Raw genomic sequence first — 144179 nt, forward strand, 5'->3', positions numbered from 1 at the left:
TAGTCTTGCTAAGTGTTTATCTATCGTGTTGACTTTCTCAAAGAACCACTTCTTGGTTTTGTTACTTCTTTGTATAGCTAATATTGGTTCTACTTTGTTGATTTCAGTCCTGAGTTTGATTATTTTCTGTATCCTACTACTCTTGGGTGTATTTGCTTCATTTTGTTCTAGAGCATTTAGCTGTGCTGTCAAGGTGCTAATGTATACTCTCTCCAGTTTCGTTTTGGAAGCATTCAGAGCTATGAATTTTCCTCTTAGCACTGCTTTCATTGTATTTCATAAGTTTGGGTATGCTGTGCCTTCATTTTCATTAAATTCTAAGAAGTCTTTAATTTCTTATTTTATTTCTTACTTGACCAAGTTATCATTGAGTAGAGCATTGTTCAACTTCCCTTATATGTTGGGCTTTTTGTCCTAATTGTTGAGAAGCCTTAGTCCATGTTTGTCTGAGAGGATGCATGGGATTATTTCATGGGATTATTTCAATCTTGTTGTATCTGTTAATGACCATTTTTTGACTAATTATGTGGTCAATATTGGAGAAGGTACCATGAAGTGCTGAGAAGAAGATATATTCTTTTGTTTTTTGGTGAAATGTTCTCTCTCTCTCTCTCTCTCTCTCTCTCTCTCTCTCTCTCTCTCTTTCTATATACATACATACATATATATATATATACATATGTGTGTGTATGTTATAACTTCTGTTAATTTGACTATGACTATATATAGTTTCTGATTCCATGATTTGTCCATTGATGAGAGTGGGATATTGAAATCTCCCACTATTATTTTGTGATGTGCAATGTGTACTTTGAACTTTAATAAGGTTTCTTTTATGAATTCAGGTGCCCTTGCATTTGGAGCATAGATATTCAGGATTGAGAGTTCATCTAGGTGGATTTTTCCTTTGATGAATGTGAAGCATCATTCCTTATCTTTTTTTATAACTTTGTTTGAAAGTTGACTTTATTTGATGAATGACTACTCCAGCTTGTTTCTTGGGACCATTTGTTTGGAAAATTGTTTTCCAGTCTTTTATTCTGAGGTAGTGTCTGTGTTGTCACTGGGGTGTGTTTCCTTAATGCAGCAAACTTCTGGGTCTTCTTTCTCTATCCAGTCTGTTAGTCTATGTCTTTTTATTTGGGAATTGAGTCCATTGATGTTAAGATATATTAAGGAACAGTGATTGACTTTTCCTGTTATTTTTGTTGTGAGAAGTGGCATTATGTTTCTGTGGTTCTCTTCTTTTTGTTTCCTTGAAAGATTCTTTTCTTGCTTTTCCTAGGGTATAGTTTCCTTCCTTTTGTTGGAGTTTTCCATCTACTTAGTAGGGTTAGATTTGTAGAAAGATATTGTGTAAATTTGTTTTTTTCCATGGAATGCATTCTTTCCTCCATCTATGTTAATTGAGAGTTTTGTAGGATATAATAGCCCTGGTCTGGCATTTGTGTTTTCTTGGGGTTTTAATGACATCTGTCCAGGGTCTTCTGGCTTTCATAGCAATCTTTTCTGGTGAGAAGTGTAATTCTGATAGGTCTTCCTTTTTATGTTACTTGACCTTTGTCACTTACTGATTTTAATATTATATCCTCTTTTGTGTTTGTTTGCTGTTTCGACTATTATGTGATGGAAGAAATTTTTTTTTGGTTCAATCTATTTGGAGTTCCCTAGGCTATTTGTACAATTATGGGCATCTCTTTCTTTAAGTTAGGGAAGTTTTCTTAAATTTGTTGAAAATATTTACTGACCTTTTAAGTTGGGAGTCTTCCCTCTCTTATATACCTATTATCCTTAGGTTTGACTTTCTCATTTTGTACTGGATTTCCTGGGTATTTTGGGTTAGAATCTTTTTGCCTTGTGCATTTTATTTGATGGTTATGTCAATGTTTTCTATGGTATCTTCTGCCCCTGAGATTATCACTTCTATCTCTTGTATTCTGTTGGTGATAGGGTTAGGCTGGTCCTGTGGAAAAACACAGGCAATAACCCTCCTGGTTGTAAGGAGGGGTCTGGCCATTTCCAATTCCATCCAAAGGATTGCACCATAGTACTAGGATAGGACTGGTTAATTTTGGTGTATGCCAATGTAGAGAGATAGGGGGCATTTTGGAGTTTTTGTATATGTTAAATATGTTTAGAGTAGTCATAGACATCGTTACTTGTATATTAAGGGGGTTGGTTCTCTCTTTTTGTTTTAGTAGTTGGATTTTAGGGTTTGATGTGCTCTTTCTATTATTCCTTGGTCCTGCAGGTTTTAAGGAATCCCTGTATGGTGGGCAATTTCACAAATGTGCAGAAGGCTCTGAATTGAGAGCTAGTGAGAGTGGGGCCATTATCAGTTTTTACCTGTTGAGGAATGGCTGTGATGGCAAAGGTGGAGAGCATATGGTAAATTAACCTTTTTGAGTTTTCACTTTTTGGGCTGTGGCCCATATAAAATAGGAGTATGTGTCTATACTGACAAAAACATATTTCTGTCTACCAAATTGGGTAATATGGGTGACAACAATTTGCCATAAGGCATTGGATTTGAGGCCTTGGGGATTGTTGCCTATCTCTTGTAAAGCTGGGGTGGTAATGAGAGATGTAGAAGAGGAACATGTTTTTATTATCCTTTGGAGTTGTGGGGGAAGTGGACTTGAAGCCATTTTATATTTGTGTGTGTGAGTGAATGAAATTGATCTGCTTGCTAAGTGGGGCCCATGAATATTCCTGTTGAGGCAGTTTGTTCAGCAAGTTCATTTTCCTCAGATATAGAACCTGGCAGGAGACTGTGAGGTCAGACATGATGTATGTAGATGGGGGGTATCTTTCCTGTAGAAGGGTAGAAACCTGTATGAGTAGAGGGGAGACTTGATTGGCATCTAGTTTGATGAAGGATTTTGACAACCAGGAAACATATTGACAGCATATACAATGTCTGAAAAGAGGTTAAGGAGGCCCTCGACTTCTTTTATGGCTAAATATATAGTATATAATTCTTTATATTGGGGGGAGTGATGGGACAGTTCTTTGAATTGGAGGATAGGGTTCATCCTCAGGGAAGTAGTATATTACTGCTGCAGCTCCCATCTTTTCCCCATCAGTAAATTTGGAGGGGCTTCTGCTCTGAGTCCTTTTGAGAATAGTTTGGGGTGCAGCCATCAGAACAGAGGGAGTGCAGAGTCCCATTTTTCATTAGGATAATGGTTGTCACTCTGTCCTGGGAATCCTAATAAGTTGATAGCAAAATGGGAACGATTTCTGATTAGCCACTGAATGTCAGAGAGGGAGAACAGGGTGACAAGAATGTCAGGTTCTTTTTCTAGGGTTTGCAGGGTCTATCCCTGTCATTTTTAATCATGCTGGTGAGTTTATCCAACTCATTTAAAATTTGGGGTATTCCACCCATCAAGTTATGTAGCCATTACATCACCCCTTGAGGTTGGTAAAGGGCTCCTACAAGGGTAGGGGAGGAGTTGAAGATAAGGAGCTGTACGGTGATTGTTAGGTCATACCTAACAAGAGCCATATCTTTTGGGGCTGCATTGACAGAATTTAGAACTTGGATTGCTTCCAGGGACAATATTCTTGGGGAGGAGGGTCTTTTATCTCCTTTTAAGAGGATAAAGAGAAGTTGAAGGGTGCTTGTGGCAGGGTCAAAGCCGACTGAGGTTGCCCAAAAGCTCTGGAGGGAAGCGAGAGTTAACTTTTGAGGGATGGAATCGGTAAGTTTGAGGGGGCATATTGAGGTAAGAGAGATCACTGTTCCTAAAAATGTAATGGGCAAAATAAGTTGGAATTTGTAAGGGGCTATTTTGAATCCTAAGGCAGATAGGGAATGTCTTAGTTGGTTCTTAAGCTGGGAGGTAGAAGTGGGAATGTCTCTCCATATTAATATATCATCCATATATATATATACATATATATATATATATATATATATGTGGATCAGTGGTATATATTGAGTTGTTTGTCTAAACAGGGTTTCAATGCAGTGGCTATAGCCTCCTGTCAAATGGTAGGACTGTTAGCCTTTCATTGTGGGAGGACAGTCCATTCATATCATGAGGCTGGGCCAGAGTTATTAACAGGGGTGGGTTACTGAGAATGCAAAGCATTTGCAGCCTTGGGTGTGGAGAGGGATGGAGAAAAAGCAGTTTTTTTATGTCTCTTGCTAATAGCGGGACACTGGTAGGGAGGGCTCATTCATGGGGTAGCCCTCTTTGGGGAGAGCCCCAACCTCACATGATTTTGTTAATTGCCCTCAAATCTTGTAATAATCTCGATCCCCCTGAGCTCTTTTCTACAGTGAACACAAGGGTATTCCATAGAATGCGGGTTCGGCAGATGTGTTGTAGTACCAGCTGTTCTTCTACCAGTTGTGTGAAGGCTCTAAGATTCTCCCTGGATACAGGCCATTGTGGGATCCAGATTGCTTCATTGGAGAGTCAATCGAGGCAGAGAGTAGTAAATCTAACAGTAGCCCCTAGAATTGGGGGTGATTTGGAGGAGGGTTTTTAGGGTCTCCTTGGGTATTACTTTCTTTATAGGTAATATCCTCTATCTTAATGTGGTCTCTTTCTCTTTGGGTGGTAGGAACTACCTCTAAGGCTTGTAAGATATCTCTCCCTAGAAGATTGGTGGCTCAAGTAGCCCCAAAGCAGGTGGATGAGGACAGTAGCTCCATTCGTGTCTTCCTACTATTTGGTGAGGTAGCCCCTATGCCTAGGAGTTGGGGCCCAGAGATCAGTTGCCAGTCACTTGGGATCTCTTGTTGTCTTAAAATTGTCTTTTCTATTCCAGTATCAATAAGACATTTGATTGTTTTTTTAATCTATTTGAAAGTTTAATTTGGGGTGGGAGCTTTCTGAGATACTGGACACCCATAAGACTTCTAGGGAAGTAGTTGTTCCTCTTACTGTCATGTTTGAGGAGTGCCCTGTCTGAAGTTTAAAGGCTCCAGTGCTTAAAATTCTTATCATGTACAGCAGTACAGTGTCTCTTCCAGTGGAAACCTTTTCTAAGGGGGAACAAATTGTTTTAGGGTGATTAGAATCTGTTACAGTTAGAGAGTTTTGTGGGCATTCATTCCTCCAATGTCCTGTCCCTCCACATTTGAAGCAGATTATTTCTGCTTTTACTACTGCTACAAGTTCCTGAGCTACGGATGTAATCTGGTGTGACATAATCCCTACATCTTGGGTTGCCACAATCCACTTATCATGATGTTCTTCCCCAAGACCCTGGCAAGCTAGTCTGGATTCAGAAGTCATGTGTTCCCATACAATTGTTTTAAAAAGGAGGTCCCTTGTTGTGGGGTTGGGAATTTTTCTTTCTAGGCTAATTTTAGTTCTGTGAATAAAATCAGATAGGGTTTCTCAAGGCTTTTGATGGAGAGGCAGAATGGAGGAGGTGGGGTCTTGTGACCCTGAGGGTGGATTGAGTCTGTCCCAACTTTGGGTTGAAAAAAAGTGGACCTGGACATTATACTCTGCTGGCTGAGTTGCCTGTTGTGTTCCTGTAGAAAAGTGTTCCTGGCCAAAGAGTTCATTAAAAGCCAAGGGGGTCTTGACTCAGTCTGATTTTGCCTGACTTGTTGAAGGTATTTGTCTTGAAACAGAGCTTCCATACCAATAGCATTGGGACAGATAGGGAAAAACAGCAAATATCTCTTCAATCTTCAGGGTTCTTTAGGTTGGCAACTTGACTCTATAGTAAAGATTTTGTCCAGAGTGCATGGATGTCATCTTCATTCACAGCCTGACTGAGTTCTTAGAGGTCTGAGGCTTGGAATGGGTACCAGTTGAGTGGTTTAGTTCAACTGGGGTTGATATTAACAGGAAATGCTGAAGCACTTGGGTTTTTTGTTCCTTACAAGGCTCCTGAGTAACAACGGAGGAAGGGTTCGTTTTTGCAAGGGAATCCCAAAAGTCAGTACATTGTTGGGTAGTAGATGGATGGGAGCAAGGGACTGAGGAATTTCGCGCGGTTTTCTCTAAGGGTTTTGTAGGTCTTTCATTTTTGTAGTTTGGAGAAAAGGGAGGAGAAATACCTCTCTTTGGTTGGATGACAATTAGGCTTCATCCCAGGGATGCAGGCACATCAATATATGAAAATCCATCAACTTAATCCACTATCTATACAAATTCAAAGAAAAAAACCCACATGATCATCTTATTAGAGGCTGAGAAAGCATTTGCCAAAAATCAATACCCCCTCATGGGAAATGAGTTGGAAAATCAGGAATTCAAGGCCCAAACCAGAACCTAGTAATAGCAAAATACAGCAAAGAAGTAGTCAACATCAAACTTAATGGAGGGGAAACTTGAAGCAATCCCAATAAAATCAGGAACTAGACAAGGCTGCCCACTCTCTCCCTAATTATTCAATATAGTTCTTGAAGTCCTAGCCAGAGCAATCAGACAACAAAAGGAGGTCAAAATGATACAAAGGGAAAGAAAGAAGTAAAAATATCACTATGTGAAGATGATATGATGATATACTTGTCTGACCCCAAAATTTTCACCAGGGAACTCTTATAGCAGATAAACAACTTCAGCATATTGGCTGGATATAAAATGAACTAAAACAAATCAGTAGTCTTCCTCTACTCAAAATATAAACAGGCTGAGAAGGAAATTAAGGGAATGACAATAGTTACAAACAAACAAACAAATAGACTTTGGTGTGACTCTAAACAAGCAAGTGAAAGATTTGTATGACAAGAGTTCAATTCATGGAGAAAGTAATTGAAGAAGCGCTCAGAAGATGGAAAGATCTCCCATGCTCATGCATTGTCAGGATTGAGGTAATAAAAATGGCCATTTTTCCAAAAGCAATCTACAGATTAAATGCAATCCCCATCAAAATTCCAACTCAATTCTTCACAGAGCTTTAAAGAGAAATTTGCAAATTCATTTGGAATAACAAAGAACCCAGGATAGCAAAAACTATCCACAACAATAAAAGAACTTCTGGGGTAATCGACATCCCTGACCTCTAGCTTTATTACAGAGCAATAGTAATAAAAACTGGATAGTATTGGTACAGAGACAGGCAGGTAGATCAATGGAATAGAATTGAAGTCCCAGAAATAAACCCACATACCAATGGTCACTTGATCTTTGACAAAGAAGCTAAAACCATTCAGTGTTTCCAACAACTTCCAACCATTTTCAGCAAATGGTGCTTGTTCAACTGAATGTCGGCATGTAGACGAATGCAAATCAATCCATTTTTATCACCCTGTACAAAGGTCAAGTCCACGTGGATAAATGACCTCCACATAGAACTCAATACACTTAAACTAGTAGAAGAGAATTTGAGGAAAAGCCTTAAGCACATAGGCACAGGGGAAATTTTCTTGAACAGAACACCAATGGCATGTGCTCTAAGTTCAAGACTCACTAAATGTGACCTCATAAATTTGCATAGCTTCTGTAAGACAAAGGATATTGTCAATAGGACAAAAGTGCAACCATTAAATTGGGAAAAGATCATTACCACTCCTACATCTGAGAGAGGGCTCATATCCAATATACACAAAGAACTCAAGAAATTAGTCTCTTCAGAATTGAGTAACCCTATTTAAAAAAAATGAAGGGCAGGACTGAATGAAGAATTCTCAACTGAAAAATATTGAATACTGGAGAAGGAACTAAAGAAATATTCAATATCCTTAGTCATAAGAGAAATGCAAATCAAAACAGCTCTGAGATTCTACCTCACACCAGTCAGAATAGTTAAGATACAAACCTCAGGTGACAACAGTTGCTGGTGAGGATGCAGAAGAAGAAGAACACTCCCTCACTGTTGGTGGGATTGAAAGCCGGTACAACCAGTCTGGAATTCATTTTGGAGGTTCCTCAGAAAATTGGACAGAGTACTACTTGAAGACCCAGCTATACCCCTTCTCAGCATATACCCCAAAGGTGCTCCAAAATATAGCAAGGGCACATGCTACAATATGTTCAAACCAGCCTTATCGATATTAACCAGAAGCTGCAAAAACCCAGATGTCCTTCAACAGAGGAATGGATACAGAAAATATGGTACATCTACACAGTGGAGTACTCCTCAGCTATTTAAAAAAAGGACTTCATGACATTCTTAGGCAAATGTATAAAATTATCATCCTGAATGAGGTAACCCAGTCACAATATACATACTTGGTTTGCTCTCACTGATAAGTGGATATTGGTCCAAAGGCTCGGATCCCAATATACAATCCATAGGCCATATGAAGCTCAAGAATTTGGAAATCCAACAAGTGGATGCTTCAGTCCTTCTCAGAAGGGAGAAAAATATTTACAGGAGGAAATATAGAGACAAAGCTTGTAGCAGAGACTGAGGGAACAGTCATCCAGAGACAGTCCAACCCAGGAATCCATCCCATGATTTCACTAAACCGAGACAATATTGTGGATAGCAGGAAGTGCTTGCTGACAGGAGCCTGTTATAGTTGTCTCTTCAGAGGCTTTGCCAGAGCCTGAGAAATAATGATTTGGATGCTCTCAAACATCATTGGATTAAAAACGAAACCCCCAATGGATAATTTAGAGAAAGAGTACACATGGGACTCTATGACTCTGGCTTCATATATAGTAGAGGATGGTCTTATAAGGCATCAATAAGAGGAGAGGCCTTTGGCACTGTGAAGGCTCAATGTCCACATATATGGGAATGCCACACTCTCACAGAGATAGGGGGATGGGGCAAAGGATGGGGGATTCCAGAAGAGAAATCAAGAAAGGCGATAACAGTTTCTTGTACATTATATATGAGATAAATATCCATATAAGTATAGATATTTTGTTGCAATTTTCTGGGCAAATATAGAAAGTACTATAAAATAGGAATTGTGGTTTTTAACTACCTGATTTTTATAAAATATTTTAGATATGCATACATTATAAAACACATGACCTGTCAAAAACCAGGAGTTCTAATAGACCTTATTAGTTACAAAAGTATCTATGGACTTCTTGGCCTGAGTGAGACATATGAGTAGGAAATATTCTACATACCTTTCATTTGGGATCATTATCACACTTTACCATCACTGAGAAAATTGTTTTTCATTATGGAATACTTTAATCAGTTTAAAAACCCTTTATAAATCTTCCAACATTCTAGAACTTTGATATTGCTCTGAAATGTTGATTAAATTATAAATCACTTGGCCATCTGAAAATAGGTATCTAAAATAGTAGAGAGTAGAAAAATATGACTTAAATAAAACATTAAGGGCTCAGTAAACATAGATGACTGGTAACATATTAAAAATATTTTCATGATTACGAAGAGTGAAAAATAAATCTAAAATGGAATCTTGTAACATATTTCTCCAAGTCACCTGGGTGTGCATGTACTAAAGAGAGAAAAAGAATTAAAGATCATTGATAGTGTATTAAAATTCTTGGAATTTTTTGACTGTTTAAAATTCTTAGGTTTGTAAAAAATGAACTTTTGTGTGCTTATAAAGAAGTGTCCAATTGTATTAGAGAAAAGTATATATAATTTAGTGTTACTATAGATAAAATACTTAAGTAAAATCCCTTCTTTATTTCAACAGAAAACGATGAAGAATGATCTTTATGAGTCATATATTCTATGTAACTGAGTTTAGTAAAATAAATGTCATTGTTTTTCTACTTTAGATAAAGTTTATATTAATTCCGTATACTCAATATATATTGGTATTCATTCAAACTTTTGATATGTTTTACCTTCACCAACTGTCCAACCAAACTTGATGTTTCTTTTTCTATTTATTCAAGTTGTTATTCCTTACTATTAATGGGAGTAGTAACTAGCCTGGACTGTAAGTCAACCAAGGATAATATCATTAAAGAAAACTGACTTTTTCCCAGCAACTATCAAGTGCTAACCCAAGCTCAGTTTCAAGCAAGTACTTATAGAGGCAAGCAAACAAGCAAGGGTGTTTGCAGCTTAGAACACATATGATTGGGGGGCTATTATTGCCCTTTAAAAATGATTGGCTACTGTTGGGAGCCAAGCCATAAATTTAACTTGTTTTCCTCCCAATTGGTGGTTGTTAGGGAGTGACTTGGAAACTAGTGCTAGGTTCTGACTTGTTGGTTAACTTGAGTTCACCCTTACGTCAGGTTCTCTTAAGAAGGAGCCTGAATCCAAGCAGTTGTTCTGATCTCTCAAAATCAGTAAACTTGGAAGATTATATTATAGAAAGATAGAAGCTTTTAGTCCCAGGCCTAGGGATAGATAGAACAAAGAATCACTTTGACTCAGCCTAAACCCACCTTAGGTACTGCCCTCATCTCATCTCTACGTTTGAGGAAATAAAAGTGAAATTTACATCTTGCTCCCAAAGTAGTTGGAAGAAATACCCAAAGAGATTAGAGAAGGAGAAAGCATAGCAACAATGGACAAAGCAGAAGACAACTGACAGAAATGTCAAAGAGGACTGGAAACATCTGACAGAAAACTTCAGAAGAGAAATTCACCTCAGACAATTTCCAGAGAAAATAACAGTCATTTGAGTTTGGCAGCATATCCAAAGAGACCCAGGAGACTTGGGGACATCAAGAACCTCTGACTCATTCTGTCAAATCTTTCCCCAATTTATGAGTTTATATGCACCTCAATTAGGTGTCACTTTTAAATATTACTGCTTCTCTCCAGAAACTATTTTACCTTCAATTTTTCATATACACTAAGGATGTGTCTGTATTCTAGCCAGAGGCAATAAGGGTGTATACGAAGGGTGTGTCTGAACAGCCAGAAGGATTAAAATTATAGGGGTTGGGCATTTAGCTCAGTGGTAGAGCGCTTGCCTAGCAAGCGCAAGGCCCTGGGTTCGGTCCTCAGCTCCGAAAAAAAAAAAAAAAAGGATTAAAATTATATCATTCTAGCCAGCTCACAAAGACCTAGATTTTGGATGTGATCCCTTGCCAGAGCTGTTATGTTGCTGGATGAAAGTTTCTCTACATCCATTTGTTTTGGTAGAATAAAATCAGCTATATGCAGTTCTTATGGATTTTTTTTTAACCTATCAATAGAATTACTGACTCACAATAGAGAGTTCTGTACTACATACAGAAAATGCTGAACTTTTTTCTGACATTTCAGAATTAACAGCATTATTTATACAATTAAAACAATAATTTGAAAAATAAGTTATTTATTATTTATCGCCCATATTCGATCTCATACTGGATTTTCCTGGTCCACTGGCCCAATGAAATGAAGATAGTAATCAGTTATTAATAGAAAATATGCTTGAAGAATTGAAATTTAATGAGAAACATTGTGTTAAGTGCAATGTTTTAACAAGAAAAATTTCCATTACTTCACAATAAGCCAAAGAAATTCTAAAAATGAAATCCTACTATTCTCCACATAAGCAAAGTTCTATTGCCTGCTGGAAGTAACCTTAACGGCATGAAAAGAAATTAAATTTGGCACATGGGTGTCGTTGCAGAATTAGGGATCTAAGATTTGTACATATACTATTGATAAATATTCAAGATTTCATAGAATTCTGCTTTGAGTTAATAAGTTCTAATTCTGTAATTGCTCATTCGTTGGAAGGGATAGCTATTAAGGGGATACCTTTCCAAAGTAAGACTGAAAATGCCCCCACATGATTCCAATAAGACGAAATAGGGTGTGTTTTGCATATTATAACATAAAACATGTTAAAAGTATACCACATAATCCAACAGTTCAAGCAGTTATAGTAATGTCTAATTGGTCTTTAAAAGGCATGCTTAATATAAAGAAAGCTGGAATAAAAACTCCCAGAAATAGACTGAATACTGATTTATTAACTTTTATTTTTAAATGTCAATGAGGCAGTAACAACTGCTGCTCAAAGACACTAGATTATAGAAATAAACCACAAAATAGATCAACCTGTATACTTAAAAGATGTTTTAACAGCAGAATGGAAGTCAGGGAATGTGTTATGTTCAGGAAATTTGTCTGTATTTGCACAGGGGATGAAAGCCTATAGTTTTTTGGGGTGCAGAAATCGCCACACAGACCATACAAACACTGATCTCAGTTAAGCAAAAATGGTTTCTTGAATTCACAATCTAAGAGTAATCAATCAGGACAATAATAATAATAATAATAATAATAATAATAATAATAATAATAGTGACTCAGGAGCCTATGGATAGTGCCAGTTTGTTCCTAGGGCATGATTTTCATAGGACAACCAAATTCAGAAGTTCAGAAGGCAAGGGCGGAGGTAGTACTATATTCTGGTTAACTAAACAAAGAATTATCAGCTGACTTTTGGCCAATTGGTCGTGAGGCAAGCAGCATGGTGAATAGTTGGTGAAAAGGGGAGTTTCACAGCTTTGAGATAACAAATCATACATAGTATGATTTTTCAGTGTTATCTTTGGATAATTACTTCTGGGAAATGGGGTCTGAGAACCCTAACATTATTTCACTATATATGAAAAAGGGAAACTGAATACAAAATGGTTACAGGTGTGCTAAAAGGAGCAGGCCTCAACATAGATTCCATCAACATTGATAAGTGTCTGATCTGAGTAAGATAAACTTCCACATGAAAGGAACTATTTAAGGGAGGAAGAGACATAGAAAGACAGCAACATGTGGGACTCAGAAAGCTGACCAACCTGCATGGGAACCACTCAACAAAATGGCTAAAAAGGAGAGAAAATTCATCATACTGGGAGACTAGAAAACGTCGATGTTGCTGAAGAACAGTTGACCAGAACTGTTGTTATGAGGGATAATCTCATGAATGGACCATCATAAGGAAATTAAGACTGTTAGGTATGTGGGATTCGTAACTGTTTCTGTTGCAAAAGTTAAACTGTGTACGGTTTTTATCTTAAAGAGAAAAGGCAAAGATGTAGAGGAATTTTAATGAATCAACATAGCTGCCCTAGCAAGGAAACATATCCAAACATATGATCTACCCTCAACCCAGAAGCAGCCTGGCTGACAGTTTGATCTGCCTGGAACACAAACATACCTAGCAATGAAGATAAGGTTAGTTTATATATGGAAGAAGCCACATTTAAAAGTCACATTTCGTTGGGGGGAGGGGCAGGCAGACTAAGTGATAAATCAGATAAAGATTTAAGATAATGATGCTGAGATATGATATACCCAACTCTCATGAGAACAGACAGGAAAAAGCATCACAGGAAGTGAGAGCTGTGTGTGGCAGTTTTCCTGAGACAGCTTTACAAATACAGTTTGCAGACAGGACAAGCTAGACACAGGTAAAGACGGAGTGAGCCAGTAATGAGCAGCCAGAATGTTTACATATATTGCCTATATTACTATGAAACCAAGAAGAGCAATTTAGTGCAAAGCCAAGAGAAGTTGGAATAAATCAGTCAGTTTGGAATATTAGAATTAATGGAGGCAAGAAACTTTCAGGCTAAAGATCAGGAAAATTATAACTGAGAAATGCTCTAAGCTCAGCTGAAGCAGTGTATTATCACAGCTTGGGTATGGATATCATCTCATCCCTCCATCCAATAAAATAGAATGGAAATTTATATTATTATTCTATATTTAATATGAAAGTTGTTTCGAAAATACATTTTATTCCTGGCATTTAATATAATACTTTTAAACTTTCATGGAATGTATATGAAGATTCAAGTCATCCTATGCACAGTACTTGATCTCTATTTTTCCATCCTTAAAAAAGAGGGAAAAAGAAGTGTAATACAGTCAGATTGATAAAAGGATGCAAGGAGAAAAACATCAAATGGAGAAGCAGGAAGGACAACACCAATTGGTTATTATATAGCAAGTGGTCACTCATGCAAGTAAAATTATAATTACTGTATCACATTGGAATATTTAAGGAAAGTAAATTATTGAGCACAACAAATCCACCTTTGCAATGGCTATATGACCCACAGATGAAAAGCTGGAATAATTTCTTGGATTGCAAGATAATAACATTTGAATATATTTTTCAAGAGTGTGGTTAATTTCTTTTTTAAAATTAGTCTTAAAATTTTTAAGACTTTTATATTAATGAAGATATCGACCAGAAAGTACAGAGGATACAGTATTATCCTATCTGCAGAGTATACAACACCTTGCTAGAGTTGTACATTTGATACTATTCAAAAGTATAAATTGCAAAAGAGTATTCCAAAGTCCACAGTTTACATTGTATCAGACTTGGAATATTGTGATTTCTTGACGTTGCATCAATATATAATGATACAATATATAATGTAAGTCCTGTTACAGTATAGACTTCATTGAGTAACTGAACACCCCTTATATTTTGTGTTCCTTTCCATATTCCAACTCTAGCAGTCACCAGCCTTTTCATTGTCTTCATTGTTTTGATGTGTAAAGGATGTCATCTACTTAGACTCATATCCTTTTAGAGCTCTATTTCACTCAGTGATACTCATTTAAATATTTCCCTGTGTTTTTGTGGCCTGAGAGTTTACTTATTTAGTGCTGAATAAAAATCAAGTATATGAATGCACTGCAGAAAATGTTACATTTCTCCTTGCTTGGAGAATAAACTTTACAAGCAGATTAAGACCTGGAACTCTAATCTGGCTCATAGATTGAGGGGTTATATTTTTACAACCTAACACAGCAGTATTCATTTACAAACAGAAGACCATTATAGTTTCTTCTAAACTTGACAGTGAAGAAGTAAATTGCTCTGAAGAACTGGGTGTAATGTTTTGTGTAGACAAAATTTCAATACTTTTAGATAAATATGAAAGAGTGTTATTTCTATATCATATGGTGAAGATATATTTAATTTTGTGCAAAAACTGTCTTTTAAGATGAAGTTATTATTGGAAATCCCACCAGAAATAGAATTTTTTTTAAATATCCCCTAAACCTTTGGTAGCATCACCATTTATCAGGGTACTACTGATGTGTAGTGAAACTTTGTTTTATTTTTAATTTACTTTTTCGTTCAGGAATTTAGAAAATTTAACTATTTTATTTACATTCCAAATGTTATTCTCTTTCTCAGTTTCCTGGACTATATACATGAAAAGCTTTTATGTGCCAATTTATCATCTTTCTCCCTTTAGTGAGATATCTGCTAAAGTCTTTAGCCACTTTTAGTTTTTATTTCTTTATTGTTGAGTTTTAATTATTTTATTTTTTAGTTTTTTGAAAAACAGTTCTGTATTAGATATTTTTCGTACAAATATTTTTGTCAGTGTTTGACCTTTACATTTTATTGTCTTGTATATGATTTTTCACCAGAAATATGTTATACTTTTAATAAAGTCTGACACATAAAACACATTTCATCAGCAAAGCTTTGCACTTTTACCCAATGTGTTGTAACTCAGACAAGGGTCATATGGATTTTATTGTATTTATATATTCAATGTATTTACAGTTTTGTTTTACAATTATTTCAATGATCTACACTGAATAAGTAGACAAGGATTGTAAAGGTAAAGGAAATAAGTTAGGTATTTTGATGAAATAACATTTAAGCCTATCAAAAAGTTTAATATTCTATTTTATATTATTTCTTAATTTGACCCAATATGAATAATTAAATACTTAAAGAGAAAATCAATATATTATTTTATTATATGTAACATATATTATATAGTACTGAGAATTAAGATACTATTAAGTGTATAATTTCATTCATACAATACATTGAATACATATACTTTGATCTATATTAAATATATTTATGGATATTTTATGTAGAAGAGAATCTAGCACACAATAAGGGTACATTAAACACTAGTCCTTATCAGTATTGCCAGTATTGACCACAGATATTATGTGGTTATATATATATATATATATATATATATATATATGTATATATATATATATGTGTGTGTGTGTGTGTGTGTGTAGGTGTATGTGTATTAATGTATGCATATATGCATATGTGTATGCATATGTATATGTATATATACATATGTGTGTATGCATAAAACACATATATAGAAATTAATGGTTAGTATAATATGTTTATTATAAATAAAATATTCCTTTTATTTTCTTAAACATAGAAATACCATAAAATACTAAGAATTAATAAATTATTTGATACAGTTTATTTTAATCTATACAATCCACATATAGGGGTATTTCAATTCACAATCAGCTGACTTTAATTACATGGGATGTGGTGCTTTGTTTGTTTGTTTATTTTTATACTCCAGATTTTATCCCCCTTCTGGTCCACCACCCTACTGTTCTACATTCCATACCTCCTCCCCCACCTCCCTGTCTCCACAAGAGTGTCCCACCACACCCACCCCATCAGACCTCTAAACTTCTTGGGACCCCCAGTGTCTTGAGGGTTCGGTGCATCTTTTCTGACTGGACCCAAACCCGGGATTCCTCTACTGTACATGTGTTGGGGGCCTCCTATCAGTTGGTGTATGCTGCCTGGTTGGTGATCCAGTGTCTGAGAGATCTCGGGGGTCCAGGCAAATTGAGACTGCTGGTCCTCCTACAGGGTTGCCCTTCTCCTCAACTTCCTCCAGCTTTTCCCTAATTCAACCAGAGGGGTCAGCAGCTTCTGTTCATTGGCTGAGTGCACATATCTGCATCTGACTCTTTCAACTGTTTGTTGGGTCTTTTGGAGGGCAGTCATGATAGATCCCTTTTGTGAGTACCCCATAGCCTCAGTAATGGTGTCAGGTCTTGGGGCCTCCCCTTGTACTGGATCTCACTTTGGACCTGTCACTGGACCTCCTTTTCCTCAAGCTCTTCTCCATTTCAATCCCTGCATTTATTTCAGACAGGAAGAATTATGGGTCAGAGCTTTGACTGTGTAATTGGCAACCCCATCCCTCTCTTGATGCCCTGTCTTTCTGCTGAATGTGGGTTCAATAAGTTCCTTCTCCTCACTGTAGACCACTTTATCTAGGGTACCCCACTCTGAATCCTGAAGATTTCTCATTTCTGAGGTCTCTGGTACATTGTAGAGCATCCTCGCAACCTTCTTCCTCCAGAAGTCACCTGTTTCCATTCTTTCCGCTGGCCCTCATATGTGGTGCTTTAAATTCACAAACTGGATTAAATGCTGTGCCTTTACTATTTTAAGGAGCTATTTACATCAATTTCAGTGAATGAGTACAAGGAAAGGGCACTTTTGGACTAGTCCTGCTTTGGTGCTACTGTTGACAACAATCAACACCATATCTTTCACTGTTACCTATGTGGAGCCTTTGTTTCATGGAATAACCCAGAATACTATATTTTAAACTGAATATAGTTAAAATATTTATAATTACATGCAAAATATTATAAGTAATTACACAAAATTTTAAAATTAGAATTTGTTCCGAAAGCTCCACAAAATCATGAAAATAATTAATTTTTAAAATATATATATCAATTATATAACAAACTGTACATAGAATTACATATATTTTATATATAGTTCACTGTATATGTATACATATGTAATAAACTATAAATTATTTGAATACCTACTCAAACACAAATTAATGTGATATTTCTACTACACACTTTGAACTAATTATGGATACAAAAACAGGAATATGAATGAACAGAGGTTATCTCATAGTCACCTAAGCAATTTTGAATCAAATTAAATGTGGTTTCCCTGAATACTATGTAGTAATATGTTTTATAATCTTACACTCCTTATATTTCTTAATAGTGGAATCCATTTGATATAATTATGGAATTATGGCTGTGGTAGGCACCTCTGTTTGATTGACTTAAGTGTTAAGAGGCTTTCAAAGTCATACACATGTTACAGTATCCCACCTACCTCTCCAAAGCATGGCTGAACCTATAGGATAAAAATGAGATGGCAATTTTTTTCTTTTTTCTTTTGTATCTAAGAGCAGATGTACATGATGTGTTCAGAAGTGAAATGTAAACTGAATAGCTATATATTACACCTGAAATTTTCTCCCCTGAAGCATTTTCAACTAGGTTTTGCAGAATGCTGTCCACAATCACAAAGTCACCATCTGCTGATTTTTATCAACAGTACTGCTATTTCTAAACTAAATGGATCTTGTGTAATAGGCTTTATATAGAAACTTATTTCATTTTATTGTTTTAGTCAAAATGAGTGGGGCTATTAATCTTGCCCGCTATTATTCCCTTCCCCTAAAACACTTTTCCTCCCTTCCTGCTCTATTTGTTTTTCCTTGCTTACTTCCTTCTTTATTTCTTTCCTCCCATGTAAAGATAACCATGTGTTTTTTCACCTTACTGGATTCTCTTACAGACAATGTTGAAGGAATCTAAGATGTTCTATAATGCACTCACGGCTTTCAAGTCTGTAACTTACATTTTAGGGGAAAACATACAAAATTAAAATTAATAATAAAGTTAAAGAAATCAATTTATCAAAAGCAAAACCAGAAACTCTGTAAAATGCCAATACTTAAGCATGGCAACTTCTATTCAAAGAATATTTTCATTGTCCACTAAATATTCTCAGAGAGAAAAATTGAAAGGCATATCATAACTCTTGAAAAATCTACACCAAAGAGCAATATCTCTCCCATTTTTTTGTATATAGTTTATATAGTGTCACAAAACTGTTAATTTTCCTCTTCCTTCTTCTGCTGCTCCTGCTCTTTTTGATGCTACAGTTAACAACATCAATAAAAATATTTTTCTTCCCACCTGAATGAGTAGAAGCAGAATAGAAACAATTAAAGTTAATATTTCCATTTAATAATTTATTATTAGTATTCAAATGGTATTTATTAGTATAAGTTAAAATCATTTCCTCATGTTAACTAATTAAATGAGCTGATAACTTCTAGTGTTATAACAATTTTTTCTTTAACTCCAACCTCCTCATGAATCAGAGAAAAACAATTCATTATTTCTGCTTCGTGTAGGCTTTTTTCCTATCAATGTGTTAAGTAAGTCAACTCATCCTAAAATGGCAGAAATTTGTCTCATAATAAATTTATCGAAATGTAAATATAATCTACATTTTGAATTTTAATATACTGCCCTTTCTTACATAGTGCATATGTTTTCAAATTTATGCAGATAATTGAATCTTATAAACACAATGAACATAATTGAGTTGACAGCCTGTTTTGTATTTATATTTAAAGTACTCAAAGATTAATGAGTACTTGAGCATATTTATAATTCTAAGTTAATTATTCATATTTTGTACAATGCTAATTTGTGGAAATGTTAATATTGGGCAATGTTTTAAAATGTTATTGTACTGTTCTGGTTGTGTTGTTAAAACAATGAGAAGCTTAGAATGGATTTAATTTCGTAGTCTGTGTTGCACAGTTTCCAGAAAGTACTATTCCAAGTCTTTGGTCATTCCAGATTGTGATGATGAGTCAATTTATGTGAGAGTATTGAATACATTGTTCTTAAAATCTGCAATACCAAGTCCTTTAGCATACATGATAAAATGTTTTTAACAACACAGGTACCTTGTGCAGGGCAACATTGAGTTGGCTTTGTCCAGCAGCCTTGATGACTGTGAATCAAACCTTTTAGTTCCTGAGAAACTAAGGCACTCCTTTAGAAGTGGAACATTCAGGCCAGCTATGTATCTGCATTCCCTAGAAGTCAGTGAAGCATATAGGTGCTTGGCAGGAAAGTTAGTCTCAGATATTAATCTTGTATGCCCTGTATAACTTGCAAACATAACTGTATCCTGGCAACCACAATTGCCCTCTCCCTGTTTCTAAAGATATAGTAAATCTCATTCCTTGCAATAAAACGTGTCACTGTCTCAGTCTTACTGTGATCTCTCCAACCTGAACTATTCAAGATAAATTTCTCATCACCCTTATCAGGAAATCTTGGCCCTGTAAGTAAGTACTGGAATTTGAGTCCTTGTACATGTTATTTGTGAGCATCTGGCCAGTGTCACACATGAATTGACTAAATTAATCTTTCCAAGATGTAATAGCCAAAATGAATTTTCCAATCTCAAAGCACATCATGACAGTTTTTGAAAACTCTGTAATAAAAGTAGTATCAATTATTATTTAAATGATTATTACTATCAGTGGTTTAATATTAACCACTAGTCAACAATATTAATCATTCATCTACATGCATCTAAAATAAGCAATATTTTAGATAATTTTAATGATACTTAAAACTAGTTTAAATGATATAATTTAAAATTATCAACCATACTTCATTTTTTAATGTCTTATGTATAGTAGCTACTCAAGAACTTTCTGAACATCCTGTAAGAAAATATTAGGATAAGGACTGTAGTTCAGTGTTCACAAGACTAAATGGATCCTGCAGAGAACTCAAATCTGGTTATCATGGTCACTGTAGAATTAAGGCTTTATCATTAAATTAAATATTGACCCCCATTCAACGTGTCCCTCTGAAGATATTTCACTCATTGGCATGAAGTCAGAATAAATTGAAATTTCTCTAGTAAATTGTTTTCTATTCACAACAGATTTTATTTCATTTTTTTTAAGTTAAGGACAATTTATGGACAATTTTATATTACATAACATTGACTATTACATTAATTGACTATATCATCACAAACAAGAACACTATGCCATTACATAAATAGTCAATAATGACAGTTATATGAGGAAAAATGAAAAGGGAATAGAATAGATATTGTATCTGTTCTTTTGAGGACATGTGCTACTGGACCAGGAAAATCGCCAGTGTCTACTCCCAGGAAATATTATGAATTTATATTTCATAACATATTTATATTTCATTAACACAGAATCATCAACAGATATGCTTTTAACAAAGTGGGTAAAATGCTTGTACAACCTGACATCTGAAAGATACAAATATCACCCTGAGCTACCTTTAACTGCAACAAAAAAAACTATCTTTTTTTATTACATATATTTCTTTTACTTACATTTTTAAATTTTTTTATTAGATATATTCCTTTACTTACATTTCAAATATTATTCCCTTTCCCAGTTTCCTGTACATAAAACCCCATCCCCTCCCTCTCCCCCATACGGGTATTCCCTCCATCCATCCCCCTTACTGCCCCCCTTATTCCCCTGCCCTGGGGGTCCAACCTTGGCAGGACCAAGGGCTTCTCCTTCCACTGGTGCACCAACAAGGTTATTCTCTGCTACATATGCAGTTGGAGCCCTGAGTAAGTCCATGTATAGTCTTTCAGTAGTGGTTTAGTCCCTGGGAGCTCTGTTTGGTTGGCATTGTTGTTCTTATGGGGTTGAAAGCTCCTTCAACTCTTTCAGTCCTTCCTCTAATTACCCCAAAGGGGTCTTGTTCTCAGCTCAGTGGTTTGCTGCTAGCATTGACCTCTGTATTGGACATGCTCTGGATGTGTCTCTCAGGAGAGATCTATATCTGGTATTTTTCAGCATGTATTTTTTTAAGCTTCATCAATCTTATCTAGCTAGTTTTGGTGGCTGTATATACATGGGCCACATGTGGGGCAGGCTCTGAATGGCCATTCCTTAAATCGCTGCTCTAAACTTCCATATCCCCTCCTATGGATATTTTTTCCTCTTTTAAGAAGGAGTGGGAGCATTCACATTTTGGTCGTCCTTCTTCCTGAGCTTCCAGTGGTCTGTGGATTGCATCTTGGGTAGTTCCACCTTTTGGGCTAATATCCAGTTATCAATGAGTGCATTCCAAATGTGATTTTCCATGATTGAGTTACCTCAAGTAAATTCTTTAAAGACGTCTAGCTCTTTAAAAAAGCAGAGTTTCATTTATTTTTCTCATTAACATTACATTCAGTTTCATGGCCAAATATATGAAGAGTGAATGTGTGGAAAAATTAAATAATAAAATGCTATCGAATTAAATCAATGAAGGACATCACTTGGGACTTTATTTATAGAAGGTTTATACCCAAATTACTTTAGCAAATCTATTGTTGAATAAAGAAAATATTTTGAGGAAAAGTTGAAAACTGGTTTTAGTATATACCTAAATATTTACCTTACTAGTAATTTCTTTTTAGTTTCCAGGTAACTATGGGTTGTTATTTTCTATGAGTATTTGAGTTAAACAAGAAAGATTGATGCATTTATTGGTGGATTTTCAGAAAAATGTATTGATTAAGGAGTAATAGGTTCCAGCATGTGAATATCCAGATGTTAATGAAGAATGCAAGAATAAAACTATTGTAACACATTCATTCTTTTTTTCAAAATAAGGAAGGTCACTTGAGTAAAATCAATTTTTAAGCATTTTGAGACCATAATTAATTTTCTTGACTACATCTCAAAGAAGATAAATCGCTTCTATCATAAATATTGTTTTATTTAAGTAAAACTACTTTGTTCATTCACATGCAGAGATTATACATGTTGTCTCAATGTCATTTATAGGTGCATTAATCACATTGTTAATGTGCCACAGAATGATGCAGGGTAAAATCTATTCTGCCTCTTATCATGACACAGATATTTTTATATCCATTTCAGTGAAAGTCCTGCTTAATATTTGCTTCTTCCTGTGTGAAATACGTTTTATTGAAGTATATTTAAACTACATATGTATACAAATAAGAATTTTATGACCACTATCTTATGCCAACAATTTAAATGAATAACATACAACCTTCCTCCTCAAAGTACATAAAGTATTTATAGGGTATACATACTGGTTATGCTGAGATAGAATTCCTTCATTCTAAAGATAAAAATATTTAGAAGTTGCAAAGTACCCGCACTGTTGTTTATCCCTGAATTACTGTTTATTATCTGCACTGTCCTAGAAATCACTACTGGTGAGAATTTTCTGTATCCCTCTCAAAAGAACTAATGTGCCATTTGTGATGCCCCTCTAAACTGTAAAGGAGATATCTATTGCTAATACTCAGGAATGTGCTGAGATGAAACTGGCATTTGACCATGGAGAGCCTTTCAGAAGTTCATGCCTTAAAGTTCACTTTCAGAATTTGTTGAATATATTTCTATGAATAACATCAAACAGTAGAAAAAGAAAAGTAACTTGTATCAGACTTACAAAATTTTTGCAATTGTGCTACTTGTACTTAAATATAATCTGAATAATTATAGAAAGTATCAATATAGGACACATACAAAGTTGTACATTACATGTAATAATGTGTACACATATAAATATATATGAAAAACTGAGTCCATTTATTGCTATTTTTATATATGTATATACATATTTAATGACCATGTAATTTGCTAACATTTTATATACCTTTGAACTTAGTATTGCATTAATACATAATTTGTGATATATATGTAGTTCAAGACGTTATTAACGTAATTCCAGTGATACGTAGAATCTTTGTTCTCATATAAATACAGTGATCATATCTTTCCTAAAGTAGCAATACTATTTAAAGGATGTATTAGAATATATTTGACATGTATCTAATGAGCCACCCACATCTATTAAACAAAACCTATAACATATTTTATATGCCAAAGATTTATGATAAGCCATGATATGTGTTCTTGCCCTAAGGATACTGAAATGATATTCTTGTTAATACTTTCTCATAGCATCTCTAAAAAGAGACAACTTACTAGATAAAATTAAAATGCTATTTAATATATTTTAAGGATTACATTTAAAGTTTAAAAAGAAACTAGAAGGAAATTAAGAGACACAATAATGTGATTCTTTCACAAGAAAGTGTAATGTGGGGGAATTTTCATAGTATAAAACATGAATTGGCCTGCACAAGATTAAGAAGATTAAAAAGTTCAGCATGGAAGGGAGTGGGGCTCCCAAATCTCAACTCTAGAAGTGCAGCTACTAGCAGTTAATAAATGCTTTGGAAAATAGAGTCACCTTTTTTCGGTATCAGTCATGCATAGGTTTGTATTGGTCTATTAGATTATCACAACCCTGTACTACTGTGAACACAAAATGTGACTTAGTTTAAATAAAAAAACATCATCGGCAAAAGAAGGACATGCAATTGGTCAGAAGATGTGATGGGGTATCATGGGAGAATTGGAAGGATAAGGGTTTGATATGATCGAGATTATTAAATATGTGTATAAAAGTTTAAAGGAATAAAAAGTAAATAAAGTATATAAAATTGATCGTGTACATTAAATAGAAAAGAGCATTTGGGAGACAAAGAATTTATTTTAATGCAAATGAACACAATATATTAATAATTGTTAGCATTAAGAAATGGTGGTCAATCTGTAAATTAAAAGCAATTGTATTTGATAGTCTAAATGGGATTATATACTGTAGGTTCTTATATTTTCATGTATATTTCACAATTTTTAACATCTGGGAAGGATTAGGATGTGTTACGTTTTTGGAGTAGGTATAGATTTGTTGAATGAAATATGTCAGTATGGATGAACTTTGATGATTCGAAAGCCTATGGTGGACCCAGTCTCTGTTTCTCTGCCTGTTGCCTGAAGATTACGATATCAGTTTCTCATTATTACTTTGACACCATATACAACTGGTTCCTGCTATGATGTTCATGCACTAATTCTCTAAAACTATAAGGAAGCTCTCAAACATTTCCTTTTATAGGTTTCCACAGCAATAAAACTATAAAGCAGTAGATTAATAGTTTCACAAGAATATTAAATCAGAGAAATATTACCACTATGATTGGGGTATCTTTGGTTTACTAGAATATTTACAGAGGAAAATATATGCGAAGATGGCTTCTATACATGGATTCAAGGAACAACTTGCTATTAATGGACACCTTTAACTGGAAATCAATGTTTTGGGAGGGGTGACAGCATTTCCATATTAACACATATTGAACATGAGGGATACATTATAAGCTCTGAAAAATGTCTAATATGGTGATTTAGATATTCAGTTGATATCTCACAATATGTAATAGAATTTAATAGCCTGAACAGAAAATATATATTATTGGAAAATATTTGTAGGAGCAAATAACCATGAATGGGAAACTACTCTTCTTAAATTTAACAACAAAAATATATAAGGTTAAGAATAGGTAAAGTGGCTACTATTTTAATTTCATAAGGGGACATTTAAATTTAATAAGTTATATCACAAGTAATGATTTATTAGAGATATTTAATTGACCAATGCTTACAACAGTGTTTCAGTGAAACAGCATGAGAAATAAGCTACTTTATCTTACTAATAGTACCTGCCTCTTAAACTTGACCAAGCCCTTGTACCTACTTTCACATGACAATGTTTTCAGTTTTATTTTATGTATATGTAAGTATTATAAAATATCTGTTCATATACTCAGTATTGTTTGTTTAATATATAATATAAAGTTCTACTTATATATTATATATAAAAGAAACATAGATATAAAGTACAATGTCACTGCATCTTATAAAGTGAAAATTTTCCCTATTCACAATGAAGGGGTTTTTTAAATTGTCTATACCTTCAACTCTCGTTAAATTTATCTATTACTTAGTGTGAGCACCATCATAGGAAGGATGAAAGTGTGCTTAAAACTGTAGTCCATTCAATTTTGGAACTTGCAGATGTATCACTAGAGTTTCTGGAGACTGCTCTGATAAGGACGATGAAGCTGTTTCAGATTAAGTCTAATGAAGAAGCTATAATAAAAGGATAGGATGCAAGAATTTTCCTTGCATTATCAGTTCTTTAGCAGAGGGATTTCTAGTTCAGGATTCAAAGAGCTTACAAAGTTTCTATAAGCTGGATAATTGCATCTTCACATAAATTTTCCTAGCAATTACCTTTGGGCCTATACTTGTCCATACGTTACTCAATGTATACCTAGGGAGGAATCTCATTGTGTGTCTTCTGACGTTCATTTTCCTCATTAATACTGATGGGAAATGAAGACAACATTGACTCTGAACTACAGACTTCCACTATTCAACTTTTTAATGAAATGAAAGCATTCTCAATATTTTCTCATCTCATGAATAGCTAAATTAACTTGGCTCTACTCTTAAGCATTAGATCAATTATTTTTTTCAATGACAGTATGTAATTTTCCATCACAGAAATATTTTACTTTTCCTCTTATCTCGGCCCACTTTCCTCTTTGACATCCAATTTAGAACTTTTTATAAAATTTAGGATATTGTACTTTATTGAGCTAAATATTTTGTGTTATTTATACAGGTGAGAAATATTGCCTATTAATAACAAGTACATGATACCCCAGTCTAAGAATTATTTCTATTGATTCCATCTGCTTTTCTGTGTTTCAACCTTGAAAAATGGAGAATACCGCATACTTAGAATTGATATTATGCCTTCATACAAATTCACTTTATGCAAGTGTCACATGAGGCTGTTAAATGTGTGAAAAAATGACTCTCCTTTGAGAAGAAATTATTTAAAGTCCCCTGTAATAATAAGCAATATAAAGGATTTTCTTCCTCTTTCTCAAACAGCAGACATTGTGAATTATATTTTTGACCTGCTGTTTTACAGAATTAATGTATTCAAGTAATTTTAATTTAATCTTTTCCTTGAATTTTTAAACATATATATGATCTGAGGTTGTTCTTTTTTCCCCAATGAGGATAGTGTAAAAAAAATAGGTCTACTGAAGAAATCTGCAAAAAAAGTACTGGTTTTCAATTAAGTTTAACTTTTCTGCTCAATCTTTGATATTGGCATTTGACATTTTTCAGCAAGAAGCTCTGAAGAACTCAGATGTCCTTCAACACAGAAATGGAAGCAGATTGTGGTACATTTACACAGTAAAGTACTCTCAGCTATTAAAAACATGGACTACATGAAATACTTAGGCAAATGATGAAACTAGAAAATATCATCCTGGGTGAGGTAACCCAAACACACCTTTAAAAAACACACATGGTGTGCACTCACTGATTAGTGGATATTAGTTCAAAAGCAATAATTACCTAAGATACAATCCACAGACCACATGAAGCTCATGAAGGACGACCAAAGTGCAGATGCTTCAGTCCTTCTTAGAAGGGGGAACAAAAGTATTCACAGGAGGAAATACAGAGACAATGTTTGGAGCAGATACTGAAGGAAAGGCCATCAAGAGACGGCCCCAATGGAGGATCCAGCTCTTATACAACCACCAAACCCAGACAATATTGCTGATGCCAAGAAGTGCAATATGAGAAGAATTTGATATAGCTGTCAACTAGAGCTCCCAGGGACTAAACCATCATCCAAAGAGTACACATGGACAGACCCATTGCTTCAGCTGCATATGTATCAGAAGAAGGCCTTGTTGGGCATCAGTTTGATGAGTTTCCCTTGGTCCTTCCAAGGCTCAATGTCCCAGAGTACGGGAATGTCAGGGCAGGAGGCAGCAATGGGTGGGAGGGTGTGTGGGGAAACACCTTCATAGAAACAGGGTGAGGGGGTATGGGATAGTGGGTTTATGGAATGGAAACCAGGAAAGGGGATAACATTTGAAATTTAAATAAAGAAATATCCCATTTTAAACAAAAGGACATCACAGATATATACCTGTTTCTGTCTCCCAAGCTTTGGACTAAAAAGTGCACTACCGCATTCAGCTTCATTTATTTAAAAGAGACTTTCATACAAAGGTTATAATGAACAAGTTCTCTAGAAATTCTCAAAATACTATGTACCCCAGAGATCTAACATGAGATCTTTCACAGCATCTAAACCATTTGGATGATTCTGTGTTTCTGTACATCGAGACAAAAGACATTTGCTTGGCTTTTTTACACTTCGATTGACAAGTATTTCTTATTTTAAGAATTTCCCCATATCATGTTCAATAATGTGTATGCATCAGTTATAGAACATTAATTTTAACATTCCATATTATACTTTGTATATTACATGTAAAACTATCCCTGCAATTGCCAAGAGTTTTCCTTCTATGAGTAGTACATACAATATTACATCAGTTCCTATACAATAGATTGTATCTAGTCAATGATAGTAGTAACATTATTCAAACATGACGAATTACGTTTTTGATTCATGTAACTTTGTTTCTCAGTGTAAGATCAATTGCTTTGAGATATTAAAATATACAAGATAAATTTTGATTAAACTAGTAAAATGATAATGTTCTACTGATTATCAGTTCAGAATATGAACTTTATATTGTGACTTCAACATGAGAAGATTAATTCATATTTTCATGATATATTATTTTTCCCAAGCTACTTGGGAATGAATCTAAATCCCACTCAGCAAGTGCTGCAACGCTGAGTTATATACTCAAGCACAGTCTTGTCCTTTACAGCATGACTTGAATATTGTCCCATAGATTTGAGTCCCAACTAAGATACCATAAATGCTTTCTGAAAGAATAGACAAGTAGAGAAGGCATTCTGTTTAATTTTTATTATATGTTATAAACAGACTAAAAACCTATTATTTGATTAATGTACTATGAATCTGCCTTTAGTTAATATCTTTGAAGTGTTGATAGTATGGTATATAAAAGGAATGTTTCCCTGTTTCTACCTAGTTAAAGAAGATACAAAGAACTTGCCTGAGAATATGCCCTAACCTCTCACAGAAACCATAAAAATAAATCTTATCTTAGGACGAGCTAATTTAAGCTCTATAAGCATTTGTGTGTGGTGTGTTTACGTGTGTGTGTGTGTGTGTGTGTGTGTGTGTGTACCTGTGTTGCATGCAAAACACATATGTGCACCCAAGCATATATGAGCACAACCATGAGAACAAATATGAGCAGACAACCATGCACACATTGTTAAATACAGACTCTTAACATCTGCCTTGGACACTGTCTTAGTCAGGGTTTCAATTCCTGCACAAACTTCAGGACCAAGAAGCAAGATGCAGAGGCCATGGAGGGATGTTTCTTACTGGCTTGCATCCCTTGTCTTGCTCAGCTTGCTTTCTTATAGAACCCAAGACCACCAACCCAGGGATGGCACCACCTACAATGGGCTGGGTCCTCCCACCTTGACCATCAGTTAAGAAAATGCCTTAAATCTGGGTTTCCAGAAGGCATTTCCACAACTAACACTCCTTTTTTTGTGATAACTCCAGCTTGTGTCAAGTTGACACACAAAACTAGCCAGTATAGACACGATTCCTCAGAAATTGTCAGCCTTTTATTTTTGAGCTACCATTTGGGTGCTAGAAACTAAACCTTAGTTCTCTGCTGGAGCAGCAAGGGCTCTACCCACTGAACCATCTTTTCAGTCCCCACTTAGGTTTTCAGACATGTTCTCTCAGTGATGTAGAGATGTTATCTATTGGGCTGCCTACAGGGGACTTTCCACGAAGATTTCTGATCTGGCTAGGTTCACAGGTTCAGATGCAGGGGAGAGAAGAGAGACAGGAAAGGAAAACGGCTTTCACCACTTCTGCTTGTATTTCTCTGCCTCTTGCTGCTGCCATAGGACATCTGCTTGGGCTGAGCCAGCAGAGAACTGACTAGCCAGCAAGGGGTGCAGGCGAGCTTCTGGCAGCGATTCTGGGAGAACAGATCTCTTCCCCAAGTGGCAGTGTTATAGCTCGTATGACAGAACCTCTCAGATGATGGAATAATTCCTGCATTACTTTTAATCCATCCGAATAGGATTCTTAAATACAGTTTTTCTTAATTCTTTTTTTCGGAGCTGGGGACCGAGCCCAGGGCCTTGCGCTTGCTAGGCAAGTGCTCTACCACTGAGCTAAATCCCCAACCCCTTAAATACAGTTTTAAGATGTGTCAGGGTTTGACTGTACTACTTCCTATTGGTTTGGCCTGAGAGCTTGGGAAGACCTCATCTGTATATTGGACTGAGTGGTCCTGCTTCTATGTGACTGATCGGTCTTAAGCCTACATAACTTGTAGTCATATCCTCACCTATGGAGGAGGGGCTTGTGGATTGCCCTATGTGAATGATCTGCCTCAAACCTCTCCACATGGTCTGGGGTGCTGTAGCTACATGAGAGAAGCCTGATCTCATGGGAGACTGGGAATGTTCTTGCTGTCCCTTTTAGGGTCCCCGCAGATTCAACCTATCTTTCAACCAGGAATCAGGTTAGCTTTCATAGCCTGCTCCCCACCTCACACACACACACTGTTATCAGGAAGGTTATTCTGACTGGCTAGATAAACCAACGAAACCATGAGCTGCCACCTCCCACGAATTAGTATTACAAGTAAATTTCCACCATGCTCAGTTGTTTATGTAGGTTCTGGGGATAAAACTGTGGCCTCAGTGCTGACAAGGCGAGTATTTTGGTAACATCTTTCTTGCTAAAGCTAGGCTCCACAGACATTCTTTTTGTGCTACTCAGTCTACTCAGAGAGCTTATCAGGAAATTAAAACAAAACAAAATAATACACAAAAAATAGTAAAAACAAAAACAAACAAAATTCTCTGTCACTACACTTAGCCTCTCTGCTTCCCTTTTTTCCAGCAACGCAGAGTAGAAACAGGAGGACTGAACAGCAGAAAGGTCAAGTTCATAACCACCCATAAGAAAAAATGAATTTTAAATGTTTTCCCATAATTCTTCTCAGCATTCTAACTAGCCTGCCTCATTAAGAGTGGCCTGTGAGAACTGAAAGCTGCGGAAGGAACAGCACATTCAGTTTTTCCTTCTCACACTCTCTGAGACATATGTTCATTTGTTGCAACCATGAGAGAAATAGCATTTGGTATCTTAAAATGTTCCCTATCTTTCCCTTGTTCCTCTTGAATATTAATAAATGCTGCATATAATATTCTTTTTAAATATGTAATATCAATGTTCTCATATCTTGAATTGTTTTTTGTTGTAATCATTTGGGTTTGTGTGGGGGGGGTGATAAATATTTGCAACATTACTTTGGTTAATTTAAATTAAATGTGGATCAGTGGTTTTCCATTTTTGCCTTCAGGAAAGAATATATGGAAACTTAGCAGTCATTTTTTTCCTTTTTGTTAAAGCACTATATAAATTCATCAAAAATGTTTAAAAATTATAATATTAATACTCATTGAAAACAACCAAATTCCTTAGTAGTTTCAAGTTTTTGTTATATTAGAATTTGAAATTTCACAGAGAACAAATCAGTATTCCTCATGCCTAAAATATTCTCAAAATTTTCAAAATCCTATGTTACACACACTCCCAACAAGTTTTACCTTTTATAAAATAGTTACTGTCTGTTTTTACTTTTGTGTGAATGCTGTCTATTTATACAGTAAATTTCTTTGTCTATTAATATTTTTATTTCCTTAGTGTTTAAGTTCTCAAAGTCTTTGTAACTTCTTTATATTCCAAAAATTGATATGTGAGGAATCTTCTTGTGTTAGAAATGTTCTGCTCAGAAAATTCTTGCATACTTCATCATCTCAAAAATAGTCTTTGTTTTGCTGTAGGAACTTTGGTGTTTTAAAGGATAGAGAAAAGGGAAAGTAAAGGGGAATGACAAAAAAGCACATAGATAGATATATGATAGATAGACATACAGATATAATGAAACTATTCAGAATAGAGAAAAGAAGAAAGTCTGGTGGGAGAAAAGATACAATTTTTCTCAACACATGAAGAGAGTGTATAGTTGTTTGCTTGCTTAACAGTTTCAGTTAATGTAAGAAGGACCAAGTGTCCGAAGTAAGACTGAAAGTTGTATTATATTGTCTTTAATGTGGTTCCTATAAAAATCCTAGTGAGCTGTGCATGCCTTTCATTACAAAGTATTTTTCCACCAATTCATGTAGAAGGCCCAAAATAAAATAGTTTCCACCTACTCTCCTTTCAACAAGCTACACTGAATTTTTGATAACTTTAATTTATTTTTAAGTTAAAATCTATTAAGTTTCAGTTCTATTATGTTGAAATTTTATTTATCATCTTTTTTATGTAAATTATTAAATTTGTAGCTTACTTATAATCTTTAAATATATACATTATTATGTATTTTATATTATGTTCCATTAGTCATATCAAAAACTTTCAAAAAAGAATAATGGTGTGATGAGTAAAGAAATAATAAAAATTCTCTGTATCACATAAGTTTCATTGCCAGTGTCAGTATAACTATTTTTTGTGGGACTAGTTTACATATGATGAAAAAAAGCAAGAGAACCCGTGATTATGTCAGAAACCTCAGGCAGATAAAGTAAATATATATATTCATAAGGAGAATGATTTAGTCATCAGATTATGGAGGTAAACATATCCCATGAGTTCCTATTAACAAGCTATCTATCAGGAGAGATGATGGCATAGTTTTAACGTGAGATCAAGGTCTGAGAACCAAGAAGGCAGGCAATAGTTCTAAAGGCTGTCAAGTTTCAAATTCAGCAAGCGTCAATGTTTCTTTCAGAATCTAAAAGTAGAGATATTCTTATTCTTGCTCAGGCATGAAGCGTTCTGTCCTACTTGGGGGCCAGCACTTTATTTCTTTCCTGGTGTTCAATGGACTGGAAGAAGCCAACTCCAGTTGCAATGGCAATCTTCCCTATTCAGTCTATTAATTTAAATGTTAATATTAGCTATGAAAGTTTCAGAGATATTCAAGGAATGAATTATGATCAAATGACTGTGCATCCTAGGTCTACTCAACTTGATGCTTAAAATTAACTGCTATGGAAAATATCAGGAAGCAATTGTCTGTAGAAAGTGATTTCTAAGTTTCAAATATAAAATCATGAATGTTGGAGAGGTACACATATCATCGCACACATGCATCTTACTGAGCTCTTTCCATAACTTGTTGGAAATATATCATCTCAAACTACAGGGAGCTTGCTGTTCTCTTCAAAGGGGAGAAAAAGATCAGTCTTTACAGATAATACTTCACAATTCCTTTTAAAAAATAACTACAAACAAATATATTCTCTGATGATCTTTTTTTCTATTGCCTTTATAATAATTTTAAAAAGTATCGTAATCAAGTAGCATAAATAATTTTCTCTATTGTAGAAATTGTTTAAAATATTTAGTTAATTTATTGTTACTCTTGCTTTCATTGCTACATGGAGGAGACAATTATAAACAGTAAGCTGTTCATGACATAGATAAATTCATTTCTACCTGAACACTCACCTGAAAATAAAAACACAAATATACAGGGAAAATTGAAACTTACCGGCTTGTTTCATCATTCTAGACTCAAACTGTTTCCATTTCTATACAGTAATTTAATACAATGATTAATTACCTAGATCATTTTGTCCCACTTTTAATCATCTTTGTCTAGCTCAATAGAATTTATAGCTCTAGTTTTCATTGTCTATATTGATATTTGGGGGTAATTAGAGTTCAGTATAGCTCTGGCTTGATCTACTGAAAACACATGGAGCAATAAATATATAATAAAATTGTCATTAATGTTTCATAAGGACAAAGATTAAAACCATTGAAAATGTCTATTCTATTAAATACATAGAAACTAAACCTAATTCAGTGTTAAAAAATTGAGATTAAACCTTAGCTTTTGTAAACTAGAAAAGGGATTTTCTCCATTTACAGACTTTTAAACATTGATAGACATTTTTCCTTTGCCCCTGTACAAACAATGATTAATAGCAAGGTTTTTGTGGCAGAGAGAACGGATAGTCTGTGATGTTCAAAGTAGGTAGCACTTTTCCCTAAACTAGCCAGTGACTTTTTTGCTGCCAATAAATTATGAAATATCAGGCACTACTCTGACCAGATTTTGACTTACATGTAGTGTTTAACTATCTCAGATCCATTTTTGTGTTTTATGCATGATTTCAAGTAATTTGATCTGGTCAGGTATTGTAACTCAAATACTCCTTTCAGATAACACTTAAAAAAGTTCTGTCACTGCATTTTAGGAAGCAGGAAGGAGAACTGCAGCTCTTTACTTCTTCCCATTCTGTTCCCTGTCCCCATCTTCAGTGGATCATAAAAATATTCTCATCCAATATTCATTCCCCCCCAAATTCATCACTTTATCCAAGTCCCGAAATCCAGCAGACTTCCACTGAGAACATACCTACCATTTCATTCAGATATAAGCTAACTGAAGGTCTTTATATCTTCATCTCCTTCAAATCTAAACATCTAATCTCCCCACAGGTCTGTGTCAGACCACCTGTGTTAGCCACCCCTTACAGCATGCCACTATCTCAAGCTACAATAGATCACACAGACATTCCATACACAAACATTCTTCTCAACGCTCATTATTTTTATCTGTGTCCCAAAATACAGTACACGTTCCTGAGGAAATCTTCCAAAATTCTGTTCAAGAAAGCATGTAGCTAATTTATGAATGTTCACCTCTAATACTTTTAAAAACTCAATCCTTAAGCCTCAACTTCAGCTCATTAGCTTCTATCCGACGCACTCTCCAGCTCACCTCTTCTGCCTACTCCAAAAGATCTCAAAGATCTTTTCTTCCAACCTTTCTCTCTGTTCATTCTGTTATTTCAGTCCCCAACTCCAAGTTGTGATATTCCTCTGGACAAGTCTTCCTGAGAAACAAGACCAGGGAAGCAAGTAGGCAAGCTTTTCTCCTTTTAAATAATTTTATTTATTTACATCCCAGTGTTAGCCCTCCTACTACCCCCCCCCCAGAGTTCTTCACCTGATCCTCCTCCCTTTGGCCTCTGAGAGGGTGCTCCCTCCATTGATCCCCTCTCCCCAGGGCATCAGCTCTCTACAGGATTAGGCAGTCCTCTCTTACTGAGGCCTTACAAGACAGTCCTCAGCTACATAAGTGCCTGGAAGCCACACACCAACCCATGTCTGCTCTTTGGTTGTGTCTGTAGGACCTCATAGGTGTCTGTTTAGTAGATACTGTTGGTCTTCCTATGTGGTTGCAATGCCGTTTACCTCTTTCAAACCTTCCCCTAACTCTTCCATATGGGTCGCCGACCTCAGTTCAATGGTCAGCTGAAAGAATTTGAATCTGTCGCCGTCAGTCGCTTGTTGGGTCACTCAGATGATAGTCATGCTAGGTTCCTGTCGGTAAGTACTTCCTAGCAACAGTAATAGTATCAAGCCTTAGAGCCTCCCTTCAGTTTCTTCAATCCTTGCACTAACTCTTCCACAGAATCCCCAACCTCCGTCTTACAATTTGAAGTGGTTATCTGCATCTGTCTCAGTCAGCTGCTGGTAGAGCCTCTCAAAGGACAGCAATGCTAGACTTATGTGTCTACATAGTCCCGATAGAAGCCTCCGTCTAGTCCCAAAGATTCTGCACACCACCAATTTCCATTCTCACTCCCAGCCCTCTCCTGGCCTGTCTCTCCCCAACATGAGTACCATCACTCTCCGACTCCTCACCTCATTTCCAATAGTTTCCTCTCTCTATCCACTTCCAATGAATATTGTTTCCCCTTCTGAGTGAGACTGACTCATCCTCTGTCTCTCCTTATTACCTAATTTGTTTGGATGTTTACACTATAGAAAGGTTAACCTGTACTCTCTGGTTAATGCTCAATTATAATGAGTACATACTATAGGTTTCTTTGGGGATCTTGTTACTTTGCTCAGGATTATATTCTCGAGTTCCATCCATTTGCCTACAATTTTCACAATGCCTTGCTTTTGATAACTGAATAGTATTCCACTGTTTAGATGTACCACATTTTCTTCATCATTTATTGGCTGAGGAACATGTAGGGATGCTTCGAGTTCCTGGCTATTATGAAAAGATGCTAGGGAGATAGTTGAGTACATCTGTGGTACAGTGGGGGGTATTTCAGGAATATGGCCAAGAGTAATATAGCTGTTTCCTGAAGTAGCACTATTTCTGACAAACTGCCAAACCAATCTCTGTATTGGATTTGAAGTTTGCACTCCCACCAGCAAAAGAGAAGTGCTGCCCATGCTTCACACCTTTGCCAGTGTAAGCTCTCACCTGTATTTTTTATATTAGTTATCGTAAAGATGGAAAAATGGAATCCCAGAGTCCTTTTTATTTGCATTTCCATGAAGACTAATGACATTGAATGTTTCTTTAAGTGCTTCTTGGTCATTAGAGAATCTATTGAGAATTATGTTTAGTTCCATATCCCAATTATCTTTATTATTATTATCATCATCATAATTATTATCATTATTATTATTACTATTATTATTTAATCATTTTTATAGTTCTTCCTGTGCTACCACAAGCTCAATTGAAGAAGTGGCCACTTACTTGTTTTCACATGGCTGGTTGGCTTTATTTCTTGTCACTCCTGTGTCCCATCCTTCTACCCCAAGTCATGGTGATTCTCTCTCATTGCCAGCTTGTCCTACCTGGCACAACTCTAAGTGTCCCAACCCATATCTAAACATTGGCCATTGGGATCTTTATTGATTGATCAAAAAACAATTGGGGAAAAGGACCTTTAGCACTTAGACACAAAAATTATTGATTGAATCAAAGAATTAAAACTAATCTCCAATAAAGATTTCCCACCCTTTAGGCTTCTATTTTGTCCTAATGTGACCTAATCCTTGGAAAAGATTTTCAGTTTCATGAGGTACCATTTATAATTTTCTTAATTTTAGTGCCTGAACTATTCATGTTTTGTTCATAAATTTGCCTTCTGCGCCAATGAGTTCAAGACATTTCCCCAATATCTCTTCTATAAAATTAAGTGTATCTACTTTAATGTTTAGGTCTATGATTCAATTAGACTTGAGCTTGTACAGGATGACAGATATAGGTCTATTTGTGGCCTTCTGCATACAGACAATCAGTTAGACCTGTACCATTTGTTGAAAATATTTCCCCTTTTCCATTGTCTGTTTTTGGCTCCTGTCAAAAGTCAAGTGACCATAATGGTATGGGTTTAGTTTTGGGTCTTCAATTCTATTCCATTGATCAGCTTTTATTTTGTAATCCTAGTAACATACAGTTTTTATTATTATTGCACTGTCATACATATTGAAATAAGGAATTGTGATATCTACAGAAGTATTGTTGTACAGAATTGTTTTGGGAAATTTGTTTATTTTGTTGTTTGTTTTCCAAGTTGAGAATTGCTTTTTCAAGGTGTCTGTAAAGAATGTTGATGGCAATTACATTGTAAGTGTAGATTGTTTTTGTAAGATGTGCAATTTTACTATATAAATCTGAGCATGGGAGAATTTTCCATCTTCCAATATCTTCCTCAATTTCTTCAGAGCCTTGAAGTTCTTGACAAATGGGCATTTACATGATTAGCAGGATTTACACAAATACATTTTAAATTATTCATGGGTATTATAAAAAAACTACTGTTTTATTTATTTACTTCTGAGCTAGTTCATGGTTTGTATAAAGCAGAGTTACTGTTTTTTTGTTTGTTTGTTTGATTTTTTCGCTTGTGTTTGTTTGGTTTTGATTTGGTTTAGTTTAGTTTTTGGTAACTTGTATCTACCCAGACTGAGGAAGGTGTTTATCAGCTGAAGGAGCTCTCTGGTACAATTTTTGAGGTTGCTTATATATACTATCATATCATCTGTGAATAGCAATATTTTGAAATCTTCCCTTTCAATTTGTCTACACTTAATGTCTTTTAGTTGTCTCACTGCTCTAGCTAGAAATTCAGCTACATATTAAATAGATGGGGAATGAGTGGGGAGATATGTAGGATCTGATTGTAGGAGATTGCTTTAAGTTCTCTCTATTTTATTTGACAATGGCTATAGACTTATTGTACATTGATTTTATTATGTTTATGCATGTACCTTATATCCCTAATTTCTCCAAAACTTTTAAAGTGAAGGGGTGATGGATTTTGTCAAAGATCTTTTTAGCATCTAGTGAGATGATCATGTGATTATTTTCTTTCAGTTTATGTATATGGTGGGTTACATTGATGGATTACTTTATATTGAACCATCGTGCATCCCTGGGATGAAATCTACTTGATCATGGTAGATGAAATTTTTGATGTGTTCTTGGATTTAGTTTTTCAGTAATTATTGTATATATTTGCATCAATGTTCAGAAAAGAAATTGTTTTGAAATTTTCTATTTTTGGTGAGCCCAAGTATGGTTTAGGTATCATGTTGACTGTGAACTCATAGAGTAATTTTGGGAATGTTTATTCTTTTTCACTTTTGTTTAATAATTTGAGCAGTATTAGTATAAGCACTTCTTTGGAAGTCTGATAAAATTTTTCCCTGAAACCATCTGTCCCTGGCCCCTTTTTTTTGGTTGGGACTTTTTAAAGGAATGCTTATATTTCCTTAGGGCTTATAGGACTATTTAAATAGTTTACCTCATCTTGATTTAATTTTGGTAAGTACTATGTATCTAGAAAATCATGCATTTTGTTTAGATTTTTCCAATTTTAGTGGAGTACAGACTTTTGAAGTAAGACCTGAAGATTTTTTTTTTTTAATTTCTTCATGGTCTGTTGTTATGCCTCCCTATTAATTACTGGTTTTGTTAATTTGGTTACTATATCTCTGCCTTTCAGTTAGTTTGACAAAGGATTTGTCTACAGTAGTGATTTTGTCAAGGAAACAGTTCTTGGCTTTGTAAATTCTTTGTATTATTTTCTTCGTTTCTAATTGGTTGTTTCAGTCCTGAGACTGGTTTTACCTCCACTTGAATGTATTAGCTTCTTTTTGTTCTAGAGCTTTCAGTGTGCTTTTAAATTGTTATTGTGAGATCTCTCCAATTCCTTGCGGGCAATTAGTGCTATGAACTTTTCCCTTTCAACTGCTTTCATTTTGTCCTATATTAGGTATAGGACTTTATTTTCACTGAATTCTAGAAATCATTTAATTTCTCCCTGTATTTTTTCCTTGACCCAGTTATCCTTGAATATCAAGTTGCCCAAGTTTCTAAGAGTTTGTATGGTTTCTGTTGTTTATGCTGTTGTTGAAATCCATCTTTATTGCATGGTGGTCAGATAAGATACAAGAAGTTATTTCAATTTTTTGTATCTGTTGAGGCTTGCTTTGTATATTCAATGTTGGAAAGGTCCACGAGGTAATGAGTAGAATATATATTCTCTTAAAATGAGTGACTGGTAACTATCTGTTAGCTCTATTTGATTTATGACATTGGATAGTTTTATTATTTTTCTGAATGTCCAGTCCATTGATAAGCATGTGGTGTTGATGACTCTCACTATTAATTTGTGGAGTATAGTATATGTTTTTCCTCTAGCAATGTTTATTTTATGAATGTAAGTCCCTTGTATTTGGGGCATATACTTTCAGAATTGAGAAGATGTCTTGGTAGGTTTTTTTTCTCCTTTGATGAGTATGAAGTGCTCTTTCCTATCTCTTTTGGTCAATTTTAGCTGCAAGCCTATTTTGTTAGATACTAGAATGGCTACTCCAGCTTGCTTCTTGTGTCTGTTTGTTTGGAAAATTTTTACAGTCCTTTACTCTGAGATAATCCCTATCCTTGTTGCTTAGATGCATTTTTTTTTTATACAGCAGAATGATGGATCCTATTTTTGCATCCACTATGTTAGCCTATGTATTTTTATTGTTTCTATTAAATTTGAGAAATATTCATGACTAATGTTTGTTAATTCCTGCTATTTTTATGTTGCTATTTGTGTGTGTGTGTGTGTTTCACTTGTTTTTTTTTTTTTTTTTTTGCTGATATGTGGTTGCATATTTCCTGTTTTTCATGGGTTTAGTTATGTCCCTTGCTCATTTTCTAAGAGTTTGTATGGTTTCTGTTGTTTATGCTGTTGTTGAAATTTAATTCAAGGCAGTATTGTTTATATTTGGTTTTGTCCTATATCGTGCATATTCTTTTGGGTTTAAGTAACCTCACTTAGGAAGACGTTCCCTAGTTCCATCCATTTGGCTGCACAATTCATTATGTCCTCATTCTATTTTTTAATAATTTAATTTTTCTTGGATATGCTATGTATTTACATTTCAAATGTTATCAACTCCCCCCCCAATTTCCCCCTCTGTGTGTCTCCATAACTCTGTATCTCTCTCTCTCTGTGTGTCTCTGTGTCTTTATCTATATATGTCTCTGTTTCTCTCTCTCTCTCTCTCTCTCTCTCTCTGTCTCTTTCTCTCTCTTTCTCTCTCAGATACACACATACACACACAAACACATACATACACAAACACAGAAACAATTTGAATTTTATCCATTTTTTATTATTCAATTTAATTGATTTCTGCTATTATCCAAAGAAGTTTTTTCTGCTTTCTTAGGCTTAAATTTCTTCTCCTTTGTAATTGACTTAGGCATAAAAGATTTGAATAAATTACTGCAAATTTATCTTCTTATTTATTCAATGCTATATATTTTCTTCTAACCATATTTGTTGTTTCCCACATTATTAATCAGTAATACATTTGCTGTCTTGTATTTAAAATGCTTGAATTCATATTAAGACCTTTCTTTGATCCAATATTCTCTAGTATTATATAATGTGATATTCACATACTTGAAGACTTTATAGTTATTACTCTTTAGTTAAACCTCATGTGGTCTCGGAACATATTTTTATGTGATTTATTTTAAAATTATTGTCCATGAGCTAGAGCTATGAGGCAGTGTTTCTGAGCATGGTGCTTACTACTCATACAGAGGAACAGATTTGATGTTCAGTACTCATGCCAGGTTTCTCCACATCATATGAAACTCTCCCTGCCGAGTATCTGATGCCCTTTTCTGTCTGCTGAAGTCACGGTATTCATGTGCTAATGGCCCACTCTGCCATACACATAGAAATATAGGCACATATACATTATATTTTCATCTAAACCCTAAAAATTCATTCAATTCTGTTGTGAACAAAAATAATGGTTTGCATTAGTAAATGTTCTATATGAGCCTTATAATAAAGACTTGTATAAAATACAAATGTTAAATTAATAAGTCTTTTGCCGTCAAACACAAATTGATTATTTAGCCATTGCATTTATCAGATACTGAATGGACACTGTTAAAATCTCTTAAATAACAATAGTTTCACCTGCATATTTTAGTAAGGATTCCAGGACAGAGGCCATCTTGGTTCTATTACACGAGTCCCATTTGTCTTCTTTAAATTAGTTTCATCATACTATAACAAGATCTTAAATTCAGATAGTGTTTTTTTTTTCTTATTGGATTTTTATTTTACATTTCCAATGTTATTCCTTATCCAGGTTTCCCATTCATAAGATAAAGTTTTTATAATTTGTCTTTTAATGTGACAAAACTTCAGAATGAAAATTAAAAATGCTGATGAGGTGGGCAACCCTATAGAAAGACCAACAGACTCAACTAACCTGGATCCCCAAGATCTCTCATACACTAAATCACCAGCTAGACAACACACACCAGCTGATATGAAGCCCCCAACACCTATACAGCAGAAGAGTGCCAGGACTGGACTCAGTCAGAGAAGATACATCTAATCCTCAAGAGACCTGAGGCCCCAGGGCATGGAGAGGTATGGTAGGGTGGGAGTGGTAGATGGAGACAGCCTCTTAGAGATATGGAGAGGAGGCCTGGATGGTGGAACAGTCAGAGGGTAGACCAGGAGTGGGATAAAGTTTTAACTGTAATATATATATATATATATATATATATATATATATATATATGTATATATATGTAAATTAGACATGGTATATTAAGAAATAATACCTGGGACTTCCAATTTCTGCCTCTCCTCAGAGTTGAAATACTCCCACAGCTCTCTGTATCCAAATCCCTTGAGAAAGAAAGCTGGATTCTCAGAAGTGCAGACAATTCTGAGCACTCTGGGGAGACCATAACTCCTGCTCACATTCCTTACCCACAAGGTACCTGCCTAGTGTCCTCTGGATACCAGAACATAGGAGAAGTTAGCTGCAGGAACCTTCTGGTTTCTGCCTGCACCCAGAACTGAAATGAATGTGTCCCACAGCTCTTTGTACCCTAATCCCTTGGTAGAGAGACCTGGATTCTTAATGCTGAGAACTCAGGGGAGACAACTACTTCTGCTAACATTCCTGACCCAAAAGGAACCTACCTAGTGTCCTCTGTGCTCCCTGGGCACAGGAACCTAGGAGCAGTCAGGGGCAGGACCCTTCCAGTTTCTGCCTGTGCTTAAAGCTGAAAGCCAATCACCAGGAGTCCCTATGAACCCAGAGAACAGAGGTAAGACTGACTCTTTTGCTCCAAGTGACCTGCCTGGTGGCCTCAGGACACGCATAGGTGACAGGAGTCTGGTACAGGACACTTCCAGTTTCTGCCTACACCTGGAGTGAACCACTCCCACAGCTCTCTGCACCCAAAACCCTTGGTAGAGGGAGCTAGACACTCAGAAGAGCAGACAGTCCTGAGAACTCGGGGGAGACCTCCATTTCTGTTCACATTTCTGGCCCAAGAGGAACCTGCCTAGTGTCATCTGGATACAGGAACCTAGAGCAGTCAGGGGCAGGACACTTCTAGTTTCTGCTTGGGTCATGAGCTGAAAGCCAGTCACTAGGAGCTCTGTCAAAACTGAGAGCATAGGTAAAACCAACTCTTTTCTTCTAATAGGCCTGCCTGGAGGCATCAGAACACAAAAACGCAGCAGCCTTTTGTTCCCAGATCCAGATGAAAATAAAAACAGGTCTACAGGAATGCTGACACATGGGCTTAAAGGAGGGTTGAGCCACTGTCAGAGATAGCAAGACAAGCTAACACTAGAGACAACCTGATGGTGGGGGGCAAGCTCAGGAAACTAAGCAACGACTTGTCATCATCAGCATAGCTCTCCCACCAAAGCAAATACTGGATATCCAAACACACCAGAAAGGGAAGATTATATTTAAAATCACATTTTATGATGATGGGGGCATTAAGAAGGACACAAATAACTCCCTTAAAGAAATACATCACAACAGAAGTAAACAAGAAGAAGCCCTTAAAGAGGAAACACTAAAATCCCTTAAAGAATTACAGGAAAACATAATCAAACAAATTGGGGAATGGAACAAAGTCATCCAGGATATAAAAATGAAAAGAGAAACAATCAAGAAGGCACAAAGGGGGACAAACCTGGAGATAGTAAACCTAGGAAAGTTATCAGGAGTCATAGATGTAAGCATCACCAACAGAATACAAGAGAAAAAAGAGAGAATCTCAGGGGCAGAAGATACCATAGAAAACATTGACACAACTGTGAAACATATTGTAAAAAGCAAAAAGCTCCTAACACAAAGTATCCAGGAAATCCAGAAAACAATGAAAATGTCAAACCTAGGGATAATAGGTATAGGAGAGAGGGAAGACTCCCAAATTAAAGGGCCAGTAAATTTCTTCAACAAAATTATAGAAGAAAACTTCCTTAATCTAAAGAAATAGATGGCCATAGACATAAAAGAAGCCTAGAGAGCTCCAAATTGATTGGATAGAAAAGAAATTCCTCTTGTTATATAATAGTCAAAACATCAAATGAGCAAAACAAAGAAAGATTATTAGAAGCAGCAAGGGAAAAAGATCAAGCAACCTATAAATGCTGACCTATCAGAATTAAACCAGACTTCTAACAAGAGACTAAGAAAGCCAGAAGGTCCTGGGAAGATGTAATACAGACCCTTTAAAAATACAAGTGCCAGCCCAGGATACTATATTCAGAAAAACTCTCAATTAACATAGAAGCAGAAACCAAAGTATTCCATGAAAAAACTAAATTTACACAATATCTTTCCACAATTCGAGACCTACAAAGGATAATAGATGGAAAATTCCAACACAAGGAGGAAAACTACACCCTGAAAAAAGCAAGAACGTAGTCACCTTACAACAAAACAAAAAGAAGAGAGAAACACAAACATAATTCAAATGGTAACAAAAAATTAAGAGGAAAAACCAATCACTTTTCCTTAATATCTCTTAACATCAATGCACTCAATTCCCCAATAAAAGTACATAGACTAGCAGACTGGATATGTAAAGAGAACCAAACATAGTGTTGCATACAGGAAACACATTTCAGTGATATAGACAGACAGTACCTCAGAGTAAGAGTCTAGAAAACAATTTTCCAAGAAAGTGGCCCCAAGAAAAAACCTGGAGTAGCCATTCTAATATTGAATAAACTCAACCTTCATCCAAAAGTTATCAAAAAATATAAGGAAGGACAGTTGATATTCATCAAAAGAAAAAAACACCAAGATGAACTCCCAATCCTGAATATCCATGCTCCAAATACAAGGGCAAATACATTCATAAAAGAAATCTTAGTAAACATCACATCACACATTGCAACTCACACACTAATAGTGGGAGATTTCAACACCCCCTCTCCTCAATGGACAGATAATGGAAACAGAAACTAAACAGAGACATAGACAAGCTAACAAAAGTTGTGGACCTAAAGGATTTAACAGAACATTTCATCTAAAACAAAAAGATATAAATTCTTCTCAGCACCTCATTGTACCTTCTCAAAAATTAAGCATATAATTGGTTACAAAACAGACCTCAAAAATTCAAAAAGATAGAAATAATCCCATGGATCCTATCAGTTCACCATGGACTAAGACTGGTTTTTAATGAAAACGAAAATGCCAAAAAACCCACATATATGTGGAAGTTAAACAATGCTCTATCAATAACTTGGACAAGAAAGAAATAAAAAAAGAATTGAAAGTCTTTTTAGAATTTAATGAAAATGAAGGCCCAACACACATAGTCTTACTTGAAATAATGAAAACAGTGCTAAAAGAAAAACTCTTAGCTCTGAAAGCTTCCAAAAAGAAACAGGAGAAAGCATGTATATATTACCAGCTTGACATGACAACTAAAAGCTCTAAAACAGAGAAGCAAGTACACTCAAGAGGAATGGAAGGTGGGAAATAATCAAACTCAGTGCTGAAATCAATCATGTAGAAAAATGAATTATACAAAGTATCAATAAAAAACAAAAGCTGTTTCTTTGAGAAAATCAATTAGATACATACACTCTTATCCAAAATACAAAGAAGTCATAGAGAGTTTTTCCAAATTAACAAAATCAGAAATGAAAAGGGAGACATGAAAAGAGAATCTGAGGAAATTTAAACAATCATCAGGTCTGACTACTAAAGCATATATTCAACCAAACTGGAAAATCTGGATGGACTTGACAATTTTCTAGAAAAATGTCATGTACCAAAGTTAAACCAGGACCAGATAAACTATCTAAAGAGTCTCATGACTCCTAAAGAAATAAAAGCAGTTATTAAAATCTCCCTACCAAATAAAGCCCACAACAAGATGGGTTTAGTGCTGAATTCTATCAGACCTTCATAGAAGACCTCATACCAATACTGTCCAAACTATTGCACAAAATAGAAACAGAAGGTACAGTACACAATTCCTTCTATGAAGCCACAATTATGTTTATACCTAAATCAACAAAGAAAGAGAATTTCAGACTGATTTCCCTTATAAACATTGACATGAAAATACTCAATAAATTTCTTGCAAACCAAATCCAAGAACAAATCGAAACAATCATATACCATGAACAAGTTGGCTTCATCCCAGGGATGCAAGGATTGTTCAATGTACAGAAATGCATCAACATAATCTACTATCTAAACAAACTCAAAGAAAAAAGAACACATCATCATCTCATTAGATGCTGAGGAAGCATTTGACAAAACTCAACACCCCTTCATGATAAAAGTCTTGGAAAGATCAGGAATTCAACACCCATACCTAAATGTACTAAAAGCAATATACAGCAAACAAGTAGCCAACATTAAACTAAATGGAGAGAAACTTGAGCAATCCCACTAAAATCAGGAACTAGAAAAGGCTGCCTACTCTCTCCCTACTTATTCAATATAGTACTCAACTCCTAGCCAGAGAAATCAGACAACAAAAGGAAGTAAAAAATTATACAAAGGGAAAGGAAGAAGTCAAAATATCACTATTTGGAGATGATATATTAGTATACTTAAGTGACTCTCAATGTTTCACCAGAGAACTCCTGAACCTGATAAAGGACTTTAGCACAGCAGCTTGATATAAAATTAACTCTAAGAAATCAGTAGCCTTCCTATACTAAAGGATAAAGAGGCTGAGAAAGAAATTAGGGAAATGACACCCTCCACAATAGCACAAATAACATAAAACACCTTCGTGTGACTCTAACCAAGGAAGTGTAAATTCTGCATGACAAGAATTTCAAGTCTCTGAAGAAATAAATTGAAATCTCCGAAGAAAGAATGATCTTAGAAGATGAAAGTTCTCCAATACTCATGAACTGGCAGGATTAATACAGTAAAAATGGCCATTTTGCCAAAAGCCATCTACAGATTCAATGTAATCCCCATCAATATTAATTCAATTCTTCATAGATTTAAAGATCAATTTGCAAATTCATTTGGAATAACAAAAACCTCAGGATAACAAAAACTATACTCAACAATAAAAAAATGTCTAGGGAAATCATCATTCCTGACTTCAAACAGTACTAGAGAGCAATAGTGATAAAAAATAAAACTGTAGAGGAAACAGACCGGATAAACAGTTCTCTGCACCCAAATCCCGTGGGGGGGAGAGCTAAACCTTCAGAAAGGCAGACAAGCCTGGAAAACCAGAAGAGACTGCTCTCTGTACATACATCTCGGACGCCAGAGGAAAACACCAAAGGCCATCTGGAACCCTGGTGCACTGAAGCTCCCGGAAGGGGCGGCACAGGTCTTCCTGGTTGCTGCCTCCCCAAAGAGCCCGTGGGGAGCACCCCATGAGCGAACTTGAGCCTCGGGACCACAGGTAAGACAAACTTTTCTGCTGCAAGAAAGCTGCCTGGTGAACTCAAGACACAGGCCCACAAAAACAGCTGAAGACCTGTAGAGAGAAAAAACTACATGCCCGAAAGCAGAACACTCTGTCCCCATAACTGACTGAAAGAGAGGAAGACAGGTCTACAGCACTCCTGACACACAGGCTTATAGGACAGTCTAGCCACTGTCAGAAATAGCAGAACAAAGTAACACTAGAGATAATCTGATGGCAAGAGGCAAGCGCAGGAACACAAGCAAGAGAAACCAAGACTACATGCCATCATCGGAGCCCAATTCTCCCACCAAAAGAAACATGGAATATCCAAACACACCAGAAAAGCAAGATCTAGTTTCAAAATCATATTTGATCATGTTGCTGGAGGACTTCAAGAAAGACGTGAAGAACTCCCTTAGGGAAACACAGGAAAACATTAATAAACAAGTAGAAGCCTACAGAGAGGAATCGCAAAAATCCCTGAAAGAATCACAAAAATCCCTGAAAGAATTCCAGGAAAACACAATCAAACAGTTGAAGGAATTAAAAATGGAAATAGAAGCAATCAAGAAAGAACACATGGAAACAACCCTGGATATAGAAAACCAAAAGAAGAGACAAGGAGCTGTAGATACAAGCTTCACCAACAGAACACAAGAGATGGAAGAGAGAATCTCAGGAGCAGAAGATTCCATAGAAATCATTGACTCAACTGTCAAAGATAATGTAAAGCAGAAAAAGCTACTGGTCCAAAACATACAGGAAATCCAGGACTCAATGAGAAGATCAAACCTAAGGATAATAGGTATAGAAGAGAGTGAAGACTCCCAGCTCAAAGGACCAGTAAATATCTTCAACAAAATCATAGAAGAAAACTTCCCTAACCTAAAAAAAGAGATACCCATAGACATACAAGAAGCCTACAGAACTCCAAATAGATTGGACCAGAAAAGAAACACCTCCCGTCACATAATTGTCAAAACACCAAACGCACAAAATAAAGAAAGAATATTAAAAGCAGTAAGGGAAAAAGGTCAAGTAACATATAAAGGCAGACCTATCAGAATCACACCAGACTTCTCGCCAGAAACTATGAAGGCCAGAAGATCCTGGACTGATGTCATACAGATCGTAAGAGAACACAAATGCCAGCCCAGGTTACTGTATCCTGCAAAACTCTCAATTAACATAGATGGAGAAACCAAGATATTCCATGACAAAACCAAATTTACACAATATCTTTCTACAAATCCAGCACTACAAAGGATAATAAATGGTAAAGCCCAACATAAGGAGGCAAGCTATACCCTAGAAGAAGCAAGAAACTAATCGTCTTGGCAACAAAACAAAGAGAGTGAAAGCACACAAACATAACCTCACATCCAAATATGAATATAACGGGAAGCAATAATCACTATTCCTTAATATCTCTCAACATCAATGGCCTCAACTCCCCAATAAAAGAAATAGATTAACAAACTGGATACGCAACGAGGACCCTGCATTCTGCTGCCTACAGGAAACACACCTCAGAGACAATGACAGACACTACCTCAGAGTGAAAGGCTGGAAAACAACTTTCCAAGCAAATGGTCAGAAGAAGCAAGCTGGAGTAGCCATTCTAATATCAAATAAAAACAATTTTCAACTAAAAGTCATGAAAAAAGATAAGGAAGGACACTTCATATTCATCAAAGGAAAAATCCACCAAGATGAACTCTCAATCCTAAATATCTATGCCCCAAATACAAGGGCACATACATACGTAAAAGAAAACTTACTAAGGATCAAAACACACATTGCACCTCACACAATAATAGTGGGAGATGTCAACACCCCACTCTCATCAATGGACAGATCATGGAAACAGAAATTAAACAGTGATGTCGACAGACTAAGAGAAGTCATGAGCCAAATGGACTTAACGGATATTTATAGAACATTCTATCCTAAAGCAAAAGGATATTCCTTCTTCTCAGCTCCTCATGGTACTTTCTCCAAAATTGACCATATAATTGGTCAAAAAACGGGCCTCAACAGGTACAGAAAGATAGAAATAATCCCATGCGTGCTATCAGACCACCACGGCCTAAAACTTGTCTTCAATAACAATAAGGGAAGAATGCCCACATATACGTGGAAATTGAACAATGCTCTACTCAATGATAACCTGATCAAGGAAGAAATAAAGATAGAAATTAAAAACTTTTTAGAATTTAATGAAAATGAAGGTACAACATACCCAAACTTATGGGACACAATGAAAGCTGTGCGAAGAGGAAAACTCATAGCACTGAGTGCCTGCAGAAAGAAACAGGAAAGAGCATATGTCAGCAGCTTGACAGCACACCTAAAAGCTCTAGGAGAAAAGAAGCAAATACACCCAGGAGGAGTAGAAGGCAGGAAATAATCAAACTCAGAGCTGAAATCAAACAAGTAGAGACAAAAAGGACCATAGAAAGAATCAACAATACCAAAAGTTGGTTCTTTGAGAAAATCAAGAAGATAGATAAACACTTAGTCAGACTAACGAGAGGACACAGAGAGTGCGTCCAAATTAACAAAATCAGAAATGAAAAGGGAGATATAACTACAGATTCAGAGGAAATTCAAAAAATCATCAGATCTTACTATAAAAACCTATATTCAACAAAATTTGAAAATCTTCAGGAAATGGACAATTTCCTAGACAGATACCAGGTATCGAAGTTAAATCAGGAACAGATAAACCAGTTAAACAACCCCATAACTCCTAAGGAAATAGAAGCAGTCATTAAAGGTCTCCCAACAAAAAAGAGCCCAGGTCCAGACGGGTTTAGTGCAGAATTCTATCAAACCTTCATAGAAGACCTCATACCAATATTTTCCAAACTATTCCACAAAATGAAACAGATGGATGACTACCGAATACCTTCTACGATCCACAATTACTCTTATACGTAAACCACACAAAGACACAACAAAGAAAGAGAACTTCAGACCAATTTCCCTTATGAATATCGACGCAAAAATACTCAACAAAATTCTGGCAAACCGAATTCAAGAGCACATCAAAACAATCATCCACCATGATCAAGTAGGCTTCATCCCAGGCATGCAAGGATGGTTTAATATACGGAAAACCATCAACGTGATCCAGTATATAAACAAACTGAAAGAACAGAACCACATGATCATTTCATTAGATGCTGAGAAAGCATTTGACAAAATTCAACACCCCTTCATGATAAAACTCCTGGAAAGAATAGGAATGCAAGGCCCATACCTAAACATAGTAAAAACCATATACAGCAAACCAGTTGCTAACATTAAACTAAATGGAGAGAAACTTGAAGCAATCCCACTAAAATCAGGGACTAGACAAGGCTGCCCACTCTCTCCCTACTTATTCAATATAGTTCTTGAAGTTCTAGCCAGAGCAATCAGACAACAAAAGGAGATCAAGGGGATACAGATCGGAAAAGAAGAGGTCAAAATATCACTATTTGCAGATGATATGACAGTATATTTAAGTGATCCCAAAAGTTCCACCAGAGAACTACTAAAGCTGATAAACAACTTCAGCAAAGTGGCTGGGTATAAAATTAACTCAAATAAATCAGTTGCCTTCCTCTATACAAAAGAGAAACAAGCCGAGAAAGAAATTAGGGAAACGACACCCTTCATAATAGACCCAAATAATATAAAGTACCTCGGTGTGACTTTAACCAAGCAAGTAAAAGTTCTGTAAAATAAGAACTTCAAGACACTGAGGAAAGAAATTGAAGAAGACCTCAGAAGATGGAAAGATCTCCCATGCTCATGGATTGGCAGGATTAATATAGTAAAAATGGCCATTTTACCAAAAGCAATCTACAGATTCAATGCAATCCCCATCAAAATACCAATCCAATTCTTCAAGGAGTTAGACAGAACAATTTGCAAATTCATCTGGAATAACAAAAAACCCAGGATAGCTAAAGCTATCCACAACAATAAAAGGACTTCAGGGGGAATCACTATCCCTGAACTCAAGCAGTATTACAGAGCAATAGTGATAAAAACTGCATGGTATTGGTACAGAGACAGACAAATAGACCAATGGAATAGAATTGAAGACCCAGAAATGAAGGCACACACCTATGGTCACTTGATTTTTGACAAAGGAGCCAAAACCATCCAATGGAAAAAAGATAGCATTTTCAGCAAATGGTGCTGGTTCAACTGGAGGGCAACATGTAGAAGAATGCAGATCGATCCATGCTTATCACCCTGTACAAAGCTTAAGTCCAAGTGGATCAAGGACCTCCACATCAAACCAGACACACTCAAACTAATAGAAGAAAAACTAGGGAAGCATCTGGAACACATGGGCACTGGAAAAAATTTCCTGAACAAAACACCAATGGCTTATGCTCTAAGATCAAGAATCGACAAATGGGATCTCATAAAACTGCAAAGCTTCTGTAAGGCAAAGGACACTGTGGTTAGGACAAAACTGCAACCAACAGATTGGGAAATCTTTACCAATCCTACAGCAGATAGAGGCCTTATATCCAAAATATACAAAGAACTCAAGAAGTTAGACCGCAGGGAAACAAATAACCCTATTAAAAAATGGGGTTTAGAGCTAAACAAATAATTCACAGCTGAGGAATGCGGAATGGCTGAGAAACACCTAAAGAAATGTTCAACATCTTTAGTCATAAGGGAAATGCAAATCAAAACAACTCTGAGATTTCACCTCACACCAGTGAGAATGGCTAAGATCAAAAACTCAGGTGACAGCAGATGCTGGCGAGGATGTGGAGAAAGAGGAACACTCCTCCATTGTTGGTGGGATTGCAGACTGGTACAACCATTCTGGAAATCAGTCTGGAGGTTCCTCAGAAAATTGGACATTGAACTGCCTGAGGATCCAGCTATACCTCTCTTGGGCATATACCCAAAAGATGCCTCAACATATAAAAGTGACACGTGCTCCACTATGTTCATTGCAGCCTTATTTATAATAGCCAGAAACTGGAAAGAACCCAGATGCCCTTTAACAGAGTAATGGATACAGAAAATGTGGTACATCTACGCAATGGAATCTTACTCAGCTATCAAAAACAACGAGTTTATGAAATTCGTAGGCAAATGGTTGGAACTGGAAAATATCATCCTGAGTGAGCTAACCCAATCACAGAAAGACATACATGGTATGCACTCATTGATAAGTGGCTATTAGCCCAAATGCTTGAATTACCCTAGATGCCTAGAACAAATGAAACTCAAGACGGATGATCAAAATGTGAATGCTTCACTCCTTCTCTAAATGAGGAAAAAGAATACCCTTGGCAGGGAAGGGAGAGGCAAAGATTAAAACAGACACAGAAGGAACACCCATTCAGAGCCTGCCCCACATGTGGCCCATACATATACAGCCACCCAATTAGACAAGATGGATGAAGCAAAGAAGTGCAGACCGACAGGAGCCGGATGTAGATCGCTCCTGAGAGACACAGCCAGAATACAGCAAATACAGAGGCTAATGCCAGCAGCAAACCACTGAACTGAGAATAGGACCCCCGTTGAAGGAATCAGAGAAAGAACTGGAAGAGCTTGAAGGGCCTCGAGACCCCATATGTACAACAATGTCAAGCAACCAGAGCTTCCAGGGACTAAGCCACTACCTAAAGACTATACATGGACTGACCCTGGACTCTGACCCCATAGGTAGCAATGAATATCCTAGTAAGAGCACCAGTGGAAGGGGAAGCCCTGGGTCCTGCTAAGACTGAACCCCCAGTGAACTAGACTATGGGGGGGAGGGCGGCAATGGGGGGAGGGTTGGGAGGGGAACACCCATAAGGAAGGGGAGGGCGGAGGGGGATGTTTGCCCGGAAACCGGGAAAGGGAATAACACTCGAAATGTATATAAGAAATACTCAAGTTAATAAAAAAAAATTAAAAAAAAATAAAAATAAAACTGTATGGTACAGAGAGGCCGGTAGATCAATGGAATAGAATTGAAGACCCTGAAATGAAGCCACATATCTAGGCTCCCTTGATCTTCAACAAAGTGACTAAATCATCCAGTGGAAAAAAGATAGCATTTTCAACAAATGGTAGTGATTCAACTGGAGGCTAGCATGTATTAGAATGCAAATTAAGCCATTGTTATAGCCCTGTACAAAGCTAAAGTCCAATTCCTTAAAACCAGATACATTCAATCTAGTAGAAGAAAAGCTGAGAAAAGCCTTATATTTAGACACTGGGGAAAATTTCCTGTACAAAACACCCATAGCTTTTGCTCTAAGATCAAAAATCAATAAATGGGACCTCATAAAACTGCAAAGCTTCTGTAAGGCAAGGAAAATGTTATTAGGACAAAGTAGCAACCAACAGATTAGAAAAATATCTTTACCAATACTATGTCTAATATAGGTCTAATATCCAATATATATCAAGAACTTAAATAATTTACTCCAGAGAGCCAAATAACCCTATTAAAAATGGGGTAAAGAGCTAAACAAAGAATTCCCATGTGATGAATATCATGACTGAGAAGTACCTAAAGAAATGTTCAACATCCTTAGTCATCAGGGAAATGCAAATCAAAACAACCCTGAGATTTCACCTCACACCAGTCAGAATGGCTAAGATCAAAATCTCAGGTGACAACAAATGCTGGTAAGCATGTAGAGAATGAGGAAGACTCCTACATTCTTTGGTGGGATTGAAAGGTGGTACCACCACTCAAGTAATCAATCTGGAGTTTCCTCAGAAAAATGGACATTGTTCTACCTAAGGACTCAGCTATAGCACTTGAGGGCATATACCCAAAAAAATGCTTCAACATACAAAAAAGACCCATGCTCCACTATGTTCATAGTAGCTTTATTTATGATAGTCTAAAGCTGGAAAGAACCCATATCCCCTTCAAAGAGTAATGGTTACAGAAAATATTGTACATCTACACAGTGGAGTACTTCTCAGCTATCAATAATAATGACTTTATAAAATTTATTAGCAAATAAATAAAATTAGAAAATATCATCCTGACTAAGGTAACCCGATTAATCACAAAGTAAAACACTTATAATATACATTCACTAATAAGTGGATGTTAGACAAAAACCTCGAGTTATCCAAGATACAATCCACAGACCACATGGAGATCAAGAAGAAGGACAACCAAAGTGAGGATGCTTCAGTCCTTCTTAAAAGGGGGGATAAAAATATTCATAGGAGGAGATATGGATATAAAGTTTGGAGCAGAGACTGAAGAAATGGACATTCAGGATCTGCCCCACCTGGGGTCCATCCCATATATATGTATACATATATACATATATATCTCTCCACCAATACTATACAATATTGATGAAGCCAAGAAGTGCATGATGACAGGAGCCCGACCGAGCAGTCTCCTAAAAGGCTGAGTCAGGCAGAGCATGGCAAATACAGAGGAGAATGCTAGAAGCAAACCATTGATCTGAGAAGAGGGTCTCTGTTGGGGGAGTTAGAGACAGGATTGAAGGAGCTGAAGGGTCTTGCAACCCCATAATAACAACAATAACAACCAACCAGAGCTGCCAGGGACTGGCACTACCCAAAGAGTACACATGGACAGACTCATGGCTACAGCTGCATATGTAACAGAAGATGGCCTTGTTGGGCAAGAATGAAAGGTGAAGCCCTTGGTTCTGACAAGCCTGAACACTCCCCCCACCACCCAGTGTGAGAGATTGTTCAGCAGGAGGCAGGAACTAGAGGTTGGTTGGGGAGAGCAAGCTCCCTTATAGAAGAAGGTGGATGGGGATGGAAAGGGGGCTTAAGAGAAGGGAAACTGGGAAAGGGAATAACATTTGAATGTAAATTAAAAATATCCAATAAAAGAATTTTTTCCAAAAAAAATTAAGAAAAGAAATAATCCCTATGGTGAGTTAGTTCCTAGTATGAATTTTCTTGTTCACCTAGACAGGCTTTTCTCCTCAAATTTGACATGAACGAAGAACTCTTTCCATAATCCTGTTACATGGTAGTTGCAGTCTAGGCAGACAAGTATTCCACAATGGCATGTTAAGGGTCAGGATTTTGTTTTACTCTACTGTGGGAAGTTTATAAGGATGTTTCTAGGAATTTGGCAGGAATTTGACATTAGGCTAGGACAAAAAAGTAGGTTTAAGTTAAATACACCCGAGGAATGTATTGTATTCCTTGTATCTTGGCCACCATGATGAGGCCCTAGACACAGTGACCAAAAGGCTTTGTTTATTGCCTTGCTTTTTCCTTGACTACTTTGTTTTTAATGTAAGAACTGACCTATTCTTTGCATGTACCTATAATGGTATAAGAGCAGACAGGAAAAATATAAAAATACTTCAGCTTTAGAACTGGATGGAATCGTGTTAACATGTTGTCCAATTGTCTTTTCTTTATTTATTCCTCAGCCCCTTCCTGGAGACCCTGTTGGCTGTCTGAACTGGCCTGGTTACTCTCCTAATCTGCAAGGGCATTTGAAATAGATCATGAGAGGTAGCACAGTAATTTTCATTCCATCATATCAGGTAATCTTGGGAACCACTCTTGTCAAGTTCAGGAAGCACTTCAATGTGTGTTTAACAAATATTTCAAAACATTTATTTCCACTCCTCTAGAAAGAGAAAGAGTCATTTTGTTGTTGGATATTTATACTGAGAACACTGGATACTTCCTGTTTTGTACTTAGCCCCAAGACAGACCTAATTCACAATTAATAGAGAGATTCTGTTTTCACGAAGAATTGGGCATTTTTATATCACCTGCTGGCTCTGTCAAATTTTGTTCCAGAAAAAGATTTCATGTTCTGGGCTCACCTGCTTGTCCAAAGGAGGGTGATGAGTACCCTACAAATTAATGAAATTGGATGCACATTTTGATCAGCTTTTTGTAATTATTTTGTTGTAATTAATTAAGTGAGAGTTTCCAAGGAGATCTCTTGAACTTCATGTTCATGTTCTGGAAGTAATGACATGTTTGCTTCTGTTGGCATTCATTAAATGTTTTATAGCTTTAAAAATTTTAGTTTTAATTTTAATATGTTGGATATAATACAGTTTCAGATATAAGTTTTCCAAGATTATGGCTACAATTATTCATTTCCTGAAGATTATGTTCAATTGCTGCACATTTTAATTTTATTTACTATATTTATTATATTTTTCTTTTATGATCTTGCTTTTTCTATATTATTTTGTTTTACAAAGTTGCTACATTTTTCTACATATTTTTTTCCAGAATGATAATATTCTCATACTTCCAACACAGGTTAAATTATTTTAATATAAATATATTAATGACTCTTTCAAATAAGTCATTCAACTAGCTATGACTAATAACAATCATTTTTCTTATTAGAGAGGAAAAAAGATTGATATTATTCTATCTGGAAATGATAGATAGTATTATATCATAAAATAATTTCTCCCCAGATTTCTTTGATGGGAGACATAATTTCTGATTCAGCCTCATCACTTGTTACTGGTATCTTCTATGGTTTCCAGAGTATATTTATTCTTCATACTTAAAGCAATGTCTTGCATCTATGTTTTCTAAGTTGTTAGCATATATTTAAAGTTGTTAGCATAATATAAAGCTTATTTATATTATGATCTTCAATAACTCTGTGTAATCTATAGTAATGCTTCTTTGAAATAGAAAGCCTTCATATTTGTCCATAAGCAGAAGTATCCTGAACTTACATTTAAATTTCCTCCAGAAGTTTTTGATGGTTCTCTTTAATTTCTTCTTGGCCTAGATATACAATAATGAAACCCTTGTTTAACTTCTAAACATTTATTATTTTTATGAATATTCCTGTCACTATATGTTGCACAATATATTGGTAAGAATGAATACGGTCAGTATTCTGAAGTAAGCATAGATTTACTAAACTTTCTTTCTTGGCCTAATACATTATGAGCAAGGTATTTTTTCTATCTTTATTAAAATGGATATATATTTTTTTACATTTCAAATGTTATTCCCTTTCCCGGTTTCCAGGCCAACGTCCCCCTAACACCTTCCCCTTCCCTTCTATATGGTTGGTCCCCTCCCTATCCTCCCCCCATTTCTGCCTTTCCCTCAAGAATCCCGTTCCCTGGGGGTCCAGCCTTGGCAGGACCAAGAGCTTCCCCTTCCACTAGTGCTTTTACTAGGCTATTCATTGCTACCAATGCTTTGGTGCCCAGTGTTAGTCCATGTATAGTCTTTGGGTAGTGGCTAAGTCCCTGGAAGCTCTTGTTGGTTGGCATTGTTGTTCATATGGGGCCTCATGCCCCTTCAGTTCTTTCAGTCCTTTCTCTGATTCCTTCAACAAGGGTTCTGTTCTCAGTTCAGTGGTTTGCTGCTGGCATTCGCCTATGTATTTGTCATATTCTGGCTGTGTCTCTCAAGAGAGATCTACATCCAGTTCTTACCAGCCTGCACTTCTTTGCTTCATCCATCTTATCTAGTTTGGTGGCTGTATATGTATGTGCCACATGTGGGGCAGGCTCTGAATGGGCGTTCCTTCAGTCTCTGTTCTAAACTTTGCCACCCTATACCCTCCTAAGGGTATTCTTGTTCCCTTTTAAAAGAAGGAGTGAAGCATCCGCATTTTGGCCATGCCTCTTGAGTTTCATGTGTTCTGTGAATCTAGGGCCATTTGAACATTTGGGCTAATATCCACTTATAAGTGAGTGCATATCATGTGTGTTTTTCTGTGATTAGGTTACCTCACTCAGGATGATAATTTCTAGTTCCATCCATTTGTCTATGAATTTCATTTGCCTATGTTTTTGATAGCTGAGTATTATTCCACTGTGTAGATGTACCACATTTTCTGTATCCATTCCTCTATTGAAGGGAATCAGGTTTGTTTCCAGCTTCTGGTTATTATAACTAAGGCTGTTATGAACATAGTGGAGCATGTGACTTTATTATGTGTTGGAGCATCTTTTTGGTATATACCCAAGAAAGGTATAGCTGGGTCCAGAGGTAGTGCAATATCCAGGTTTCTGAAGAACCTCCAGACTGATTTCCAGAATGGTTGTACCAGTCTGCACTCCCACCAACAATGGAGGAGTGTTCCTCTTTCTCCACATCCTCGCCAGTATCTGCTGTCACCATAACTTTTGATCTTAGCCATTCTGACAGGTGTAAGGTAGAATCTCAGCGTTGTTTTGATTTGCATTTCCCTCATGACTAAAGATGTTGAACATCTTTTGAGGTGCTTCTCAGACATTTGATATTCCTCAGCCTTGAATTCTTTGTTTAGCTCTGAATCCCATTTTTAATAAGGTTTTTTGTCTCCCTGCAATCTAATTTCTTGAGTTCTTTGTATATTTTGGATATAAGCCCTATAACAGGTGTAGGATTGGTATAGATCTTTTCCTAGTCTGTTGGTTCCCATTTTGTCCTAACCACAGTGTTCTTTGCCTTACAGAAAGAAGCTTTGCAGTTTTATGAGATCCCATTTGTTGATTCTTGATCTTAGAGCATAAGCCATTGGTGTTTTTTTCAGGAAATTTTCTCCAGTGCCCATGTGTTCAGGATTCTTCCCCACCTTTTCCTCTATTAGTTTGACTGTATCTGGTTTGATGTGAAGGTCCTTCATCCACTTGAAAGTAAACTTTTTACAGGCTGATAAGAATGGATATATCTGCATTCTTCTACATGCTGACCTCCAGTTGAACCAGCACCATTTGCTGAAAATGCTATCTTTTTTCAATTGGATGTTTTTGGCTCCTTTGTCAAAAATCAAGTGACCATAGGTGTTTGGGTTCATTTCTGGGTCTTCAATTCTATTCCACTGGTCTATCTGCCTGGCTCTGTACCAATACCATACAGGTTTTTATCACTATTGCTCTGTAATACTGCTTGAGTTCAGGGATAGTGATTCCCCCAGAAATCCTTTTATTGTTGAGGGCAGTTTAAGCTATCCTGGGTTTTTTGTTATTCCAGATGAATTTGTAAATTTTCGTGTCTAACTCTATGAAAAATTGGATTATAATTTTGATGGGAATTGCATTGAATCTGTAGATCATATTTGGTAAAATGTCCATTTTTACTATATTAATCCTGCCAATCAATGAGTATGGGAGATCTTTCCATCTTCTGAGGTCTTCTACAATTTCTTTCTTCAGAGGCTTGAAGTTCTTATCATCCAAATCTTTAACTTACTTTGTTAAAGTCACACCGAGGTATTTAATATTATTTGGGACTATTATGAAGGGTGTTGTTTCCCTAATTTCTTTCTCAGTTTGCTTCTCTTTTGTGTAGAGGAAGGCTACTGATTTATTTGAATTAATTTCATGCTCAGCCAATTTGCTGAAGGTGATTATCAGGTTTAGTAGTTTTATGGGAGACCTTTTGGGATCACTTAAGTATACAATCATATCATCTGCAAATAGTGATATTTTGATTTCTTCCTTTCCAATCTGTATCCCTTTGATCTCCTTTCATTATCTGATTGCTCTGGCTAGGACTTCGAAACTTTATTGAATAAGTAGGGAGAGATGGGGCAGCCTTGTCTAGTCCCTGATTTTAGTGGGATTGCTTCACGTTTCTCTCCATTTAGTTTAATGTTAGCAACTGGTTTGCTGTATATGGCTTTTACTATGTTTAGGTATGGGCCTTGAATTCCTGTTCTTTCCCTGATTTTTACCATGATGTGGTGTTGAATTTTGTCAAATATTTCCTCAGCATCTAATGAAATGATCATGTGATTTTTACATTCAATTTGTTTATAGTGTATTAAATTGATGATTTTCTGTATATTAGACCATCCCTGCATACCTGGGATAAAGCCTACTTAATCATGATGGATGTTTGTTTTGATGTACTCTTGGATTCAGTTTGCAAGAATGTGTTTTTGTGTCGATATTCATAAGGGAAATTGTTCTGACGTTCTCTTTCTTTGTTGGGTCTTTGTGTGATTTAGGTAAAAGAGTAACTTTGGCTTCATAGAAGGAATTCGGTAGTGCTCCATCTGTTTCAATTTTGTGGAATAGTTTCGATAGCATTGATATGAGGTCTTCTATCAAGGTCTGATAGAATTCTGCACTGGACCCATATGGACCTGGACTCTTTTGGTTGTGAGACTTTTAATGACTGCTTCTGTTTCTTTAGGAGTTATGGGGTTGTTTAAATGTTTTATCTGTTCCTGATTTGACTTCAGTAACTGTCTAGGAAATTGTCCATTTCCTCTAGATTTTCAAGTTTTGTTGAATATAGGCTTTTGTAGTAGGATCTGATGATATTTTTAATTTCCTCTGATTCTGTTGTTATGTCTCCCTTTTCATTCCTGATTTTGTTAATTTGGACAAACTCTCTGTGTCCTCTGGTTATTCTGGCTAAGGGTTTATCTATCTTGTTAATTTCTCAAAGAACCAACTTTTGGTTCTGTTGATTCTTTATAGAGTCCTTTTTATTCTACTTGGTTGATTTCAGCTGAGTTTTATTTCCTGCCTTCTACTCCTTTAGAGTATATTTACGTCTTTTACTTTTAGAGCTTTTAGGTGTGCTGTCAAGCTGCTGATATAGGCTCCCTCCTGTTTCTTTCTGCAGGCACTCAGAGCTATGAGTTTTCCTCTTAGCACAGCTTCCATTGTGTACCATAAGTTTGGGCTTTTTGTACCATCATTTTCATTTAATTCTAAGAAGTCTAATTTCTTCATTTCTTCCTTGACCAGGTTATCATTGAGTAGAGCATTGTTCAACTTCCATGTATATGTGGGCCTACTTCCCTTATTGTTATTGAAGACCAGCTTTAGCCCGTGGTGGTCATATAGGACACATGGGATTATTTCTATCTTTCTGAATCTGTTGAAGCCTGTTTTGTGACCGATTATATGGTCAATTTTGGAGAAAGTTTGATGAGCTGGTGAGATGATGGTATATCCTTTTGGTTTAGTATAGAATGTTCTATAAATATCTGATAAGTCCATTTGCTTCATGACTTCTCTTTGTCTATGTCTTTGTTTAATTTCTGTTTCCATTATCTGTCCATTGATGAGAGTAGGGTGTTGAAATCTCCTACTATTATTGTGTGAGGAGGTGCATTCTGTGCTTTTAGCTTTAGTAAAGTTTCTTTTATGTATGTAGGTGCCCTTGTGTTTGGAGCATAGATATTTATGATTGAGAGTTAATCTTGTTGGATTTTTCCTTTGATGAATATGAAGTGTGCTTCCTTATCTCTTTTGATGACTTTTGGTTGGAAATCGATTTTATTCTATATTAGAATGGCTACTCCAGCTTGCTTTTCAGACCATTTGCTTGGAAAGTTCTTTTCCAGGCTTTTACTCTGAGGTAGTGTCTGTCTTTGTCTCTGAGGTGTGTTTCCTTTAGGCAGCAAAATGCTGGGTCTTCCTTGTATATCCAGTTTGTTAATCTGTGTCTTTTTACTGGGGAATTGAATCCATTGATGTTGAGAATTATTAAGGAATAGTGATTGTTGCTTCCTGTTATATTTGTACTTGGATGTGAGATTATGTCTGTGTGTTTGTCTTCTCTTTGTTTTGTTGCAAATTGATTAATTTCTTCCTTTTCTAGGATGTAGTTTACCTCATTGTCTTGGATTTTACCATTTACTATCATTTGTAGGGCTAGATTTGTAGAAAGATATTGTGTAAATTTTGTCATAGACTATCTTGGTTTCTCCATCTATTTTAATTGAGAGTTTTGCTGGATACAGTAACCTGGGCTGGTATTTGTGTTCTCTTAGGGTCTGTATGACATCTGTCCAGGAGCTTCTGGCTTTCACACTGTCTGCTGAGAAGTCTGTTGTAATTCTGATAGATCTGCATTTTATGTTACTTGACCTTTTTCCCTTACTGCTTTCAATATTTTTTCTTTGTTTTGTGCATTTCATGTTTTGACTATTATGTGAAAGGAGTAGTTTCTTTTCTGGTCCAATCTTTTTGGAGTTCTCTAGGCTTCGTGTATGTTTATGGGCATCTCTTTCTTTAGGTTAGGGAAGTTTTCTTATATGATTTTGTTGAAGATATTTACTTGTCCTTTGAGCTGGGAGTCTTCACTCTTGTCTATACCTATTATCCTTAGCTTTGATCTTCTCATTGTGTCCTGAATGCGTTGGGCCAGTAGCTTTTTCCATTTTCCATTATCTTTGACAGTTGTGTCGATGATTTCTATGGAATCTTCTGCTCCTGAGATTTTCTCTTCTATCTCTTGTATTCTGTTGGTGATGGAGAAAAAATGTAGGAAAGTCAGATACAATAGAATAGTTATGCATCCCAAGGCCAACTGCAAAGCATCCATGCACAAATGAAATCTATACAGCCATTGTCCAGCGCTAAGTTAGGAGTAATAGGAACAACTTTTTTTTTTTTTTTACAAAGAGCTCCTGGGGCTACTGAGATGTCTACATCCAGGTCTACTGCAGGCAGCCTCTTATTTCAGATGGTGGGTCTCCTGGAGGGATGTGTCTCCCACTTCTCATGGTCCCAGATGCCACCTTTCTTTTCAAGGAGCTGCCATAGGCTTCTGAGATGTCTCCATCCCAGCCTACTGCTGGCAGTCCCTGTCATCATATGCTGTCCATGCAGTTTATAATGTAAGTTACTGCACCTATTTATTTATTTATTTATTTATTTATTTATTTATTGGTCTGGATGATCTGTCTATTTGCAAAAGTGGTACATTGAATTTTTCAACTACTAGAGTGTGGGGATCAATATGTGATTTAAACTGTAGTAGTGTTTCTTTTACAAACTCGCATGTCATTTTGTTTGTTGCATAGATATTAATAATTACACTGTCCTCTGCATTTTTTTCTTTGATGAATCCTGTCTATTTTTATGATTCTTGATTTGAAGAATGGCAACATTTGCTTGGTTTTTAAGGTCCATTTACTTAGTATAACTTTTACGCATTAATACTAAATTGATGTCTATTTGTTGTTTTGAAGTGTATTTGTTAGTACAGTAGAAAGATGGATACTGTTTTCACATTGATAAAGAGAGATATCAAGAATCAATTATTCTTGATTCCGGTTACTTTGTTGCTGTTACTGTGGTGGTAGTCATGGTTGTGGTGGTGGTGGTGGTTGTGGTGGTGGTATACTGTGTGGTGTGGAGTGGATATATGTGTGTGCATGTGCTGCTGCTGCTGCTGTGTGTGTGTGTGTGTGTGTGTGTGTGTGTGTGTGTGTGTGATTCCATTTTTTAATTTTTTTTGGTCTGAGATTATTCATTCCCTATATTTACTTGGTAGTAGTTAACATATTTAGTGATACATAGATAGATAGACAGACAGACAGACAGACAGATAGATAGATGATAGGTAGGTAGATAGATAGGTAGATAGATAGATCCATAGATAGACAGATATTGATTAAATTGGTTTGATAATGTTTTATTCTGCACCCATACCCCTTAGAGTTCTCTGACTTTTAACCTAGCCATTCTGCTGGATATGTAACACTGTAAGGTGCATCTGTACTCCCACATAACTAATAGTTTTTATCACTCTTCATAGACAGGTCAACTGCTAGAATTATTTCCCTTAAAAGCATGTTCTTCTAATTATTACTAATTTCAGCTGGTTAGAATATAATTCTTAAATATCAAATTGTAGAGGATATAGTTCAAATTCTAACTTTAACTTTCTATCCTTTTAAGTTTCAAATATCAGCAATTCATTATGTATTTTTCTTAGTTTAACATTATCACAAATATATTACTTTATATTTGTATAATTTTGTTAAATATTCCTTATAATTACTTGGTTATATTTCATGCTAAAGATAAAATATATTATTTAAGGCTCTTAATTCAATGCTGTTCTTTATTTCTTAACTTCTCAATTATTAATGTTCAGAAAGACCATAAATTTAATTTCTCAAAATTGATCTAGATTTTTCACAACAATAAAACAAGAGTTAGTTTCTTTACAATGTCTTCCATTTTGATTTTGAAGGCTCTCTTTCAATCTTGCCATTTGATGTTGTCTTGGAAATTCAGTCCTCTTTCACAGGAGTTACATGTCTGTTATACATGCACCTGGGGCCTTGGTTGAGCAAGTGTATGCTCTTTGGTGGGTGGATTAGTTTCTGCGAGCTCCAAAGCACACAAGTTAGTTGACAGTTGGTATTTCTGTGAAGTTCTTACCCCCTTTAGGTTCTTCAATCCTTCACCAAACCCCTGGAGTTTGTGGAGTAGTTACAAAAATAGGCTGCTAACATGTAAATATGAAATAAAAAAATTAAAATTAAAAAATGGCTACCATATCATATTTTTCCCATTTTATAGACAAGAAATCCATCACGTGAATTTCTATTGACAGTACCCAGTAATAGTTATTTTGTATTTATTGACTGACATGTAATGGTATGCTATCTATCCAAATACCTTCAATGCTAAGGTATTTTCCTCATGCAAAAAGCAAACAAAAATGTAACTGTAGATTTTGTAGTTAAGTACAAATCATGAATATATTATGATTTGGACTTATGCAGTGTTCCATAATTTCTTTATAGAATACATTAATAAGTTATTGATTGAACTACTATGATGTATTCTCATAAATAAATTTCAAAATGATTCTTAAGATTTTGAAGATTTAGTCCTAAATTTGACTTTATGTTTATATGCCTTTCATCTTGATTTTAATTTATAATTTTATATTGGTTTTTAACGATTTTTAAATTTAAATCCTATTTATGTTTTTCTATTGCTCAGTCACAACTTTGTAGTAGAAGTACATAATTAATCATAGCATTTTTTAATTATCAGTGATTAATTGATGATCATTAAATATATGATATGATTTATAAATTGTTTATCATCTATTATTAAAGAAAATATGAAAATATAGTCCTGAACCATTGTGCTTTATTTATTTTACATCAACTAATTAAAATTTCCATCCTAAGGAAGAATTTTTACTTTTAAAAATGATATTTTATCACTCTTTTAAAGTCTTGTCATGAGAGGCTGAGTAACAAATATCCCTGACAATATTGTGTATAATACTATGTCATAAATGGGTTTCAATTTGTTTTTAATTACAAATCTCATAACAGCAATGAGTTGCATTAAAATTATAGCTTCTCAAAAGTAATAGTACATACTGTCTGTTCTGTATAACTGGATATACATATGTGTATGTAAATGAGTGAGTGGTTTTATAACCACTCTATCCTTGCTCTGAACTTCAGTTAAATTCATTTTTAACCTATTTATAGAACATGAGTTCTTTAGATTTTTACAATAGCTTTAAGAATCTTTTTAAAATTTTTTATAAATATATTTATTGTAAGTGTACAAACATTTCACTTGCAGGTATGTGTTTGTACATTATGTGGGCTTAGTGTGTGTATAGGTCAGAAGACACTATCAGACAATCTGAAAATGAAGTTAAAAGTCGTTATAAGCCAATGTATGGACTGAGAACCAAACTGATATCCTCTGCAAGGAAAGGAGGTTCTCTTAATTACTGAGTCATCTCTCAAACCCCAAGGATGTCTTGTCGCTGTCCTTGTTTCCCTATTTACAAATATAAGTTGTCAAGACCTAGAAAAACTTTAAGAGAAAAGATATTCCTTAGGTATATTATAGTTAATGGAAATGCTTAAAAAAGGAAATATATTTTAAGAGGTCCTATATTGTCTATGTAGACTTTGAAAGATGGTAAAATGTTCAATATAATTTTCTGTCAAGGAATGAGTAATTTCCATGTATAATATTCTCAATTTTAAGGATAAAATTTAATAATATGAAAAGGAATGTGGGTTTTCTGTCACAAATAAAAGGATACTTGGCTGGCTACCAGGAAGGAATCACAGTTTGAAAACCAAAGGAAAATTAATTTCACGAAAAACCAATACATTCAGAACAAGGACATGAGCTCATGATGAGTGTGTCTGCTTGTTGGACATATGGAGACTGATGAGAATGTGTGAAGAGAATACAATTGCATGCAGTGGACCTTCCTACTCACATGTCTATACACTAAAACATGGACAGTTTTTAATTCAACGAGTTTGTTCTCATCTCACAACAATAAAAATATCAAATGCATATATAGATTATCAGTACCATCTAGGATTACCACTTGAATTATAAGTTAGTAATGGGAGATATCAAACCATTCACACATCAAGGGATTGCTGTATATCTATGGCTGTTTTGGCTCTTATGTGATATCAGCAATAACTATCTAAATATATAACATAATTTATAGAAAATAGATGCTAATTCATGAAATGATATCAAACTAAAACCAAATATCAATTGCATGGGTGTATATAATCTTGCAGGTATGATTTTATATTAAAAAAACTGGATATTTTATTTACACATTATTTTTCACTTGTGTGTTCCATAAGTGAAAGATTTAAGAAGTTAATATTTGAGTAAAACACTCATAATCTCTAAAGGGATGAACATCGATAGATAATATTTCAGAATATAGAGAAAAATAGAGGAATATGTAAATAAAAAAACATTCAATATGGGATATGGAGAGATTCAGTTCCTTACCATGAGACACGTGCCACACACATATATGCACACACTGTAGTTAAGTGTAAAAGAGAAAAACAGTTTTTCTAAGAATTCGAATCATATTTATAATTCCAGATAAATGTTCTGAGACAAAAAACAAAACAAAAACAAAACAAAACAAAACAAAAACAAAATAAACCCAAGAATGTAGGTTTAATGCCAAGAACTACATATAGGTTTGGGTTAGCTTGGGCTACAGAGTATGGTATAGAATAGCCTTGGCTACAGGGAGAGACATATTCCTTTCTAAAATAAAAATATAAAATATGATCAAAAAAGTGATATTCAGGACGGAAAGAAGGAAGGAGGAAGGAAAGTAATCAGAGATGGAAGGGAGGGATGGAGAAAGGCAGAGAGACAGAGACAGAGAGACAGAGAGGGGGAGAGTAAAATGGAGGTAGAAGAAAATACATAGTCAATGTCATAAAATGAACAGTGTTTGCATTAACCCATACCACTCTCTTCCAATCCTACTATCAGGGACTCTTCTTCTTACTCAGCAGTACTCCTCCCTAAAATCCAACTAAAATCAGGAACTAGACAAGGAAGCCCACTCTCTCCCTACATATTCAATATAGTATTCAAAGTCTTAGCTAGAACAACCAGACAATGAAAGGAGGTAAAAGGGATACAATTCAGAAAGGAAGAATTCAAAGTATCACTATTTGCAGATGATATGATAGTATACTTCAATGACCCCAAAAAGATCCACCAGAGAAATAGTAAGCCTGAAAAGCTACTTCAGCATTGTAGCTGAGTATAAAATTGAACAAATCAGTAGCCTTCCCCTACTCAAAGGATAAAGAGGCTGAGAAAGAAGTTAGGGAAATGACGCCCTTCACAATAGTCACAAATAGCATAAAATACCTTGGTGTGACTCTGACCAAGCAAGTGAAAATGTGTATGACAAGACTTCAAGACTCTGAGAAAAGAAACTGTAGAAGATCTCAGAAGATGGCAAGTACTCAGATGCTCATGGATTAGTAAGACTAATATAGTAAAAATGGACATTTTGCTAAAATTGATCTACAGATTCAATGTAATCCCCATCAAAATTCCAACTCAATTTTTCATAGAGTTAGAAAAGCAACTTGAAAATCCATTTGGAATAATAAAAAATCACAGGATAGTGAAAACTACACTCAACAACAAATAAATTTCTGGGAGAATCACTGTCCTTGATCTCAAGCAGTATCACAGGGCAATAGTGAAGAAAATTGTGTGGTATTTGTACAGAGACAGGCAAGTAGAACAATGGAATAGAATTGAAGACCCAGAAATGGACCCAAACAGCTACGGTAACTTGAACTTTGATAAAGGAGCTAAAACTATAAAATGGAAAAAAAGATTGTATTTTCAACAAATGGTGCTGGTTCAACTAGAGGTCAGCATGGAGAAAAAGGCAAATTAACCTATTCTTATCACCCTATACAAAGCTTAAGTATAAGTGTGTCAAGGACCTCCACATCAAACCAGATACACCCAAACTAATAGAAGAAAAAGAATCTCTATCCTATGGGCACTGTGGAAAATCTCCTGAACAAAACACCAATGGCTTATGTTCTAAGATCAAGAATAGACAAATGGGACCTCATAAAACTTCAAAGCTTCTGTAAAGCAAAGGAAAATGTCATTGGGACAAAATGGCAACCATCAGATAGGGGAAAGATCTTTACCAATCCTACATCTGATAGAGGGCTACTACCCAAAATAAACAAAGAACTCAAGTAGTTAGACTCCAGAGAACCAAATTATATTATTAAAAATAGGGTAGAGAGGTAAATAAATAATTCTCAGCTGAAGAATATTGAATAGCTGAGAAGTACCTCAACAATGTTCAACACCTTTAGTTATCAGAGAAATGCAATTCAAAACAGCCCTGAGATTCCACCTCACAACAGTCAGAATGGCTAAGATCAAAAACTCAGGTGATAGCAGATGTTGGCGAGGATGTGGAGAAAGAGGAACACTCCTCCATTGTTGGTGGGATTGCAGACTGGTACAACCAATCTAGAAATCAGTCTGGAGGTTCCTCAGAAAATTGGACATTGAACTACCTATGGACCCAGCTATACCTCTCTTGGGCATATACCCAAAAGATGCTCCAACATATAACAAAGACACATGCTCCACTATGTTCATAGCAGCCTTATTTATAATAGTCAGAAACTGGAAAGAACCCAGGTACCCTTCAACAGAGGAATGGATACAGAAAATGTGGTATATCTACACAATGGTAAACTACTCAGCTATCTAAAACAATGTCTTCATGGAATTCATAGGCAAATGGATTGAACTAAAAATTATCATCCTGAGTGAGGTAACCCTATCACAGAAAAACGCATATGGTATGCACTCACTGATAAGTGCACATTAGTCCAAAAGCTCACGTTACGCAAGATACAATCCACTGACCACATGAAGCTCAAGAAGAAGGATGACCAATGTGTGGATGCTTCACTCCTTAAAAGGGGGAACAAAAATATCCATTAGAGGGGATATGGAGGCAAAATTTAAAGCAAAAGACTGAAGGAAGGGCTATTCAGAGCCTGTCCCACATGTGGCCCATATATATACAGCCACCAAAACTAGATTAGATGGATAAAGCAAAGAAGTGCAGACTGACAGGAACCGGATATAGATGTCTCCTGAGAGACACAGCCAGAGCATGTCAAATACAGAGTTGAATGCCAGCCGCAAACCATTGAACTGAGAACGGGAAACCCAAGAGGGATTAGAGAAAGGATTGAAAAACTGAAGGGGCTTGCAACCCCTAAGTACAACAATGCCAACCAACCAGAGCTCGCAGGTACTAAACCATTACCCAAAGACAAAACATTGCCTGACCCATGGCTCAGCTGCATATGTAGCAGAGGATTGCTTTGTTGAGCACAAAAGGAAGGAGAAGTCTTTGGTCCTGTCAAGATTGGACCCCCAGATTAAGGGAATTTGGAAGATGCGGGGGCGGGAAGGGGATGCGGGTAGTCAGGGGAACACCCTTATAGATGAAGTGGAGGGGGAGGGGATAGGGGCTTATGGACAGAAAACCAGGAAAGGCAATAATATTTGAAATGTAAATAAAGAAATATTCAATAAAAAAGAAAAAAATGAAATGATGAAGTTTTCTACTAAATGTTCAAATTAAAAATTTTTATTGTCTGAGGTAACCCTGACACAGAGAGACAAGTATTGTATATTCTCTCATATTAGAGGCCTCTATCAAAATGGGTTTCTGTAATCACTACAGGTTAGTTTCTCTCTAATGCTTCTGATAATACCATCCTGGAAAAGTAGGAGAAGTGCACCGTACAAACAATTTGACCAAGTTCCCATTAAAGATCTTGGAGGAATCTTTAGGAGTAGAAGAAAATGAGTCTTAATTGAAATTTTTCAGTTATCTTTAAAAAATATAAGCAGATAAATCATACCAAGTTAAGTGCTGGGGGTTTTTTTTGTTTGTTTTGTTTTGCTTTTTCTGTATATAATCACTTGGCTCTTCCCACGGGTGAAGGAGAAAGGAAGAATCTGTTCCAATTCAAGCAGCACAGTCAGTTATTTAAATAATTTTAATATAATTGTAATTGAAAGTATTAGCAGTCAATGAGTGTGAAGGGTTTATGTAACCTGATAATTAAAAAAAAAATGTTTAATTTTTATAACAGTTTTGCACAGAAGAGCACCAAATGAACATTTGCCAAATGACTGCATGAAAAAGGGACAAGAAAAGTATTTACGTAAAATAATCTTTAAAATACAGATACTGTCCTATCTGTTGATATGTTTAGTGATTACCCCAATGTTAACACAGGCCCCAAAATACAATATCTATGTGCATTCATCTACATCTCAACTATTTTCTACTATATTGGATCATACTAATATATATCCAACATTATTCCTTCATGGGCAGCTTTTATACATTTACTGAAGAACAAAGGAAAGGAATATTTTTAACTTCTCTTTCCCAGTCCTGCCTACCTATTTGAGTTTTGATCTCAAGAAAAATATACCCCCAGGAGCTTTGCATATAAAGCATCAATACTGATTTTAGCTCAGTTCGTGAAGGAGTAAAACTGCATCTCAAAACAGAATAAAAATAAAAGTTATAAAACTATATTTTCATGCAGAATAAAATTATGTCATTCATCTACCTGAATAGCACACATATAGCAAAAATCAATCACTGAAAAAGTAAGTGTTAGTCAAGCAAATGGCTTCTGAGGAAAACCTACATCTTTCTTTTACAGATAGAAACTCAAAATCCCAAGGAAATGGTGGCTGTTTCTTCCTAGGTTTCTTCATTTATACAAAGAAATATAAAAAATTCATCAACAACTCTTCAATTACGACACACATGTTTACTAATAAAACTGTGATTTCTCTTTGTGCCTACATAGAATAACTAGAAAGGCAACATTAAGCAATAAGAACCTCACTAAATACTGACTGCACTTCACACACCTAATGAGTGGCATTTAATCTCCTTTGCAAGACAATCACACAACCACAACTTTTGGCAGCAAAAGCAAGCATACCACACTGTGAATAATTGCTGTAGTATCTTCAACACTAACTAATCTTGTATAAGACTCATAAATCATTTTAAAATCTACTGTATGCAGATACACAGAAAACATGACAAGAAATCTTAAACAGACACTGACCACATTGTCAATATGTCACCCCTTTTAAGCCCCGTATACACCTTAGACAGTATAGAGCATTAAGTACTTTAATAAAACCAACAATATATCATTCATACTCTTAGATGAGGAAAAGCTTGGATAAAAACTTCTGTAAGTTCATGTGCTTAAAACAAAACAGTGCTCATTTCATTAAGTACATGAAAATCTTTGTGGATTACATATTTCTAAGATAGTAGATTATGACTTCATATAGCCAGCATAAAATTTATATTAAGAACTGAGAATGATTATGCTAATTAATATTTTGATAAGCAGACTCATTAAGAGTATAAAGCTTGTTCTTGTAGAATAACAAGTAGAAAAAAATCCAATGAGTGGCAACATCTATTCATCTTGTAACACATAATTTTCTATAGAGGAATCTTACAATATAAGAGAATGTGTGTTTTCCCTTTCCATATCATTTTCTTACAAAAAGTTGACATTTAGTCTGGGAAGAAAATCTTCTCTAGCATAAAATGTGCAATAAGTCACATCAGGGGTGAAGCAAACATGTAAATTCTAGCAGGGTCATTAAAACAGTGCTGGTTTGCTTGCTCACATGGGATGCTGAAACATAATCTCAGGACTCCACACCTAAGATGTCTGCAAGTGGTTCAATCTCTGCATTCGCTATGCTTTCCATGGGAAATGTGGAGAGTCAGCTGGAAAATCAGAGAATCTGCTTCTGCTAGGCTAAAAGGCATGAGTAATGAAAATCATACTTTGTATTCAGAAGCTTCCCTCTACTATGTGGAAGATGGATGTATCCATTATATTTTATAAACTGACACAAACATCTTCTTTAAGGGAAATTCTGATATATAGTTCTTCATGATAGTATCATTTTTCTAGTAAAATAATATATAATTCAATAAATACTATTTTCGCATTGATAGAGCTAATAATATTTTGACTATGTTATTATATGACAAATGGGTAGACTTTATTGCTAGCCATCACGAGCCAAATCATTCTTATCATATTTTCTAATCAGACAAATTACAGTGTCGTGAACTATTATTCAGTTATAGTACAGTGTAAATGATCACTTGAACCTCATCTTTATGAGCATATCTATCTATCATAGAGATCTCTCAACTTAAACTAGGAAAGCACATTACATAAAATATACAATCTAAGTGCATTTATAATGTGCTATTTTGAGGAAATAAGAAGTAAAATTAAAAAATCATAAATGAAAGGGGATTTAAGAGATTAAGGTAGCAATTTCACAACCTATAAAAGGATAAAATGGAATGGAAAGGAATAGGGCTGGAAAAGAACAATGGTTTTCTCCCTACATATGCCTTGATGCCTGTGATTTTTATAAGAAAGTGTTACAAAAGATGCAATGGCACGTTTAGTGGTTTGTATAATATTCCAACCACATAGGCTCATATATTTGAGTGCACAGGTACCTATCAGTGGAACACTTTGAAAAGATTAGAATAATTAAGAGAAAAGGTGGCTAATGTGTCCCACCAGGGGTGAACTTTGAGGTTTTAATGCCAGGCCATCTCATCTCAAATTTCTCTCTCCTACATATGTTTCTATCTCACTGTCTCTCTATTTCCATTTCTCTTTTTTTATTTGCATGTGTGTTTTGTGTGTGTTTATGTGTGTGTGTGTGTGTGTGTGTGTGTGTGTGTGTTTGTGGTATTTGTGCATGTTTCTGCATGTATCTCTGCTTACCGCAAAGACATTACCCCACTGTCTGATCATGCCTAATTTCAGTCTCATGTCATGTCATATCATGACTTAGAAGGAACATATTTGGGAAAACAGACTGAAACCTTTGAAATTTTCAGTCAATAATAGCTATCTTCCTTTTTAAATAGTTGTATTACAAAACAATGACATGAAATTACCTAGGAAGATAATAGACAGACAGCTAAAGATATTGGTTGACAGATAATATATAATAGCTAAATTGCAGAGAGGTGACAGACACATAAATGATAAATAGATAGCTATGCTATATTTATGTATCACATACAGGTGATAGATAAATAGATTGATAATAATAGATTGATGGATAATAGACATAGAAGAGATAAATAAATTAATACATATTTTAGAGATTAACATCTTTTAGCAGGCCAACAAAAAACAGCAAAAGAAGCATGGTTTGAATCAAACCCACATCTTGAAATAGACTGCACTTTTAAAAAGAATGTGTCCCTAAAAGTATATGTCATAAAGCTATTCTTTTCCATAAATGATTTTTTTCCTGCCAGCTTATATATTTTGCTTCATTTTAAACTACCTTTAATATTATTCAGTTCACATATAAGGACCATGTATATTTAATATACACTATTTGATGATTTGGCAAATAAATACATACCCATGAAACCATCATCACTACCAATAGCATAAAATTTGACTGAACTACATTTCAATATATTATAACAAGTTTCGAGTCAAGGGATAGATAGACAAGGTTTTAGAGGCAGAATTGTTCCTGCATGGATTTTTTTTACCTTTATGGATATCTACCATTATTACTCAGGCTATCTATATATTGACTATTTATCCATAAAGGTTTTTCTTTGGTGGTTTAAAGTATTTAATTAGGTGAAATATTTCAATATATTGCTCATAATATTTTTATGGTTTGTTATTTTCAAATCATGAAACCCAAGCACCCACTTTCCAGTCCTCCAAGATCTATTTTTCCAACTTCTGTGACTTCCCCTATCTAAAAACATACAATTTGTGTTATACTTATACTCACTGAAGTATGGTCAAAATCCAAAAGCCAGCCATTAAAGAAAACTGAATTTTCCCCACCCAAACCCTTGCTACAATCCATCATGTATGGATAGCTCTTACTTTTGGCAATGGTGGTGATGGCTAAGAATTGTCACATAATCCTTCTGTGTAAATTGTGAATCTGCATCAATTAATACCATAGCAAAATTAGCATCCATGTCCTTTGTCCATGAAAGCACAGACCTTGGAATTTCACATGGTTTCAGTTATCAGCATGTGTCATAGACACCATAATAGCACAGACCACTGACATGAACAAGGGCTCTGGCAATGACACAGACCATGGACATCTCCTTGGCATTATGGTGGTAACATTAGCAATGGGCATCATCACATTCCTGGACGCAATAGGACCTCCGAACCACAGTTGGCCCACAGAGGCAGAACATTCTTCCCTCATCAACATGCCTTTGGGTAGAAGCACAGAATATGAACATCTGCATGGACTTTGGAGGTAACACAGATCATAGATATCAACATAGTTCCTGGCTTCAACATTACCATGGTCCAAGACCTGGCCATAAATGACAACTAGATCCATGGACATCAACCTGTTTTCAGGTAACAGAACAGACCACAAACATCTACGTGGCTTTTGGTGTAATATATCAGGCCATGGACTTCAATACAGCTACCTACTAATGTAGGACACCAGAGATACACATGGACCTTGGATTTCAACACAGACCACGATAGTGGATCATGGACACAAAAGTGGCTTCCAGGGGCAGCATGGACCAGAGAGGTCTTTGAAGAAGGTCCAACACAGAGAATAAGTAATTCTTCATCTCGGGGGTGCTGTCATTATACAGAATAAGGGTGATTTTAGTGACCAGGCTTTCTGTTCAGAGTCTGAGTCCACAAAAGTCCTAGGTTGTTTCACACCAGCCTGTAGACCCTACTCAGCAATAACATGTTCCCAATTCCACTGCAGGCATCTCTGACAATTCTCACCACAGTCCTGTCTCTAGTTTCATATCTCTCCACTGCACTCTCCATTATATTTTCCCACATCTCAATTGATTATTCATTCATCTTAATGAAATTAGAAACCGGTGTAATTCATATAATATATATTTTTTTCCTTTTCTCCATCTTTATTAAATTGGTTATTTCTTATTTACATTTCAATTGTTATTACCTTTCCCCGTTTCCAAGTAAACATCCCCCTAAGCCCTCCCCTCCCCTTCTATCTGGGTATTCCCCTCCCCATCCTTCTCCCCTTACCACCCTCTCCACAACAATCCTGTTCACTGGGGGTTCAGTCTTGGCAGGACCAAGGGCTTCCCCTTCCACTGGTGCCATTACTAGGCTATTCATTGCTACCTATGAGGTTGGAGCCCAGGGTCAGTCCATGTATAGTCTTTGGGTAGTGGCTTAGTCCCTGGAAGCTCTGGTTGCTTGGCATTGTTGTTCATATGGGGTCTCAAGCCCCTTCAAGCTCTTTCGGTCATTTCTCTGATTCCTTCAACGGGTGTCCCGTTCTCAGTTCAGTGGTTTGTTGCTAGCATTCGCCTATGTAGTTGCCATATTCTGGCTGTGTCTCTCAGGAGAGATATACATCTGGTTCCTGTCAGCCTGCACTCCCCTCTTCATCCATCTTATCTAGTTTGGTGGCTGTATACATGTGGGAGCCATATTGGATTTGGGCCTGGTTGCTTTGTCACTGTCTGGCCTTAGTCTTAGATTGTAGGATCAAAAGCCTCTCCCAGTTATTTACCGCACAAGAAATTTGCATTCAAGGAATGTTTTCAGTAACAAGACCCTTCTGGGTCTCCAGCAAGGTTTGACCCCTGCTGAGCCCTGCCTTTGCATGTGGAAGCGTTTTGTCCCCAACTGGGAGCAGTCTGGGCAGGTACTTCTCACCTGAGTTGAAGAATTAGGTTGGCCTTCCTGGCTATTTTCCTAATTTATTCAGGTCACATAGTCGGTCCTTTGTTACTGAAGTCTCAGCCAGGATTCCCCACTGTGCTTGGCGGATACCTGCTAAGTGGTGTTCTTTGGATATATAGTTTGGTCAATAAAGAAACCAGAAGCTCTCTTCCTCTTCTGGCTTGACACGAATAACCTGTGTGTGTGTGCTTCTTTCATCCCGCAGGCTTTCGCCCGATTCGCAGTACCTTGTCGGTCGCTACATATACATATATTGGCCACATTTGGGGGCAGGCTCTGAATGGGCTTTCCTTCAGCCTCTGTTCTAAACTTTGCCTCCCTATTCCCACCCAAGGGTATTCTTGTTCCCCTTTTAAAAACTGAAGCTTTTGCATTTTGGTCATCTTTCTTGAGTTTCACATGTTCTATGCATCTAGGGTAATTCAAGCATTTGGGCTAATAGCCACATATCAATGAGTACATACCATGTGTGTTTTTCTGTGATTGGGTTACCTCACACAGGATGATATTTTCCAGTTCCATCCATTTGCCTAGGAATTTTATTAAGTCATTGTTTTTGATGGTGGAGTAGTATTCCATTGTGTAGATGTACCACATTTTCTGTATCCATTCCTCTGTTGAAGGGCATCTGGGTTCTTTCCAGCTTCTGGCTATTATAAATAAGGCTGCGATGAACATAGTGGAGCACGTGTCTTTTTTATATGTTGGGGCATCTTTTGGGTATATGCCCCAGAGAGGTATAGCTGGGTCCTCAGGTAGTGCAATGTCCAATTTTCTGAGGATTCTCCAGACTGATTTCCAGAGTGGTTGTACCAGTCTGCAATCTCACCAACAATGGAGGACTGTCGCCAGAGTTTTTGATTTTAGCCATTCTAATAGGTATGAGGTGGAATATCAGGGTTGTTTTGATTTGCATTTCTGTTATGACTAAGGATGTTGAACATTTCTTTAGGTGCTTCTTAGCCATATGGCATTCCTCAGCTGTGAATTCTTTGTTTAGCTCCGAACCCCAATTTTTTTTATTATTAACTTGAGTATTTCTTATATACATTTCGAGTTTTATTCCCTTTCCCGGTTTCCGGGCAAACATCCCCTCCTCCCTCCCCTTCCCCTTCCTTACGGGTGTTCCCCTCCCCATCCTCCCCCTATTGCCGCCCTCCCCCCAACAATCTAGTTCACTGGGGGTTCAGTCTTAGCAGAACCCAGGGCTTCCCCTTCCACTGGTGATCTTACTAGGATATTCATTGCTACCTATGAGGTCAGAGTCCACGGTCAGTCCATGTATAGTCTTTAGGTAGTGGCTTAGTCCCTGGAAGCTCTGGTTGCTTGACATTGTTGTACATATGGGGTCTCGAGCCCCTTCAAGTTCTTCCTTTCAAGCTCTTTCTCTGATTCCTTCAACGGGGGTCCTATTCTCAGTTCAGTGAACCCCATTTTTAATAGGGTTATTTGTCTCCCTGCCGTCTAACTACGTGAGTTCTTTGTATATTTTGGATATGAGCCCTCTATCAGTTGTAGGATTGGTAAAGATCTTTTCCCAATCTGTTAGTTGCCATTTTGTCCTAACGACAGTGTCCTTTGCCATACAGAGAAGCTTTGCAGTTTCATGAAATGCCATTTGTTGATTCTTGGTCTTAGATCATAAGCCATTGGCGTTTTGTTCAGGAAGTTTTCTCCAGTGCCCATGTGTTCAAGATTCTATCCCACTTTTTCTTCTATTAGTTTGAGTGTATCTGGTTTGATGTGGAGGTCATTGATCCACTTGGACTTAAGCTTTGTACATGGTGATAATAATGGATCGATCTGCATTCTTCTACATGCTGACCTCTAGTTGAACCAGCACCATTTTCTGAAAATGCTATCTTTATTCCCTTGGATGTTTTTGGCTCCTTTGTCAAAAATCAAGTGACCATAGGTGTGCTTACTGGATATTTTTACATAAATTCATTGCAACAAGTTGTTGGTCTTCTCATAGTTTCTAGTGTCTGAAGCACCATACATACAGCATCATTGTTGAGACTTGTCCTGAGTCAATGTTGCAGTTAGGCAGGAGGTTAAGTGGTGGTGTAACAGGTTTTACAAAAGCTCCTGGCTGCCTCATACCACCCTTCTCTCAATATCTGTCTCCTTGAGGCTCCATAGGCTAGACCTTTGTGCTTATAGGCTGTGATCAGCTCTTCTACTTTGATATCTCTCCCAGACAGGCAAGCAACACAGGCTGCAAGCAAAGTGGGTCTATCCTGGGGGTGGGCAGACAGACCTAAACCAGTCCTATTCAATAATGACAAGTTTCTGCCAGAGTTCCAGGTCCTCTGTACACCCTGTTGTCACCTCCATGGTGACTGCCCAGAATGATTGTTGTGATTGTACACTGCAGATAGCAAGGCTACCCAACACTTCCATGTCTCCACAGGGCAAGCAGCAAAGTGCAGACAAAGGGTGGCTCCATGTTGGAGGCTGGTCAGGGGACCTAGATCTGACCCTAGTCAGTAATGATTTGTTTCTATAGGAGCACCAGGCCAGTGCACATCTTCCAGTTTTCATTGCAGGCAGCCCCAAAACTCATGGGGCACTACCTTTGTGCTTGTACCTGGTTGGCTGAGACAGAGCTGTAAAAGGTATAGACTTGTGATTCTTTATCAGGCACAGCTCCCTTTAGCTATCTTTCCTTCTAATTTCATGAGTCCACTTTTTGAAAGCATCTTTCTATAAGACTTGCCTTTACTTCTTAGTTGTTTCAGAGTTATTGTGGCTCTCCATAATCCTATTCCACCACAGTGTCAAAAATTTGGTGCTGCAAAGGGTTTCAAAGTCTTCTTGAGCTATATGGTATGGGTGGCTGTCGTGATCTTTGTTTTTCTAAATCTTTTTAGAACATTATTGAGATCCAGTAAAATCAAATTTGACACTCTGATCATTTTACTGCTGAGTATTTTAGTATAAATACCATATTTTTATCTACAGCATTATTTTCAGAGAAATTACATAACCAAATGTGAAATTTAATCTCACGACGAGTAATTTCTTTCTCCATGGATTTGCCTATTCTTGCCGACATATATAAATATTCAGTAGATGCCTTTGTATCCAGCTTCTTCCCTTTTCAAATGTTTATTTGTACTTCAATATTACAACATAAATCAAGTTTATTCCAATTTTATTGGCCACTAAGCAAAAGTTACACATTTTACCTACCAATGTATCAAACGTGGAAATATTAGACTCTTGAGGCCTTATGTTCAGATTTCAACTAGTGTAAATGCATTCTACAAGTATTTAGGTTTTTATCCTTGTGTGGCTCTGTGTGTGTGTGTATGTGTGTGTGTGTGTGTGTGTGTGTGTGTGTGTGTGTGTGTGTATAGATAGATAAATTGATAGATAGATAGGTAGATAGACAGACAGACAGATAGATGATAGAAGAAATATATAACATATGATATGGTTCCTCCAATCTCAGCTCTCAACTTGAACCATCTAAATTATTTTTCAAAGAAACTGCATCAATTACCATTACCACAAGAAATTAATTTGCATTCCTTTCTCTTTTTATATTTTGCTTTCTTCCTCTCTTTACTCTTTCTAGTTCCTCTTCGTTACCTCTCTCATCTGGGTGCAACTTCCCTTTGTCTCTCATTGAAAAATAAACAGTTTTCTAATGTAAATAATAATAAAATAAAATAATAAAATAAAATAATAATAATAATAATAATAAAAAAATAATAAGTCTAAACAAACATATTAGAAAATCACAAAAAATAGCCAAACAAGAAAAGAGCCAAATAAAAAGCACAAGAAGTCAATAGAAGAATTCATATATCCCTTACAACCCAATAGAGGAATCCAAAATATATATGCAAATATATCTCGTACAATATATACATAATATATGCAACAGCAACAAAAATAAACAAAAACATTCTGACTTGGCATTATGAGACAAGTAATTTTCTATGTTATCCCTGAGTTTGTTTTGCATTGGCCATCCGGCTGTCTATTGCTAGGCATGGGGGTCTACCCCTAAGAGTAGTTTGTTTCCTCAGTAATACTCTTGCTAAGAATTCTAATTTTTCATTTGCAAGTGAATATCAATTGGTGATAATTTATGAGTTTGGGATTTTCACATACATCTACTTCTTTTAGTTCTAGGACACTATCAGTTTAAGACCCATGTAGACCCTGTGAATGCTGCCTCAGACTCTGAGTTTATATGTGTACCAACTGGTTGTCTGTAGAAAACATTGATTCCTTATGTCCTTCATTTTCTCCTGATCTTAGACATTTTCTTCCTCCTCTGCAACATAGTTCCAAGAACCCTGAGAGGAGAGTTTTAATGGAGACATCTTTCTAGGGCTAAGTGTTCCAACTCTAACTCTGTGCATATTATCTGATTGTGGGCCTCTATTTTGTCTCTATCACCATTTGGAGTAAGCTTCTCTGACATTGACTGAGAGAGATGTGGATTTTTTAGTACACCAAAGTAGTTACTGTTCATGAATACAGAACCAGTTATCTCTTAAATCAATATTTGTCATATCAATAGCATGCTGTGGAACAGAAGTCTTTTCTGTCAGATAGTAGATTTCATAGACACACAATCATATTGCATTTCTATTTTTATGTTTGAATAAAGAACATTTATAGAATACAGGCTAAGAAACTATTCACTTTGAGTTTTGTAAGATCTTTAGATCACCCTTATTATTACTATTCCACTATTATATTGAATGTTAATTTTAAAGTACTTTAAATTTAATTGTCTTCTCTTAAGCCTTCACATGGATCTTGACCTTGGTAGCAAGGACTATGTAATTCATAACATACACACATTATGTAAAATTTCATTCTTGCATTATTCTATCATTGTCTTTATTACAAATTTCTGCTTTTAACTATGACTTCTCATGTAGAATTCCCCATTTAAGTAATAAACCTTTGACCTCCAGCATCATATATCTGCTTCCAAACATAACTCAGTAAGTCTAAACTGTCATAGTCATCTGTAGTTTCCAACTCTCTAGCGCCTTTGTATCAACTTTACTCAGAGTTTATTGCTATAATTTAAAAGTCAACTTCAATACTCACCAAAATTATATGCCTTTGCAGATCATATATATAGTTACCCAACTTATCAATATATAAAACAATGTAACATAGTTACTTTAAAATATCAGTAACTACTTTACATTTTTCCTCTCTGGCCAGTATTTTTTAAGTATTTCACACTGATTTCAACCTTTTAATAATGATTTTTTTATTCATATGACTCAATGACATATGACTCAATGACTTCTGAAATTATTTTGTCTATATTAGTTTATTGCATCCTTGCATTTGATTTTTCTAGTAAACTTAAAAACATTAAAAATTCACATGCTTTTATTAAAACATCTTATATAGATATATCTAATTTTCAGAGAACACAAAAGAAGAATAAAATAACCCTCCATGTTTAATTTCTATTTATATGTTCACTTTAGCTCTGTGCAGTTTTTCTTCAACATAACTTTCTATAATCAGTATAACAAGATGAGATATGGACACAATTTCAAAATAACACTGAACTTAAATGTCCAATGTTTAGCTCAAACAATTTAAGCAATTACATTTTTCCTCCTTGTAAACGAATGAGTTAGCATGACACTGTTATGATCATAAAATGACAGATGGCACTGTAGCCCAAGTTCACAATTCAGGCTATTAATCACTCACAGAAATAACAAAAGCTAGAACAGCATCGTTGTTCTGCTTCCACATCCAAGTGCTTACAGGGGAACTTCAGTGAGAGCATTTAGATGTAAAAGCATGTTATTATTAATTCCACAGGATTCCATTTGATTTGTGTTTATTTATTATACACTCTGTAAGTATCTGTATGCACATTTCATTTATAATTTTATTAAGCTCATATATCTGAATATGTATTAAACACATATATTATAGAATCACTTTTCATACCCGTGTTTCTTGGTTAATGCTTTTGAAAATCATACATAATTTTCCCACAGTAGGAAACACTAACTCTCCATCTATCAACCGTGCCTTACTCTCCACAAGGCCTTTATCTGTAAGAGCAAGATGCAAGAACAAAATAATTTCTATAAAATTTACTCAAAATTATGAGAAAATACTTAAAATGCTAATTTTCCACTTTTATATCCATGTGTATGCCAATAACATTGTAGAGGGTGAATTAGAAGAAAGAGTTGGGTTTCCAAATGGTTAAAGACAAATTTTCAACTTTAAAAGTTGGTTGCCTAAGACATACAACATGAAATAGCTTCCTGGAAACACTGTACCTAATGAACTAATTTTTTCATGAACTTTATAGTATGTAGATATGTATATAATATATTAATATATAAATAGTGATATGACATATTTAATAATAATGTATAATATAATATATATTGATTTTTCTTCTAAAGGAGAAAAAGAAAGAATGAGAAACATGATGTCAGTCTATTGTAGAGAAACCTTTTTTAAAATGAGATAAATATTATTGTTGTTGGTGGTGTTGATGGGGTGTATATTTGTAGTTACAATGGCATGCTCAGATATAGCTTCTAAATGACATAGAAGCACCAATACTGACCTATGAAGGCTCATGGAAGATGAAGTGTGGTGATGCATACAAGAAGGATTACCTGAAAAACTCAAAGGCAAGAGCAATAAAAGCACAAAACAATTTTAGGCATTTCTAATAAAGAATAAGGACCCACCTCCACCGTGGAAGTTACATGTTGGGCTTTTTGTATAAAAGCCTTATTTTTGAAATGCAGAACTTTTTCATTTGTTCCCAGAACCTAATGATAGCCTATGATGGTCAAATAAAAAATATTATTATGCCATAAATCTGCTAACCTACTGCCAGTCAGTGCTTTATTTCAATACGTGCTCAGTTGAAAGTAATTAGTGTTCCTTTAAAAATTACAGTTTTAGCCTGTTTATCACTTATATAGAGCTGGTAACAGATTTTTGGATCAATATTTAATTAATAAAATATTAATTCAAAATACTTTTGCTTAAGGTATTTATCAGCTATATGAGCTCTGTGATAAAAAAATTTAGGCATCACCTGTCTATATTTTTATATCATATGCAAATAGAAATTATTGGACTTCTCACTTTTCAATTTTTATCCCCTTGATCCCATGAGTTTTCTTATCACTCTAGCTAAAATTTGAAAGATTATGTTAAAAGTGGACAGCCTTGTTATATATTACCTTTATTGTGTTTAGTTATGAGACTATTATCCTTGATCTCTCTAAGACTTGAGGTTTGTATTTTGTCAAAGGACATTTCAGCATCTAAAGAGATGATTATGTGCTTTTTTTCTCTTTCAGTTTCTTTATATTGGATGACATTGATTGATTTTCATATATTGAGCAAACCTTGCATCCCTGGGATGAAGCCTAGTTGATTATGGTGAATGAAGTTTTTGATGTATTCTTGGATTCAATTTAAGAGTATTCATTGGATATTACTGCATAAATTTTCACTGGGGAAATTATTATGAATTTTTTTTTCTTTGTTGGTCTTTTGCATGGTTTAGGCATCAGGGTGACTATGCTCTCATAGGTTGAGTTTGGCAGTATTCTTTCTGTTCTTCTTTGAAAGAAATTAGGTTACCAGCAGCCTTTATAATAGCAACAAATAATATAAAGTATCTTGATTTAGCTCTAACCAAGCAAGTGAAAGACCTGTACAACAAGAACCTCAAATCTTTGAAAAAAGAAACTGAAGTAGATATCAGAAGATGGACATATCTCTCACGCTTATGGATACATAGGAAAAACGTAGAAAAAATGGTCCTCTTACCATAAGCAATCTATAAATTCAATGCAGTTCCCAACAAAAATCCCAACACATTTATGTATACTTGAATGAATAATACTCAACTCCATATGGAAAACAATTGGATAGCTTAATCAATCATTTACAATAAAAGAAATTCCTAGAGCTATCATAATTCCTGCTGTCAAAATGTACTACAGATCACTAAAACCTCATGGTATTAGTATAAAAATGCACAGATTGATAAATGGAGTTAAATTAAAGATCCAGGAATAAACCCACACACTGACAATTACTTTTTGACAAAGAGCCAACACTATACAATAGAAAAAATAAAGCATCTTCAACAAATTATGCTAGTCTAACTGAATCTGCATGGAAAAATGCAAATAGATTAATATTTATAACCCTGCACAAAACCCAAGTCCAAGTGGATAAAACCCCAACATAAAACTGGATACACTGGGACTGGAGAGATGGCTCAGTGGTTAGGAGAACTGTCTGTTCTTCTAGAGGTCTTGAGTTCAATTCCCAGCCACCACATGGTGTCTCACAACCATCTATAATGGGATCTGATGCCCTCTTCTGGTATGTCTGAGGACAGCTACAGTGTACTCATATATATGCATAAAATAAAAAAAATTGAAAAAAAACTGGATACACTAAATATGACACAATGGAAAACAGGTAGAATAGATAGTCACAGGATACATCTTCTTGAAGAAAAAAAAACAAGTGCTCGGGCACTAAGATCAAGAATTAATGAATCAGACGTCAGAAAACTGAAAAAAGTCATGAATAGAAAAAAGCAGGCTACAGAATATAAAAACACCTTCACCATAACTGCATCCAATAGAGGGCTGATTTACAAAATATATAAAAACTCAAGAAACTAGACAGCAACAACAAAATAACCCAATTTTAAAAAGATATTCAGATATATACAGAGAGTCTCAGCAGAAGAATCTCTGTCTGGTGAAAGTACTTAAAGAAATGTCCAACATCTTAGTCATCAATCAGATGCAAATCAGAATGGCTAAGATTAAAAACTCAATTGACAGCTCATGCTGGCTAGGATGTATAGTGAGGGAGTGCTCTTCCATTACTGATGTGTATGAATACTTGTAAAACCTTCCTGGAAATAAATTTGGAAGTTTCTCAGAAAATTGGGAATAGTTCTACCTCAAGATCTAGCTACAACATATCCCAAATGGGCATGTAAACCAATGATGCTCTAACATACCACAAGGACACTTACTCAACTTTGTTCATAGCAGCTTTATTTATAAAAGAGAGAAACCGAAACAACCTAGATATGCCTCAACAAAAGAACAGATTAAGAAATGTTGTACATTTACGCAATGTAATATTAGCTATTAAAAACAATGACATTGTGAAATTTGGATGAAAGTGAGTAGAACTAGAATATGTCATCCTGAGTGAAGTAACTCAGACACAGAAAGATGCATTTGGTATGGTCTCACGTATAAATGGATGCTAGCCAATAAGTCCAGGATGATCATAGTATGATCTACTGACCCAAAGAAGCTAAATAACAAGGAGGTTATAAGATATGATGTTTGAGAAGGGGAAATAGAATAGACATCAGGGGAAAATGAAGAGTGATAGCAGGGTAGAAGAGGGAGCTGAAAGAGGAAAAGGAAGAATTAAGTGACAGGAAGATAGAGGAAGAGAGGAATATAGGGAAGGATTTGTGTGGGGTATGTTGCTGGAATTTATTAGAATCCTAGGACAAGGGAAACTTCTCAAAACCTATGATAATGAATTTAACTAAGACTCCTAGTAATAGGTGATAGTAAACCTGAAATGGCCACCTCCTGTAACCAGGCAAGACTTCCAATGTAGAGATGGTGTCACCAATCCACCCATAAAACCTTTGACTCATAATTTGCCCTGCCTCCAAGATGTGCTGGGATAAAGATAAACCAGAAATTTAGGGAATGACCAACAAATGATTGGCTGAAAATTAGACTCAGGCCATGAGAGAGAACCTACCCCTTATGCTATTTATGGTATTCTCCTCTACTTGAAGATAGGAACCTAGTATAAATGTCCTTTGTCATCAACTGGACAACCCAGTGCTGCCATGGACTAGACTACCAACCAAGGAGTGTACAGGAAGGTATCAAGGCTCCAGATACATAGGTAGCAGAGAATGGCCTTGGCTGACATCAAGGAGGGGAGACCCTTGGTCCTGTGGAGATTTGATAACTCAGATTAGGGGGATGCTGGAGGGGTATGGTGGGAGAGGGTGGGTGGGTGGGGGAGCATCCTCATAGAGGCAAAGGGGAGGGAAGAGAGAGAGGTTTTAGGAAGGGGGGCTTGTGGAGAGGTAATTGGAAAGTGGAATATCATTTGAGATGTAAACAAATGGAATGATTTATTAAAAGGAATAATAAAAATGTTTTATTAGCCATACAAAATTCATGTCCAAAATTTAAAGAACTCACTAGAAATGGCCTCATTGATTTGTTGTCAATTTTTCCTGGATGCTTTAATAGAAGAATAATCTGTATATGTATATGTATATATATACATACAAGTATGTGTATACTATGTATGTACATATATATGTTTGTATGTATTTATGTATGTATATGTGTGTATACCTATTATATAATACACATAAACACGCAGAAACATGAAAAAGTATTAATTTTTATAGACACAAATTCATTTTGGTTTGCCCCAAACACAACAGTAAGTTTATCTTACTCCTCTGTGAACTCTCAAGCAAATAATGAGTACCAAAGGGTTGTGTTCTTATATTTACTTCTTTGTCACTTTACTAGTCATTGTAGTTGTACTCAGTACTTCTTGGTACTTTAGTCTAGTCCTGACTCAAACATTCATTCCTCCAACAGAATCTGCAATAATCTGCAGTGAGTAAAAGTATAAATAAAGCAACCTGGATGTAGAAAAATGGTTATTAGATGCTGAGAAAACTTGGGGATCGTAGGGGGGAAAAGGACAGGAATTCTAATTATATAAAGCAAGAAGACTTGTATTACTGTTCAGTATTGTGATGGAACATGGCAGTAATCAATAAATTTTGGCACACCTGAAGAAAAGTTTTAGAATTTAGGAAACCTGGCTATTCAGACCTCATCTCATATGATCCTGATATATAGAGGAATTTTAATCCACAAAGATGGCTATTCTGATCACCTGAAGATCTAGACTTCAGCAATCTGGCTAGAACAAAGACACTACATGCTGCCTTAGTGCTAAAAATTTCAGTGAGGGTATTTTATAGAAGAAAGCAGCCATGTTTGAGGACAAATTAAGTGATGAGTCAGAGCAATGTTTGATGGAATGAGTCAGAGACAGTATATGCTTTCCCTCATGAGAACAGCACAGGAAAGTGAAGCTATTTAAGAGGCATTTCAGGGGTAAAATTTAGGTGAAGTTCAGGCAATTCAGGGTAGTTCAGTTTAGTTCTGATCAGTTCAGTCAGTTGAGTTTGTTCAGTTCAGTGCAGGTCAGCAGAGGGAGTTGAAACCAGAGAATACAGGGGAAGCAGAAGATTAGAACACATTTCAGAGTTATTTTGAGTCCAAGAACAGTAATTCAGTGAGAAGTTGAGAGAAGCCAGATTGAATCATCAGTTTGGAGAGGAGTTTGAGGCAGAACAGCTGAGTTGTACCAGCCAGCCAGAGATCAGAAAAAACAAAACTTGAAAAGGTGAGCTTTTTCAGCAGTATGTCTCAGAGGCTGAAACATTCTAGGCCTAGATTAGATTGTACAGAGGTTAGAAGATTCTAGGCTTAAGTCTAGGTAGGTTAGGGCAAAGGTAGGAATGCTCTGGGATCAGCCCAAGCCCTGTATCTAAACAAATTGGGATGGCTCTCATCTGGTCATTTCTTCAGAGGAAATAAAAATTACATTTACCACAGGCATATTATTGTCTCTTCTGAGAGAGAGAGAGAAAGAGAGAGAGAGAGAGAGAGAGAGAGAGAGAGAGAGAGAGAAGAGAAGAGAAGAGAAGAGAAGAGAAGAGAAGAGAAGAGAAGAGAAGAGAAGAGAAGAGAAAGGAAAAGTGATGATGGAGAAGAAGATATTTAAGGTATATTATCTTAGAAACTCAGTGCACTTCCTCACTGAAAAGAGACGGGAAGAAGGACTTTGGTATCTACCCCTAACCTCTGAGAGTTTCTACAACATTGATTGATATTTCTATTTATTGAGAATTGAGAACAGACTACTCAGCATTTTCCACAGGGTTTTCACACAAATAACTAAGAGGAAACCCATACGATTTAGCTGTCTTTTTCAAAGACTCTATAACTATAGTGAATGGAAGATCTTGAGATAGAAAGTGAAGGCTGCTCACTTAATGAAGGATGGAGGGGATCATCTACAAACTTTGCCTATAATTCTCAGAATATACACCTCTCCACAGGAAAGAAAGTGACTTTAACTTTGAGTTGTTTGTAATTTGTGTGTATGGAAGCATTCTTCATAATACACCAGGCATGTTAATGGTATAACCATCCAGTGATGGGGAAGTGGCGAAAGACTATGTGGTATATATACACCATGAAGTACTAGTTAAGATTAAGAGAGATTTTCTATTTTTTTTAACATTGTGGATAGACATGAAACTCATTGTATTAAGCCATAAAAGACAAGCACAGAGAGATAAGATCCTCATAATTTCACCTATACATGGAATTTAAAATAGTTAACATCAGAGAAGCCAAGTGTTGAATAGTGACTGAGAGTGAAAGAAATGTAGATATTAATTAGAGAGTCCATAGTGTCGTAAATGAACACTATTAAGAGCTATGTTAAGGATGACATATGTGATTAGTATTAACTGAAATACGCTAGGGAAGTATATCTTAACCTTCCTCATTATGACAAAATGGAGGACAAGAAGGATAGTTCAATTACCTTTACTGTGGATATAGATTTTTATATATTCATAATCTATAACTTGATGAATTGCAGATATAAATGTAAGTATATGTATACTTATATTTCCTGTTTATAATTCTCAAACGTGGAATAAAAGGACATTGTTCCAGGTTGCAATATGTGGTCATTGTGCAAAATAAATTGAATGTGGTTAATAAGAGTCCTTTTTCCAAGCCACTCATTTCATTTCTATTTTTATTGAAGATATAATGTGTCATTTTCTGCTCTGAACACTCCACTAAATTAGAGGAAGCCCATGGGAGATCGTGTGTGTGTGTGTGTGTGTGTGTGTGTGTATGTGTGTGGTGCTGCAGGGGTGTGTGTGTACAGTTATATGTTGTAAATAATAGAGTCACTCGTATATTGTTTTAGCATAGGTAAGATATCAAGACTAAGGCATATTGCTAAATGCTAGAAAGAAGATGAGAACAATTATTTTCAAACCATATTTAAATTGTATAAAATTTAAATATACTTATGTATTTTCATATATAATATACATTATTGAATGAAAACATGGCAGGTCATAAACTATCATATCAGAGACTGTTGCATGTTGATCATGCTTGAGAGCCCCCTCAGATTACACAACTTTGGGTAAATAAGTCTTCAGCAAATTTGACTAACCAAATACTACATTTTAACTACCATATTAACATAAGGCAAATATTGGTGCCGATTCTGTTATTTTAAAACTGTTACAAATTTATTTGGATTGGTATCTCTATATTTTATTATGATAATTAAATAATATTAAGAGTTATATTTTACTGGTTTAGAGAACACTGTGGTAATTATACTAGCTACTATTTAAAAACCCCTAAATTATCAAACTCTTGAGAAATATTCAGAAGTACCTTCAATATTACACCTAAGAGCTTTTTATCTTTTAGACTAAGGAGAGTTCTTCCCATAACCCTCATTGCTTCTGAAGGTGTTTTTCAGAATAACCAATCATTTTCAACTCTCCTCCCTTCCATTCTGGCCTCAGAGCACATGTACTAATGGTGTATTTACTAGACTGAAAATGTTGCTTCTATCATTGCCATTGATTCATTACCCATTGTCCAATGCGCTATAAAAACTCATGTCAGCCTGTAGAGAATAGGACTCAGCTGTATGTAAACTTTTCACTCAGAAATTGCAATCAGACACCTGTCTGCGCTCTCATGCTTATTTTTCACAATCATGCTCTTTATGGTAGTCCTCTTATTTCTTTCTCTAATTCACACTCACTGGTAATGTTCATATCATTTGCATTTTTAATGCCTACATTGTGACTAGCACTCAAGATGCTTTAGTATGCATAAATTGGATTTCAATGTTTTAATTAAAATTGTGTACATTTTAAAATAGTAAATACAAATAAATTATAGTATCTATATAAGACATAACTTTAGGGAGGTATGATTAGATTATACATATGTATATTTTAAGTAAACAAAATATATATGTGTTAAATTATTTATCATCCTTTATTTTAGAAACTTGGATAATGATCATATCATTCAAAATGTTTATATTGTTAGATGTTTCCTTTAGAAGGTAGCTCAAACTGCTGCTCTGTAACAGACATCTCAAAATTTAGTTAAATCTCACACTTCTGTGTGGTATAACTTTATGAGAACCTAAAGTTACATATTCTATGTCTCTAGGTGAAATTGCTGTCTCTGGAAAAGAAAAGAAAATTTATATCTGGTATGAAATCTTCCATCGTTTAGAGCAAGTATCAATCTTTACTTTCAATCCATTTGCCACAGTCAGCCAGCATCACTCAAAACAAATGAAGCTGTTCTGTAAATTCTTCACAGTGTAAAATGAACTCTTTAACTTATTGCTGGGCATTAAAATGAACTTTCCAATAAAAATACCGACTAGGTATCCATTGTAAGCCTCCAAAAAAGGTTTCTTCAGCCATTTCCTGTTATAAAATCACAGTTAACTCAGACACTGTGTGTGTGTGTGTGTGTGTGTGTGTGTGTAGTGAATACATAGTTAGCAAATATAAATATATTGCAGAAGTTCAAATAAATACAAAATTTATAAAGATAGAAAAAACATCAACATATTAACTGCATGTTTTAAATGTGCATGTATGTATACAAACATATATTTGTATATATACATATATATGTATATTTATATTTATTGTTACATTATATATATACCCATACATACACATATACATATGTTAGGAGATTTTTTTATATATGCTTAACTATATTTCTTCCAATGAATGGAATAATTGCATCATTTTGTACCAGAGTAAATTATATAAAAAGGGCCATTAAACAATTTTGCCATTTTAAAAATATAATAGGTTTGTTTCCATACAAATTTAGGATGACATATGTCAATGGCAAAATGTCACTTCTTGAAATCCTCAAAATTTGAAGTCATAAGTGATATTTGAAGTCAATGGCATAATACAATATATTGTCTTATACCAAAGTTTTTAAAATAAGTGAACCATACAAAAAGGAGTAAAACGTGTAGCTTAACATATACATATATTGTCAGCAATTTAATATCACAGTTACACCTATTATGTACAATGCTTTGTGGCAAGCTTCTGCACAACCTATAGCTCCATTGATTGTTCTTTGCCAGCATCACCAGATATTTGAAGAATACTTGTGTTCAGGGACTGCAAGGGCTACAATATCCTGCAATCTGAGTGGACAATGAAGTGGGATGCTGGGGACTGAAGTATTCCTGTGTGGAATTTAACAGATGTAGAAACTACTTAAAACGTTTTAATTTTCTTAGGCAACTAGATTTTGTTTCTACTGAGCAGAGTAAAAATATCACTTACAATTCCATAATACATAAATATGAGTAAGGTTCTCAGTGAGTACTGTTTTAAATGCCAACTTCCACGTGAACAACAGACTGCACACAATGCCAAGTACCTTGCAAACATAATTCCTCACTCTGTTGTCTTCAGTAAATACTTTTATTTTTTGAAGAGTCACTTAGAATTGCTTGCACTATAGTTTGTAGGGAAGCCTATTCTTCAACCAAGTAGGAATGTTTTAAGACCTAAGGAAGACTCATGGACTAAAACACTTCCCTTAATATAAATAGTAATATATATTTGAATGAAGTCAATAAAATTTAAAACTCCCCATAGCAATGCTCTAAATTTTAAGAATTTCCTGTGAAATAATACATCTGCCTTAGTGGAAATGAAAATGTTTGTTTAGACTGAAGTTAATGAAATATAATACTGCATGTGAACTAATGTTCAGACATCGTATGCCTGGAATATTGCTTTGGATTTAAAAGGGTTCCTAATATTTCATTGCAGGTATCTCATTGCACTTTGACTTCATTAGTATCAGATATGGTATTAAAATATAAAGCTTTGCAAAAAATACTAGAACAGGAGTTAATGCACTTTCACGAAAATTCAATTTGTAAAGAGCAAATATTTGTATACTTTTAGAAAGTATTTTTCTATTACAGATACACTCACTGCTTATTAATTGTGCTTCTTATAAGTTCAATTGACCTGGTTATCATTAATATTAAATTATAATAATATCTTATATTAAGATTGTAATATAAAGGCATTATAATCTAATGTTTTAATTAGTAAAATATTTATATTTTAAGTTATAAAGAACAAATTTTTAGTATTATGATCACTAATAATTTCTAAATAATGTAAATTATATATTAGAAAATACAGAACTATTTAAACAAGAAAAATTATCATTTCATGGTTGACATGATTGCATATTATGTGTATACAAGAGGATCAAATGGTATATTTTATAATTATGTGTATCTTATTACAGCTATGTTCATGTAATTTTAAATACCATAGTAGGTAACCACACTAATTTAAAACCATTTATTCCCATTCAAATAATGTCACAGCTCATAGTTTTATGTCAATTCTATTAATCATTTATTCAGGCAGACAATTTTCAAGAAGCTATCCTGTTAGTATTCTGTTTGTTTATTTTGGCTTCATCATGATATTGATCTTTGTCCTAATAATTACTGAGAGAATTCCAGAACATTTTGTATACACTGAAATTAAAAAGTCAAAGAATCAGGGGTATGGAGACAGATATTCAGCAATATTATAAACACTATTTTAACATATAAATTTCTCATCATTATATATAAATAAACATACATATGTAAATATATAAAATTATAAAACTATGAAAATAAACTATAAGAAAGCAATCACATTAGCATTCATAATTAAACATTAATTATATATACCTTTTATGCTTTCAATTTACATATTCTAACAGATATTTAATAAAATTTTCAGGGTACATAGCACTAAATATTTTTTGCTATGAAAATGCATTTTATTTTTTACTTTTGAATATAAAAGTATAACTATATTTTCTGAAATAATAATACAATTACATTACTTCCTGCCTACCATTTATCCCTCCAACCCTAGCCATATACTCATCTTTCTTTGTTTCTTTTGTAAATATTTTATTAATTGTTGTATTTTTGCTTTCAACTTAGCTTTAAATAGTTGAGACATCTCTCCTGCCCTATTATACCACAGGGTCACTTGCTCAATTATGTTTATAGCAGCTTTATGCCTAATAGCAAAAAGCTGGAAACAACCTATATGTCCCTCAAGAATTGATAAAGAAAATGGTGTACATCTACACATGGAATACTATACAGCTATTATAAAACAAGATATTAAGAAATTACTCACAAACAGAACTAGAACTAGAAAATATCATCCTCGGTGAGGCAGCACAGACCCAGAAAGACAAACATCACATGTACTCACTTATAAATGGATATTAGCCATAAAATACAAGGTAACTGCTAGGTTCCACAGACCAAAAGAAACTAGGATTGCAGAGTCCCTGGGGAGTCAGTTGTGGTGACGCTTGATGACACTTTTAGCAGCAGAGGGTCTGAAGTCTTGTAAGCGACGGGGTCTGAAGGTACCTGGAAGAGAATGGGGGACAAGAGACAAGAAGAAGGATGCCAAGACAAGAGTCTGACCAAGGCAACAATTTTACTTTTCCCCAAGGCTGAATTTATACCATAACATGGGTAACAGAGGGAGGGGGGAAGTGAGAAACATTTACACAGGCCAAGGACACAATATTCATGTGGTCATGGAGTAGGCTTACGTTAACAGGTTGTCAGAAAGGTCACAAGTTTGTCATATTATTAGTCAGCAGGACAACTTTATCATATTATTATTTTTCTTGACCACCATATTTGTATTAGTCTTCTGCAGCTGGCTGGGGATTTTCCATGAACCCAGTCATACTTAATTCTAACATCAACAATGGAGGGCTTCATGGGCATCGCTCCCAACAAAGTCTGAAGTGGCCACTGCCAGTGAAGGGAGAGAGACATTAACCCATCTACTAAAACTTAAATCGAAAATTTGTCCTGTCCACAAGAGCTACAGAGATGAAGTAGAGCAGAGGTCGCACGCTGGTGTTTGGGCTGCATGACTGTCTATATTAGGATATTGGACTGCAGGAATTGAAGCTATAGACAGTTGTAAGCTACCATGTGGCTGCTGAAAAATGAACCCAGGTCCTCTTGAAAAGAAACAAGTGTTCTTTACCACTGAAACATATTTCCAACTTCCTTCCTTCCTTTCTTTCTTACTTTTTTCTTTCTTTCTTTGTGTGTGTATGTGTGTACTATATTTATACTCCCAAATACATAATAACAATTTGCTTCTGTTTCATTTATTGTCATATACATATGTATATATGTATATATGTCCAACCACTCAATATTTTATATAAAATGACAAATTGTTTTTAAAACAGATTGTAAATCTGTAAGATAACATGAACTATAAAACCAGAGACTCAAGGAACACCCATTCAGAGCCTGCCCCACATGTGGCCCATACATATACAGCCACCCAAGTAGACAAGATGGATGAAGCAAAGAAGTGCAGGCAGACAGGAACCGCATGTAGATCTCTCCTGAGAGACACAGCAAGAATACAACAAATACAGAGGCGAATGCCAGCAGCAAACCACTGAACTGAGAACAGGACCCCCGTTGAAGGAATCAGAGAAAGAACTGGAAGAGCTTGAAGGGGCTCGAGACCCCATATGAACAACAATGCCAAGCAACCAGAGCTTCCAGGGACTAAGCCACTACCTAAAAACTATACATGGACTGACCCTGGACTCTGACCTCATAGGTAGCAATGAATATCCTAGTAAGAGCACCAGTGGAAGGGGAAGTCCTGGGTCCTGCTAAGACTGAACGTGATTGTTGGGGGGAGGGCGGCAATGAGGGGAGGATGGGAAGGGGAACACCCATAAAGAAGGGGAGGGGGAGGGATTAGGGGGATGTTGGCCCGGAAACCGGGAAAGGGAATAACACTCGAAATGTAAATAAGAAAATCTCAAGTTAAAATAAATAAATAAATAAATAAGTAAACAAAAACAAACAAACAAACAAAAAACAGAGACTCAAGGTAAATAATACTGTGAATGATCAGACTCTAGACATGTGAGCTAACTCAACTGAGGAGTCTCAATTTTTTGACATTCTTGAAGGTAATGAAACTCAAGCCGATGCTCTTTTTATCTAGAACTGGATGAATTTAGGAATTTGAGATGCCTTTGATTCCAAGCCAGATCATGTCTGAGGGGAAACCACAGCATGCACAACAAGTTCATTTCTAAATTCCATGCTTATCTCATTGCTCAAGTTTTCTGCCCCTAGTTACTATTCAGGCTTCTCAACCTGCCTGTTCCATACACGTTATCTGTGCTCAATATATATTATTGGAATGACTACCAAATGTACTGATTTCCCCCATTCCTTGGTGGAAATTCCAAACCACAAGTTTCAAACATCTAGGCATGTGTGCAATTGACATCCAATGGCAAGACCGTAGTTTGGCTTTTTGTATAGAGCATTACTACAAACCTAACATTTCCAATAATAAAAAGATCATTCTTCTAATTGCTTTGACTGCTGGTGCCCTACACTCCTAAAATATATGTGCCTTTCTAATTCATGATTAATATGTTTAAATAGAAAATATACTTCTATGTTTCAATGAAAAGATCAAAATATCTAAAGTGAAATATTAAAAGAAACATAAATTAGATGTGTGGACATGATCATCATCAATTGTATTGACTAACAATATTAATGTCTTTTTAATCACTACATGCCATTTTAATATTCAAAGAGAAGTATAAAACTATTTATATTTACATTTAAATATTTTGTGTTTAGTTATATGTAGTTTATATGAAGCTCATATTCAAAACCATTGAGACTCATTGTAAATGAGATTAATACATCATGATTGCTAGAGTTTTAAAAAATATTATTGTTCAAAATACTCAGCACTGTTTAATAAACACTATAGTCAGCTCCTATACACTTCCATTCCCTACCAATGTTAAGTATGACTCCTTAGGTATTCGAGGTGTAAGAAAATTCAAAACAGACTCAGAATACATAACAGAGAATGTAGGTTAGATAATTTAATTTAGTATGATAAGTTGGCTCTCCGTTATATATTTGGTAATAATATTTTAGATATATTATAACTTATTAAATATTAGCTTGTACAAAATATAGTTAACTTAGAAATGGCATTTCAAAGACCGTAATGGATATTTCAAGTTTCTTAGGTAGAGACAAACCTAATAAACAGTAAGGTATAACAAATATGGAGCAATCCTTCAGTGTTAGCATATTCTTCTGTTTGCATATCACATTCTCATAGTCTGAATATTTAATTAATAGAAACCACATGTGTCTTTGTACACACAAATTTGTTAAAATTTCTGTCTGCATTATGACCTGTATTTCGTCCCCCGGCCACTGTTTTCATCTAGTGATGTTTCCCAAAGAGTCTCAGGAGTTTTGGTTTATTTTGTAGTAAGAAGTTTTTGTTTTTTTCGTAATAACTCCATGTCGAGAACTGAAGGAAGCACAGTTGCACAAGGCACCAATCCAAACTTCCTCTGTTCCCATTTCTCGAGCCCTACCACAATGTCACAGTTGCCTCTACGTCTCTGAGAAAACACCAGGCTTTCATTTTCAACTCAGCTGCTCATTTCTCAATTTCTACATTCCAGCTCAGCCAACCAATGTGTGACCCCTTCAGCTATTTACAGCTGAGTTACACTGCTGAGAATTTATTTCATAGATAACGGAACTTCCCTCTCATCAGATAACCACTAAATCGTGCCTGTGGCTATCGGATGATAAATGCTCGGATGACAGTATTTAAGAATTCACTCATAAAGTTGTTATGTTTGACAACATTGTTGACAAAAGGTAGATTTTTGCTTTGTTTTGCTTTGTTTTGCATATAAAAAGTGAAAAGAATAAAATGACATTTATGCATCGCAATGCCTGAATACTTATAGAAAACAGTAGAATGGTGAATTAAAGGGAACATATAAATAATTAAAAATATGCAATTTCAAAATGAGACAGAATTCAAAATGATGTGAATTGGCATCAATCTAGATCAATAAAAGGAAAGATTTAAGTAATAAAATATAGAAAATATAGCACTAATAAATATTGCATTATCCTAAATTTAGTAAATTATTCACATTTTATTTCATATTTCTCAGCTCCTACTGGCTTAATAATTCAACATGAACAGTATTAATACGAAGTATTAATTGATAAATATTAAGCATAATTCATCAAAATATATCTAGCCTAAAATTAAAGATTTATACTGAAGGAATTAGGTAAGAAAGAACTATCATCCACATGGTGAAAATTCATGAAAACAAACAATTTCTTAAAAGTTCTGAAATATCAAAGCCCCAATATCTTTTCATATGTACTTTAGTTATTTGTGGAAAACCCAAGTTTTGCTTAGATGGGTTCTCACAGTGTTACTGCTGTCCAGTCTCTCCCATATGATTTTATACTTTTACTTGGGGAAAGTGTTTTTTAAATTGTCTTCAAATCAGGAAAAAACACAAAAGACTTTATCTTAATGAATGTTATAATCGTGACACAGACGCAGCTGTCAACTGGCACCTACCTATCCCCCAGACCAGCTTTCTTGCCAAGCTCCATCCCTGTGTTGATTATGTGACTTCTGATACATCTGGTCTCAAATTCTAGAGTGTCCACATCTGCCCCCTCACCAGCCTGTTCTGTATTTAAATCTTATGAGACCCAATAAAATACTACCTGCTATCTGAAAAAAATTATAATGAATCATAGCATTAAGATTAGAATTTAGTTTGCCTAATTCATTATAAAATTAATATATGACTTATAAAATTGTGCTAAAAGGAAAACACATCATGTGTTGTTGGTGATGGTGACTTTGGTGCTTTGGTTTCTAAGACCAATTATGATTTGCAACATGGTAAAATATTTTGTAGAGAGATAAAAGTACTGTTCAAGGGAACAACTCTGGTACATGTTAAACATTCTCTAGTAACAAAGATATAGTGTAGTATATAAAGATGTGATTTGGAAGAAGACAGAATAAGTTCTATGAACTCATTTCAGTGAACTGGAGCTGAAAATAGGATTTTAAGTAAAGAAAATGATATGACCACAATTTTTGACAGAATGCAAAATACATTATGAAGGTGGATACAAGTTTAAAATCCTTAAGAATAAAGCAGGAAAAAGTTTACAAAACTAAGATAGATAAAAAAATCATGCATACATGGGAGTTGTTGAAGAATACTTTAGTGATAAATCTGGAATGTTGCAAAGACCCTAATTAAAATGGCCTCTGAATATGTTAGTATGGTTACCAGAAAGCAGTTGATATTTTCATCCATAATGAAAATGTTCTTGCAGAAGAATTTGATTGAAATTGAGGTTCCAAATATTGGTAAATATAGAGGAATTATAATACAGCAACATGGTTGCTCTGGCAAAGCATCAAATTCAAGGAACTTTTAGGTCTATATGGCCAAGCTACAAGGCAGATATGCCCTTAGTATACAACTTTAATCCCAAACAATGAATGTAAGCTTAGATTATAGAAGGAAGCAGCAATACTTGAAAGTGACACCCAACTGGGAGTCAGACAAAGTAACATATCATAGAAAGACATACAATTAGTCACAAATAAGATACACACAGCGCTCAAACAGAAAACAGAGAAGAGAAAGGGCAGTTCGGTCAGTTGAGGTGAGTGGAGTTGAGATTGAGTCACTTAGCTGAGAATCAGTGAAGTGCAATGGACAGCAGTAGAGTTGAGTTCTTTCATGAGTTCATGCAGATCAGAGGGTCAGCAGAGGCATTAAGTCAGAGAACGTAAAAAACAAAGAAGGAGCCAGATGTTAGAACAAATTGCCAGAGTCAGTTTGATGCCAAACAGAGCAATTCACTGAGAAGCTATGAGAAATCAGATTGAATCAGTCAGTTTGGAGAGGAGCTTGAGCTAAACGAGCTGAGTTGAGAGAGAGCTAGAAGGGGTAAGCTTATTCAGCAGTAAGTCTCTGAGAAGAAAACTAAATAAGGGGAATAAAAGTTACATTTACAGGTAAGAAATTAAAACAAAAACAAGAACTACTTTAGATACTGCATGTTATTTATTTATTTATTTATTTATTTATTTATTTATTTACATCCAAATCACTGCCCACATCCAGGTTCTTTTGCCTCTAACAGGGGCCCTTCCCCCACTCCTCTTCTCCTCTGATATCCTGGGTATCTCTACCCCAGGTACATCAAATTTCTTCCAGATTAGGCATATTCTGTCCTAATGAGACCAGACAAAGTAGCCATGGAGACTAATCTAAACAACTGCCACATATATGTTGGGGCCTTTTGCCAGCCCACGTATGTTTTTTGATTTGTAGATAAGTGTCTGAGAACTTCCAGGGATCCTGGTTAATTAACTCTGTTGGTATTCCTGAGGGATTACGATCTGCTTCAGGGCCTTCAGTCCTTCCCCCGGGTCTTCCCTAAGAATCCCCGACCTCAGTCCAATGTTTGGATGTGGGTATCTGCATCAGTTTCAGACAGCATCTGGGTAGAGTATCTTAAACGACAGTTATTCTAGGCTTCTATCTTCAAGTATAACAGAGTATCATTATTAATTTCAGGGATTGATACTTATACATGAAATAGTTTTCCTGCTTGGGACAGTTATTGGTTGACTGTTTTTCAATCTCTGCCCAATCTTTGTTACTTCATTTCTTTTAGACAGCAAATTTCAGGTAGAAATAGAAACCAACAGTTTCATCAGTAGAGTTGAAGACCAGTAATAAATCCACACACCTATGGACAAATGATGTCTGACAAAGAAACCAAACCGTACAATGATATAAAGAAACTATCTTCAACAAATGAAAATTGTTTAACTATATTTACATGTAGAAGGACACAAATAGATTCATATTTATAACCCTGCACATAAAACTAAAGTTCGAATGGATCAATAACCTCAACATAAAATAGAAGGCATTGGTACAGGAGAAAATTTCCTGAGCAGGACACCAATAGCTCATTCTCTAAGATCAACAGTTGATAAATGAGACCTCATAAAACTGTAAAGCTTCTGTAAGGCAAAGGATACTGTTAATAGGACAAAACAACAGCCTACAGATTAGAAAAGGAACATCACCAACCCTACAAAGACACATGCTCCACTATGCTCATAGTAGCCTTCTGTATAATAGCCAGAAGCTGGAAGCAACCCAGTTATATCAGAGGAATGGATATCTAAAATGTGGTACATTTACACAATGGAATACTACATAACTATTAAAAGCAATGACTTCATGAAATTCTTAGGCAAATGGATAGAACTAGGAAATATCATCCTCAGTAAGATTACTCAATCACAAAAGAAAACTCATGGTATACACTCACTGATAAGCAGATGTTAGCCCAAAAGCTTGTAATACCCAAGATACAATTCACAAACCACATGAAGCTCAAGATAAAGGAAGACCAAATTGTGGATGCATCAGATCTTCTTAGAAGGGGGAACATAAATGCTCACAGGAGACAATATGGAGACCAAATATGAAGCAGAGACTGAAGGAAAGGTCATCTAGATACTGCCCTACCTGTGGGATCCATCCCATATATAGCTACCAAATCCAGACAATATTGCTGATGCCAAGAAGTGCATGCTGACAGGAGCCTGATATACCTGGCTTTTGAGAGGATCTGCCAGAATCTGACAAATACAGAGGCAGATGCTTGCAGTCAACCATTGAACTGAACAGAGTCCACAATGGAAGAATGAGAGAAGTACTGAAATAGCTGAGAGGTTTTGCAATCCCATAACAAGAACAACAATATCAATGAACCAGAAATATCAGGTCTCACAGGGACTAATCCACCATCCCAAGAGAACACAAGGATAGACCTATGGCTCCATCCCCATATGTAGTAGAGGATGACCTTGTAGGGCATCAATGGGAGGAGAGGCTCTTGATCCTGTCAAGGCTGAATACCCCAATTTAGTGGAATGACAAGTTGAGGTGGGAGAGTGTGGGTATGGGGGTGAAGGAGAACCCTCATAGAAGCAGTGGGAGAGGGGATGTGATAACAGGTTTCTGGAGGGGAAACCAGGAATGGGGATAACATTTTATATAACATTTTATATATCACAAATAAAAATGTTACATGTGATAATTAAATTTCAAAACCAAAGTTAAAATTCCATAAAGAAGTTGAATATTACCTGAAAAAAATGAGATTGGATAGTTTGATACCTACTGTCATTGTTTACTAACCAGAAAATATTGAAAAATGAAAACATTCACATTGTGTTGTTCGAAAATCAGCAAAAAAATTGCTTCCTGAAATGAAAATTTTGGTTTAGGGTCATAAAAATATCATGGTAAAAACAGGAATATTATCAAATGGTAAAGCTTCAAATGAAACTGTGACTTATAACACTTTTATAAAACTATGTAAAAGTTTAGAAGAAAATATTTTTCCTGGGGAAGTAGATGCCCTGAGTAATTACATTTTTTGTGACTAATGCTAAAATTTTATACAACGTAGAAATTCTGTGCCTTTTAATGTTTGTTATGAATACCCATTTGAAACTTCATTAATTCTGTTAGTTTAAGGTTGTTAAATATACAAGATATAATTTAAGAGGAGTTTTTGATTTCATTTTATTTTCTTACATTTATCTATTTATTCTGTGAATGTGCAAGAAATGTAACCACTAATATACCATGTTGGCCCTTTAAATCATGAATTTATTTATTATGTATTTGTTTGTTTATTAATTTTCCTTCTAGTGTTTGAAGAATTTTCTTTGAAAACTTATACTCTCACTGAAAATGAATATAAACAAAGTAGAAAGTAAGGAAACAATAATCAGCAACACAAGTTTATTTAGTAGCATTAGAGTAGGTAGAAACAATGAATAGTTCTGTGATATTAAAAAGTTGAAAATTTAAAGTACTTATAATAATATGTACAATAAACATCCAATAAAATTCAACATTTAATAAATATCAGGAGGACTGGATCTGATTTAGAGGGTAGTATTTAGGAGCCTGGGAGTCGTGTGTATGAAGACCAGGAGGAGTAGCAGGAGGAGATACTGCATTGGAGATATATTAAAAACAAAAATAAATATATAAAATCACTTTAAAATGTGATTTTGTAAATAGGTATAGAGCATAGCTTCTGAATACACTTATTCAAAAACTTTTTTTAGTATTAGTGAATTTGATTTCTGTGACCTACTTTTGACTGTGGGTAACTAAATGGTAAATGAGCAATTTACTGAGCCATTGGATATCTTAGTGAATATAGTAAAAATGAAAAAATATATAGGAAGAATTAAAAATTAATCAAACTTGTCATTAATATAAATGTTGCTTACTTGATATATTGGAAGCACTAATATAGATAGCTGGTAATAGAAGATTACTAACATATTATGTTTTTACAAAGTTGTTGACCTCTGCATATGTAACCACACTTTTCCATGTGCCTGAAAGTTACCAGAAAATGTGTATACTCATTTAGACAAGATGGCACAGGGCACTATAGACTTTTACTATGACCAAATGTGGCCTGATATCATTTTAGTACCACATAAATCCTTAGAATGATCTTGTTCCTAAGGAAACATTTGTTTTAATTGCTATTTACCTTGCTCGTTTAATGATAATGGATTTTGCCTAACTAGCATTTTCCTAGGGTGACCTTTAGTGATGAGCTCTTATTAGTGTCAGAGAAATAACCAGAGTGTTTCTACTTGCCATAAATAATACTACAGGCATTTCACAAAACAACCTAGACAATTTGCCTTACACTGCAAATAACACTGTCTGTCCTCTACCTTAAAAACTCCTGGGAGTTACATAGTTATATATAATTAATAGTGTTCCGTGAGCAAATCTGATTGCTCACAGTTTCTAAACCACAGTGAAAGAGACAAAGGCTTGTTAATAATTTTCTCAATAGTCAGTTTTAACCTGACATTCAATTGTAATAGTATATAACAATTCAATGAAGAATGAATTAAATCTTAAAGTTCATGAGCTTTGAGGACAGAAGTAGCTCTCTAAGATGACATTCTAATTTGTTCTATATCATCTATCTATCTATCCATCCATCTACCTATTTTTATCTTTTTATCCCTTTGACTTTTCCTCTGTATAGTGGGGCTGAAAAAGAACATCTCATCCACCTATGTTCAAAATAGATTATTTCCTATGAGCTCATTTGTGAAAACATTTACTGCTGAATTGAAGGTGCTGGATAATTATATATTAGACATTATAGAAAGTTGATCATCTCTGGAAAAAGTGAACCACTATGAACACATCTGGAGATTGTATATGTTTCCTCCATATCCTGTCACTTTTTCTCTTTCCTTATTCTGTCTAATTTGATAAGCTACCTACCACCAAGCTTTCCACTCCATGATGAAATTGACCTCAAACTCTACAATAAAAAATACATTTTTCAGGTTCCTTCTTTTCAGGCATTTGGTCATTGTAAGAAAAGAAATAACAATAACAGGGCAATTGAACAGACTTTCATTTATGAAAAATTGTCCAGTGGATTACCTATTATACAGTACAGGTGCAACTTTCAAAAGTACATTGTAGTAATGATGCTAGAAGTTTTACCCACTATTTTGAAGTTGTTTAATTTCCACACAAGACACTGTGTGTGTGTGGGTGGGTATGTCTGTCTGTCTGTCTGTCTATATGTGTGTATGTGTTTGCGTGTGTGTGTCTGTGCATGTGTGTATGTGTGTGTGTGTGTGTGTGTGTGTCTATATGTAGGAAGCATGCCTTTCAAAAGAGAGAAGAGAGAACACAAGTGGTATAAAGGGTTAAATGAGAATAACAGAACAAGAAGGGTTAAATTAGGACAGGGGAGATGTGGCTGGGTACAGTACCTCGGCTAGCACAGCTAGAGGAATCACAAGGTCCTCACCAAAAGGATATTGGTATATCAACAATTCTCACTGCCTTCATGACCAAGTTCTTGAAGCTGGATGGCTCAGAGACCTAAGATAGAGCAAAACCTGAAAAACTAAACCTTTCAATAAAATAATTCAAAAAGTTATTCTGCTAAACTCAGATTAGTTCCTCGTCTAATCATTCTCAAAAAGGCTTCCTCTAGCAGCATATGGAAGCTGATATAGAGACCCACAGCCAAATATTAAGTGGACCTTGAAAACTGGCAGAGAAGGATGAGGAAGGGTTTTAGGAAAGAGAGGGGGTGTGAAGTCCAGAACACATTTTACAGAAACAACTGAGTGGGGCTCATAGTGGCTCACAAGGACTAAATAGACAACTGGGAGCCTGCATGGATGTATGCTAGGTCCAATGCACATAATCTGAGGTTGTTTACTTTGGGGTTTATGATGATTTGAATATGCTTTACCTATGGGAAGTGGCACTATTAGAGAGTAGCCTTATTGGAGGAGGTGAAGCTTTGTTAGAGGAAGTGTGTCACTGTGAAAATGAGCTTTGACGCTCCTAAACTCAAGCTTTGACCAATGGGAGAGGAGAAACTCAGTCTTCTCCTGATTCCACTGTGTCTTAGTTATGTTTTATTTGCTATGAAAAGATACCGTGATCAAGGCAACTCTTATAAAGAAAACACTTTTAACAGGTGCTGGCTTACTAGTTCAGAGTTTGGGTCCATCATCAAGGCAGGAGTATATCATCATGCAGGCAGGCACGGTGCTTGAGGAGATGAGTGCTCTACATCTTGATCTGAAACCCTCTAGAAGATTGACTTTCAGGAAGCTAGGATAAGGGTCTTAAAGACCATACCCACAGTAACACACATCCTTCAACAAGACAACACCTACTCCAAATAATGTCACTCTTGGGCCAAGCATATTCAAACCACCACACCTTCTAAATGAGATGTAGAACTCTCAGTTCCTACTCTAGGGATGAGATGGACTGAACCTCTAAACCTCTGAACCTGTATGCTAACACCAATTAAATGTTGTTCTTTTTTAAGAGTTGCCTTGGTCATGGTGCCTCTTTACAGCAATGGAAACCCTTTCAGTAGGGATTTTAACAGTGGAAATAGGGTTGTCTCTGGTTCTTTTGCCTGCTCATGAGCCTGTTTTTCGCTTACTGGTTTGTCTCATTTGACCTTGATTTGTGGGCTTGTGCCTAATTTTATTGCATCTCTTTTCCACTTTTTTAATTGGACTTTTTCTATTTACATTTCAAATGTTATCCCCATTCATGATTTTCTGTCCATAAGCCCCCATCACATCTCCCCTCCCCCTGCTTCTATGAGAGTGTTCCCCATCTACCCACACACCCCTTCCCACCTCCCCACCCTGATATTCCCCTACACCTGGGCATCGAGCCTTGGCAAGAACAAGGGCTTCTCCTCCCATTGATGCCCAAAAAGTCCATCCTCAAATGCAGCTGGAATCATGGGTCAGTTCACGTTGTTTAGTCCCTGAGAGCTCGGATTGGTTGGTATTGTTCTTCTTTTGGTGTTTGAAACCCCTTCACTCCTTCAGTCCTTTCTCTAACTCTTCCATTTGGGACCCCATTCTTACTTCAATGGTTGGCTATAAGCATCTGCCTCTGTATCTGTCATGCTTTGGAAGAGTCTCTCAGGAGACACCTATATATCAAACTTTGTCTTCGTATTTTATTGCATCTTGTTATGCCATGTTTTGCTGGCATCGCTCAGCAACAAATCTATGATTTTCTGAAGGGGAATTGAGGAGAGCATTATTTCTTGCAGGGAAGGAGGGCACTGGGAAGAGGGTTGTTGTGTAAAACCATGATAGCAATATATCGTTGCAGAGAAGAATAAAGAAAAAAACTGAACTCTGGATTCACTTCAAGAATAAACACATTTATTGTTCCCAAAGCTGCTCATATGTTTCTCTAGCTTATAGAAATCGAACTGCAAAGGAGTTTGATCAAACACTATCTTTTACACATTGTCTGGATCATTCCTTTAGTACTTCTTGCAAACTGTCTTTGACCCTTTATCTGAGTTGTTCTTGTTATACTTCTCTGGTCTCTGGGTAAATTTTTCCTCAAACTGATTCCCCCTTGGTTCATTCCTGCAGTTTTTATGACTACATGTGATTCTGGGTTTGTATCTCTGAAACAATCTGAACTCCAATAAGTGGTAATACAGCAATAGACAACTAACACTTAGGAACTTTCAAATGAAATCTTAATACTATAGAAGCTTCTTAAAATATCAATTATGTGTTTACTAAGCTCTTGTCCTCTATGAGTACAGTATGTCAAATGAAACATTAATCTGAAGAAACAATGCACAATCAACAAATGAAATAAAATTTGCCTTTTTGGCTTTGGGTTGTCTCATATATGTGTGAATGTATATGAAAAAATCACTTTATAACAGAGCCAGATTTGCAGCTTATATTAGATGCTGTGCACTAACAAATTAAAAAGTCAAGTGCGAGAAAACAATTGCCTCTTGGGCATTTATTTTGCCCAATAATTCATATTGTTGCCAATGATCTTGGTTTCCTACCAGAATTTGAAATATAAATTTTAATGTTGGTCATATCATTTCTTGTCTGTTTCCTTTTGCTCTGGTAGAAATTCATAATGTGTAGCAAATTGCAGAGAAATAATTTACTTGGCTTATATATCTCAATGAACAAGTTGACAATTAAATAGTAAAGAACATCCATTACCTTCCTTATATCTTCCAGTGGATAAGAGATACAAGAGAAAGCCTGGAACTAGAACCATTTAATCCAAACCAAACTTGAACTTTGTATACATAGTAAAAATGGTATGATTATGTCACTTAAAATTGCACATTGAACCTTAATGAAAATTAACAAAAATATTCAATGCAAAAAAGAGATTGATATTATGAAGACAACTGGCACAAATATGTATTGGATATATATATATATATATGATAAAACTAAATGATTATTTATCAGTAGGAAACATACAGTTACTGACAGAAAAACATGTTCAAAATTGATCTGTTATATCTGATTATACCACTGAGTTAATTTTTCTGCATGATCTGGCATCTGTGGTAATTTGTCTCTCATCAGATAGCAGAGGTGACTCATTACCATGATGTCTAAAGAGCAAACATAAGGTAATTATGCTGAATGATTGCAAAGAATTTGTTTAAAGCAAGTTGGACATCTGGTCTATTCAGGTTTTGGTCACAAGATTAAATGCTGAAAGCAATTCATAATACATGTATACAGTGTTCACATTTTAAATATGTTTCAGACTATACTTCCTATAAAATGAGTACATAATATACATTATTTTTTCTTCATTAGTTTATTCTATTTATTTAATTATACATATCATACTAGGAAAATTTAGTTTTATTATATTTATAAAAACATTTATCAACTTACTAAAGTAACCCTATTTAATATTTTATCCTTTCTCAATGATATCCAACTTCCATATTAATGTTCTAGGGGTATGTGTGTAGTGTGTGTGTGTGTGTGTGTGTGTGTGTGTGTGTACGCGCAAAATTATTGCTGGAAAAAAACTGCCTTGATAGAATAAAACAGTTAAAATACTCAGGTCAATTAAACATTTATTAAACAGATCTATTTTTCTCATATATCAATTCAGTGCCTTGTCCTAGCAGAAAATATATTCCTTTCAAATTTATTTAAAAATGGTGCATTTATTAAAAATAATGTACACTATCCCATCTCTATTTAAATTCCACATTAGTCCATTCCATAGACAAGACAAGAAAAGCACACACAGGGTTTACTCTGTTTTTCATTTGTGTCTTTCACAGAAAACTCAGCTTATTCCCTGTGAAAATGAAGCAAATGGTGATCCTATTTTAAACTTTATAGAATTCCTAGTCTATTTTCCCCATTCTTGTTTTATATGGGATTTAAATTGTGTCCATTTTCAAAGGCACAGATACTTGTATGGATTTCATGCTTTTGTTTTTATGTGGGAGGTTAATAGTTTCCTTTGTGAGAGTAACTGGGAAGTTCAAGTCATTTCAAACAGTGTTCAACAAAGTTGAAAATTGGTGCCAGTCGATTTCATTTTTTCCTGTCTAGAGAGAATGTTATAAAAGAAGCAATTGTTCTTGGAAGTTGCTCTTGGCTTCAAACACACAGATATTTTCATTCTATTTCCTTAAGATTTATTTTCATTTTTATTTATATTTATGTGTATTTTTGTGAATATAGGAGTTGTTTATAGGTGCTTTCTGAGGCCAGAGAGAATGTCAGATTCCAGGGTGTTAGGGTTACTGGTGTTTTTATGACATCTCATGTCGGTGCTAGGAGACTCTCTCTAGTCATTCTCAAGAGCAGCAAATGTTATGACCATTTACCTCCTTGTCTGCCTTAGTATCCTTAATAAAAATCTATCTTCAAAAGTCCTATTTTATCTAACACATCAGTACCAAGGATCAGTAAGAAGAGAGAGAATCTGATAGAAAAATGGAAATATTGTTAGGTGAAAATTTTCATCAGATTTCTATAATTTGGTTTATGTAATACCATGAATGAGAATGGCATTTCACATTTTCTATGAATTTTCTATCATCACTGACTCAGTCCGGCCACCAGTCCCCAACATGCCTACAGTATATCTTGATAGGCACAAGACATACTTCAGTTAAAATCTTGTAATCATCACTACACTATTGACCAATTTCCATAAAACTTGTTGCCTTTCTTTTATATGCCTTCTCCAAGAGAAAGGCAGACTCTCGAAATTCTCAAAATTATAAGATATGTGCTATGTGTTGGTTATTACAATAATCCTTTTAGCTATGTTCAAGTGGCAACTTCAATCGATATAACTGTTTCAGAGCCTTGGCAAGCATATAGTGTGTGAAATACATGAATTCTATACTTGAAGCAGTACTGATCCTAGTCTATTAGTTACCTTAAAGCCACACTACTAAATAGATGTAGACCCTAACATGTACAAATGCCCATTTCTTTTCTTGAAACTTATTAATGAGCCTCTCATTAGGACTATAACTTAATCAAATAAGTAATAGATGTGTGTGGTATTTGTTTAATCAATTTCGGTATCTTTGTTCAAATATCATTTAAATATAAACAGCAAATCATTGTTAGGTAAAACCAAAAGTTCTGATTAATACCATATTTATGCAAATGATTAATTCAAAATATTCTCTATGTAAAGATCCAATATTGATTTTTTTGGCACTGGATTCTCAAATTATAAAATCCTAGAAACCAAATGTGACAAAAATTAAAGTTATACACTCTGTTTATAGTTTTGAAACTGGACACTTACTAATGGGATTAAAATTAATTAAAATAAATGTTCACATCTGTTTATTTTTACTTATTATTATATACATATAACATATGAAGGATATGGTCAACTTTGATGTCTTCCCCATTTGTAATAACTTATAAATCTGTGCAACACCAAACAATTGTTGTGTTTAGTAAGTTATAAATATATTTAAAAATCATTAAAATTTCATATTAGCATTCATCATGCCCAAGTTGAAGATAATCACAACAAATAATAAAAACTAAAGCTCACATGTGTCTAGGAAATTCAGAGCATATTAATTAAGAAATTTTGGGGGGCTGGCTTACTTGGACATAAAAAACCTTTATGAAAATTGAAAACTTATACTAATTATCACATGTTTTATTCTAAACATGAATGTTATTTGAGATGTTATTTTATGGTTAAGATTATTTTAAAATCCAAGACACCAAAATAGCATAACACTATTAATAATGCAAGAGGCAAGCTACATTTATCCATTAATATTCATTTAAAATGGTTTCAAATATCCACTTTCAATACAAGCCAGATTACATGATTAGAACCTCGTGATGAGGGGAGGTTGGAATGTCACAAGTTCAGTGGCAATGTTCGTGGTAAGACTTTTGCCCTCTTAACAGCCATTTATTAGCCATCTCTGTACATGGTCTAGCATCCTTGAGGCTACAGAAAAAGATCCTCTGTAAAATGTCAATAAAGAACTAAATTTCACCAACAAAAATATAGGACTGTCAACAAAGAGTATAAATAGCCTATTTGGAGAATTTCTTATCTTGTTGTGACCAGTCAATCTGATATTTCCACCAAAGTACTTTTAAACTCTCTTGATAAATAATTTGTGTTTATAAAAAAAACTTCAACAAACTTAACAGGTTGAGACATTTAATTTGATAGAACTCGCTGATCTTGGGAAATATCTACTCTTATTTAGCTTAAGAACAATGTATCTTCCATTTCATGGTGAACAGAAGTATAAATTCCAATAACTATCTAACTTCCCCTTGGATCAGAAAAAAGACTCAGTATCATAGGTCTTTTCTATTTTATTTTTATTTTTGGATATTTTATGAATTTACATTTCAAATGTTACCCCTTTTTCCCTCCTCTCCCATACCATTTTCCCCCTCCCCTTGCTTCTATGAGGAGGCTCCCTCTCCCACCCACCCACTTGCACCTCAATGCCCTGCCATTCCCCTACATTGGAGAAACAAGCCTTCATAGGACAAAGGACTTTTCCTCCTTTTTTGATGCTGGACAATGATATCCACTGTTATAAATGTGGCTGGAGTCATGAGTCCCTCCGTGTGCTCTCGAACTGATTCGTGGTTTAGACTCTGGGAACACTGGGTAGTCTGGTTGAGTGATGTTGTTCTTCCTATGGTGGTGCAAATACCTTCAGCTCTTTTAATCTTTAACTCCTCTATTGGAGTTTTCTTGTTCAGACCAATGGTTCATTAAAGCCATCTAGTGTTGGACACACATATGATATTTGTGAGTTGGTCTTTTCAGCTAGCTCTCACTTTAGTTCGGGATTGTCATCCATTTTGTTTAACACATAGGCTATAATGCTTATTTGATACTTTTAAAATTTTTATTATATATTTCTTTACTTACATTTCAAAGGATATTCCTTTTCCCAGTTTCCTGTCCATAAACCCCCATTCCCTTTCCGCCCCCTCCCCCTCCCCCACATGGGTGTTCCCCCTATACATCCCCCTTACTTCCCTCCCCCATATTCCCCTGCACTGGGGGTCTAACCTTGGCAAGATCAAGGGATTTCCCTTCCACTGGTGCCCCAACAAGGCTACTCTCTGCTACATATGCAGTTGGAGCCCTGAGTCAGTCCATGTATAGTCTTTCAGTAGTGGTTTAGTCCTTGGAAACTCTGGTTGGTTGGCATTGTTGTTCTTATGGGGTCGCAAGCTCCTTCAACTCTTTCATTCCTTCCTCTAATTCCCCCCAAGGGGGTCCTATTCTCAGTTCGTTGGTTTGCTGCTAGCATTGACCTCTGAATTGGACATGCTCTGGATGTGTCTCTCAGGAGAGATCTATATCCAGTCCATTTCTGCATGCATTTTTTGACTTCATCAATCTTACTTGGTTTTGGTGGCTGTATAGATATGGGCCACAAGTGTGTCAGGCTCTGAATGGCCATTCCTTGAGTCACTGCTCTAAACTTTGTTTCCATATCCCCTCCTAGTAATATTTTCCCCTTTTTAAGACGGAGTGGGAGCTCCTCACTTTGGTCATCCTTGTTCTTGAGCTTCCTGTGGTCTGTAGATTGCATCTTGGGTAATTTGAGCTTTTTGGCTAATATTTACTTATTATTGAGTGCGTACCAAGTGTGTTTTCCTGTGATCAAGTAACCTCACACAGGATATTTTCTAGTTCATTCCATTTGCCTATGAATTTCATAAGTCATTATTTTTGATAGCTGAGTAGTACTCCATTGTGTAAATGTACCACAATTTTTGAATCCATTCTTCTGGTGAAGGGCATCTGGGTTCTTTCCAGCTTCTGGCTATTATAAATAAGGCTTCTTATTATAAATAAATGAGCATAGTGGAACATGTATCTTTGTTGTATGTTGGAGCATCCTTTGGGTATATTCCCAAGAGAGGTATAGCTGGGTCCTCAGGTAATGTAATGTCCAATTTTCTGAGGAAACTCCAGACTGATTTCCATAGTGGTTGTACCAGTTTGCAATCCCACCAACAATGGCGAAGTGTTCCTTTTTCTCTACATCCTCACCAGCATCTGCTGTCATCTGAGTTTTTTATCTTAACCATTCTGATTGGTGTGAGGTGGAATGTCAGGGTTGTTTTGATTTGCATTTCCCTGATGACTAAGGATGTTGAACATTTCTTTAGGTGCTTTTTGCCATTCGATAATCCTCAGCTGAGAATGTTTTGTTTAGCTCTGTACCCCATTTTTTAATAGGGTGATTTGGCTCTCTGGAGTCTAACTTCTTTAGTTCTTTGTATATTTTGGATATTAGCCCTCTATCAGATGTAGGATTGGTAAAGATTTTTTCCCAATCTGTTGGTTGCCATTTTGTCCTAATGGCAGTATCTTTTGCTTTACAAAAGATTCGCAGTTTTATGAGATCCCATTTGTCGATTCTTAATCTTAGAGCATAAGCGATTGGTGTTTTGTTCAGGAAATTTTCTCCAGTGCCCATGTGTTCGAGATGCCTCCCCACTTTTTTTCTATTAGTTTGAGAATATCTGGTTTGATGTGGAGGCCCTTGATCTACTTGGACTTAAGCTTTGTACATGGTGATAAGAATGGATAGATGTGCATTCTTCTACATGCTGACCTCCAGTTGAACCAGCACCATTTGTTGAAAATGCTATATTTCTTCCACTGGATGGTTTTAGCTCCTTTGTCAAACATCAAGTGGCTATAGATTTGTGGGTTCATTTCTGGGTCTTCAATTCTGTTCCACTGATCTACCTGCCTGTCTCTGTACCAATACCATATAGTTTTTAGCACTATTGCTCTGTAGTACTACTTGAAGTCAGGGATGGTGATTCCCCCAGAAATTCTTTTATTGTTGAGTACAGTTTTTGCTATCCTGGGATTTTTGTTATTCTAAATGAATTTGCAAATTGCTCTTTCTATCTCAATAAATAACTGAGTAGGAATTTTGATGGGGATTGCATTGAATCTGTAGATTGCTTTTGGGAAAATGGCCATCTTTACTATATCGATCCTGCCTATTCATCATCGTGGAAGATCTTTCCATCTTCTGAGATCTTCCTGAATCTCTTTCCTTAGAGATTTGAAGTTCTTGTCATACAGATCTTTCACTTGCTTGGTTAAAGTCACACCAAGATATTTTGTTATTTGGGACTACTGTGAAGGGTGTCATTTCCTTGGTTTCTTTCTCAGCCTGTTTATCCTTTGAGTAGAGGAAGGCTACTGATTTGTTTGAGTTAATTTTATACCCTGACACTTTGCTGAAGTTGTTTATCAGGTTAAATAGTTGTCTGGTGGAACTGTTGGGGTCAGTTAAGTACACTATCATATCATCTGCAAATAGTGATATTTTGATTTCTTGTGTTTGTTTCAAGATATCCATTTGTTCGTTTGTTTTGAAAACATTTTGGCTTCAAAACTTTCAGGGGTTTTGTTTTGTTTCAGTTTTATAAACTTTTTTTTATTAACTTGAGTATTTCTTATATACATTTCGAGTGTTATTCCCTTTCCCGGTTAGTTTTATAAACTTTATACTCTTACCCCTTAAACAAATTTTGTTTCTGATCTGTTTTTTTGTTGTTTGTTTGTTTTGTTGTTGTTTTGTTTTTTGTTTGGGGTTTTTTATTTGTTTGTTTGTTTTTTGTTCTTCAAACAGTTGGTTTCTTAATTGTCCAGGGATATACATGTAAGTATTTGAGTACCCAGTGTCATTAGAATCCTCATGCTCCTGTATAATGTGCTTGATATACACAGTTCAGTGGAGAAATAGAATGGTCTCTGTGTAAAAGCCAAGAGAGTCATATCCAAAGTAGCACATCAGCCTAATCCCAGAAACATATTCCCTATCCTGAATATAGACTCCCCCACAAAGGAAACAAAGAAAAAACAAACAAAAGAGCATGAAAAACTATGTTAAAATTGAATAAAGAGGTAATCCTTTTATGTAAACTACAATTTTGTATTCTTGGCAGATAATTACATAGAGTCAAGTCCTCACACATTATTGTTAAGTAGTTTATTTACTTTATATACCAATCTCAGCTTGTTCTGCATCATCTTCTCTCAGTCCATCCCTCTTACTTCCTTCATCTATCCCTCCTGTCTCCTGAGAAATGGGAAGGCCTGAATAATATCAACCAGCCTGGCAGTATGAGGTTGCAGTAAGACTAGGCACATTTCTTATTGAGGCTAGAAAAGGCAGCCCAGGTAGGAGAAAGGGATCTAAAGGCTGGCAACACAGTCAAAGTAATCTCCTGTTCATGATGTTAGTAATCCCACATGAAGACCAAGCTGCATAGCTGTTACAAACATGCAGAGGGCCCAGGCAGTTATCATGCTGGCACACTGGTTGGAAGTTCAGTCTCTGTGAGCACCTATAGGCTCAGGTTATTTGATTCTGTAGTTTTCTTGTAGTGAGTGCCCTTGGCTGCACTGGCTCCTTTAATTCTCCCTCCCACTCTCTCACAGATTCCCCAATCTCTGCCTAATGTTTTGCTATGGCTCTCTTCATTTCTTTCCATCAGATATTGGGTGCACCCCCTCTGATGACAGTTGTACCAGTCTCATGTCTTCAAGTATAGTAGAATATCATTAACAAATTCATGGGTGTGATCTCTCACATAGCATGGATCTCAAGCTGAGACAGTCACTGGTTGGTCATTCCCTCAATTTCTGCTCCATCTTTAGAACTACACATAGTTTAGGCAGGAAAAAAATGTGGTTTTGTGACTGGGTGGGTCCTGTCACCATACCTCTATTGGAAGCCTAGGGTGGTTATCATACATTCATGGGAATTTGATTGCCCTAGGTTTCTAGCTCATCCCTAAGATGCCATCCCACTGTCCTGTTGTCTCTCTCATTACTCTCTTTTTCTTGCCTCCCCACAACTTTATCCCACCTTGTTCTCATTTTCACCCTCAACTGCTCTTAGTCCCCTCCTTCAATTGACCTCACATGTCTGTTCTAATTCCACTTCTCATTGAGATTCAAGCATACCTTCTGAGATAGTTCTTGTTACTGAGCTTATATGAGTCTGGATCATAGCATGGTTATTCTGCATTTTATGGCTAATATCCACTTGTAAGTGAGAACATACCATATTTGTCTTTCTTAGTCTAGTTTAACTGTATCAGGATGATCGTTTGAGTTCTTTCTATTTTCTTGAAAACTTCATGATGTCATTTCTTTTATTAGCTGAATAATATTCTATTGTGAAAATAAACCAAATTTACTTTATTTATTCTTCAGTTGAGAGACATCTAGATTATTTTCTGTTTCTGGCTACTAAGAATAAAACTGCTATGAATATCATTAAGCAAGTGGCCTTGTGATATAGCTGAAACTTGATGTAGAATTATTTGCAATCCTCTGAAAAAAACATAAATGGATTTCCAAAGTAGTTATACAAGTTTGTACTCACAGTAGCAATGGAAGAGTGTTTACTTTCCTCTCCATCCATGCCAGCATCTGCAGACACTTGAATACTTGGTCTTGGTCGTTCTGACCGATGAAATCTCAGAACCTTTATGATTTGCATTTCTCTCTTGACTAAGGATGTTGAACATGACTTTCGGTGTTTCTCAGAAATTAAAGATTCCTCTATTGAGAATTCTTTGTTTATATATGTACTCCATTTTAAATTAGGTTATTTTATTTATTGATGCCTAGATTCTTTATTTGTTTATATATTTTGGATACCAGCGTTCTGGCAGATATTGGGCTGGTGAAGTTTTTTTTCTAATTCTGTAAGCTACAGTTTCTTCATTTGAAAATGTCCTTTGCATTGCAGAAAATCTTCAGTTTCCAGAGATCCCATTTATTAATTATTGGCTTTAGTGTCTGAGCTACTTGTGTTCTGTTTAGGAAGTTGTCTCCTGTCCCAACATGTTCATGGCCATGTGTGTGTGCATGTTTTTGTTTTGGTGTGTGTGTGTGTGTGTGTGGGTGGGTGTGTGTGTGTACAGTTTTTTCTTCATTTGGTTTGATGCTGTGAAATCATTTGTTTACTGGGTTTCTTATGTATATAGCCTTCTTTAGTTGGAGTATTTATAGTAATTTATTATCTACAGGAAGGAGTATGTAGACAGATATTGTTTAATTTTTTGGAGTATCACTTTTTCTCCATCTAGGGTGATAGAACATTATGTTGAGTATAGTAGTATAGGCAAATACATGGTCTCTTACAGTCTGCAAGACATCTTCCAAGGCACTTTTGGCTGTTAAAGTATCTGTTGATACTTCAGGTATAATTCTAATAGGTCTACCTTTATATGTTATTTTGTTGTAATGTACCTCATTCCCTGGATCCCAGTTTCTAACAAAAATTCTTCAAGTTTTCCTAGAGGCAATGCAGGTATGTGGGACCAGAGGCTACACTGATACTAAGAACTCCAGAGGCAGTGATAGCTCTCCAAACCCCAGAGGTCACTTATGCCACAAAAAGCCTAGTTAAGACTTCCTACTTGCCCTGAAGACTCACTGATTACAGCTGTTGGATGTGCTTTAAAGGGATTTGGAGGTCAAGAGCTTGAAACAGGTTCTTACCTGATGTCCCTGGTGCCAGTGAGCCTCTGGAAAAGCAGGCAGAGTTCTGAGCAGGAAAATAGAGCACAGGGGATTAAGTGTATTTTAACACAATTAGGTCCAGAAGGTCACTTATTTATTTAGAAACCATGGGGAAAATTGACCTCTTCTTCTATCAGAAGACTGCTTTCTTGCTTCTGACATACACTTAACTATATTAGATCGAAGCAATCTTTTTATACAATATGGCACTTCAACTTGAAGGTTGGAGAGATGTAGGAGGCATTCAAGGGAGTGTAGAATAAATTGTATCTTGTCCGTTATGTTGCAAGTACTATTCCTTGTATAAAGAAATATTTCATAAAATTAAACCTCAACAGTTGTGGAAGTTTTATTTTCATGAAGTCCCGAGCAAAGTTTAAAGCAAATTTTCACAAATTTTTTCCTTCTAGTATTTACAAAAATATTAAAATGAATGATATGTTAGTGACAAGACGAAATCAGGTAAAAGATCAGTTAAACATTTTGTACATGCTGGTTTTGTATATCAACTTGACAAAATTTAGAGTCTTCACAAAAGAGTATCAATGAGAAAATGATTACATGTGATCCAACTGTCAGGCATTTATCAATTATTGATCAATGGGGAAGGGCCAAGACCATGATATGTGGTGCCATTTCTGAGCTGTTGGTCTTGGGTTCTATAAGAAAGAAGGCTGAGAAAGAAATAGGAAACAAGCCAGTAAATAGGACCCTCCATGGCCTGTGTATCAGCTTCTGTCTCCAGGTCCCAACCCTGCTTGAGTTCCTGTACTGTCTTGCTCCAATGATGGATTATGATCTGTAAATTTAAGCCAAATAAACTCTTTCTTACCCAACTTGTTTTTTTTGTCATGGTCTTTAATCATAGCAATAAAACTCTTACTAAGACACATATAATTCATTCTTTAAAAGATATCAAGTATTATTTCTATGTATGTTGGTTTTCTAAATCCACTGAAAGAAAAACAAAGCTTTGCCTTGAACTAGTTAATCTAGCCTCAAAATTTCAGGTAAAGTCCCCACTGAAAAAATTGTCACTTTATTAGTTGTGAAAAGAAAAGTTCAAATAGTACCAGAAAGCACTACACAATTGGCTTTAATGTAAAATCAAAACATTTTCCAAGCCACGGACATTTCAAAGAAAACTCGAGGAAAGACACATCCATCATTTGGAGATTGGTATAATGATTCATGTTATGTGAACATAAAAACAAAAATAAAAATCCAGTTTGCTGTGATATATTAAGTTGTCTATTCAAAGTGACATACTCAGAAATATCATTAAACGGAAAATAATACTTATTTAATAGCAATTTTATTAATCTTAGGTCAACATATACTTCCTAATAATAAGAATTTACAGAAAAATCATTCTAATTTTAATTCAGTGTCAGTGTCATCATCAGAATTCAGTCTGAGATATAGCTAGAACATTTTAAAAAGTCACAGCTTTCAAAATTTCCAACAGCAATGGGGCCCATGGGTGACCTCATTATTCAGTTTAAATTTAGCAAAAGAGAAAATGACAAGCTAAGGAGACTATGGGCAGAAGTGGCAGCACTGAAATTTGGAACTCGGTAGAAAGAATAGACCTTGTCACAAAAAGAAACACTCTAAAACTGAAAGGACATGTTTAAAACCGGAGTCTTCTTAGAGTTTTATATGTCATGCTGTCGAATAGAAGGGTCTATATGTGTTGACCTAATTTCCTTAAAATTCCATATATGTAGAGAGAGAGAGAGAAAAAGAGAGAGAGAGATGAATGAATGAATGAATGAATGAATGAGAGACTAATATGAGCGGATCGAGTAGAAAAGGGGATAGAAGACTGGAATGAATGAGGGAATACAAAGAAAGACACCTAAAATTAAGGTCTGTGTGAGGGGTAATATGAAAAACTTAATACAAAGGAAGCTTACTAAAATATAGACATATATGAAGGTGGTCTAAATGAAATCACCAAACAAAGGGGAGAAAGAGCTACAACTGGCTATTTCTTGTCACCAAGTGAAACTTCCAGTTCAAAAAATGGGTTGCCTGTAATGGAACTTTTGAAATTAAAGGATCACATGGGAATCTCCAAACAACAAAGATAGTGAGACCCTATTGATGAAGAAAATACCTACAGAACTTATTGAACAGAACTCATGGGAAGGGGAATTGGTGCCTACATAAAGTCTTCATCTCTACGTGTTATGGTGTCTGACATAAGAAGTTACTCTTCATGCTACCAAAGGAAAACCTATCAAGCCATCCACCAAACCTTTTATCGGCAGTAGCATTCTGCCTGTGAGCTACCTTAATGCAGTGGTAACAAAAATTTTGTGGGATTAACAAAAACATTTAATTGAGCTGAAGGACCAAAGTTTGACCTAATACCCAATAATACCTGGACCACTAAGAACCTTAGACTAGATAGCATTAAATGCTTCCATTAAAAAAAAAGAAAAAAGAAAAAAAGCAATAAAATGCTCAATGCCAGTCTACAATGATCACAGCTCAGTGTCTTGTTCAGCCATCATTAAAGAAGCTTCCTCCTGAAGCAGGTGGGAACAAATATCCTCAGCCAGACATTATGCAAAAAATGAGTGACTAAGCCCTAAACTGAAAATCTCCCTCAAAATTCCTTCTCTCAGAGTTCAGAGAACCCTACAGATTAAGAGGTTGAAAGAGTGTAAGAGTTATAGGTGATGGGAGGACATAAAAAAAAACAAGGACCTCCAAGTCATATGACTAAAACACATATGAACTCAGAGAGACTGAAGAAACATGTCTAGTGCTTGCACAGACCTATATTAATACATGAAGTCCTAGAGAGGAAAGAAATCGATGGATGCCTTCATCTCTAACCCAGATTCAATCTCCAATTGAAAGTCAATTGAAAATGAATTTTTTTTCTTTTTTCCATTCAGACATTTTTTAAATTGAATATTTTATTTATTTACATTTAAAATGTTATCTCCTTTTCCAGTTTCCCCTCTCGAAATCCCCTTCCCATCTTCCCTCACCCTGCTTCTGTGAGGGTGCTGTCCCACCCACCCACCCACTCCTGTCTCACCACTCTGGTATTTCCCTACACTGGGGAATCGAGCCTTCCCAGGACCAATGACCTCTCCTCCCACTGATGTCCGAAAAGGCCATCCTCTACTACATATGTGGCTGGACATATGGGTCCCTCTGTGTGTACTCTTTGGTTGATGGTTTAGTCCCTGGGAACTCTGGGGTATCTGGTTGGTTGATATTATGGTCCTTCATGTGGGGTTGAAAACCCCTTAAGCTCCTTTAGTCCTACCTCTAACTACTTCATTGGGAACCCCATGCTCAGTCCAATGTTTGACTTCAAGCATCTGCCTCTGTACTAGTCAGACTCTGGCAGAGCCTCTCAGGAGACAATTATATCAGGCTCCTGTCAGCATGCACTTCTTGGCATCAGCTATAATGTCTGGGTTTGGTGGCTGTATGTATATGGCCTCAATCCCCAGGTGGGGCAGATTCATAATGGCCATTCCTTCAGTCTCTGCTCCAAACTTTGTCTCCATATCTCCCCCCGTGAATATTTTTGTTTCCCCTTCATTTTCATTTTTCCTTTTATTTATGTGTACTTTTTTCTTCACAGGCCTTCTGGTTTAGTGGTTTTGGAGATCCCTGAGTGTGTGAGCAAGTGAGTCTTGGTTTCTTATGCCATAACTTAGACTGTTCTGTTTCTTTGGTCAAAGTCTGATGTGAGGGTTTTTTTGTTTGTTTGTTTATTATTTTTTATTTTACGTTATTTTAAAATTGCACATTAGAAGACTATTTTCTAATGAGAGACAGAAGGAGTGGATCTGGATGGATGGTAAGAAGAAACTATTAGGAGTTCAGGAAAGAGAAACTATAACCAAAATAGGTGAGGGGAAATCCATTTTCTTCTTTCTTTCTTTTTAATTGAAAAAATTCTTCTCACATACAATACCTCCCAAGCACAGTTTCTTCTTCCTCTACTCCTCCAAGCACTCACTATATCTCCTAACCTCCAGATTTACTGTCCTGCATTATCCTTCAGAAAAGAGCAGTCCTCTAAAAGACAACAAGAAAACACAATAATGCAAGATACAAAAGGTGAGGCAAAATCTGTCATATCAAGGCTTTTGGAGAGGAGAAAATATGTCCCAGGAGCCAGCAGTCAAGGAATAACTGCTTCCACTCTTAGAAGTCCCTCAAAAATGCCAAGCTAAGTTCATATTAAATATGTGGAGGACATAGTGGTGCAGACATATGAAGGCCCTGTGCTTTCCATGTCAGTCTCTCTGAGCCCAGCACAGTTGATTCAGTGAGCCTTTTTCTCTTGATCTACTCTATCTCCTCTGACTCCTCCAGTCTTCCTTCCCTGGTAGAACATCTAATTTAGACCTTCTTTCTACAAAATGTCTGGCTCTGGATCTGTCCAACTGCCCCATTTGTTTTCAGAGGAAGCCTCTCTTATGATGACTCAATATATGACTATAGCAGAATACCACTAGGAATCATATAGTCACTTTTTCTTTTCTGTTTTGCCACTCATGTTTGGTTTTACCTTATGTCTCCAACTGATCCAGTTTCTATTTCCTAGGCATCTGAGTAGTGTAGAGCTCAGACCACCAAATGTTAAAAAAATAATAGTCAGAATTTGAACTAGCTGCTAAAAATGATGTGAGAGCATTGTTTTAAGAAATAAATGATATATTTGAAAATACAAGCCATAACCTACTATATTATTGGTACATTCTCAACCAGAACTTCTGGGTGTCTGCACTGCTGAGCTTGGGCAATTATTTCTCTGGGAGGACCTGCTTGTGAGACTTGGATATTTTCTTGGTTGAGACATTGGTTTGGTAACCTTTGTGTCAATTTTGTTGTTTCCCAACTGATTCCTTGTAAACGTGTTTGAGTTTTTATATCTTTCAATGGGTAAGATTCTGCCCTTAAGTCCCTTTCCTATTCTTCTGAGTTTTATGGGTAATATTTTTTTAACTGAACTAATCTCTTTATCAATTCTATCTGCTGTATGAAGAACAGCCTTTTTCCTTCTTGTTTTTTTTCAATTCATTCAGTTTTTTCCTCGCAAATATGCATTGTTTCCTTTATGTGTGTGTGTGCTCTGCTTTCTGCTTTGTGTTTTCTCCATCAGCTTCCTTGAAATTCATGAACAGTATTATGTCTTATACAGAGATTTCTGCCACAAAAATGTTCATGTCTATTAGATTTGAATTTGGCCTCTCTCAAATTTTCAGGATGAAAAGAGAGTGCAGCAAATTGCATTGAAGACAGAAATGGCCTGGTATTCAATTACAACAAGAATCCCTACTTTCTTTCCAGAAGTTTCATCCTGAGCATAGACTATAGTGCCTGCATTTTTACCATCCTTCAGTTCTTCCGTATACTCTCTACATTTGTTCAATAAACTTGGATTATATCATCAGGGCCTTTATAACACATAGATACAAACTAGCACACATTCCTCCCATATCCCAGGTCCTATACTGTAAAATATGCATCATTAGTGGGAAAATGTAATTGCAAAAAAGGAAAACAAAAACAAAAATCAGTTTACTGCTCAGTTACTGATATTGGTATAAGTTTCTAGTTGTAATAAAATACCTTTCTGAACCAATTCAATAGATGAAGGACTTAATTCTGTTTTATAGTTCTCATGGATTCCGTCCATCACAGTAGGGTATGTATAGCACCATTCAATTGTGTCTGTATTCGGTGGGGCTTGTTTATGTCTTCGCAGATGAGAAATCAGATACTAAGCAGCAAGTAACCTTAAACCCAGCAATTCATCTCTTAGAGATAAGATCATCTTTAAAATGTTCTACCACCTATCAATACTTTATCAGCTGTGTTCCAATACAAGAGCCAATGGTCCCCCATTTCCATCCAAGCCAGAGAATTATGAAAAATGAGTTTATAATTTAAAACTTTCTTAAATGTCTTAAAGGCCAACAAATTCAATGATGAAAATACAATAGTTAAAGCACCTACAATGTAAACCTTTAAACCTTTTCAAAGAAAATGAAGAAGATATACATTGCTCACTATTTTATGCTGTTACATCTCCAATAAAAACATCACAACAGAAATTAAAACTACATAAATATTATAGATTAATGTTAATAAAAAATTTCTAGAAAATGTGAACTAACAAGATAATAAATAAAGTAAGAATTTATACCATGTACAAGAAGGATTTCTGCCAGAGAAATAGTCTGCTACCATGTAAAGTAATTCCATCTGTATTCCTTCTGCACAGAAGAAGGATAAAACCTAATCTAACTTTATAAAGGCAAACAGAACAAAGTGGATTAGTGGCAGAATTACCAGAAAGAAGTCCAAAAACTACAAATTCCTATCAAAGGTTTTGAAAACACATTTAAGAAAATCACGAGAACATATAAACAAGTAAATGTAGTAGGTTTTCCATGATGAGAAAATTTGTTCCCACCAAATACTATGGTCATGATCCCCTTATGATGCCCTGAACACTCAAGCGAGTGAAAAAAGGAGAAAACAAAATACATCTGAAAGGAAAAGAACAGCCTACTTAAGTGCACAGTGGATATGATCTCATGCATAAAGACTGCTGAGAAACACAGGAACATGCTCACATCTCCTAGAGTTAATAAGCTGGTTTCATTGTGTCCACATTATGAAATGCTGATATATAAAAATGAAACAGTTGCATTTCTTTATAGGAGCAGTGGACCATTTGAAAATACAATTCCTTCACAGTAGCATCAAACAAGCAAAAGCACAAGCGTAAACTTAACACTGGAACTAAAAGGACTAGAGAGGGAAAACAAGAGAACAGTACAGGCGGAAACTAAAGGTCCCAACAAATGCAAAATGACCCATTTGTGAGGGGACTGGAATACCAAATATAACTGCAGTGCCTGTTCTCTCTAATTGATTTATGGAGTCAGCATAATCTATACAAAATCTCAGTTGTTGGCAGGTTATTTTGCATATTCCAAAACAAACAGCCCATAATACTATAGACAACATCTAAAAAGAGGCATAAAATTTTCCCATTTTGAATCTTACTATAAAGCTACATTAACCTACATAATGTAGTTCTCTAGAAGATATAACAACATTTAAAGAAACCATAATGCATAAGATCATAATACATATTTGTACTTTAGAAAAATAGAAGTGTTCTAACATATAATGCATAATTATCTTCTGAGATATGAAATTGAGATGCTTATAGGTCCTCAAACATAAGAATATTATACAGCATTATGTCACACCATAGAAAAAAGGTAAATTACTACATTGGCATACATGAATTATTAAAAATAAAAATATAAAAACAGCAATAATTCTTGAAATCCCACATTCAGAAAAAAAAATCACATAGTACCAAAATTATGATCCATACAACAAAATATTTAAATTATCTATGTTCTATATTACAAATAAGATTGAAATACTTTGGAAATCATGGTGTCTACAAATACAAAGTAGAAAGAAGTATTTTATTACAACAAGTGTTTTATTACAACTTAAGAATAAAAACAAATAGAATAGTTAAAGTGAATAAAACTATTAATATTTCACAAAGTATAGAGCACAAAGCAAAAAATTTGAAGAAATTCTGTGGTTCTGTACATTTAGACTTTCTTGGCAACTCTATTGAGACTTAACAATTCTATTGAGATTTGGAATAAAAGCTGCCTAGGAGAGTTATTTATGACTGGTTGTATAATAAGAGACCCAAGAGGCTTGCCTCTATGTTCACTAAATGACTCTTTCATGTATATGTCCTAAGAGGGAAGGGAGTCAGTGATGATAGGAACTTTCCTAGGTTTTGAAACTGAAGGAAAGGACCTAGTTTATTATATGAAGAAATTTATGTGTTTTCTAAACTTTTAGAGTAATAACTCAGGATCATTTCTATTAGTGTTTCAGGAAGCTGTGAAAGAAAGAACAAAGTTTTCCTCTACTGTGTATCAAGACCTGATTTCATCTGAACTAAGCTTCTGCAATATAGTATTTCTGTTTTGGAGGATGATACAATTCAATTCTCATCATGTCACTAAGATTTTTGAATTGCTTCAGATAAAAACAGTACAGTTATTATTTGATATACATACATCCAGAAAACATGTTGTAGTCCAGAAATCTAATGTCTATATTTAAGATACATCATTGGAAACTAAAAGAGTAATGCCTGTTAGAAGAACAGGTAGGCCTGTGGACATTGACCATTCACTAGGAGTTCTTCAGAAAAAAAAAAAAAGAAAGAAAAAGCCCAACCACTGGACCTGCCTGCCAGATGAACTAGTAACCATATATACCCATGCACACATTCTTCTTCTCCCTCAGTTAGATACCCCCTCCCCAAACAAATGCCACACCTGGTAGAAGATTAGAACATTCCCTACTCTGTTGGTTCCCTCCTGCAACCACAATTTTCCAAGGACAAGTCAAGCCTGCCCAAAGATCATGCAGGCCACATACTCTATCCCCAGTAGTCCCTTTCATTCTCTTGGACATATCCCCATCCTAAACTCAGTAGACACTCCCTACGGAACAAGAGGCCACAATGGCCACCAGGACTCCAGCCTCCAACTCAGGCAGAGAATTCTTGCTGGATCAGAGCCCATTCACCCAGCTAAACTTTCTACCCATAACTTGGGCTTAGATCCCCTGCTCTACAAGAGAATATGCCACCAGAAGTCCAATCCACAATTCCTTTGGAAACTGTCTGTTCAACCATAGGCCATACAAGCGAGAAGACTATAGAGGAAACTGAAAACAAGGAACAAAGTTCATAACCAATAAGCACAAACTCAGAAATCTGCACCTAGACCTATAATCAATGAAAAACTAGGCCCTTGATATCTATTTGATTAATTAAAACAGAATGAATGAGAGTAGCCAGGGGAGCATGTTGCCACCAGAGCATAGCTACGCTACTAGAGTCACCCTGAATATTCCACTATAAATGAAGAACAAGAAAATGACCTTCAAAGCAACTTTATGGAGATGGTAAAGACCTCTAAAAAGTAAATAATTCCCTTAAATTTGAAAAAAAAATAGACAAAAAAGTTGGAGGAAATCAGTAAATCCCTTAAAGAAAGATAGGAAAAAGAAAGCAAACTGTACAAGGAAATGAATAAAACTGTTCAAGACTTCAAAGTGGAAATAGAATCAATAAAGAGAACAGTAATGCAATTCTGGAAAAGGAAAAATCTAGGTATACATACAGAAATTAGAAACACAAGTTCAACCAATAGAGAATCTTGGACATTGGTGATAAAACAGAAGAAATAGATTCATCAGTCAAAAAAATGTTAACTCTAAAATATTCCTTACACAAAACATCTAGGAAATCTGGCACACTGTGGAAAAACATATAAGAAAAATGAAAATAGAGGAAGAAGAATCCACCTCAAAAGCCCAGAAAAATTTTTTTTCAACAAAATCGTAAAATAAATATTTTCTAACCTAAAGAAGATTCAACCTTAAAGATACAAGAAGCATACAGAACACCAAATAGATTGGACCAAATAAGAACATTCAAAACATAAGTAGACAAAATTAAGGACTTCCTAGAACCCAATGAATATGATTGTACAGCATATCCAAACTTATGCAACTCAATGAATGGAACTGGTGCTAAGAGTAGGCAGTGGGCATCTACATTAAAAAGCTGGAGAGATGTCATCCTAGATACATAAACAGCTATCTTACTCCTCCTTCTTCGCTGCCCTTACCACCATAGACATGAGGGTTTATGATACTTCTTATTTTATCTTTTATGCTGTGTACAGTTTATACTACTTGGAAGCCTGCCTTTTTAGAAGAAAAAAGGAGAAGCAGTGAATATGGAGAAGGGAGGTTTGGGGGAAGACTAGAGAAGATGGAATGAGGGTTGAGGTCAGGATGTAGGCTATGAGAGATTATATTTTAAAAAAAGATGTCTGTCCAAAATAAATAATAAAAAACAAATTAAGAATACTATAACAATCTTTAAATAATCAATAAGAACATAAAACTATTCAATATATTTAATCAGGGTAGTTCGAGTCAAAACCATTATTTAAAAATTACTCTTCCACCACAATGATTGTTAACTGAAAAATCAAAATTAATAAAAACAAGTGATAGTCAGGAAAATCAGGTGTCCTCATAATCATAGGTAATAGTCTCCTAAAATATTAAAGATACTTAAAATGACATTTGTCTGAATTATATTGGTGTTACTATTCAGTCTAGTAATACGTGGTTCTGGGAATCTATACCAATGCCATAAAACATACTAATATACAAGAATGAATGGGCTGCATATCATAATCAGAACAGAACTGTTCTACTCATAACTCATATTTTCAGTGATAGATGATTCTGTTGAATTACATCCTGCAGTATATCCATTAGCCTCATGATCTATGACAAATTCATAAACCTTATTCACAAAAAGGCATCATATCTGAGGACTTTCTGAACAGCATATCTTAAACATAAAAGAACAATTAATAAAATATATTTCAAATTTCAGTGTTGGTTAAATACATATTTTTCTGTTACTATATTTTGAATAGTTTTTTTCAAATTTTCATTTCACATATTAATTTAATTAAAGTGATTCACATCACTTTATGTATGTTTCTTTCTCTACCCCCTCCCATGCCTTTTCCACTATCAAACTGAAAGCCTCTTTTTCCTTAATTGAATACTTGGGTTTGTAGGGGGGTATAGATGCATGTACAAATATAAAAGTACAACCTATTGAATCTTTTGTTGTTTGTGTGCCTATGGATTCAGGAATGTCCAGTTTGTGACTTTTGTGAGAGTCTATTTAAAAAAACCTGCTTCTTAAACAGGATTTAATAATGCTAATATGGATGTACATGTAAAACTGCATGGAGCCTCATTCCCAGACAAAGATTTATAGGCAATTCCAACTACTGTGGAGGAGATTAATAGCCACTGTCTGTGAAAAGACTCCTTATTAGCCAATACCTTCATGTAAACATTTATGTATTTTAATTAGCTTTCTTAAGACACTTCTGAAACATGGGTTCCTGTATAGTATGTTTCCCATTCTAATTTCATGTTAGGCAGACCATCTAAATTGAAGGTCTCCATCAAGTGCCTCCTTTTAGAGATTAGAAAACACCAAAGAAGAGTTGGAGGAATGATTATAGGAGTCAAAGGAGAAAGAAAAAATCAGGAGAACATAGCCTACTGAATCAAGTAAGCACAAGTTATGTATGGACCAACAGAAACTGAAATGGCAAGGAGACTACCTGCATGAATCTGCACCAGGTCCTCTGCTTATGTTACCTTTAGGTTGAAGTATGTGTGAGAGTACTAACAGTGGGGGCTCTGTATTTCTGCATCTTTGCCTGTTCATGGGATTATTTCTCTCCTATTGGGCTGACATGTCCAGTCTCAATATGAAGGCTTTTGCCTTCTCTTAATTTATTTCTTTCAGGTGTTGATACTTAGAGCCCTACTCTTTTCAGAAGAGGAAAAAGATTGGAATGCATCCGTGGGAGAAGAGAGATTGGGTAATTGTGTTTGGTGCTTATTGTATGAGAGAAGAATCTATTTCCAATGAAAAATAAGTAAATTACAATCCTGATATTTCACCTTACACTGGTGAGAATAACTAGATTTAAATTCAGGTGACAACAGATGCTGGCAAGGATGTGAAGAAAGAGGAATTCTCCTCCATTGTTGGTGGGACTGCAAGTTGGTAAAACCATTCTGGAAATCAGTCTGGCAGTTCCTCACTAAATTAGACATAGTAATACCTGAGTACCAGCTATACCACTCCTGAGCATATACCCAAAAGATGCTCCAACATACAAGAAAGGCACATGCTCCAAATATGTTCACAGCAGCTTTACTTACAATAGCCAGAAACTGGAAAGAACCCAGATGACCTTCAACAGAGGAATGGATACAGAAAATGTGGTACATCTACACAATGGAGTACTACTCAGCTATCAAAACAATGACTTCATGAAATTCATAGGCAAGTGGATGGAACAAGAAAAGATTTTCTTGAGTGAGGTCACCCAATCACAAAAAAAAAAAACCAACAACAACAACAAAAAATACACATGTTGTGCACTCACTGATAAGTGGAAATTAGACCCAAAGTTCGAATTACCCAAGAAACAATCCACAGACCACATGAAGCTCAAGAAGAAGGATGACCCAAACTGTAGATGCTTCAATCCTTAAAAGGAGGAAAGAAATGTTCATAGGAGGAGATAAGGAAACAAAGCTTGAAGAATGGGCATTCAGAGCCTGCCCACCCAGGGATCCAGCCCATATACACCAGACCCAGACAATATTGCTGATGCCAAGATGTGCATGCTGACAGGAGCATGATACAGCTGCCTACTGAGAGGCTCTGACAGAGCATGACAAATACAGAGGCAAATGCTAGTAGCCAAAGATTGAACTGAGGATGGGTTCTGCATTGGAGGAGTTAGAGAAAGGATTGAAGAAGCTAAAGGGGCTTGCAACACTATAAGAACAACAACACCAACCAACCAGAACACCTCCCTAGGTGTTCTAAACCACAACCCAAAGAGTATACATCAACAGATCCATGGCCCCAGCTGCATACGTAGCAGAGGATGGCCATTTGGGCACCAATAGGAGGAGAAGCACTTGGTCCTGTCAAAGCTGGACTCCCCAGTGTAGGGGAATGTGGGTGAGGATGTGCTAAGGGGTGGGTGGTTGGGGGGCATGCACATAAAAGGGGATGGGGGATGGATAGGAAGTTTATGGACAGGAAAACAGGAAAGGTGAATTAAAAATATTTTTTAAATGTCCAAGGCAAATGGATGGAATTAGAAAATATTATCCTGAGTGAGGTAACCCAATCACAGAAAAACACACATGGTATGCACTCACTGATAAGTGGATATTAGCTCAAATGCTTGAATTACCCTAGATGCACAGAACACATGAAAATCAAGAAGGATGACCAATATGCGAATGTTTCACTCCTTCTTTAAAAGGGGAACAAGAATACCCTATGGGAATAGGGAGGCAAAGTTTAGAACAGAGGCAGAAGGAACACCCATTCAGAGCCTGCCCCACATGTGGCTCATACATATACAGCCTCAAAACTAGATAAGATGGATGAAGCAAAGAAGTGCAGGCCAACAGGAACCAGATGTAGATCTCTCCTGAGAGACACAGCCAGAATACAGCAAATACATAGGTGAATGCCGTCATTAAACCACTGAACTGAGAACGGGACCCCCATTGAAGGAATCACAGAAAGGACTGAAAGAGCTTGAAGGGGCTTGAGACCCCATATGAACAACAATGCCAAGCAACCAGAGCTTCCAGGGACTAAGCCACTACCCAAAGACTATACATGGACTGACCCAGGGCTCCAACCTCATAGGTAGAAATGAATAGCCTAGTAAGAGCGCCAGTGGAAGGGGAATCCCTTGGTCCTACCAAGACTGAACCCCCAGTGAACATGATTGTTACGGGGAGGGCGGTAATGGGGGGAGGATGGAGAGGGGAACACCCATAGAGAAGGGGAGGAAGAGGGGTTAGGGGGATGTTGGCCTGGAAACCGGGAAAGGGAATAACAATCGAAATGTAAATAAGAAATACTCAAGTTAATAAAGATGAAAAAAATGTTCAACTGAAAAAAGAAAAAAAACAAAAAAACAAAAAATCAAAATAACATCATGTTATGGAAGGAGGAAAGGAAGGATACAGTGATCAACTTGTTCAAAATGTATTGTATACTAACAAAATTGTTTATGAAACCTAAAATATGTAAAAGCAATGTACACTAATTAAAAAAGAAAAAAGTATATATATATATATATATATATATATATATATATATATATATTCTTCCAGTACTTGCTGTTTTTAAAATTCAGGGCCTCATTGTTACATGCATATGTGTGTCTATAGTCTCACATATATATTCCTAAATATATAAGTATAACCTCAATCTATAAAATTCTCTCTCTCTCTCTCTCTCTCTCTCTCTCTCTCTCTCTCACACACACACACACACACACACACACACACATATATATATATGCTTTCAGGGTTGAAAATTGATATTAGGCAAGGTAAACAGTAATAGGCAGTGAATAGAAATCTAGTAAAAATGATTTCTGTCAACAAATAATATTGCATGTCACATTTGGAGTAAAAAAGAAACATATCACTCCTTTAAATATGAATTTTATAGTAGATCATTTTATACACTGTGTGTCATTATATACTCTGAAAATATTCCATATTTATAAATATATATTCAATGTTATTTGATTGTATAATGCAAATACAAAAATAAAACACCCTTTATACCAAGAATTATGTTATTTATTTTGCTGTAGACTTTGATTAAAATCTGGTCTTGAAAGCTCTCCAAGATGAATTTACGAGATCTATCAGAAGTAAGACTAATATGTGTAGATGTTAAAGGGCGAGACCCAAAATCTTAAAAGTCTATGCTACCATCAGATAATTTTATTTTCTTTGATTTCTCTGTCTCTGGGTTTATCTATCACCCCACTTCTCTCTTGTCCTCTTTCTCTTTCATAACACACACACACACACACATGGGTACACACACAAACACACACACATGCACACATATATGCACACACACAGGCGCACGCACATGCGCACACAGACACACACATACACATACACACACAGACCTAAAATTAACGATGTACTCAATTTTTACAAGTTTAAATGCTAGACTGAAGCTTATGAATTGCGTCACTTCCCAAAGCCATGAGTTCCTCAAGCGTCTTTTCTTTTAAATGTCAGATATATTGCTATTACACTGGATTGTAAACACAAGCTGGAAATGAGAAGCCATTTAAGAGCCCCAGAGCTATTGTTATAGCTGTCATTACTTTGGAAGTACACACATTTTCATGAGTACACACAATGTTGCCAAGCAACTATTTAAAATAAAGGCTGCTACTTGATAGAAATAAAAATATATACTCAGTATGAACCTTAGAAAATACAGTCTTAGTACTTTCAGCAATTTCTCCCGGCCTGTTCCTTAACTGAATGTTGAAAACCTTGATATTACTTGTTGAAATCCGGAACTATGTAAAATGTTTCTTTTACTCTAATATATCAAATCATGTACATGCTTGAATTGAGTTCTATTGTGCTCTTCACTTTCAGAGTCCAATATTAGTGTTTTACTTGTTTGAGAAGCTATATTGAACAGTGGTTGCATAAATACTTCAAGGTCAAGTTGCACGACATGTGTTTTGGTCATACATACCTCATTCCTCCCACCAACTCCATGTCTATATTTCTCATCCCATGGAGTCCAGGTAGACCTGCTACTGTGTGTATTAATGCATAAAACGGCTTTTTATTCAAATACTCGATGGAATTCTACCTTCTTAATCTGTTCTGTAGCATTCAAGTCCACAGTCCTGCTCATTTTAGCCAAATGTTTAATTAATGTAATAAATTTTATTCTAGGAGCAGATGCATTTAATATTATAAAAATAGGTTTGAAAATATTTGTTTCATTTGTTGAGAGTATACAAAATTAAAAATGGCACTGAAAGTCTTTTTATTTTTTTAATCTTTGTTCCCAAGGTTCAAACGTAGTAACTTTCAAAAACTTTTATCTGTATAGGGTTAAATTAGGATATATGAGAGAAGTATTTTATTTTATTTTGTGATTTTATTTTATTGTGGAAACCATATTAAGGTTTAGCAGTTGAGTCAAAACTTACAGAGTATAAGGGCTGTGGCTACAGTAACCCTTGAGCTGTGTTCTGTGACATATGAATGTTTCCTAGAAGGCACAGGGTCTTGGAGAAGTTCTGAAGCACTGTATACCATCACATTTTGTTTTACTGTGCTTCGTTATATCATATCCAAGCTTAGATACTTTGGGCTAAAATTTCCCACATTTGTGCAACCTTTTACCTTTTATATTTTGGAATATACTTGCTATAAAAATGATCAATTGATTATTTCAGGATTGATGGATCTTTAATACAGATTTTGATTTATAAAACAGAAACTTTTGTGAATGCCACAAAGCTTCATAGTAGTATTGGGTTAAGGGAGGGTTTTCTAAAAAATGGTATAAATGTTGTCAGTGGTGCTAGTACACTCATGGAGCCACAGCACTCAGAGGGTGAGGAAGAAGATTCCCATGATTACAGTTCTTGCTTGAGCCAAATCAGGCAAAGATTTGCGCCAAAAGTTTCTCTCTCTCTCTCAAAAATAAATAAATAAATAAATAAATAAATAAATAAATAAATAAATAAATACATACATACATACATAAATACATAAATACATAAATAAATAAAAGCAGAAAGAGCCTGATAAATATAAATTTTGCCAAGAATACTACCTTACTTTCTTGTGGAAAGGAAAACTAGAATGATATGCTATCTCACATTCTAGTTAACATACACACTCTGAAGTGTCCTTAAACATGACCTTGTAGTTGAAGATTTATTGAAGATTACATGAATACTTAATTTCTCAGTTAAAAATTTTAATATGCTTTTAATTTCTCTTGCTGAAACTGTTTTCTCTCGTATGATATATCCTCCCCCACTTCTCTTATCTCCTCCTTATATTCTCTCCCATGCAGATATACCTACATCCTATCTCTCATTACAAAACAAATAGCCTTTAATGGGATAATAAAATAAGTTTAAAATTAATCGATTAGCATAAATTATTGAATTAGTTTTGATAGTCTTTGGTCTATTAGAACAAATAATCAGTCAGTTGGTGAGGTACAATCAGAGTTTAATCTGATACTTAATTTTTTGTGTTTAGAAATATGATAGTATATCATAACTTCGCTTCAAGAGGAACAGTATTTTGAAAATATATGTACATATATGAATATATATTTAATGCTTTAAATATATACACCCTGATTTAAACATACAATACAGAAATCAAAGCATTAGCAATCATCTTATTATAGCAAAAATTAAATTTATTAATTGAAATTCATTTCAGTGAACAAAATTCAAGCAGAAAGTAATAATGACATCCGTCCTTTCCTGCAAAACCATTCATATTCATTATTGGCTCACTCAAACATGGTTCTATTTCTAGTACAAGATATCTTTAAACACTTGTAATATCCATTGTTGTTATGACTTAAATAATGTAATTATGTTAAATGCTATTCTGGAAAAATTCATGTTAATAGTATCTCAATAAATTATACTAGCATAATACTTCTCCTAGAAAAGGTGGCAAAGCTCCCTGTTTCAAGTAGGATTGAGGGAAAACATCATGGCACTTGAATCACTTCTCAGAACTTTGAGAGACTAAATTAATAATTAAAAGTTTCCTATCAGAGCAAAATCAGAGTTTACATAGATTTACAGATGAGTTACAGAAGAAAACACATATAGGTGATATAATTTGACATTCAGTGATATCATGCACTGATAGAATGAAAATCTAGCATGGGTAAGAGCTTCAGTCCAGTTCTCAACTGGATGAAAAGAGATGTTATCTAACAGTATAAAGATATTTTTCAAAGTAAAAGAAAGAAATTGTAAGGTTCTAGGTCAATATCTCTGATGACCACAATTGCAAAAAAATAAAAAAAAAATAAAAATCAAATATTAACAAAACAATCCAAGAGGAAATCAGGAATTAAGTATGGGCAGAAGATTACTGCCTGGAAAGGAACATATTGTCCCACAGATGTAAACCCAAGCACTCGGTATACCGTATCAATGGAATTAAGGAAATAATTATATATATACATATTCAGAAATATCATATATGCAGACTGGTGAATGGGTAAAAATGTGATATAGACACAATAGATTTTATTATACCCATGTAGTAACATAGATGCAATTTCAATTGTTCATGACAACCCAGTATAGGAAAGCAATCCCACATAAACCAACACATACAGAGAATATGGAAAAGTTGATCTCATAGCAGTTGACAGTAAAACATCTATTCCTGGAAAACTGGACTCTGGATAGAAGGACAGTGAAGGAAGATGAACAAGCAACAAGTTGTAGTTCAAATTAAGAAGCATGGACATGCTATTTTGTTGTACAGTGTTACAGGTAATGCCTCTGTACAGCATTCCTTAGGGTAATGGTGAAAATAGCTTTAGCATTTTTACAAAAAATACATGGTAACTATTAAGTAGAAAGATTGATTAACTGTAATTTTTAATACCATATAATTCATGCATCTACCAGCTTTATGTATATAAATGTCATATATATGTATGTATATGAATACATGTATATGTATATGGTATATGTCTATAATAGCAGTATTCTGGTGAGAGAAGAGACTTAGCTCTGGATTGAACTCTGAGGAAGTCTACATACACAGTGTGATCTAACCTAAATGGAGAACAGAAATTCACTATTGTATCTTTACAAAGAATCTCTATCTTATTGTTGAATTTTAATCCACCTTGTTGTCAGAAAGGATCTGTCTCTTAAAGAGTCTGTTACAACTGTGGCATTGTGTTTTAAGAATATTATTTGAGAATGTTATTAAACCCATTTTCTACCGTATTATGTAGCAATTCATGCAAAACTATTTGTAGAAGAAAGTAATTTCTTCTATCTAAATATTTGTACTTTTCGTTCCTTAAACAAATAGAGCTAGTATTTCACATTGTGCTTATATATCAGGGCATCTGGGATATAGGAGGTCAGCTGTATTTTAAGTCATGCTAAATATCTGCTGCTCCTTGTAATATTTACTAGCTAATATACACTTGTACTGCACTCAATGCACATAATGTTTTTTTCCCATTACATTGCCCAGTTTTTTCAAATCAATTAATGATTTACTCTCTGGTGTAATAGTGGAGTTTATATGTAAAAGAAGAATTTACAGAGCATTAATTTGAAGCATTTGGGAGATAAATGCTTGGTGAGTTTCCTAGGAGACTTTCCTGAGCATTGTGAGAAGAGGTTAGATTTGAAGGTGACATTTCAGCTACTTTCACTAAAAATCACCTAAATAGTATCTCCTAATAGAATATGTAACAAGTCTCCAAAAGGAATCCTTGAAACAAGGGCATCACACATTCCAGCCATTCCTCCTCCAGGAAACACTAACTCAAAATCTAATCTTGAAACTTAAAACTTTTAACAATCCAATATTTCATTTGAAGTGCTGTTAGTGATTAGTTCTAATGACTTTAGAACTAAATTTTGCCTCTTTGTTTCTACTTAATGGGAAACAAGTTATTTTTAATTTCTAAGAAAACAAACCTTTAAAAGGTTCCATATTTTTATTGACTTGTTTAAATAAAAGCATTAGCATATACCCATGCATATGTTGAACAATGTGCTCTGAGTAAACACATATGCTGAGCCTTATGTTTTAAGTGAAATAACTCTTTTTATCTTCACCATAAGATTCTAAGGTTACGTATATTTCACTAGGTCAAATCGAAAAGTCAAAAGTATGCCATTCAGAAGTTAACTTCAAAAGCATAATAGGCTGTCTTTATAAAAGTTTACTAATATTTTGAACCTTTAATAGAAGACTCTGACGCTTAATTAATGACAGAAGCTGAATATACAGTTGACAGTTACTTTATAACATGTTCAGTTATGTTCCGTCCACTATCAAACTTCTCTAAAATGAAAAAGTGTAGAAAGAGCTGGGAGAGAGAATGGAAATTGACAGTGAGTTCTGTGGAGTATGGAGATGGGTATTTCTATGATTTGCCAAAGAACTGGGGTGGGGAGGCTCCAGGAAGTTTATGGGGTGACTCTAGCTGAGATTCCTAGTACTGGGGGATATGGAGCCTGAAGTGGTCACCTCCTGTAGCCAAGATAGACTCCTACAGGAGAGACAAGGATACCCACCAATTCAGAAAATATTTGAACCAAACTATGTCCTGGCTACAAAAAGCAAAGGGATAGAGTTGAAGCACAGATTGAGGGAAAGGCTAAAGAATGACTGGTCAAACTTGAGACCTATTAAATAGGTAAGAGCTGATATGTGACAATATTAATGATCCTCTGTTATGTTTGCAGGCAGGAGTCTAGCATAATCGTCCTCTCAGACTTCCATCCGGCAGCTGATGGAAAGATGCAGAGACTCATAGCTGAAATTGGACTGAACTCTGCAGTCTTGTGGAAGAGTTAAGGGATGAGTGAGGAACCCAGAGGGCACAAGAGAGATAAGGACACCACAAGAACACCAACAGAGTCAACTAACCTGGACCACTTGAGGTCCCCAGAGATTGAACCACCAAGCAAAGAGCAATCATGAGCTGGACCCAGGTCCCCTGCACATATGTAACAGATGTGCAATTTTCTCTTCATGCAGATGCCCCAACTGGAGCAGCGTCTGTCCCTAAAGCTGTTGCTTGCCTGTGGATTCCATTCCCTTTCCTGAGGTGCCTTGTCTGGCCTCAGAGTGAGGATGCACCTAGTCCTTCAATGACTTAATGGGCCAGAGTGGAATGATATCCAAGGCAGCCCTTGACTTTCTCAAAGAAGAAGGGGAAATGGATTGGGATGGGAGCTGTATGAAGGAAGATAAGGAAAATCAAAGGGATTTGCAAATAGGATGAATATTGAACAAATACATAATGTGGAAAATGAATAAACCAAACTATAGGGTCATTATATTTCTTCAGCATGTCAGCTGCTTCTTTGTAGTTTTGTTCTGTGTGTCCTTTTATGTTTCTTATACCATTCTAGCTTATTCTTCACAAATATTATAAACTTCCTTTTGACAGGTTTTGCAATATACTTTGAAAATGTATATTCCTTCTAATATTAAAGTCTGCCTCTGTAATCTCCGACACCTGAAGTCAGTAACCACCCAACACATATACACACATTTTCACTTGCACACATAAGTAAATAATAAAATACACATTTTCAAAATAAGTAAATACAAAAATATAACTAGCACACATTGGGAAATTAACAATGGTACATTAAATGTAAACTTACCACACCTCACCACCCCAAATTATTTAAAATATTATAAGGAAAATAAAGATAGAGAAGTGAAGGAATTATAGAAGGGCTATGTTTTGTGAGAGGTCACTTCGGTGGGAATCAGTGGCTTAGTAGTACAAAAACAGATTTGAGAAACTACATTGAAATTACCTCATGGCAAAGCAAAATACTACTTAACTGTCTCTTTCCCTCAGGGGTACAGGGTTCTTTTGCAGCAGTAATTTCAGGACATTTTCTTCCATGCTTTCTTCAGATTGAATTAAGCAAGCTTCCATAATTATAGGAAAATATACAAAACAAACACACAAGAGAAAAAAGAAAAGGAAATGCAGAGCCCAAAGTGAGGCCACCAATTTGTGCTCTGCGATGGGCCGAGGGTCAAGTAAGATTCTCACCGATTCAGCAACGAGTTCTTATGAAAACATAAAAGACACGCTATCTTTTTAAAAAATATTTTAAAATGTTTTATTTTGCTTTGTTTTGTTTTTTATTACTATTTTTTCTTTTTGTTGTTGTTTAACACAGCATCTCAATATACCACCAAGGTTGACCTGCAATTCAAAATGTAGACCTAGGTGGTCTAAATTTAAAGAATTCCTGGCTCTGTCTCCCAAGTATTGGTATTATAGATATGTATTGCCCTACCTGGCCAAAAGTTTAATTCTTAAGGCAAAATTTTAGTGTTCAACTAAAATTGTAATCCATACAGGAAAATCAGTTTAATGAATAAGAATAAACCCATTGCATGTAACTTTTTAATTGAATACCTGGGACTTATGTTTTCAGTAAGGTCAGAAATAGTGACTGTGTATTGGCATCTAGATCGAAAGAGCTGTTCCTTTAAAGTTCAGAAATGTAATCAATAATAAATGACTTACATGTCAAAGGAAGGGGTGCAAGCACAAAGATATACATTTTGGCAGCCAAGTAACGTTTCATCTCAGAGTACCAATTCAGAATTGCTTTTTCATTATCAAAAATTATGTCAATAACTTCCCCATCATTTTATGTCCATAATATGTTAATTTTATTGACATATAACTATTATAACAGCTGTTAATTTAGAAAAATACTTAGCATATAATCCTTAGAGAAATTCCTTATTATAATAACTTACAAAAAGTTTCAATAAGATTATCACTGGAATTCTAGTCATAAATACTGGTTCCGACTAAGGCAAAAAATTGATTCAATACAGACTTTTAATACTGCATTGATTAATATATAACAATCAGAAAAATTAAAAATATTTTGACCATGTCTTGTCTCAGAATTCCATTATTCTTACCTTGATTTTCAAGTTTGATTTTTATTTATTTATATATATATATATATATATTTATTTATTTATTTATTTTTTAACTTGAGTATTTCTTATTTACATTTCTAGTGTTATTCCATTTCCTGGTTTCCGGGTCAACATCACCCTAATCCCTCCCCTTCCCCTTGTTTATGGGTGTCCCCCTCCCCATCCTGACCCCATTGCCGCCCTCCCCCCAACAATCACGTTCAGTCTTAGCAGGACCCAGGGCTTCCCCTTACACTGATGATCTTACTAGGATATTCAATGCTACCTATGAGGTCAGAGTCCAGGGTCAGTCCATGTATAGTCTTTAGGTAGTGGCTTAGTCCCTGGAAGCTCTGCTTGCTTGGCATTGTTGTTCATATGGGGTCTCGAGCCCCTTCAAGCTCTTCCAGTTCTTTCTCTGATTCCTTCAACGGGGGTCCTGTTCTCAGTTCAGTGGTTTGATGCTGGCATTTGCCTCTGTATTTGTTGTATTCTTGCTGTGTCTCTAAGGAGAGATCTACATGTGGTTCCTGTCTGCCTGCACTTCTTTGCTTCATCCATCTTGTCTAATTGGGTGGCTGTGTATGTATGGGCCACATGTGGGGCAGGCTCTGAATGGGTGTTCCTTCAGTCTCTGTTTTAATCTTTGCCTCTCTATACCCTGCCAAGGGTATTCTTGTTCCCCTTTTAAAGAAGGAGTGAAGCATGCAGATTTTGATCATCCGTCTTGAGTTTCATGTGTTCTAGGCATCTAGGGTAATTCAAGCATTTGGGCTAATAGCCACTTATTAATGAGTGCATACCATGTGTGTTTCTCTGTGATTGGGTTACCTCACTCAGGATGACATTTTCCAGTTCCAAACATTTGCCTACGAATTTCATAAAGTCATTGTTTTTGATAGCTGAGTAATAGTCCATTGTGTAGATGTACCATATTTTCTGTATCCATTCTTCTGTTGAAGGGCATCTGGGTTCTTTCCAGCTTCTGGCTATTATAAATAAGGCTGCTATGAACATAGTGGAGCACATGTCTTTTTTATATGTTGGGGCATCTTTTGGGTATATGCCCAAGAAAGGTATAGCTGGATCCTCAGGCCGTTCAATGTCCAATTTTCTGAGGAACCTCCAGACTGATTTCCAGAATGGTTGTACCAGTCTGCAATCCCACCAACAATGGAGGAGTGTTCCTCTTTCTCCACATCCTCGCCAGTATCTGCTGTCACCTGAGTTTTTGATCTTAGCCATTCTCACTGGTGTGAGGTGAAATCCCAGGGTTGTTTTGATTTGCATTTCCCTTATGACTAAAGATGTTAAACATTTCTTTAGGTGTTTCTCAGCCATTCGGCATTCCTCAGCTGTGAATTATTTGTTTAGCTCTGAACCCCATTTTTAATAGGGTTATTTGTCTCCCTGCGGTCTAACTTCTTGAGTTCTTTGTATATTTTGGATATAAGGCCTCTATCTGTTGTAGGATTGGTAAAGATCTTTTCCCAATATGTTGGTTGTCCTAACCACAGTGTCCTTTGCCTTACAGAAGCTTTGCAGTTTTATGAGATCCTATTTGCCGATTCTTGATCTTAGAGCATAAGCCATTGGTGTTTTTTTCAGGAAATTTTCTCCAGTGCCCACTTGTTCGAGATGCTGCCCTAGTTTTTCTTCTATTAGTTTGAGTGTATCTGGTTTGTTGTGGAGGTCCTTGATCAACTTGGACTTAAGCTTTGTACAGGGTGATAAGCATGGATCGATCTGCATTCTTCTAAAGTTGTCCTCCAGTTGAACCAGCACCATTTGCTGAAAATGCTATCTTTTTTCCATTTAATGGTTTTGGCACCTCTGTCAAAAATCAAGTGCCCATAGATGTGTGGGTTCATTTTTGGGTCTTCAATTCTGTTCCTTTGGTCTATCTGTCTGTCTCTGTACCAATACCATGAAGTTTTTATCACTATTGCTCTGTAATACTGCTTGAGTTCAGGGATAGTGATTCCCCCTGAAGTCCTTTTATTGTTGAGGATAGTTTTAGCTATCCTGGGTTTTTTGTTATTCCAGATAAATTTGCAAATTGTTCTGTCTAACTCTTTGAAGAAATGGATTGGTATTTTGATGGGGATTGCATTGAATCTGTAGATCGCTTTTGATAAAATGTCCATTTTTACTATGTTAATCCTGCCAATCCTTGAGCATGGGAGATCTTTCCATCTTCTGAGGTCTTCTTCAATTTCTTTCTTCAGTGTCTTGAAGTTCTTATTGTACAGATTTTTACTTGCTTGGTTCAAGTCACACCGATGTACTTTACATTATTTTGGTCTATTATGAAGGGTGTCGTTTCCCTAATTTCTTTCTCAGCTTGTTTCTCTTTTGTGTAGAGGAAGGCTACTGATTTATTTGAGCTAATTTTATACCCAGCCACTTTGCTGAAGTTGTCTATCAGCCTTAGTAGTTCTCTGGTGGAACTTTTGGGATCACTTAAATAAACTATCATATCTTCTGCAAAAAGTGATATTTTGACTTCTTCTTTTCTGATCTGTATCCCCTTGACCTCCTTTTGTTGTCTGATTGCTCTGGCTAGAACTTCAAGAACTATATTGAATAAGTAGGGAGAGAGTGAGTAACCTTGTCTAGTCCCTGATTTTAGTGGGATTGCTTCAAGTTACTCTCCATTTAGTTTAATGTTAGCAACTGGTTTGCTGTATATGGCTTTTACTATGTTTAGGTATGGGCCTTGAATTTCTATGCTTTCCAGGAGTTTTATCATGAAGGGGTGTTGAATTTTGTCAAATGCTTTCTCACATCTAATGAAATGATCATGTGGTTTTGTTCTTTCAGTTTGTTTATATAATGGATCACGTTGATGGTTTTCCGTATATTAAACCATCCCTGCATGCCTGGGATGAAGCCTACTTGATCATGGTGGATGATTGTTTTGATGTGCTCTTGGATTCAGTTTGCCAGAAATTTATTGAGTATTTTTGCATCGATATTCATAAGGGAAATTGGTCCGAAGTTCTCTTTCTTTTTTGGGTCTTTTGTGGTTTAGGTATAAGAGTAATTGTGGCTTCATAGAAGGAATTTGGTAGTGCTGCATCTGCTTCAATTTTGTGGAATAGTTTGGATAATATTGGTATGAGGTCTTCTATGAAGGTCTGATAGAATTCTGCACTAAACCCATCTGGACCTGGGCTCTTTTTGGTTGGGAGACCTTTAATGACTGCTTCTATTTCCTTAGGAGTTATGGGGTTGTTTAACTGGTTTATCTGTTCCTGATTTAACTTTGGTACCTGGTATCTGTCTAGGAAATTGTCCATTTCCTGCAGATTTTCAAGTTTTGCTGAATATAGGCTTTTATAGTAAGATCTGATGATTTTTTGAATTTCCTCTGAATCTGTAGTTATGTCTCCCTTTTCATTTCTGATTTTGTTAATTTGGACACACTCTCTGTGTCCTCTCATTGGTCTGGCTAAGGGTTTATCTATCTTGTTGATTTTCTCAAAGAACCAACTTTTGGTTCTGTTGATTCTTTCTATGTTCCTTTTTGTTCCTACTTGGTTGATTTCAGCTCTGAGTTTGATTATTTCCTGCCTTCTACACCTCCTGGGTGTATTTGCTTCTTTTTGTTCTAGAGCTTTTAGGTATGTTGTCAAGCTGGTGACACATGCTCTTTCCTGTTTCTTTCTGCAGGCACTCAGCGCTATGAGTTTTCCTCTTAGCACAGCTTTCATTGTGTCCCATAAGTTTGAGTATGTTGTACCTTCATTTTCATTGAATTCTAAAAAGTCATTAATTTCTTTCTTTATTTCTTCCTTGACCAGGTTATCATTGAGTAGAGCATTGTTCAATTTCCACGTATATGTGGGCATTCTTCCCTTATTGTTATTGAAGACCAGCTTTAGGCCGTGGTGGTCTGATAGCACGCATGGTATTATTTCTATCTTTCTGTACCTGTTGAGTCCCGTTTTTTTCACCAATTATATGGTCAATTTTGGAGAAAGTACCATGAGGAGCTGAGAAGAAAGTATATCCTTTTGCTTTAGGATAAAATGTTCTATAAATATCTGTTAAGTCCATTTGGCTCATGACTTCTCTGAATCTGTCTACGTCTCTGTTTAATTTCTGTCTCCATGATCTGTCCATTGATGAGAGTGGGGTGTTGAAATCTCCTACTATTATTGTGTGAGGTGCAATGTGTGTTTTGAGCTTTAGTAAGATTTCTTTTATGTATGTAGGTGCCCTTATATTTGGGGCATAGATATTTAGGATTGAGAGTTCATCTTGGTGGATTTTTCCTTTGATGAATATGAAGTGTCCTTCCTTATCTTTTTTGCTGACTTTTAGTTGAAAATTGATTTTATTTGATATTAGAATGGCTACTCCAGCTTGCTTCTTCTGACCATTTGCTTGGAAAGTTGTTTTCCAGCCTTTCACTCTGAGGTAGTTCTGTCTTTGTCTCTGAGGTGTGTTTCCTGTAGGCAGCAGAATTCAGGGTCCTCGTTGCATATCCAGTTTGTTAATCTATGTCTTTTTATTGTGGAGTTGAGTCCATTGATGTTGAGAGATTATTAAGGAATAGTGATTATTGCTTCCTGTTATATTCATATTTGGATATGAGGTTATGTTTGTATACTTTTCTTCTCTTTGTTTTGTTGCCAAGACGATTAGTTTCTTGCTTCTTCTAGGGTGTAGCTTGCCTCCATATGTTGGGCTTTACCATTTATTATCCTTTGTAGTTCTGAATTTGTAGAAAGATATAGTGTAAATTTGTTTTTGTCATGGAATATCTTGGTTTCTCCATCAATGTTAATTGAGAGTTTTGCAGTATACAGTAACCTGGGCTGGCATTTGTGTTCTCTTAGGGTCTGTATGACATCTGTCCAGGATCTTTCAGCTTTCATAGTCTCTGGCGAAAAGTCTGGTGTGATTCTGATAGGTCTGCCTTTATATGTTATTTGACCTTTTTCCCTTCCTGCTTTTAACATTCTTTCTTTATTTTGTGCATTTGTTGTTTTGACTATTATGTGACGGGAGGTGTTTCTTTTCTGGTCCAATCTATTTGGAGTTCTGTAGGCTTCTTGTATTCCTATGGGTATCTCTTTCTTTAGGTTAGGGAAGTTTTCTTCTATGATTTTGTTGAAGATATGTACTGGTCCTTTGAGCTGGGAATCTTCACTCTCTTCTATACCTATTATCGTTAGTTTTGATCTCCTCATTGAGTTCTGGATTTCCTGTATGTTTTGGACCAGTAGCCTTGGATTTAGTTAACTGATAAAAATATAAAATTATGTGCAGAAGATTAAAGAGTAATAGGAAATTTTTTGATGTTATATATGTCACATGTGTAAACATAATAATTTGGAAGTTGTTATTTATTTGACTGTTTATTTTTTATTATAGAAAGATGGATGGATTGAGATAGTTTGATCAATGGGTTCTAAGCTGTTATAATTAGAGATGATAAGTTGTGGTGAATTTTTACCCTAAAAAAGTAAATGTTTTTCACTGCATTTAATCTGATGTAATTATGTATGTGTATGTGTGTGTGTATGTATATATATATATATATATAGAGAGAGAGAGAGATAGATAGATAGATAGATAGATACATAGATACATAGATACATAGATACATAGATACATAGATACATAGATAGATACATAGATACATAGATATAGATATAGAGTACATGGGCTCATCAAACATTTGGTTTTCTGTATGAGCTGTATGTTTTACATACTAGTTAAATATAAATGCAATTTAAATAATGAAGATATTAATATTTTTCCTCTTTTGAAAGTAATGTGTGTTTTTTTTTTGTTTTTTTTTTTTTTTTTATTAACTTGAGTATTTCTTATATACATTTCGAGTGTTATTCCCTTTCCCGGTTTCCGGGCA

The 144179-nt window shown here is 35.6% G+C and overlaps 1 long non-coding RNA gene across 2 annotated transcripts; it reads left to right on the forward strand.

Moving 5' to 3' along the window:
- Positions 1 to 3607: 3607 nt before the first annotated feature.
- On the forward strand, positions 3608 to 89946 carry LOC108350673 (uncharacterized). 2 transcript variants are annotated; one of them, XR_015687213.1, is made up of 4 exons: positions 3608 to 3707; positions 54859 to 54975; positions 82652 to 82733; positions 89699 to 89946. It is a non-coding gene; the product is annotated as an uncharacterized LOC108350673 (long non-coding RNA). The 2 variants fall into 2 exon arrangements; XR_015687214.1 differs by lacking the exon at positions 3608 to 3707 and adding an exon at positions 54150 to 54180 and having other exon boundaries at positions 89699 to 89929.
- Positions 89947 to 144179: the final 54233 nt, after the last annotated feature.

The sequence above is a fragment of the Rattus norvegicus genome, chromosome 4 (genome assembly GCF_021556685.1).
Source record: "Rattus norvegicus strain SHRSP/BbbUtx chromosome 4, alternate assembly SHRSP_T2T, whole genome shotgun sequence".
Lineage (NCBI taxonomy): Eukaryota > Metazoa > Chordata > Mammalia > Rodentia > Muridae > Rattus > Rattus norvegicus.